At 39.2% G+C, this 144,179-nt stretch overlaps 4 protein-coding genes across 9 annotated transcripts in view; 2 read left to right on the plus strand and 2 right to left on the minus strand.

Annotated features, from left to right (window-relative positions):
- Positions 1-261, minus strand: part of LRRC8B (leucine rich repeat containing 8 VRAC subunit B) — a 23,753-nt gene extending 23,492 nt beyond the window's left edge. For both annotated transcript variants that reach the window (XM_065656154.1, XM_065656156.1), the window contains exon 1: positions 114-261. The gene's annotated coding sequence lies outside the window, so the exon portion shown is untranslated. The remainder of the gene's footprint in view (positions 1-113) is intronic.
- An 11,529-nt stretch (positions 262-11,790) lies between these two features.
- Positions 11,791-39,387, plus strand: KYAT3 (kynurenine aminotransferase 3). Of its 5 annotated transcripts, none has more exons than XM_065655774.1 (14): positions 11,791-11,858; positions 15,589-15,689; positions 19,600-19,658; positions 20,878-21,022; positions 24,059-24,208; positions 25,420-25,506; positions 27,084-27,206; positions 27,294-27,414; positions 31,867-31,943; positions 32,805-32,894; positions 33,516-33,702; positions 34,680-34,753; positions 35,176-35,262; positions 36,635-38,031. In XM_065655774.1, exons 2-14 carry the CDS (start codon positions 15,591-15,593, stop codon positions 36,695-36,697), a joined length of 1,362 nt encoding a protein of 453 aa, XP_065511846.1. In that variant the 5' UTR covers positions 11,791-11,858; positions 15,589-15,590; the 3' UTR covers positions 36,698-38,031. The 5 variants fall into 5 exon arrangements, with proteins under 5 accessions (XP_065511846.1, XP_065511848.1, XP_065511847.1 ...); XM_065655775.1 differs by having other exon boundaries at positions 11,819-11,858; positions 15,560-15,689; XM_065655773.1 differs by lacking the exon at positions 11,791-11,858 and adding an exon at positions 14,273-14,293.
- Positions 39,388-40,657: 1,270 nt separating this feature from the next.
- GTF2B (general transcription factor IIB) lies at positions 40,658-61,309 on the plus strand. The gene is made up of 7 exons (XM_065656698.1): positions 40,658-40,697; positions 43,180-43,286; positions 53,690-53,823; positions 58,081-58,227; positions 58,364-58,493; positions 59,083-59,364; positions 60,870-61,309. Exons 1-7 carry the CDS (start codon positions 40,681-40,683, stop codon positions 61,001-61,003), a joined length of 951 nt encoding a protein of 316 aa, XP_065512770.1. The 5' UTR covers positions 40,658-40,680; the 3' UTR covers positions 61,004-61,309.
- A 2,995-nt stretch (positions 61,310-64,304) lies between these two features.
- On the minus strand, positions 64,305-120,611 carry PKN2 (protein kinase N2). The gene is made up of 22 exons (XM_065656331.1): positions 120,232-120,611; positions 95,652-95,952; positions 87,362-87,513; positions 81,604-81,721; positions 79,841-79,986; positions 79,535-79,748; positions 76,821-77,006; positions 76,431-76,540; positions 74,481-74,624; positions 74,267-74,342; positions 73,782-73,956; positions 73,378-73,507; positions 72,813-72,949; positions 72,646-72,721; positions 72,467-72,558; positions 71,596-71,772; positions 70,958-71,020; positions 70,779-70,855; positions 69,241-69,383; positions 67,769-67,876; positions 66,768-66,848; positions 64,305-66,687 (listed from the first exon to the last, which is right to left on the minus strand). Exons 1-22 carry the CDS (start codon positions 120,277-120,279, stop codon positions 66,484-66,486), a joined length of 2,958 nt encoding a protein of 985 aa, XP_065512403.1. The 5' UTR covers positions 120,280-120,611; the 3' UTR covers positions 64,305-66,483.
- Positions 120,612-144,179: the final 23,568 nt, after the last annotated feature.

Here is a 144,179-nt window from a genome sequence, read left to right on the forward strand (position 1 = left end):
TGCCCTCGGGAAAGCCCCACACTCCGTCCTGCCCCCACCCGCTCCCCCTCCTTCCGCCCGTCCCTCCCACGCCGGCGGCGCGGGCACCTGCCAGCGGCGGCCGCCCGGCTTACCTGGCCGCGCCGACTCCTCCCGCCTGGCCCGGCGCGACCGGTACCGCCCGCGCGCGCCGCCGCCCAACGGCGTGTGCCCCGCGCGCTCTGTCCGCGAGGCAGCCGGCAGCGCAGCGCGAGGCACCGGCTCCAACCGGCACTTCTCGGATCCGGCCCCGCCCCCGCTGTCACGTTACCGGCGGCGCCAGCCAATGGGGCGCGGCCGGCGGAACCGCTGACAGGCCGCGGGGCGGAGGAGGGGGCTGCGGCGGACAAAAGCGCCCGGCCCCGCCCCGCCCCGCCCCGCTCACCTGCGGCGGCACCTGACGGCCCCTCCCGGGCCGGGGGCCGCTCCCGGCACCGCGTCTGTGCCCGCAGGGGGAGCCCCGTCCGGCTGAGAGCCCGCCGGTGCCGGGGCAGTGGCCGTGCTGGCCCGCAGGGAGCAGCCGCCCCCTCGGTGCCGGCATTTAAACAAATCGGGCCGCTCGAAAGCAGGAGGTGGAAGAAGTGAGAACGCCAACTACTGCCGGCCGTTAAGAATTAAATACCGAAGGTGGTGACACTTGCAGAGACGCGATTCAGTCTGACTGAGGCCGCGCGGTTCTCCGGGCACCGGAGGCCTCGGCTGGGTCCGGGCGCCGGCCGGGGGAAGGGGCGCGGGCAACCCAAGGCCCGCGGGGCACAGCGGAAGGAGCGGGGCTCGTCCAGCCGAGGAAAGCATGACGGGGCCACGGGGAATGTCACGGCGCGGTGACACCGAAGGGAGCTCGCAGCCCTCCCGCGCCCCTCCAGCCGCGCTAGCGCTGTCCGTGCTGCCGCCAGGTACATCCAACGCGACCCCTCTTTTTGCAAGGGACAGACAAAAGTCCGTATTACCGTATGGGAAAGAACCTCCTGTGGCTCCTCAGTTCCAATGAAAACCTGATAACAATATAAAAATTTCACAAATATACAGAATGTTTTTAAAAAGTCAATCATAAATCCATCTGACTCTCCTGCTTCACTTCCTCTTTCTCCCTCCTCTGACTCCGCAGGAATCTGAAAGAAAATTTGGATTCTTACCTAGATTTCTGCCAATAACCTGGACAAAGGGGCTATGTCTGCCCCCTCGTAGTCATAAAAACCAGCTCAATCTACTCACATAATTTTCCTGCCGTATTTTCACTCTTAACAACTCCATTGCAAAAATTTATTCAAAATTCTATGTACAATATAATTATCCTCCTTACACTCACTCTGCTATTGTAATGTTTGTTGTTTGTCTAGTCCTCAGTTTCGTGGAAAAAGGGAATATTTAAAAAATATTGCTTTTTCTTCATAAAACACAAAAATCGTTTTCTTTAAAGCTATACAAAACCTCTCTTCATTTAAACAGCATGGACACTAAACTTTGCAAAAATAACAATTTGCAAATCATATTCAGTACGCATTATTATTAGTTTCAACTTAAAAGAGCCTTTAAATATTACATACTTTTGTGCAATACAGTTTTGAAATGGAAGCATTGCAGTTGAGCCAAAAGTGAAACTAATTACAAATAGAAGTGAAACTCTCTTTTTAATTCAAACATGTAGAAATACTAATGCAAACATGTATGTTGTAAAAAAAAAAAAAAAAAAGCATGTTTGTTTCGCTAGTTTGCAGTCATGTTAGCAGGCAGCAGAGAATGTATTTTGTATTTGTTTTGGCTGATAGTTTTTACTGAGGGTGACGTACTCTGACAGCATCCAAGCTCAGCGAAGGCGCAGGGGCCATCACGAGGACGAGACCAGCGTGGCCATGTCTGCAGTCACTGCACCAGGAGCCACGTGCGAGGCTGCGCAAATGGCAGGCAGTGGGCCAGCAACCTCCCCAGGACTGCAATTCCCTTTTGGCTCATGACCTGCCACCTCCTTAGTTGACTGTACCCCAATCTCCATCATCGTGACAAATCTTCTGCTCTATCACGGTTTCCCCAAGGAATGGTTTAATCAGTTTTACCTTACGGGAACCATTTCTCCTTTCTGTGAGTCAAATAAGTAAAAGTACACCTTATTCTATAAGCTTTCTTTCTACTAACTCAAAAATAAAAAGTCTGTCTCCAGGATTGGCCACATTTTTCTTTTTTTCAGTAATAGCCTAGGAAGACAAATTAATGTTTAATTAAATTATAAAACCAAGATCTATTTGCTCTAAACTGTAAAACCAAGAACTATTTGTGCCAAAAATAAACAGAAAAGCATTGAATTAAGAAGGAATACTGAAGTTAATGGTCATAAGGTTCATAATTGCTTAAGCAAAAGATTGCAACTCAACTTTCTACGTTTGGTTCTTATTTGCTCTGCTACTGAATAGCTCCTGGGGAAGCACAACAGGAGCACGCAACTCACCAAGCTCACCCCACAAATCTCCAAGCGATTATATCTGAGCGAAGGGAATATTTTGTTAACTGCCTACTCAAAAACAATGATGTTTTTAGCTCTGCAGTTCCTGACTATACTCAGCAGATCAAGTCCATCTTTGGCGTGATCTTAGTGCAATTATTTTAGGATGAATTTCTTCCAGTCTTTTTCAAGCAACATTATCTGGAAAACGTTCTTCAAGCTCTAACACCCTTTCTAATTGTTTGTCACAGTCACTTACAAGATACTGAAAAACAACAGCTTGACAAACCAGGGAAAGTTGAGTTTCATTTCACACATCATGCCATCCCCTGATCTTTTTTAACTTGATATTTAGATGTTACAAAACCAGCTTGAAATCTCAAAAGAAGTAACAGTTTCAAATGTTATGCTCAGTGTGACTAACGAGTGTCCTGAGTACCTACTTCCATCCTTTTATGTGTACAATTTTGGGAAAACTGATACAGTATGAAAGTGAAAGCTACATAGCGGCGGAATATTTATAGGAAATATTTCACATTAAAATATTTCCTAATGAACATTCTTTTTAATATCAGAAAGTTGATACAATACTTGACTTTTAACCCTGCAGTCGTGCTTGGAGTTGCAGGAGCAACAGCATCTTGATTGGCAATCACTTTGGCAGCAGTTATCTGAAGGTGAGCCAGTCCTTTGAACAAAGCATCCTATGACAACTTCCCTTGTGATCACCAAGTGCATTTCTGACCGTCTGTTTCTCAAGATACCATCTTTTGATATGAAAAGCTACAGCTTTATAGCTAGCTGAAGCATGGACCAGCAGAACACAACCCTTTAGCCTCTAAAATGCCATACTACCATTTATTCTACCAAAGAGAATTTTAAAAAACCAACGTGTAAGCTTCATAGCTCTTCATATAATTTAATTTCAGACCCTGGCACATCCTGATTATTATCACACTTGCACTTTCCGGCGTTTGCTAAAGCTGCTTTGCCCCGTTTTGTGAATTCATAAATTACCTGCTACATATGCTCTGGATCACGGATTTCCTGGTGCAATGATGTGGTTGTAGTTGAGACTCCCTGCAGCTGCGGGTGTGTCAGCCCAACGCTTCCCTCCGTGGGAGCCGTGGGCAGGCACAGTGCTGCCTGTGTTGGAGGGACCTGCCTGGCCCTCTGCCTCAGCTCAGGCCAGACCCTGCTCCTTCCACACAGCTTTGGACAGCAAGAAACCAGCAGAGGTCTTCTTAACTTATCAAATTAATATGATAATCGTAAAAGTTTAATCCAGCATCAGCTGGACAGGAATATCAATTTAGCTTCTGTTTGAGACAGGAGTACCTCCAAGTTGACAATATTGCTAAAACTGGGAGTCTTAGGGTCTGTTATTTCATATTCACTCCAAACCCCTGACACATTAGCTCTTGAGCTGCACTACAGCAGTTCAGAGAAGGAGACGTGTCCTTGCCTGATGTACTTCAGTGAAAAAGCATCAGGACCATCGGGTATTCCAAGAACACCATCATACACAGGCCATCCTGCAGAACACAGGTCTTTTTCTTTCTCTGTTCTGTGCTGCTACCTAGTCCCTGTGTCTACCTGTGAGGAAGTGAGTGTAGATAAAGTGACAGCAGCACGTTAATATTAGCTTTTTGCCCCATGACAGTGCAGGAAGCCTAAAAAAATCAGAAATGTATGGTATATGGGGTTGCTAGCATGAACCTCACTTTGCAGACAAAGATATATAGAGATCTGTTGTCTCCAAAGACCTTCTCTACACAGCCTATGCTGATTTTAATCGACAGCTATTAAGTGTCAACTGGAGCTCATGCCAGACAAAATTAAGTCAATATTTAAAAATACCTTTTACCCAGACCAACAGGCATTTCTTTGTAGAGTGTGTATATAGAGCACCACAGAAATTAAGATTTTTTTTTTTAAGAGAAAGAAACATTGGCTATACTCTTTGTGACTAATGGAAACCAAGAATAGTGCTCCAGTGAATTTTAATTGAGTGCTACACTTCCTATCTGGCCATCTGTTCCAAACTTCCAGCAATAGCCAGAGTATGCACATTTTACAGGTGAGGGCTGATGGAAACTACCATATTCAGATACAGCTGTCTTGCGTTCAAGTTATACTGTTGTAGGAATACTGTCCATGGCTGAGGGAGGGTGAGTATTAAGAGGAAGGGGAAAGAGAACTGCAGAGACAAATGACCAGGATTGTGCTTAATTCTTGCTCTCCACAAAGACAGAGACTGGTCCCAGTGCAGTACTACATGTGCTCCTAACTCACTTGTACAAACATAACTGAAAAATACAATTAAGCATTTTGCCGAACAAAGATTCTCTGCTGAATGACGGCTTTTGGTGGACTTCAAAACACAGGAAGATGATGAATAAGCTAAAGATGGGGGAAGGGGAGCAGAAAATACAGATATAATCCAAAACCAATATTCCCAGTCAGAGAAATTTACTTTGAAAAGGGAGATAGAGACATTCCACAGAAAACCTGTCAAAAGATTGGATCAAAGTGGTACTCAGTGTTAAAAGTTGGAACAGGTAACAGTGCTGAAAGCTATACTGAGGTTAACTTGAATAAACCTTCATTAGAAGACAGGAAACAAGTGAATACACAGTAGGTGATTCCTGATTTGTGTTCAGAACAAAGCCTGTGCTAAGCACACTGAAGGTCTAGTTAGAAAATATCATATAGAAGAAATATTTCTCATGTAAAAAAATATTTTCAAAGAGTTTGGAGAAGAAATGAAAGGCTTGAATAAAGAAGAAACTAGAATGTCAGGATCAAGGAGAAATCACGAGTAATAGCAATAGGAAAAACCAAAACCAACAATAAAACCCACCCAGCATAAGGTGGAATAAGTAATGCTTTTCTAAGCAGGATGTTTTCCAGTCATCACCAGGTTTTTAAATGCTGAAAAATAAGGATTACCCTCTGCTTCTTTTAGATGGTATTGCATTCTTGGCTCCTGGTGATCCTTGCATCTTATTCGTACTGACCAATTGTATGAAGTCTTTCAGACTTTCCAAGAAAACTTCTAAGGAGGACTCCAAGTAGACCGAGCAACTAAAGATGAGTATTTGTTTCCTAAAAGCTTTCAACACAAAATAAATGTTTGTTTGCTCTAGTAGCCCTACAGGCATTAACAGCTCATACATGACATTTAATACTGCATTAATAATAATTGATGCATATCTGCTAGAACACTACTAACAAAAAATTAGTGCTTTGGGATCCCAATACCATTCACTCCTGCTGTTTACAAATACTTTGACTGCATTGTACAGTTCTAGTATTGCAATTACAAGTCATAAAAATGCAATTAAGAATCCAGTATTGTAAACTCTGTATCACATAATTTTCTGGTGAAAACAAAAGAAATATTCTTCAATGTGTTCTTATGCAGATCCTGGCTTCTCACAAGTGTCCTGGGTCTGTCTTTCACTTATGCTCTCTTATTTTTTTACATTTCACTCACTTTGCACAGAGGTGAAGGAATTTTACACCCAGTAAATATTTCATTAACGCCAGCTTCTGTTTGCTCAGCACTCTTGTAAAGTCTTGCATTTCTAGTCGATTCAGCACTTGTCTGGAGACAACTTTATGCTTGTTGTGGAGGTTAACACACTAGAAATCAGAAGTCCTCTAGTAGGAAACCACTCATTGTATTGTTTTATGTAATCACTGACTGTTGCTTTATTTGTTAGGCTCCGAATGTGCAGCCCTGGTTTCAACTGAGACAGCTCAAGAGGGTCATCCCCTTCAAATAACCTCCCGTTGCTGATTATAGTCCCCAGCTATTTTTTCACCACAAGTTGCTGCTCTCTCAGAACTGCAGTCTGGTTTATATGTGATGTCGCTCCCCAGTTTTGTGCTACCAAAATTAACTTGATCGATTTAAACACTTTTGGTTACAGAGTTTCTTTGGTTTGCATCATTTTGAAAGACCAAATTTGGGATCAAGCAGTATAAGCTCTTTCCCATTTAACTTTCCCCTACAATAAAGCAGGAACTGCTCTGCACCTTGCAGACTCAGATCCTCAGGGAAGTTGTTAGATCAAAAGACCAAAGGCAATTTATTTGTCTTTCAGAACACTTTCATTCTGGGCCTTTTTTTATCATTCTCTTCAGTCTTCTTTCCTAACGTATAGTTTGAGGTTGGCCAGTGATTTATCTAAAAAATTTATTCCCAATATCCCTCCAGAGGGTGAAAACATAGTTCTGTACTATTTGTAGCTTCTGTCAGCAAAAATGTCACTGTATCACTTTCCGGTATCTTGAGGAATCCATAATAAAACTTGCTGCTGCTACATCTCAAGCAGAAATTTGCCTTATGTTTACTACAGAATAAGGGAAAAATAAGACAAAAACGTCTGTTATACCAAAGTATCTCTACCCAAATTTAAGTACAAAGAAGGCACCTCTGGAATCTGTCAGGAAATACTTCCATTGTCACACTCATTTTCATTATTAATGGCTTGATTCCACAGGTAAAAAAAGCCAATTTTGTCCACACACCTTCACAACATAAAAATATATCGGTTTATAAAGAAGTAAAAGATACAGAGACATAATTTATAATCAGCCTTAGCAGTATGAACAATATCTAAATAAATTATTATTAATTTGTTTATGGGTACTGCTAAGAAATGCTAAAGTTATCCACCACCTGCTTCACTCTGCAGTTGCATTCAATTTTCTTTGAGATATACAAAATACGTGAGGTCATCTCAGCACCTGCTAAGATTAGATCTTTAGAGGCAATAAAGCCAGTATAATCTGAACTCCAGGATCAAACTAATTGGCTATGATGCCTTTTTAAAAATAATGCCAAGCATACACAGTAGATACTATCTGATAAGTAAATCATTACAGTGCGGCCTATGAGGCAAAGAAAAGTCATTATTTTTGAAGGTGAATCAAAGTAAACAATAAAGGCATACAGCATGGACTCACGTAAGAAGTTCCTTGGCACATATTGGGGATGTTTAATCATAAAAAAATGTAGCTAGACACGAGTCATACAGCTCACCTCAAATGACTGAAATGCATTTGTTTAATACTACATACTGTGAGTAATATAGGAAATTCTCACTGAAGTATTTCCAGCTTCCTAGACTCCCCTGATGCAACTCAGCATTAGTCACTCAGTGTGGGAGCAGCTAAATAGCCACATCCTCTGCCCCAACTCAGATGCTGGCTGGACTCGGCCTTTAGGAATAAAGTTAGGCCTGCAAGATATTCAGGTCATATTTCTTCATCTGTATTATTGTACATTGTATTTAAGATAGCACACTACTTTCTCAGAACATCTCTTTAATAAATATTTTCAAAAGACAAGATTCAGACTATTTTCCTTGAGCAGGGCTTACAGCCACAAGGCAGAATGAGAGGCGTCAGCATGGTAACGGGCTGGGGGTAAGGGCTGTACTTCCCAGCCGAGAGACTCCAAATTACCTGCAGCTCAGAGGTGCGTGGGTGTCCCGCCTGACCTATGGCACAGGCGTAAGTACAGGGCTGGACATGAAGCTGCTGCAAGCATCAGCCTGTCTGCCTGTGCTTCTGCTGGAAAAGCAGGACTGTTAGCACAGCAGACATGTGTAGTTCTGAAGAAGAAGAAGAATAGAAGAAGGAAAGGTACTAAGAAGAGGAACTGTGAGCAAAGAAATTCTCTCATCTGCTGCCCAGTTGCTTTTGTGATCAGAAAAAAACAGGCTTTCATCCATTTCTTGTTAGCAAACGAGACTGTGTCAAAGACTTTAATGTCCCATCAGTAATTCAATGTTTTTCCCTCCTGACAAAAATCCTTGGGGCCTTAAATTCATGTAAAAAGGAAATTACAGCACACGTGTGCCTTTTTGAATTGCCATGTGTAAGGTTTTATTTTTATGCCTTGCATAATACCAGTTCGGAAAGTACTGGCTATATCCCAAGGGAAAGCTGATCTAAATTTTATGTTTTTCATCTCTACTTTGATTTGACCAAGATACAGGTTCATTAGGGTCTCATCTTCTGCAGCTAGGGTAGAAAACTCCAACAGACGAAACAGAGCTGAAGTCAGCTGATTTGCTATGTGGTTTGTGCATCCAAGTTCTGCCAAGTAATTTTCTCCTCTTCAGTTGAACTGCCTCTCACTAATCTGTTTCGAAGTGTAGAGATTCCTGACTGCCATTGCTATTTTACAAATAAGATGTTGCTGGATGACGTTAAAAGAAATTAACAAAAAAGTGCACTAATTACTACTTCTAATGAATGAGAATGTGTTAAACAGTTAGATCAGCCATGCAAGACTTGTATCAAAAAATCAGGATGTATTACTATGCACTTACAAGATGAGTGAGATGCTTCTAAACTGAAAGTCAGTGCAAGATACTTGGAGTGCTTAAAAAAACCAAGAAAAGCTTAACGCAAGTGCTAGGAAAATTACTTACTTTAAACACTGAAATAAATATTAGTTCTAAGTATGAAAGATAACTTTGAAAAGGCAAATACTTCACCATACCTACATTTATTACTTTAGCTGAGTCCTGGAATTAAGGACCGATTTGATTTGATGAATAGTGTTGAATGCTGAGTTCAAAAGACGATCTAATCATAGGCTCAGATGTCAGTGTTCCTGTTTTCCCTGCTGTACCAGAACTTGGAAAATCCTTTTAACTTAGCAATCTTCGAAACATTAGTTTTGGCCCTTCACACTGCTGCAAGTGTGGCAAGGCTTATCCGCTCCATCAGTTTCTCTGTTGAGACAGGCTTCTTTCAAGATCTTCTGGCTGATACACAAAGTGAGACTTTCCTGCTTAAAGCATGAAATGCCATTAAGTTAAATAAATTAAATTGTCAGTTTTGGGGGAGAACTTGAAAAAATGCTACTGAGAATATGTAGCAACTAGAATTTTCATAGTGGTCCATCACTACAATGGACTTTGATTGTTGCATAAGTTGGACCTGTTAATCTGTTTTTCATATTACTTCAGCTGAAATAAAATTAAAACTGTTGCACCAGATGCTATAGAATTGTAACTAAAAGAGCACACAATATTGCCTTTGCCATTTTAGTTAAACTACAGTGGATCCTATTGACTCGTGCTTGTAAATGTCAGAGCCAGTTGGGGCAGAGAAGACATTAGAATTGCCTTTATTCTTCACTGTCTCAGCTGATCTGGTAAACACGGAGCATCACTATACAGGGTAAGGACTCAAACAGTGCTTGTTTCATCAGCTGAGGATGAATCAGCAGTATCTTAACAACATCCTTTCAGCTATTTGTATCATGGACCTGGAGCAGTGGTGCCATGCAGAAGTTCAGAAAATATAGCATTGCATGGATTTCCCCATGATGCTTACTTTGTACACGATATTCTGTGAAAAATATGGGCATCAATGTAACAAACCAAATGGAAAGCTTAAGTTTTCTAGTCTTTTGGTGTTTGGTTTGGTTTGTTGTTTTGTGTTGTTTTTTTTTTTCTTTTTTTTTTTTCTTCCCCCCTTTTTGAAGCGTGTTGTGACACGGCAAGGTTTGGGATCTGCTGCCCTCCGGTGGATCCTTGCAGAACTCCTCTCTGCCAGCAGGAGCACCGCGCTTCAGACCAAGAAAATTCTCAAAAAGCATGACGGAGAAAAGGAATAAAGTGTTAAGTTATTCGTGCATCCTTTTTAGGATCAAAACCAATAGCTAGGACTAATTTCTTAATTTTGCTATTTTGTTCTGGATTTGTCAGAGTATTTCTATATCCAATTAGAGGTGTTCTAGTTTGTTCTATTAAACTGGTTCTCTTCAATCAGCTCTCACTCTTCCATTTTATATGTATATAATGGTTATATATATAACACAATACGTATAGTAACGATATCCAAGTAGTAGATGTATCTATCCCATTTGATAATATCTGCATTCTGCCTGCTAATCCATCTCTTTGTGATAATTATTGATACACCAGATCTCTTTCCGGCATGAACATTAAAAAAAAAACAACTAAGAAGACTTGCTATAGAACACTGTTTTCTTATTGGTTTGTACAGTTCTTTTAAAAATACTTATCTGTATTACTGGATATTTTAGAATAAGAAATGCATTTGACATGTAATGTCATGATAGGCCCCTGTAAATATCTGATCTGTGAAGTTCTTTCAGCTCTGCAGTAGTCCAAGATATTGCATGTTAAGATCACAGTGTTACTTAGCATACAAAATCAACTGGGGTTGTGCGACATTCCTCTTTCTTAAAGCTCTGTACAGTGTTGATATTAAGGCACATCGGTTTTGTAAAGATTCATAAAAGTAGCAAAAACAGTTTGCAAAAACATTTCAAATATATATATGTTTCTAACTGAATAATCAAATTTAGTGATGATGAGGTGCTGATTAAAGGGAACTTTTTCATTTACAAATGGAGTAAATCTCTGTCCTGGTTGTGAAGGGGAATCTTAGAAATGCAAATCCTGTGAGTTTGTGGAATACCTTAAAAAATCTGGAAAACCCCATTCTTTTCCTCATCAGGGGTTAACTCAGGTATGAGATTATTGTTAACGATTTTGACACATTATTCCTTCCAGAAAGACAGCCCGAGGAAGGTAACTAGTTACCAGTTACCCCAACTGAGCACCAATTTTTATGTTGCTTGGGAGATGCTACATATATATGTGTGCGTAGCTCCATATCAGTGAAGTATTTGGGCACGAAGAGAACAGAGAAAACATAATTCAGCTTAGAGATCAGGAGACACTTGTAAAAGGTTCAGCCAAGTCGCTGAGCCTCACTGCGCGCAGACCTCTCCCCAGCAGCAGCCTCGGCCCCGCCCGGCCCACGGGGGACCGCCCGGCCCACGGGGGACCGCCCGGCGCGGCGCCACCTCAGCCGCCTGCCGGGGCACGGCGACTGGCGTTGGCTTCGGGGATCAGCTGCCCCCGCGGAGCGCGGCCCGGCCCGGGGCAGGGCGCTGCCTTCCCGCCGCGTCCTCCAGGCCGTGCCCGCCGGTGCCATCGGCTGCTCCCCGCTCCTCACGGCCCCGGCGGCTGTGGGGCACCTGCCAGACGGCTCCCGCGGGACACCCGCCTTGGCCAGCCCGCTCCCGCCCGCCCTCCCGCTCCGAGTGCGGGGCAAGACTTCACCTATCTCGGGCCACGCCGCTTTACACCCTCTTCGGCCGCTCACGGCCCCGTGGGCGAGCCGCCCCGGGCGGGTGAGGGGGGAGCGAGGGAGGGACCCGCGGGGCCGCCGTTTCCCTCAGGGCTCTCCCGCCCCTCGCCCTGAGGTGCCGCGCGAGGGCGCTCCCGGCCCCTCAGGGCGGGCCCGGCGGGCACTTAGCTCCGCCCCGGCGGGTCCGCTCCGCCCCGGCGGGTCCGCGCCCCCCTGCGCGGCGGCCGGCGGAGGCGCTGACGGGGCGGTGAGTGGCGGCGTGCGCGGAGCGGGGGCCCAGGCTCTGCCGCCAGGGCCTTGTTCTGCTGAGGGCCTGCGGGGGAAGCGGCCCCAGGGCGGGCTGGGCCTCGCTGGCCCCCAGCGTGAGCTGGAGGTGACGGGGGCCGCGTTTGTCCCTCCGAGCAGCCGGGGCCCGGCGGGCGCGGGGTGGTAACGGGCAGGCGCGTCCCGGGGCCGGCCTCGGCCCCTGCCGAACGCGGGGCCTGTCGGTGAGGGCGGGGGTTTGCCCGTGCCCGGCGGTGTCTGGCCTTGCAGCCTGCGTGCTGCGCAGGCGGAGTGCTTCAGGTTGCAAATGCCTGTACATAACGTGTCAGTGCAAAGAGGCTGAACTGCAAAGCTGCTGGGAGTGAGGAACACACCCCACAGCCTCATCCCTCTCCTCAGTCTGTATCGTAAAGTTTATTCCTCCATGATAAGTTTTCTCAGTTCCATGTAGATAATGGAAGAAGAAATGATGAAATGTTGTCTACTGTCACAAATCCTTCACATATTGCATTTTCGAAGTTCAGCGCCCTTAGGAAAAATACCCAGCTTCCCTGAGTCCAGCAACTTTATCAACAGTTCTCTTGGCTTGACATGTCATTTATTACCTTTAGATGGCAGAAAAAAAAAAGTTTTAGAGAGGCCTCAATAAGGTGGCACCTTTTCTTTCTCCGAAATTTTCATCCTCTAGACACATACGAAAAGAAGGTCTTTAAAAGGCTTCACAGAGTTTGGCTGCGATGTGGCATTTTCCATGTTTGCATGTCTGACAAATATCAAATACAACACAACTATAACAGGGATTATATTTACATTATTGTGGTGACTGATGTGCTTGCAGTATTTCTAGTAATGTTTGTCACTGAGGCTGCACAGTTAAATGCGACTACTTATTGTATGCAAAAATGCAGCAGCTTAAGGGGTCTCCCCATGAGTCTTTCAAGCTCAAAGGCATTGTTTTCACAGAGGTGATATAACTGAAGCTCGAAGGCACAGCAGCATTTGGCCTTCGGTTTCAAAGGGAAAAAAAAAAAATCATTACAAACATGTTACTTTTAGTAAAATGCCCTGGTGGTACATACAGCAGCATCTGGGGTCAGGGTACTGTGTGACCAGGAGGCTGGGCAGCTGTGAAGGGAGCAGAACAGCCTGTAACTCAGAGGTTGTATCTGTGCTGGAGTGGTTATAAAGCACAGCACGAGCTAAATGGTTGTTAGTGTGCAGATGTATTCATATAGTTCCCATGACAAAAATCTAACTATATCTTCCAGTCTAGTTTAAGTCACCAAATCTGAGCTTAAACCAGACTAGCAACCAGAATGTGTCTTCCTCTCAACCCCACTAAAAAACATTGACCTTTCTGGTAGCCCTTCTCGCTTCTCACTCCCCTACAAAAATAGGAAGCTGCAGTAGTCATTTGTTATTCTTTTTTTCCTAACTTTTTTTTTTTTTTTAAGTATGCAAGCCTGAATTCCAGGTGGACTGACTATGAGTCAAAGCATGAATGCTTCAGAGCACTACAAATTAGAATGGGATGAAAAGTATTCCTAACTGTTAATTACTGAATTTAACAGACACAACTCTTGGCCAAAAAGCCAGTGCCCAGCTCCAAGATTGAAAAAGGAGACACTAATAAGACTAAGGAAAAAAAAAGTTATTACCTTTTAATTTCCTCACAAAGGCCAGTGCATTTTCTGTGTTTGAAGAACCTTTTTTATTTTTAAGGGAGTAGTACCCCTGTAGCTGCCTAGCACTGTGTGACTTTCCTGAGCTGCAAAAAAGTTTCTATCTTGATGAGAAAAACTTACCTTAGGACATTATAAAACATCTCTTTAATGTCTTGTACGTTCTTGGTCATTGCCAAAACACGTACAGGGGTAATAATGAAGTGTGCATTCATCCTAAAAGTAACAGTGAATAATTCTGTTGAGCCTGTGATATGTGTTAACATGTCATATACAATTATAGTGGGAACGTGTGTGTCTGGAAAAAAAAATAGGTCTTTTATTTTTTGAGGTAATCGTGGGAGAATATCTGGTTATATTAAGGAGGCCTTTGCCTTTACTTCCCAGAGTAGTTTCAATGGAAGTACTCGGTGTTGCAGGAAAGAGAAGAGGTATTTTTAGAAAGAAAAAAAAGTCATACAAGTATTTTATAGGAGGCTTTTCCGTTTAGTGCCCAGTAGCCTTATCTCTGAGTGCTTGTGAGTCTGAACAAATGTTGTTCAGCATTTGCTGGAAAAGTGTCACAAAGGTTGAAATGTAGTGGGACAAACATTACTACATGCCAGTGTTGTTTCTGCAATGTTCCTCATAAAGTTTTCACAATGTCTACATTTCTGTGGTGCTAAAGGTGGATTTAATTTTTTACTTTGGGTACTTCAGGTACTTGCAGGGATTGACCATGCCATGGTGGCTACAGGTCTGCTGTCCCTCATGCTGTGTTGTGGTTTTGTATGATTGCCTTGTGTCAAATAACAGCTTGTCAAATACCTCACCATCTTTCTGTGCAGCATGGCACTCATGCTAGAAATATTTGCAGCTGATAATAATTTTTCTTACAAAAGTTGCAAGTTAGTTTTGCATGTAAGGTTTGCAAATTTTTTGATTATTTTTGCTACTCCACGATAGAAAATGAAACAGGCAAAAATAGGCATGTTTGTCCTTGCAAGTGTTCGCAGTGTGCTGCAAGAGTAAGCACGTCTCCAGTCTAAGCCTGGGAGAACAGTACTGTTGTTATAGTCACATTTTAAGATAGTAAGTTACATAATTAGTTTTTGTAAGCAAAACAGGCAATGGCATTCCTTTGTTTCTAACACAAATAGTATAGTTTTTTCTTTCTTCTTGGTGTTCTTCCCCTTTTCAGGTGGCAAAGTCTGGGTGGAACCAGGGATTATTTGTTCTTTAATGAGTGGAAACCAAAGTTAATTATGCTACTGTGGCTACTGTGTTTCTGACAGAGGTCTATGCTTTTCTCTTACGCATTTCAGTCATTTTGGCAATGTTTAAAAATACATTCTAGAAGTAGTTGCCTGAAGTCCCAGCTCTTCTTTTTTATAGTTCTTGGTTAACAGGGCACATGTTATCAGTGAATGATTTGTTACTTCACACAGAACATCCTTTGTAGCTGTTTCCTGCCATGGTAGATACTTGATGTTTGCTAAGTCACTGTGGCAAAACTTAGCATAGTTTATGTATCTATGAAGTGTGTAGATCTGCCTCTCCAGTATGACTGGTGATCTTAATTATCTCAGTTGCAGAATATCTGATTTGAAACATTTGAAAATGGCAACCAGTTTTAGAGCTGTGTGACTTTTAAAAAATTGGGCTCTTTTTCTTGCTGTCTAAATTTGCAATCGTAATAGCGATTTTTTTGTTACACGAACATATTTGCAACAATTCTAACAGACTTGGAACCTTGAATTGCATTTAGTCTTAATTGACATTCAAGGAAAAGAAGATCAGTGCTGTCAAATACAGGAAACTGTCCTTTTAGATGACATCCAGGAACCTTTTGCAGCACTGTCAGTTAGAAGTTTCATTCTCTATGCATATAAACATGATGAGGTAATAATTTGCCAGAATTTATTTCAATGAAAATGAAACAAAATCACTGAAGGGAAAAGAAGGGGGTTTATATTTTAGAATTGCTTAGTGATGTGTAGAAACTAATTCCTGGGATCTGTAGGTTTTTTCAGGTCACTATTTATTATGCAGGCATGCTTTTTGCTTCACGGAGCTTCTGTTGCCTTGGTATTAGACCATCCCAACTAGGAACGGATTTGCTTTCCAGATCCAGGAAGCTTTCAGCCTCTGCAGTAAGTATTCCTTCAGCTTCATAGATAAAACTGTTTCGTGCAGTACTTTAGAGATGCACTAATTTTGCAATGATGCCAATATATATGCATTAGCTGTATTTTCCTTATTTTTTGTTACATTGACCCGAACATTTAATATCAAGAACGTTTTAAGATATTAAAATCAGTCAAATATTTAACCACACTAGCGTGACACAATTTGGTGATTATTGCTTTGTGTATCCTTTCCAGTCTTTAAAGTCGCATTAGCACATATTGGGCCAGAAGGATTGCTCAGCTGTTAGGGCAATACAGCTTGAGATACAGGAGACAGCTTTATCACAGACTTTTGGTAAAAAAATTAATTTCTTTGTACCTCAGTTTTCCTTTAATTAAGAGTAGCGGTGCTTCTTGATGTTGCAATAACACAGGGTGTATAAGTACCTCAAACTTAATTTTATATAGAATCCTCTCTGTTTCCCAGTTTAACTACTTATAAGATTGTGTAACATCATTTTAAGTCTTCCAGTTTTGTTGAGAGAAAACAGAGCTTTGCAACGTAGTAGGTGGTTGGAGGTTGCGCTCTGCGTTGCTTATAGAACACTGGAATGTAAGTTGTGTTTGCAGGTCAGAACAGATGTCTATCTAGTCAGCACCTCGGGTCAACCAAGGCACATGTCAGATCCTTCAAAACAAATGTTCAAACCATTATGCTATTGTAGCACATTTTACCCATATCAGAAGTTTCTTTGAGTGTGCAAGCTACTTTTTGAAGGTCATCTTTTGCCTGAGCCAGTTTTTCATAAGCTGTCAGTATTTGTATTCTATGTAATGGAGTTGGATATTCTCAGTAAACATGCTGAAATCTAATCTTGATTGTTTTGCTTTTAAATTTTCTGAAGATCTTGCCTTCAGTTGTAGCTTTTGATATTAAATTCTACAATTTAATTATGCACCATGCTTCTATTGTTATTAAACATATTACCATTAAATTTAATCACAAGTTTCTTTGTATTAGGAAGAAAGATAAATACAAACAGCACTTGACTTTCTATCAGGTGCTTTCCCTGACAGAAGGTGTTAGGGCAAGCAGGAGGTCAGAGTTAGAGCTTGATGAGGACACACCTCTCCGCTTAACACTGATCTTAAACTCATGGAAATCCTAGCCTTGCACCTAGAAATGGCTTGAAGATTATCAAGTGATGACTTGACTGTGCTAAAATGTAAGAGTCAAGAATTCTCATGACCTTGTGGAAGAAAGAGTGCTACTTAAGGTATCATTTTAAAATGTCAGTTAATTGTTTGGCTTTCTCAAAGTAATGAGATGGACCTTAATCTCACTGTAAGCTGAATCCGTGAAAACCTTAAAACTAATGCAGGTCCAGCTATTCTGTTATAGAACTAGTTTCAAGGCACAAGAAAAAATAAGTAGGAAAACTTAAATAATGGAATATTTAAACTTAAAATAGTATGAGAACTGTAAGGTGGATTCTTATTTTACTGGTCAATACATTTTTAGCTAGGGAAGGTTACTTAATGCAGTTAAGATTTACATTGTAGAGTTAATTATGAAAATCACGCAGTTGATAAGCCTTTAGCTTTTAGCAAATTGAAACAATTTCAAGAAGAGCTGGTCAATGGAACAGATTTACCCATGGCAGCATACAAAATTCTCATTATTCACTGGAAAGATTCAAGGTGAGAGGTCTTATTCCTTGTAGTGCGAGAAAAGAAGTTGTGAAAAGATGTGTTTAGGGGGCTCAGTCTAAGTAGTACCTGTGTTATTTGTACTGTGTTACACTTATTTGTACAGTTATACAGTACAGCCAAACATTAATCATACTTATCAAGACATACACTGTAAAATTGGATTCATCTTCTCAACCATATGTGTGTTTTTAAATAGATGCAGTATAGATTACCTTGCCACAACTCCCTCCTAACTCCCTCTTGTTCTGTTTCAAGAAGTGCAACTTTAGCTGTCTAGTTATCTTAATGGTTTTCTTCCTTTGGATAAATAAAAGGTGTCCTGTGCTTGATTCCTCTAGTGTTTGTGTCTCATAGGTGAGGTCAGAATGAGATCTCTAGAGAAGACGTATGAACAGAGATGTATCTGTTAGTTTTCTAGCTTCCCATTCTACAAATTGTTATGTATGTGGTAGCTTCGGTACAGTAAACAGGTTGAGTGCAAACATGTGCCTGCATAGTATTTCTACTGTGAGTCATTCCCATTGATTCAAAGTTGAAACATGGAGTGTAATGGTAATGCAGACATTTTATTTTCAGAGTAGAGTAGCTAGAGTATAGGTTTTGAGTCTTGCAGACAATAACAATAGTTAGCAGTAGTAAAAGTCACTAAAATCAGTAGTCTGACTCAAAGAAACAGGAGTTTCTGGAATACTGACAGACTCTGTAATTCCTATGCAATTTCTTTTCAGTATCAAGCTGGTTTACAAAGACAGAAATGGGCTTGTACTTTTTCGTTTGTACATAGAAATAAATCTCTTTTTTCCATTAACTTTCTTCTTTTTAGCTTAAAAATACCACAACCATCAATATGTTTTTCTCTGCCTTTATGGAGAGTACTCGTTGAAAGTCTATTCTAAAGAAGTTTTCCAAGACCTTAACTGAAGGTCTGAATATACAGCAAAAACATGTTCTAATGTGGTTTTGCTGTACTGTAAGTAAATCCTCTAAAGTTTTAAAGGTCTGAATGAAAATAGGAAATGTCTTTGCTATTTTCCTCTTACCCATCAGTTTAACAAATAAAATTACATTGAAGATGCACGCTTTCCAAACTGGATTGAGCGGGAACTCGGCTAGAAATAAGAGTCTTTAAGTTGTTAGTGATCATAGAAAAGAAAAAGAATGTAGCCTATTTTTTTTTCTTTTTAGGTCATCTTTTAAAGCAATTGAGCTAAATTATGCCTGTGCTCCATCCTTGCTGAAAGTTCAGTGGCTTTAGATAATGATGAATGAGAGTTTAGGACATTTTGGGCTATTTTCTTATTAGTTTGGATTCAAGCTATTATAGAAGCTTTAATGAAAGAACATATCTATAATATTGTGTAACTACTGAGTTCAGCTGGCAATGGTATATTTCAGAAAGCAGGAAAGAGGGTTTGTCACTGTTGTGGTTAGATCTGAGCTAGAAATATAACCACGATAGCTGCTTGCTCACTCCTCCCGTGCCTCCCACCCCCAAATAGAGGAGAGAATTGAAAAGGAAGGGAGAAATTTGTGGACCGAGATAAACACAGTTTAATAAAATTACAAAACAACACTAATATACTACTAATAATATATATTAAATGGAAAAAGAATATAAAATAATAAAAGATACTAAACACAATTCCTCACAAACTCCGTGTGCACCAAGCAGCCAGTCCCAGGAAGCAGCACCTGGTCCCAAAGAGCTGATCCCGGAAAGAGAAGAGAGAGAAAGGCCCAGAGGCCTCTGCAAACGGCAGGATGGCAAAGGCCGATCTAAAGAAAGCCCCAAACAGATCTGCCCCAAACTTGTCTCTGTCCCAGCTCCGAGAGAGCAAGCTGGAAGATTCCAGCTCTCTTTAAATATGAAGCATGATGCTAATGGGATGGAATACTCTTATTGATCAGTCTGAGTGTGAGTCAAGCTCTGTCCCATCCACACCCCCCTTCCTCACCGCCTCACACCTGTGGGCAGAGCTCAGAACGTCCTTGGCTCAGACCGGAGCACTTAAAAACATTAACTCTGTCCCAGGGTGTTATTTCTTGTTCTCAAACTAAATTAAAACAATGACCATGCTAGCTACAAAAAAAGAAAGGTTTCTAACTGCATAAAGAAAATTAACTTGTTTTCAGTCAAGCCAGCACAGTCATGCAGAATCCAACAATAAAGTACTTTGTCTTTCTTAACAAAACCCTTCTGTCTGTTGTTTTGATCTTGCAGACAATGGCCTTCAGACACAAAAACACAAGACGAATTGAAGGCCTTGATAGCAATATTTGGTAAGTAAAAGGAAAATATCTGCGAATTCCAGAAAACGTCTTTGGCTGACATTTTCTTTCCAAGTTGATAATTATTGCCAATAAGACAGGTACATAGCACTTGCTATCTCTGCTGAAATATATTTGGTACCTGCTTAGAAGCAGTGAACCAAATTCTGTTAAAGGTGTGAATTAATTCTTATTCTTGAGCTTTAAATATTAGGCTTGGGTTTCTCTTCATCTAGTAAACCACATAAGACAAATATAACTCTTGGGCATGGTAGTATAACTAACTTTCAAATTTAAATATTAATTTTGTTGAGTAACCTATTTCAATTACACTTGATTTGTGTTTACCAAGTGAGTCAGATTTCTTTTTAAAGCCATTATATGTGTCTTTATAATTTAGCTCACTATTTTAATACACTTTTTTCCTAGGTGTTAAATTGGTCGTAAAGCAATATTGTCAAAGTTGGTAAAAACACAGTTTGGGGCTTACATTAGTTGTACGCATATGTGTGTGTGTATATATATATACACAAGGTGTTTTTGTCATCCAGCCTCAAACTAATTTTTAGCAATTTATATTAATTTTAGACAGAACTGTGATGCTATATCAGTATTTTTGGTTTTGTTGGTGTTTTGTTTTCCGAAATCTTGTTAACATTTGAGTGAGGAGGAAAGGGTAAAATGTAAAGCTTACCTGTGAAGGGAGGAAAAAAGATGTTCAAAAATCCTAATGTTCATATCTGGCAGGCTAGTAGGAACCAGCTAATGAACAGCCTGAAACAGTCTGCATAAAATTACACACACGCACAAAATAATAGCACTCTGAAGTGACTGGATACTTTAAATGACACCTTCACTTGACAGAATCTAGCCTTTAAATCATTTAATGTGTCTGTGCTAATTAGGTCTACTTCATTTTGCAAACAGGGTAGTGTTCAGTTTCTGCCCATATCCAGAGTTACTGTGTGTTTGTGCATGTGCACATCCGAGCACAGTTCTGCTGGCAGAAAGGTTATTCCGTGGATGCAGAAAGTTCAGCTTTTATTGTGTTCCCTCCGACTCCTGTGACCATTGTCTCAGCCCCCACTTCTCCATGTGAGCTCTCTACTTGTTTCCACTGCTATGAATTTGCCAAAGTGAAATACTTTTTTTTTTTTTTGCTTTTAATGATAGTGAAGGAAAACATAATTTTATCTGTTATGTTAATTTTAAGGTGTTTTCTTCCCCTCAGGGTTGAATTTACGAAGATGGCAGCAGATCCCTCAATTGTTAATCTTGGTCAAGGCCTTCCTGACATATCCCCTCCCAGCTACGTTAAAGAAGAGCTCGCAAAGGCAGCTGCAGTTGACAGACTGAACCAGTACACACGAGGCTTTGTAAGTACTGAGGAACTTGAGGACTCAAGTTCAGTGGAGAGCATGCCACAGGGAAAAAAATTGACTTTGCTTTAAATTGACTTTATATGTAGCTTGTACTGTTATGTCCCAAACCAAGTTGGTCTAGTAGCCTTATCTGTTACTAATGAATATCCTCTGTGTATGCTGCTTCAAGGGAGAATCCTTCAGCAAGAGCAAAATGGTAGAGCACATGTAGGATAGATTGTCTTCGAAGAGTCAATTCACAGTTTAAAGAGTGTAAATTATACATTTATGTCCAGTATAAACATGAATCAGATAGAATAATGGTAGAATGAGAAATACTTGATACCACTTGAGACAGTACCTCTAGGATCAAGAAAAGATTCACCCGTAACATTTAGTAGATTTCAGTGGAGAAAAGAAAGTGATGAAAACTCTAAGATTTTCCCCTGGAAGATGGTCACTACCCATTCTGTAAGTTGGCTTGTAGAATTTGTCTTGAGCTGAGTGTGTGTGGCATTTATTATTGTTCAAGGCAGGATATTCAAATAGGCTATTACTGTTTGAGTATGACCACTTCCTTGCTTGGTTTGTCTTTCTTTTATTTTGTGGTAAAGATAAACTGTATTACACAATTGGGAATCACATGTCAGGGTTGCTACAAGACTCTAAGGAGACTGTCTAATATTTTTCTAGATGACCATGTTATGCAACAGTGATAGAAAAACAACGTGTAGGTCGTTAGGCCAGCATTTGTGTTGGCAGTTATATATATATTCCATCATAACTTTTTGTCTGTTCTCTGAGAATCTGCATGCATCAGAGCTGCCCAGGAACAGCAGTGTCTGGCAGCCACTTAAAGGACAAGCTATCACTGCGAGCAGGGTGCAGGTCTCCCCAGCCAGGGCCCAGTCCCACAGCACCTGAGCAGGCCCAGAGATGGTAGCTGAGGTCAGCCCAGATCACCCAGCAAGCTTGTGGTGGTGATGTGGGCCTGAGGGCCATCCGGGAAGTCAGTCCACAGGTCAGGTCCACAGCAATGCTGACCACGCTTAGACATAACCCAGCCATCACTGGGCATGTCTAGGGTGACAAGGCAGGTCCAAGGTCAAGCCACAAAATCGATGTAGAGGTAGGGCTGGGATCAGCAGGGTCTAGGGCCAGGTACAGGTGTGGCTGTAGCTGAATTGCAGACCAGCAACGCTACTGCATAGTATTTAAATGAAGCCCCTGGACCAGGGGCACAGCTCTGGGCAGAGGCCCCAGGTGAGGCTGATTTGGGCCATTAAGGTGTATTAGGACACTCAGGGCCCTCACAAGAACAGAAAGGAAAGAAAAAAAATCCTCAGTGAATGTAGTCTCCTTATAATTTGTAGACCCGTTACCATTTGGGTCAATTTGTTTAATCACCTTTAGCTGTGTACAAAGAGTCTCTGCAAGTATGATATATATATATATGTATACATATATAAAGCTATATATGTATAAAGCAATTATTTAGTGTTGGACACACACAAAAGATGGCTGGAATTTAGTAAACTGGACTAAGCATTAGTATGTACCTCATCTACAATAAGGTACCTGAAAAGTCTTTGTGCACCAGGCAGACAAGGTTTTGGAGGAGCCAAGTTACAGAGAGAACAGGCTGTAGTCTGCCTTCTGGTGAATATTCACAAACTGGTTCTCTAAACTGATTTGCAAATCAAGCATAAATATAATTTTACCAATGCATGCAATTGTTCAGTATTTACTTGTCACTTTGTTATTTCCAAATCCTTTGATAATTCCCATGATAATTATGAATATTTGCAGATATACTGTAGATTGTAATTAAAGAGGAATTTTTACCAATATTTCCAGCTTCAGCCTTCGCACTTCCTCTACAAATTTCTGTACTTCCAACGTTTTTGAACAGAAGTGTTTGTGGTAGCAAATATGGGAGGGATGAGTGTGAATGATGCACATCCCTCTGATAACCGAGACATTGTCTCAGCCTCTGGTGGCTCTTGGAGCTCCCATGACTGTGGAGCTCTGGCCTGTAGAGCAGCCTAATGTGACTTGGGTGGTGCAGCATTCCTGCGCTGCTGACACACTCATGGCAAGAAATGGCTGTCATTTGAATCAACAATGACTTGTAAGCCTTAATTTATGGTAATGTTCTTGTTTACAGAAGGGCTCATGATGTTATGCCTTGTGTGTAGAGGTACAATGTTCAATACTTCAGAGAAGGGTTTTTGTTACATGGTTGCATTTTGTCAAGGACCTGTTTTCTATTTCTATATTTTCACAGCAGGAAGCATGGAGTCTTCCTCAGTAAACAGAGTTGTGCCTTCTTACTTCTGTGTTGTATATGATCTTTTGTTTGTTTTCTTGTTCTTTGCACATATTGAGAAGAGTAGGTTGACTGCCATGTCCCCATAGGGAACACACATGGTGAATGGTGCTCTGAGATTTGGGATATAACTGTATGAATCATTATTCTGATCACAAGTGCTGTTTATCAGCAGTATATAAACAGAATAAAAAGATTCCCCTTGCACCAAATAATTTTTAGTTGAAAGATTAGGAAGGCAACAAAAAGAGCTTCAGATGGAAATATGGTCAGGTGGGAAAGAGACTAAAGGAGGTGAGGATGAATTGGTGCTGGAGAATTCCCTTTTCACCTCCTGTCTCTTGTCCTGCCTTTCCTATAGGCTACCTGGAGCTATCCTGAGATGTGATAATAAGATAGAAACTAAAAAACATCAGATATACAAAAAGTATTTTGTAGTAGATGCAAATAAATTGAAACCACTTTTCTTCTCTAATGTAAGAAAACTTTAAACTATGCTACCTGTTAACAGCCATTGACACTGAGGGCTCATCTCGTATTTTTCTATTTCAAAATGTTTTGATATATGTGGAAAACCCCCTAAATATAGGCTTTGTAGGGTGTTGCAAAAAGATAGACCCAATTGTGTTCAGCAATTGCTTTGCAATTGGGTCCATATTTTTGAAACACCCTGTACATTGTCAGGAACACACCAATCAGTTGCATTTGTTTGCTTTAAACAGGGACATCCGTCACTGGTGAAAGCCTTGTCTCAAGTGTACGAGAGAGTTTGTGGAAGAAAGATCGATCCTCTCACAGATATCCTGGTGACTGTGGGAGCTTATGGATCTCTCTTTAGTACAATACAGGCATTAATTGAAGAGGGAGATGAAGTAAGTTTTTGTTTGAAATACTTGTGTACTCACTGAAATGAGAATTTGCCTGGTTTTTTATTCATCCGCTTTTAAATATAAGTCAATGTTGGGGCTTCTTTCTGGTCTCCATTAATTTGAATTGCTACAGTTGCGTATCTGACAATTTCAGAAGCTGTGATTAGACTGTCCTTTAGATGTCTTCCTGTCATTCACCAACTTACAAACCCCTTTCTTTCATACTTATGGTACCTGTATCAGTTTAGGTATCACTGTTACTGTTAGAGGACACAATACACACTGATTTCTTATTTGAGAAAACTTGTGGGCTGTTGTCTGCAACAGACACGAAGTATTATTGGTGTTTGAATAACCTCTGTCTATCAAGTTCTGGTTTGGGCCATTGCATGGCAGCAGCATATTAATTTACTGTACTAGCTGTGATGATTCATCCCTTCACTACTGATGTCTGCCTTTTGACAATGATATTAAAATTCATTTGGGGGAATACTTGTTTATATCTGTAGTGGACAAGAACATTTTGTGTTGTCATGCGTTTTGTTTTCAGTGTTTTGTTGGTTTTGCTTGTATAATGTATTCTCATTTGTATCTTCTCATGCTTTTCTGTTGCTCTGATATGCAGTTCTCTTTTTTTTTGGTGTTTTTTTTTGTTTTTGTTTTTGTAACAGTCCTCTGCTATTAGCATTTGGATTTTTTGGTTTATTTTGTTTTCCTATTATCTAGCCTCTACACAGTTTTCCTTGAATTTGTCCTCTCTTTCTGCCTGAAGATTTTCTTCTTGTAAAATGTAAGGACTTAAGCCATTCTTCAGGGATTTCTAGATACTTGGAAATCCTGGAATTTCATGGACACAATTAGGGCAGCTGTGCTGTGGTTCAGCAATTTGCTGTTGCCATCTTCCATCTTTGCATCTTTGCCTTGCACCTTCAAATCTCTGTGCAGGACCCAAACATTCCTAATATTGTATCTTAATAGTTGTAATGTGTAACTATAGAACAGCCTGTGTGTGCTGTCAAAAATGAGTACTGTTTATCATACCTAGACTGAGGGCATTGTTATGTGATGTTGTAAAAGGAGGAACATTCTGCAACATTAGATCAAGATAGCACGCCAGAGACATTATCAAGTCATACCACCAAAGTAAATCTGGAATTATGATGGCATTGTGCACATAAATTCTCTGTTTCTGATACTGATGATTATAATTTCAGGTAATAATAATAGAGCCGTTTTATGACTGTTATGAACCGATGGTAAGGATGGCCGGTGCAAAGCCTGTTTTTATCCCACTGAGATATGTGAGTAGCTTTTAAAAAATTATTTATCATATAAAGTTTCTTATCCACACTCAATACAGTTTGATGAATACATTCTAGGTCAGGGGTGTCAAACTCGTTTTCATCAGGGACCACATCAGCCTCGCGGTTGCCTTCAAAGGGCCAGACGTAATTTTAGGACTAGGAGTAGTTACATTTATAGAGTCCCAAAATTACATTCAGCCCTTTGAAGGCAACTGTGAGGCTGATGTGCCCCCTGGTGAAAAAGAGTTTGACACCCCTGATCTAGATGATGCTTTTCTGTATAGTTTTTAATAATATCCAATTATATTAAAAATATAGATTGCTATAGTGTGAGACAATAATAATCCAAAGCAGATAGAATATTTTATTAATGTTGGAAAAGATGGGACAATGTTTCTCCTTTACTTTAATTTGTGCATTCTGAAAGCTGTTAAATTCCTTTTTTGGATGTAATCAGAAAATGTTTTCAGTGCAACTAAGGGAAGGAGGATCACAAATCAGTGCTGTTTCTCTGTCTACTAGTTTTCAGAAGACTTGTTTTCTGATCCCTTCAGCAACTCCTACAGTGACTGGACATAACTTATGTTCCGAAATCTGCTTATTAAATAAGGAGTGATCATGCCATAGACATATTTGCTATACGTACTTGAATTACTGTTTCCTTTATTGGTAAAAAGGAATAAATAATAATTATTAATTCTCAAATTGGTACTGCTGGTATTATACTGGCAGCTTGCAAGGATTGTTCTGGATGTAAAGTGTTGATCCCGTTACTGTTGCCTTGGGTGACAGGCAGCCTTGCGTGGGGAGGGTTGAGGGGCTCTTGAGGCAGGGCCGTTGCATGAACACAGTGAAATCAGAACAGCACAGAATGACAAAACCTCCAGGACCGCAGTGGGAGTAGGTGAGACTGTTCCTCTGGATGACCTCTTTCTAGAGATGTTTGGAATGACAGGGCTCCTCCAAGTGTTTTCTGTTTCATGATCTTGTTTTCGGTCTGGCCCTGTCCCAATAATGTGCAGGTGTCAGAAAAGTTAGTGTGGCCATGCTCTTTGTTCTCTGCAGCAACTGGCCCAAACTTCTATTGTCTGTGTGTAATACCATAGCAACTCCAGAGCCTCAGTGGTGCACATTTTTAACTGTTTGACCATTTTCAAGTGGACAAGGAGGAGGAAAAGACCTTGAATCTCTGCAGTGATGATCAATCTTTCCAGCCAAGCAGGCACACACTCCTTCTAGTATCTGGGAAGGCCGTAAACTCTCCTGTCATATGACTGCGCTTCCTGCATTACACACTGTTATAGTCAGTGTGTGTAACCAGATCCTGGAAACCAGTTTCTGGGGAGGCTTTAAGACAGACAGTAGCCAGGAAATGACAGCCACTGCCATAATAATTTACCTTGCTCTTAGCCTCCCTGCCTGTTCCTAGAAGTGCCTTATCCAATCTGTCCTGCTGTACTAGGGGAAGTTGCCAAGTATGGTTATGGAAGTGTCTGAGAGTTGTAAGTTTGGTATCTCTGTTTGGGCTATAACATGTTATATTCAAGTAATGCATAATTTTTTTTGTTTTTTAGAAAAATGGTGGAAACTCTGTATCTAGTTCTGATTGGGTCTTAGATCCTGCTGAACTTGCAAATAAATTTAATTCGAAAACAAAAGCAATTATTCTGAATACCCCGCACAACCCTATAGGCAAGGTAAGATTCCTGCTTTAACACTACTGTAAATTTCAGAGTATTCCATAAATACTATGAATAATGCATTGTCCCTTACTTGTATCCCAGGTGTTTACAAGAGAAGAGCTCCAGGTAATAGCTGATCTCTGTATTAAGCATGATACCCTGTGCATCAGTGACGAAGTGTATGAATGGCTGGTGTACAAAGGACATAAACACATTAAAATAGGTACTAATTTTATGTGGCATCTTAGAAGTGGTTGTGGAGTGATGTTGTAAATGTGCCTTTTGGAGATAATGGTTGCCAGAATGAGTCTTTGTTCTAGTGGCTTCAGGATTTGACTATTTTACAGTGTTCAGACTATAAGGAAGACAGCCCCTCTCTTTTCTGAAAAATATTTTAAAAAATAATTTCCAAATAGAATTTCCAAAAGCTCTTCAGTGACTTTGGAGCAGATACCCATAGAAACCAGCGGAACTGATGCTCATAAATCAGTTATGATCATCTGAATATCCCATCCTTCTTCAGTTGTTTTATTGGCCATGACAAGTATAACTGCTGCTTGTGGATGTATACTGTGTTTTGCTGAAGAACTGATGGAAGGAACAGAGGTTACAACTTCCTTCTCAAAACAGTGTAGAGATAACAAGTGAATGCATAATGAGGAACACAATTAGTGCGGAGATAGTGCATGAACACTGTCCTTCCAAAGTGCAGAGACAGTGTTAAATAATGGACATTGAATGCCATGAAGTTGCTGTCTGGGCAGTGTGAAAGCATGCTAAAACTTTCATGCAGTATTGCTACAGGGGTCAGGCACCATCGCAAGAGCAAACCAGAAAACCAAATATGATGTTATGTCCCTGTACCTCTTGCTTTACTCCTTGATCCGCGTTTCGCTGAAGTTAGTGGAATCACTCCCACCATCTCAGAACAAGTGAATCCAGTGCACGTTACTGAACTCTTTCCTTAATCCTATAATGCTACAGCTAAGCATTTATGTAAAGGTTTCTAGTGTGGTGGTCTTGGTTTGGATCTGCAAGTCCCAAAACTTCCTCCTTATATGATAGACATTTTGTTTCTAATGGTAGCGTCTTGCATGAACTATCTGTTATGATTGTTACGGAAGTTTCTTTTCCCTGGATTTCTTGTAGCAGAGACTCAGGCATGGATTCCAGAAATTCTGCTAAAATAATTTGCAAGGTACAGTGTAGAGCAGCTCAAGCTGGGTGCCTCCTGAAGAGAGAAAAATGCTTGGACAATTATACCCTCACAATGCAAGCCCCCAGCCCCCATACATCACTCTGGGCCAATTGCAAAATTAGAGTACGGGGTCTCCCTCTTCTTCACTGGATCTCTTCATTTTTGTTAGGCAGGCTGTCAATTAAAGTTCTGACCTTCAGCTGCTACTTTGCACCTGTAGCTGGAGAAAATAAGTTCTTGGTAATAGCCAAAACATTCTTTAGATGCCATTCTGTTGCTTTACTTATCTACAGGGTTGCAGCTCCCCTTACCTTCTTGCTTGAAGACTGAGGCCTTTTTTAACCTAATGAAACAGAAAGTTGAAAGGTTCACAGCTTGCAGGAGTTATGCTAACAAACTTACTCATGCCAAGCTAATTCTGTATAAGCAGTTGCTAACCAAGTTCTATAATAAGCAGTATACCCCAAAATTCAATAAGCTAAGGCAGTCTATTCCCTACAATTATGTGCTTATTGTCATAATGAAGGCACATTTCAGTTGTCTGCAATAGAGACGTCTAGTTGAGATTCAACAATGAAATCAAGAGACATAAATATAACTTAGGCATGAAAAAGCTTAGCTTTTTTCCTGGATTTACCACTGGTTGAATGCTGAATAATTTTGCTTCTATGCTTCAATTCCATAAGTGTAGAGTGGCAATAAAAGCAACTTTCCATTAGTGGGGGCTACATAATTGTAAAAACTGAATCTTGTAAATAATAAAAAGGAAGTTATATCTAAATGACCTTGAAATGCTTATAAGCTCAGCTGCACAGTTGCTGATCATACAGCTGCAGTACATGGATTGTATTTTCCATGTGTAGACTATGAATTTGTTTTGAAAGCGGCCTAATTCCGTGGCTGTTGTGGTGCCTTGATAGTGATGCCTTCTTGAAGACCTTCAGATGGGGAAGAAAGGGAACATTTTGGGTATATTCATGTGATAGTAATTTGAGTCAGTGCATTCTAACAAGTTACCACAGTAACTGATCATATGTGGCTTATGTCCCAACTGCGAAGTAAAATGAGTTAAATTAAAGCTTTCTTCATGGGCTCAGCACGTGGTTCGTGCAAATAGCTGTCCTCAACCAAAATCCCTGTGGGTGGTATAAGGTGATCCATTTGCCTTTGCAGTGGCAGCAAGTCCAAACACTCATGATGTCATCTACACTTTGCCTTAGTGAACAGGTGGTGAATTCTTAAGACACAGTGATGCTATTGTTCATTAGCATCACTTGTCATTTTAATGCTTCAAACCAAAACGTTTGCAGTTCCGTAAAAAGCATTCTGTAGTTTAGCCTAAAATGTAAAAATACTATGTAATGATAATGCAAGTTAAAGTCTGGACAGTTGTCAGCTAGGTTTGGGTACATATTCTCCAACAGATCCCACGATCTCATCTTTAGCGTTGAAATGACCACAAAACCTTCAGGGTAACACTGTAAACAATGTCATTTCAGTAAAAGAAACAAAATTGTCTCTAATTTAAATTTCTTACTGTTTATTTTAAGTCTATGAAAGATAATACAAGAAAAAAATGCATCTGTTATTTCACTATTTTAAAACTTCCATATTAACCTGTACATATTCCATCAAACACAGGGACGCTATTCTTATGAGAGATGTGAAATGGATATTGCATCAATCTACAGGGTCTGGTGGTTCCTTAATACAATTGAACAGATGTTGCTAGCCACAGATCATAAAATTAATACAGTCTTTGTGCTGTCACTTAAGCAGTTTTCTGTAGTGTAGAGCACTTAATCATGTTTCTCATCATAATGACTTCTGTAAAACTGTGGACCTTCTCTAAGTAATGATTAGGGTTGCGCTGGCAGACTTAGAGATTGCATCTCGTAACTGAGGATTCTGAACAAGCCTCTCAACAAGCTGAGTGCCATCCCAGGTAACAGACTTGTTACGTGTGTTAGTTTGCAGTTTATTAGTTTTTAAATTCTAGTCAGGCTTGGCTATGGTGTCATATAATGATTTTGCTGTATGGCACAGAGGAGTTTTCCTCTCTGTTTAAAACTTGCTGCTTGTAAAAGCAATGGAGCTGCTTCTTCCCTGTGCCCCTTGGCTGCTGCTGTTGTTTGAAGTGCTGTTACATTCCATCTCCAAGGTTGAATTCCTATGACTGCGTGGCAAAACCATCTCACTAGAGGGCATTAGCTTTGAAATTCAATTCTTTTTGCAGGCTGTCAGAGTTAGTTTGGTTGCCTTTAGGAAGTATGATCTTGACCTAGCTACCTAAAAGATGCATCTGTTCAAACTGCCTCTTTGTTTTAAAGGTCACAAAGCACTTGAATGAATATGGGTGGGCTAATAGGAATGTGGGTTTCTTTCCTGCTGTTTTGTTTCTCTTCTTGGCAAGTGTGCTCAAAAAGTACGTTTCAAATAACTGCAAAGGCTTATACCATGTCTAATGCAGATAACTGCTGCAAAAACTTCCTTATGAAATTCAGTGGTTTTATTTGGGAAGTCTTTGTTCATTGGCCCCCTCGAGAGGTGATTTAGCAATTGACAGATTCATTGGTAGTGAGTGGTTCCAGTGTACAAATAACGTGGAGCTGGATGTTGTTGGCCACTGCAATTACAATAGTGGTATGACCTTGCCTAACTTTGTATCTCATACTTAAGTGTGTCTTGATTTATCTGTTTCTGTTGAAAAATAATTAAGTTAGAGTCCAAATAAAGCTCCTCTGAAGCAGTGTACAGAAAAAAAAAAGTGCAAACCTATAGGAAGAGATCTTTGCTCTGTCGTCTCCTTGGAAAAGAAACAAAGAGTTTTGATCTCCTACCAGATACAAATACAGACAATGATAGGCCTCCACACACCCCTTAATCCCTGCAGACATCCTTAGCTAGCTGCTGTTGTTGGTCAGCCCCAGGCCTATTCAAATGATATAATAAAACAAAATTCATTTACTCACTCTGCTGGTTTTCTGATTCTTCTGCTGTTCAGTTCTGGGTTAGAAGTCTTAGTAATTCTTTTTCTGATTTCTGAGACAGCCACTGACACTGAACTGGACAACTCTATTAAAATGGCTTGCAGTTTCCAAGTTCTTGTTTTATGTGGTGCTATTATCAGGCATTGAGGTGAATTAGTAACCACTTATTAGATCATATCTTTCTTATGAATAATTATGCATTTTTAGCTGAGGATAACTAACATGTAGCTTTCACAAAATGTGCCTCTGATTTTCTGCCTTTTCCTTCTCCTTTCATTGATCCTTACCTTCTTTTCATGCCAAAAAGCATTGGCTCATATATCCTTTCTCATTTGTTACAGTTGCTATAATTTTAGAATATTCCCATCACTTAATATGCTGCAATGATATATCAACATATAGCTCTGAGCTAGGGGCAGTACGGTTTTTCTAGCTGCATGGAATATGTGACTACGCGTGTACTAAATTAATTTTATTTTATATACAGCTACGTTGCCAGGCATGTGGGAAAGAACAGTAACGATAGGAAGTGCTGGAAAAACATATAGTGTGACTGGTTGGAAGGTAAGAAGAATCAATATAAAAGAGTTCAGCTATATAAAGAACAGAATGCATTTATAACACTAAAATGTCTCTGGTTTTGTGACCTATCTTTTGAAAACTTCTGGCAAATCTCCATGTCTCCAAAACATGAAGACAGCATTCAGCTGGAGCAATTACCTATCTTGAACACCTATGTTTTCATTCTTGTCTCTTGATTAATAAGCTCTTCTGAGAAAACAAGACTAACAAAATAAACACAATATGATTTTTTTCAAAACCAGTCAAGATTCTTGGAGAAAATATGTATATCATAAGATTTTAACTTGACTTTTTCTTCAGATCATAATAATAGTATGTTTTGGAATAGCTTATCTTGCTGTAAAATATTTAATGATAATATTTTTATTTAAAATATCTATTAGTAAACAAAAATATGAAACCATTTGGCAACTAAATTTTTTTCCTCACCTGTGTTCAAACTGAACCATGACATGCATGATGCAGTAGTGAGTTTTTGTTTTATGCTCAAACCACCTTTGACACAGGAGCTTATGAGATGGAAAGATTCTAAAACGATTAGGAATAACATTCCTAATAAATGCTCAGTTTGATTTCTGTCTCTTGTTATATGAAGAGTTAAAATTTTGCTCAATACTCTGAGACAGGGATAAGTGAAACTATAGCTGTTGCTTGAAATCTAGAATTGAAGGGCATCGTTCAGCAAACTTTGTGTAAACCAGCTCTTTTCTGAATTCTTTATCAGAACAAATTCATTACCAGTTCTTAAATGAGAAAAACTTGAGACAGTGGCTAATATTAATTCTTTACTTTTCAGTAATGTCATTGCTGTAAGAATAATACCGGCATGCTTTCTTCCCTTAGCTTGGTTGGTCTATTGGCCCCCAGAACCTGATTAAACATTTGCAAGTTGTTCACCAAAATACACTGTATACTTGTCCAACTCCATTACAGGTAGGTACAGATGGGGCAGAGGAGGTTATTTTTTGGCATAGCAAAACTGTAGGCATCACTATAATAAAACAATGGTGACAACAATGAAGTTTTTTTTGTCAAAATATATATTCTGGGGTACAAGAAGAGGAGACAAACCAGATCAACTTACCAGACATTAAAAAAAAAAAAAAAATCACAGCTTTGCAGATTCTTTCTTCTTTCACCTACAAACTGCTGCTTCTTGCATAAAACATGACAATCTTAGTGGTTTCCTAGCAAATACAAATAAAAGTGGTTGCAATAAGGCCTTGTTCTACTGAGCATTATCTCTGTCTACTAGTTTCTAGTATTCTATGATACATTATTATCAATTATTTAAATCTTGCTTCAATTCAGGTTGTAAACCCTTGTGTCAAGGACTGTGACTTCTGTATATGGTTAGTGTCTAGCAAATGTTTCGGTGCTTTGGGTGTTGCCACAGCACAAAGTAAACAGCACATTACACTCTCAGGTATAATTTGTGTAATTTGTATGTGCTAATTTGCTTAATGAGGGCCAGAATAGAATAAAAATCCACGTGATTTCAGTAGGAAGTGTGTGAGTATCCATGAGTGCTTTCAACATTGATTATGTTTGCAGGAGGCTTTGGCACAAGCATTTTGGATAGACTATAAACGCATGGATGACCCAGACTGCTATTTTTACTCACTGTCTCGAGAGCTGGAGAGCAAGCGTGATCGGATGGCTCAGTTGCTTCAGGGAGCTGGACTACAGCCTGTCATTCCAGATGGAGGATACTTCATGATTGTTGATGTTTCTACATTAAGTTAGTATAAAGTTTATTTAAAAGGGCGTGGAAAAAAATATTATAGTTAATCTGGAAATGCAACTTTCATTTTAAACTATTTTCTCATTTCATATTTGCATAATGTCGGAAGTACTAACTAGGACTGAAGTTTTCTGTTTGACCTTAGCCTGGGAGGTAGATTTTTATAAGCTTCAGCAAAGCCTTTGTGATCCTAACTACTGTCCATGTTTTGCAAAGCTTTGGCAAGGTTTTAGAGAGGAGATAGATAAAAGTTTCTATTTTCAAAAGGCCTACAATTATGAAAAAGTTTGAGCGCCAAGCACCAGGTTTTATATCCTTAGTCAGTACCCGTTTGTACTTTTGTTTGTTTGATTTTCTTAATCTGAAGTCATAACCTGAAGGGTATTGGAGGCATTCTAATTTCTAAACATTATAAAATGCTACCAAAATTTACCAAACCTATTGGAAATTCAGGTTATGGTAACACTGGAGGAAGAGTTCCCACAAGGGAACATTTTCTAGTTCCACATTTTTCACAGACTGGTCCTAATGGCACTTGTCACTTACAGAAAATGTTTAAACACAGATGGACCTCGCAGTGCTCCCATGTGTCAAAGTTTTAGATACTCCCGTTTGCAGATGAGAATGGAAATTGCAGTGATTATCGCTGTTCATGCAATTAATATGCCCATCAGTACCCTCCACAGTCTTGGTCCCTCAACAACTCAGACTTGAGGACTTCTTGAAGCACTGCATGGCTTTCTTGCAAACTACATGTCAGAATTTGCTTTGAATGAAAAGCAAGTGCTCAGGTCAGAATGGAAAGGTTCAATCTGTTAGCCTGTTTTAATTGTTACAGTATAATTTTAAACTATATTTTAAAACAGAAGCATACATTTTGATTCTTAAATATTAACTATAATAAAGTGCTGTTAATGAATGCCTTCCCAGTGGAGTCTAGGAAAACTTACAACGTTTTAAATTTAATTTTTTAGATGTGGATCTTTCTGATGTAGATGAGAAACAACCTTATGATTATAAATTTGTCAAATGGATGACAACATCTAAGGTAAGGTGTCTTAGTCATACTCTAGTTTTATAAATGCTTTTCTATTGAAAGCAAGAGCAGTGCAGCCGTATTTATTAAATAACGTAGTAGAGATATTCCATTCAAAATATTTGGTATTTATAGTAACTGCTGATAATTTTGTGGCTAAAATATTGCTAAAAGTGCTGAAAATGTACCCTGTAGGTTTGCGTTACGTCCCAGCACTTTTCTTTCAGCATGCTTAAATGCTAGTTGTAGAAAAAGTACCTTTGAAATGTTTTGCCTAAGCAATTTGAATTTAGTTAAGACTAGCTAGTGCATACAAAACTATACCTTGTCTTTCCTCATGTTGGGAGAGAAAGTTTTAGAAATGGAATAATAAAATCATCATGCTTAAAATAGATTTTTCTTCTATAAAATGATATTTCTGTTTGATGTTTCAGAAGCTGTCAGCAATTCCTCTTTCAGCATTCTGTGGTCCTGAGACAAAAAGGCAGTTTGAAAAATATATACGTTTTTGCTTCATTAAGGTAAATTTGTGTCCTGGTAAGACACGAGATTCCTAAATATCAATGCAGTACAGAAATCTGCATGAGACTCTTATATTTTGCCCAGGATCTCCTGAGCTGGATGGGTTTAGGAACAGAAAGTTAGCTTGGTGTAAAATTCAGCACAAAGTAGCTTCAACTGTCTTTTTGCTGAGGGACTTTAAGCCATAAATACGGGTGGCATGGCAAAGAAGGGCAACTGGCAGAAAACAGCGTGGGTGGTTAGGCCTTTTTTGGCTTGCTCTGTGGATTTTATAAAAACATTATTGACCAGAGGTGACTGTGAAAAGGAATGACAGAGGTATGCTGTCAATTAAGGTGGTTTCTATAATCTAGAGCAGAGAATAATTGTATAGTGGAGTGGTATATCCCATGGCCATTTTGCTTCCAACAACAAAACAGTGAAGAGGTCACCTTCAACTTTAGCTTGTTTGCTTGAAGATACATAGGATTTCACAGGAACTCCAAATTACAAAAGAAAACAAAGACATGGGAAATTCTTTCTTGGTTTTTTTGTGAGCACCTCCTTTTCACATATTCTTCTTCCTGTTGAACCTGTTCTTGAAAAGACTTAAAGACTTTGGGGACAGGTACGTAAGCTTTGGTAAACTCACAGTCCTGAGATGTTTCCTGATTGTTCCATAACAGAGTCAGCAGGATGGAACATGTGCAAGTCCTTAACTGCCCTAGCACACAGCGGAAGCCTTACCTTGAACCTATACTGAAGCGCAGGTTCTGCTCGTGGTACTTAGCTCTTGTGATGAGGTATAAAGACTACGAGCCAGTAACAACCAGGATAAAACTTGCTAGTTGTAAATGTGGCTTACCCAGGATGAACAGCACTAATTATGTCAAGTTAAAGACAACCCGTTTGACTCACCAGGTTGTAGCCAAACCACATGACTGGGCAGTGGATAGGTTACCCATATTTAGAGGGATTATGTTTAAGTAGTTCACAGCATAACTTGGTTGCATGGAGATTGAAAAATCCCAGCTGTAAACATAAAGATTAGGAAACTATGTTAGCATGTCTCCTGTACAGAGCTGCTAAGTACATCACTGCATAAATGCCAGGCATTTATAGAAGTATTGCTTTCATTAAATTTGATAGAATGAATGCTAAGAAAATGTTATATTTTAAATATACCTAATAAATATTTTCAAGGAATCAGCACTGAATTATTTGTGTAGTCTACATTTGTAGGTATAACTGTTAATGAAAAACTGACTGACAGATATTTACAGGCTGCAAGTGAAACTGCCAAATATTGATTTGGGATGATACGATCATGACTGCTACTCTCTCTTCAGGACCTCCATACTTGCAGTAATAGTGATATTCCTTGTTTTGCAGAAAGACAGCACACTAGATGCAGCTGACGTGATCCTGAAGAACTGGAATAAGCAGACAGCCTGATTTTACTTATTAACTCTTCCATCCGGTATAATTATCTAATAGGGTTTTTTAATTGCAAATGTAAGAATGAATTACTTAAAACAGTACCAAATTAATATCGCATTGCAAGTAACTTCGTGCTGCTATTTCCTGAGGAGTTAAAACAATGATTTACTGAAATGTGTTTAATGCAACTCAGAGGTTATTTTCAGTTTTTTTCAAAATCACTTTTTTCATTTTAAAAAGAAAAGTTTTAAAAATCATTTCATCCTGCTTCTCTCAGCTACAAAGCACCATTCTGAAGTATTTTTTAAAACCCAATTTCTACACTCTTAAGATTTTCCTGAGATAGCTGAGTTATTAGCATGTGAGCATATATGTAATTGGGTTATGTGGCCTCACAACAGTGCTAAGGTATTAAGGGTTCTTCCATTCACCTCTCTTTACAATGTTTTCATTGCTCTGTTGAAAGAAAAAAGCACCTCACTGCTTCCAAAAGACTTGATGTGACGTGCTTGTATTACTCTCATTGGCAAAGGAAAGAAGAAGTATATGCAAGGCTGAAGAGGAAAGTAAGAAAACTATAGCAAAACAATTTTTCCATTGTTATGTATGACTATGTTATGTTTCAAATATCTCATTGGCATGGTAATAACTCATCTGCTAAAGCACCAACTTTGAGTTGAGACACACAGGTGGCCAATGTTTAAAGAAAGCTCTGTGTCGTGTATAGGTGTAGAGTTTTACTCAGGTGTGCTGGCTTGGGCTGGGATGGAGTTATTTTTCTTCACAGTAGCCAGTATGGGGCTGTGGTTTGGATTTGTGCTGGAAACAGTGATGATAACACAGGGATGTTTTTGTTACTGCTGAGGGAGCCATGCTTACACAGAGTCAAGGCCTTTTCTGCCCCTCAGACTGTCCTGCCAGCGAGTAGGCTGGGGGCGTACATGCAGCTGGGACAGCGAACCCCAGCTGACTGACCCAAGGGATATTGCATACCGTATGATGTCATACTCAGCAATAAAACTTGTGAGGTTGATGAGGGGGCAGCTGCTTGGGGACTGGCTGGGCATCAGCTGGTTGGTGGTGTGCAATTGTTTTCACTTGCATCACTTGTCTTTCTTGGGTTTTGTTTTCCTCTCTTTTTTTTTCCTCTTTTCGTTATAATTTTATAATGATTTTTTTTTAATTACTAAATTGTTTTGATCTCAGCCCATGAGTTTCTTTCTCACTTTCACTGGGGCTTGGGGGGAGTGCGCAAGCAGCCGCGTAGTGCTGTGTAGTGCTTAGTTGGCGGCTGGGGTTAAACCACAAGCCTCATGTTATAGGACCCATTGTATTAGACTTGAGTAGTTTAAATTTCTTTTTTCTTATTTTGTCCAGGTGGCGTAATGTGGTAATCTTTTGTTTCATCAAATGTCTGAACATGTAAGATGCAGCACAGAGATGAATTAACATACCAAGCATAATTCAGCTGCTCTGGCTATTTATAGTTTCCTTCGTTTGCTTCTTTGGGGCATTTGACTGACACTGCTATTTTAACAAAATGACCATTGGCTAAACCAACAAACCATTACAAAGGACCTTTAGACATACAAGTACGAGCCAGTGACTTGTTTTCATTAATGTACTATTCATTGTGTTTGCAAAGGCATCTGAATATCCCATTGCGTTATTGTTGAAATGATGCTGGTGATAATAGGAATGTAAGAATTGCAATTTAATTACACATTTTTATTACTGACAGTAGCTAGCATGAGATACTTCGGGTGAAAATTGAAGGAACTCCAGAATGACCAATTAAGTAAGTTTTACAATGGGATTATTGTTGTAACTACAGTGATGGGAAAGAACAGATACAGCTGGGGGCAGCAAGATGAACTTTCCTTAAGTTATTAAAATAATCTGTTGTTGACAGAGAGCGTTAATAGTGGTGTTCCCATCTGCCATATCCACCACTTTTTTTCTGCTGCTTGTGGACAAAGCGCTTGAAAAATTGATGCAGGCAGGGAATAAAGAAATGTTGAGATATGATCTATCATATTTTTTGCAACATTTCTGAAAATTATTGTCCTTCTGTGGTGGAAATTAAACTCTTTCAATTCTAGTTAATGAGAATAGGGTCAGGAGGGACCTGCTGTTGGCAGTGATTGCCAGCAGATGATCTTTTTCATAGAGCAGATCATATGAGAAGCCAGGACAAACCTGGAAAGCTTGATGGGACTGACTGCTGATGTGGCACATCTGTTGCAGACACTGCTACATAGACTTTTCAGAGCTAATGGGGAAACTTAATATAGCATGCTGTATTCACATTGACAGTTACAGTGATTTTTTTTTTTCATTACTTATTTCATATTTTGGGTTTATTGAGCATTTGTGGAAAAGGTCATTGCAAATGGAAGAAGAGATGCCTTATATTTCTTAGCATCTGTATTTTCTAATCATTCAGCTTCCTTTTATTCCAAAAGGTCTATACATTTTTTTTAAATCTAAGGCATGTGTTGGCAAGTTCAAACTAGCACATTTTTAACCAGCGCACAGCAGTTCAGTCAACAGAAAAGTGTTTAGAAGTTGTGTGATGATGAATTTTACTCAATATTAGCAAGTATTACAAGAACTTTTCAACCCCACTGAATTTCCTTTGAGCTAGCAAATTCAAAAATACTTGTTATATAGTGGAGATGTGGTCTTAAGTGGTGTGAACAGTCCTTTGTATCTGATTAATAGACAGCAAATTTACAGCCATTCAGACTTCAGTTCTGATCACTCGAAAGCATTGAAGTAATAGCACTTTCCAAAATCTGAAGACTCTCCTGTCCTATTCATCCCTTTATCAGCAAGGAGAGGCTCATACCAAAGAAATAGGGGGTTTTTTTCCACTGTTTTACAGTTTGGGCTTGAAAACCTGTTGTTGCTGCTCAATATACAGACTAATTTTGCATATGGATAATCTCTTGGGGAATTAGAGTCTGGGTGGGAATCCAGCGTTGGAGGGCTTTGGTTTTGCAACAGCTTTTGTGGGTTTCTCCTTGGCCTGACATTTGCTGCCACGGTGGGTGTGAGGGGGTGACACAGAAGGGGAGCAGCTGATGATGTCAGGAGGGTGTAGGGTAAGGTGGGAAGCCCGTGTGTCTGCTGGAGTTGGGCTGGGGGTCTGTGCATGGCCTGTTTGCCAAGGGCTTCCATGAGTCACAGCTGGGCTGCCTGACACCTATGGGTCCTGCGGAAGGGCCAGGTTTCTCTCATGGTCCAGTCAACTGAGTGGCAACCCAGAGCAGCTGTAGCAGATAATGCCACTAAGGGGGAACTAAAATATTCTTTTCTTCTCCTTTCTGGGAATTGGTCTCTGCTTTGTCTCAGCCCCAGAGCTGAGAATGTGTTGTGCCCCAGACACTTCTGTGCAAACCCTGGTAGTTTTGCTTAAACTTTTTTTCCCCCGTGGTATTTCACCGAACTACTGGAGTGTGCACAGCAGGAGCAGAACCGGAGACCCATCCCAGGGCAGCGCTGCCCTGGCGCAGCAGGTGAGGCCCAGGCTGGCGGTGCCTGTGCTCGCTGTGACCTGGCCTGGCCCTTGGATCGCGGCTTGCGGGTGGGGAAGGTTCCCACTGACCGTCTCATACGTGGCAGGGGCTTTCAGAGCCCGCAGCCCCAAGGTACCAGCAGCCTCGGGTTGGTTAGAACAAGATTTTGGTGCTGGAGGCCCAGGCCCCAGGCTGGCTCCCTGCCCGCACCTGCCCTCAACGTTCCCTCGGGTGGCCAAGCCGTGTCCCAGAGCAGGTCGGGGGCGGCCGGGGCTCAGCTCCTGGGCCACCAGGACGTGGCGAACAAGCCGCCCCCCTTTACCCAGGACCTGCGGGAAAGGTGGGGCCTGTCCGTCTGTCCCTTGGCGCGACCCGTAGCGAGCGCTCAGCAAGCCCCGCCCAGCGCTGTCGCTATATAAGGGGGAAGGTCGCGGTGCCGCTGGACTCCACAGGGCGGAGCGGCAGGAGCCGGGCAAGATGGCGTCCACCAGCCGGTACGGGCCGCCGGCCTGGGCGCTTGGAGGAGGGCCGCGGGGGGGGGGCGGGAGGGGCTCCGCCATCTCCCCGTGTCCGTGGCACAGGAGAGAAAATGGCCGCGTCGCTTCTGCTGCCTCTGGGGAGGAACCGGTGGCCATCGCCGCCTTTGCCAGGCCCCGGTGTCCCCGGCTAGGCGCGGCTCTCTCGGTTCGCGGCGCCTTTGGCCGCTCTCCGGTTTCCCGTGTCTCTGGGCCGCCCTGTGCGCAGCTCCCGGGGTGGCAGGAGGCCAGAGAGGGCCGTGGAGGGACGGCCCTCCCGGGGCTTCTCCGTGTGGGCCGGGGCGGGCGGGCTCTGAGGGGCCGCCTGCGGCCGGCGGTGGGGAGCGCCGGGCTGAGTTCGCCGCCCCGCTGCTGCGTGTCGCTGCTGATCGGGAGGGCTCCCAGGGGAAGTTTTGGGGGATTTCGTGGCGATTGGTGACGTGATTCGGGGCCCCGCGCTCGTGTGAGCTCGGCGTTCTCGGCGCTGCCGGTCGAGCCCTTTTCGCTGCGGGGCCGAGCTCTAACCTCACAGCGGCTGTGGCGGAGCGGGGCCGCTCTCGGGCCGGCCGGTGGGTGCAGGAGCCCCCGGCGCCGGGCAGCCTGCGGCTTATCGGGGCCTGACAACAGCCTTGAGGCTCCCACCCCCAATCCGTACCGGCAGTGGCCAGACGGGTCTCGGGCTCCGAAATAAGCCTTTTTCCCTGAAGCTGTATGGAGGTTTTCTTTTAAGTCAGGAACGAAGGCAGGCCCACGGAGCGGGCTGTGGAGTGACTCTTATTACTCCTGCTAAACCTGTCCTGGGATCTGGGCAGTGCTTGCTGCTCGTCTTATTGCAACCCGGGAGGTATTTGCTGAGATGGATCTTTACACACGCACTGTGCGTTTTCCTTCAGTGTAGCTCACTTAGTATGTTGAACCTGTATGGTACAAGGAGTGCAGTATATGTGCTGAGAGAAAAGAGTTAAAATTGGGATAGGAAGACTAATTTTCATAACATTTTTTGAAGTTAAAGTCTGAAACAGAATACTGTTAGTGTTCTTTCAGGCTTCTGGATTTTATTCTTTTTTCTTTTGCTTAGTGTGTCATTAGCCTTTTGTGTGATGCCAAATGTCAGATGATTGCACGTACTTTGTCAACAGTTTTGTCTTGTTGTGAAACTACTGACCGGGAATAGTGAGAAGGAAAATGGTTTAAAGAGCTTTTATATAGGATTTTGAAGATAGTTTACATCTGAAGATCTTATGTGTACGTGTTCTTTCTGGAGGCTTTAATGTTAACAGTGATGTTGATTTCCAATTTATTTTCAAGTCTTAGAATTTTCCTGAACAGTTACTGGATTAAAATGTTTAGGCTTGTTTTTATGTGCTTTTGACTCACTGGAAATATCTAAAAAGTAAAAGTTAAGATGAAATGTGTAGATTAGGCTGAAATAACGGACTAGTGGGAAAGGGGTGAACTCGGATTAGTTTAACTTTTAATAGGATATTTCCTACAATTGAAAGGATTAGTAGTTATTTTTTGGCACAATGAGATTTAGGTTGGCAGGTGTTCATGACAAATTTTTTGTGATCAACCTCTGTACTCTCTGTTTTTTAGCTCAGTAAAATGGATTTGTTGACTATACAGACCCTAATTGTAAATATTTATTACTTCAATTTTGTAATCATCTGTCCTCACAGAATTACTGAACAGTCACTAGTAGTTTGAATGAGTGATTTACTTTTAAAACACTTGGTTTGAAGCAATTGGTTATTACTCTAGTCAGTTACTAAAGCTGTTTTGTTAAATAGCGCTATAATGCTTTAGAGGAGGCTTTTTATATCTGCTGTGATTCTTGAAGATGCCCGGATGTGAAAGAGGCAGATTCCTGTTATCAGAAGCAGATGTCATGTAATGCTCTTCATGAGCTGATTGTTTTTTGTTAACATCTCACAATTAATGAGTTGCTTAATTTAAAATGGGACTTTTTCTTCAAATACTTGAAAATAATAAAACAGAGGTAGAATTGGCGATTTTCTAAAAATATATCTAGTGTGTGCAATACTTCCTGAATTATGGACCTGGTAAGTAATATTGATCAGATCCGAATGTGTGAGAATGCTCATTTGGAACGAAGCAACCACCACTAACTTCTTGGGGAACTTCATTTAGTGGTAGACTGTGAGTTAGCCTACACTTAATCAAGCCTGTTGTCTAGATTGTTGAAGTTTTAATCTGAAGTGGTTTTGGTACAAGATACATCACAAAAAATTTGGAATTTAAGATGACCAGAAGTCTTGATTGTCAAATGTGGTGTTATAGTATTTAATGAAAAGGATGAAGTTCAGGTGTTTAGGTTAATATTCAAATCATTGTAAATTCTGTATTATTAAATTATTCTTTTCAGTAAGGAACTCTTATACTTTTGGATATGTAGCCTGCTTGATTAAAAGTAATTAATACTTCTAATTTTTTTTCTTAGTTTGGATGTACTTCCGAGAGTGACTTGCCCAAATCATCCAGATTCTATTTTAGTAGAGGATTACAGAGCTGGTGATATGATTTGCTCTGAGTGTGGGCTAGTAGTAGGTAAGTAGCTGTTCATATTTTTGTGAATTACCATGTGACTTAAATTGCGCATGTAGATTTGTTTTCCAGTAAAAGTGGTATATAGTTATTCAAGTATTAAAAGGCTTTTTCCTGATGCCTTTATATTTTCTTTTATGCTATGCTGTTGGTTAAAAGCTTACTGCTTTTAATAGTCTGTCTTTTGGTAACTTCTTGCATTATGAAAAGAATCAAACTCTCTTCAGACTGAAAATTTAAAATATGTTGTCATTTAAAATATATTGTAATATTGGATTAGACTACTGTGCTGTCTATTCCAGTATTCTGTCTTTAATAATGACTGTTGTCTTAGAGTATTATAAGAAATGCAATAAAAACTCATGTAACTTGCTTACAAGAAAAATAAAAATGAATCTCAGTTTACCATTAGTTAGAGGTTATCTTCTGCCCTGAAGTATTTATCTTCCTGGCCTTGCCAGGACCTGTTTTTGTTAATTGCTTTTCCTAAGGCTTTTAATACTATCCCAAGTAAATACCCAGTTTTTCCCCTGGAATTTTGCTGAGCTTTTTTACTCTATTCATATGGCAACATCTTCCACTGGCTAAACTGTCTTTCTAAGTATAATGGAATATTTACAATGAAAAGCCTTCTAGGCATTGTTTCTGTTTGAATGAGAGAGAGAGAGAGGGAGAGAACCATATTGTCATAGAACATGCTGCATACCTATTTTTATGGATATTTTTTAGAATGAATATCTTATTATTTATCTTGTTGTCTTTATTCCTTTTGCATGGGAAACTTTTAATACTCATGTTATGATCATTCTTTAAACCTCATTTATTTCTGTTAAATTTTTTTAGACATGCCATGACCAGAAGAAAAACCTCTGTTTTGAGGGTGGGTGTTCAGGTGGTTCATTCAGTCGCGCTAAATGTTTCAGATGGCTTTATATCCCTCCCTCCTAGACTCTGGTGGTTTTGTTTTGGCTCTTGTCTTGCACTGAATTAAAAATTTTTGTACAGTTGTTAGCATAAAGCTGAAAAGTCCTTGACTTGGTATAACATTATTTCCAAACAACCAAAACATCAGCATTCTTCTCATACCAAATCCGAAAGACAGCATTATACCAGCTGCTAGGAAGAAAATTAACTCTATCCCTGCTGAAACCAGGACAGTATCCACCTCTTATTCTATACCATCTATGTCATGCCCAGGTCACACACTCTCCAATAACATTCTAGTTAATCTCCACCACTTTTCCTCTCTTTCATATATCATTCCCTTGGTCTATGGGCCATCCCTCTAAAATGTCCACTGAGTTCACTTAGACCATGGCTTTGGGCCCCATCTGTCGTAAGTCTTTCAGGGCAGGTGAGATGCTGTGCGGTGTTGGAGTGTTGCCTCTTGTGTCTGGAGCTCGTAGCTGGTGTATCTGGCATGGCCTGTGGCCACAGTCTGTGGGTTGAAGGTGTTGATCTCAAGGAAGTTGCTGAGTGCTAGTTGCCGAAGCCAGTGCTGTGCTTTGCTTGGTTTCGTCAAAGTTCGTTCTTCAATTATCTGGGTGATTCTTACTGTAATACCACTGATATGGCATATAGGAACTGTAGTAGTGATGACACACAGTGGCAGGATTATATAGCAGTTAACATCGTACAGTTTTATTCATTGGCTATTCTCACCCAGAATCAAATCCCCTTGAGTTACACATTAGACTTTCCCGTCCTTCTGCATCACCCACCAAGTGCAGCCAGGTCCTTGAAGAAAAGCAGTCCTGCCGATGGGCTTCCCTTTGCCTGAGACAGGACTAACCCAGACTGTATTCCCTAACACATTCTTTATGTGCACTACGGGGACTTTATCCTCTTCTACAGTACGTGGAAGTTCTGAGTGGGCAGAGCCAGCTCAGAAGGCAGATCCCCTACTGTTAACTAACTAGGTGGCTTTTGCTAAATATGTATCTGGTGTTGGAAGGCCCCACCACCCATTGCTCTCAGTGTAGTCTTTAACAGTCCATTGCATTGTTGGATTTTCTTGGAGGCTGTTGCGTGATAGGGGATGTGATATACCACAGTCTTTGGCCCAGGTGTCTATGAGATTGTTTCTGAAATGAGTCCCATTGCCTGAGTCTGTTCCTCCTGGGGTGCCATGTTGTCATAGGACTTTGCTTTTTGAGGCCCAGGAGAGCGTTCTGGGTGGTGGTATGGGGCACGGGTTATGTTTCCAGCCATCTGATGGTTGTTTCTGCCTTTTTGAGCACATGGTGGGTTTGTGGGAGTGTGATACAATCAATCTGCCAGGCGTCCTCATATTTATGCTTCACCCATCAGCCTCCATACCACAGAGGCTTTTACTGCTTGTTTGCAGTGCAAGTTTCACATTCATGGATAACCTGCACGATTTTGTCCATGGTCATGTCCACTCCTCCATCATGAGCCCATCTGTATGTCACATCCCTTCCTTGATGACCTGGAGGTATCATGGGCCCACTGAGCTATAATTAACCTTTACGTTGCCAGTTGGATCCACCTGAGCCACTGGCGTCTCAGCAGCCTGATCCACCTGCTGGTTGACGTTCTTCAGTGGCCTGAGTCTTGGTATGTGGGCATCTACGTGATGTACTTTTACAACCAAATTCTCTAGCTATGCTGGAGGTGATTTATGATGACCTGAACAACAAGCAGTTTTCCAAAGATCCAGATGAAGTCAAGTGCATGTGACCCATGTGGCTGAAGTTTGCACAGAGCAAACCATCGTAGTTTCTTTTAAAATTATGAAAGCATTTAAAAGGCTAGGGAGAGGATTGTTACTTTCTTAAAAGAAGGGCTAGTTTAAATTGCATAAATTCTCCTAAACGAACCATAATAAATTTGCTGGTTAAAAATTCAAATGTCCACAGCAACATTTCCTATTGAAATATGGTAATAGACTTCTAAGTTATTGCTTCAAAATAGTTTGGTCCATGTTCAGCTCTTTGCATGGCTGCCATAGAAGTTGAACCAAAGTTTAGAAAATCCCATTTTGATAATTTCATAACTTTTAAGATAATGCTGGCTTAAGAAGAAGAGGGAAGGGTTTTGCTTGATGCGTTTCATTTTTAGGAACTTGGAGTTTATTAGAAATATCACTTCATGTACCTTCTGTTACCCAGTCACAAGGTATTCTTGCTTTAGAAATTTACTTGCTGGTCTCCTCTGAATCAACAGCATTGGAAATTTCTTTAGTTCAAGTTGTCAGCATTTTCGATGAGCAGAATTGTTAGAATATTAATACAAACTTTTGCTAAATTGAATTTCTAAAATGTGTTTAAAATTATCTTAGTCTCCTTTACAGTGAGCATTACTGGTAGGCTAAAAAGTGGGGTTTTTTTAAGCATTCAGTGTTTTTTTTAAGTAGGCCTTTCTATGGATTTATCACTAAAAGCTTTTAACATTTACTTCTCTTGTGCTGATTGTTCTCATTCTGTCTTGCCTTCCTTCAGCAATTTAGTTTACCTGCATATGGCAAATTAATTAGCTAGGATATCTAGCAACTAGTTTGGAAAAACAATTAAATCAGATGAAGAGTGCACGACCAAACAGAAGTGTGAACATTTAACATTTTCTCTCTTGGTCCGTTAAGAAATTTAGAAGAGGAGAAAAACAGATCCAATTCTTGATGCCTGTTTTGTGGAGATGCATGTGAAGTAGGGATGTTTTTAGGCAGTGAAGACAAAATTTTGTTTAATAATGAGAAAGCTTTTATGTATTTCTTGGAGATTCCATGATACGTGTTCCCTTTAAGAGAGTAGTGATTTCATTTCCTGCTCTTACATAGACAGATTGTATATTTGTGTTTCAAGCCTTACACAGGTTGTGATGTGTAGCTGATGTGAATAGGGCCCATCCGGACTATATTTTGAGGTGGTCTGAAAGTTAGTGAGATATTTATCACTGAAGGGGATCAATTAGAAGAGTTACAAACCCCAAAAGACTCAATATACTCTGTAGCCAAAGAAGTGTTACTGGTTTATTTAAAAATATTGTGATTTTGGTGTCTGCAGAGCACTGCTGGTGTACATGGGGCAGAATGGTAAATGCTGAATATGTGCATTTATTTTACTGTTGTAAAGTACATAGTGATGTGACTTCTCTGATTTTTAATTTTTTTTTTTTTTTAATTACAATTGGCTAAAATCAGAGCAAAGAGTTTTTAACTAAACTAAGTGTATTTCGATTTGGTGTTTTTCTTGCTTGCTGTGGCAAAGTACTAAAGTCTCACATTTGTGGAAAGAGTGAGTTTGTTAAATGTAAAACTGTGTCATAGGATACAATAGCTGGTGCACAGATAATAAACAGTCGAATTTCCATGTTTTAGAGCTTTATATTGGAAGTACTGCTTTTTAAAGGGATTTTTGAGAAATATTTTTAATCAGAGTTGTTTTGTACTCATAGGTGGTGGTGTTAGTGTCTCGATAAGATTGAAATTTTAAGTTAAATCCAGTATGCTGCCTTTTCTTCCCACAGCATTTTTCACTTGTTCTAAATAAACTGTGCTGTTTTGCTGTGCAGCATTATAACAATTAAATCTTGTAATTTCAGTATAACTGAATCTTGATATTTATTTGGATTGACATGCATCTGAGACTTTACAAGTCTAAGTCCAAGCTTATCTACTGTTATAAGTCTTCTATCTTATTATACATACTTTTCTCAAAACATTCTAGGATATATGGTACAGTAACTGTTCGTGTGCTGGCTTGAGAACTCACAAACAGAGTTCTTCGTGTTTGGAGAAGTAGTTTGTTCTGCGTTCATGGACCATATCTCATTCCTCAGACAGACTTGATGGCGGGAGAAGCATTTTGTTCAAGAACACACAGCTAGTAGATCTTATTTCTTGACAGTTAAATATTTGCTTGCTACCTTTTAGGCAGTAAAAAAGGCTGGAAGTCAGATGATACGCCAGAAGGGACTGAAGAAAGCAGAATTGAAGTAGAATACAAAGCACTGAATTTTCTTGATGTAGCAAGGTGGTGAGCTGAATTTCAGAGGGGGATAAGAATGAGTCTAGTGGCATGTACAGCTGTGCAGCACCTCAGCTAGGTAGGAGTACCTTTCTGATCTAAGACTTTCCTTAAACTTCTCTACAGTTTTATTAAATGTTGTTTTAGTGTACAGGAATTGGAGCAGTGAAGAGTTTGGTTTTGGCATTTAGTAAGTGATGTGCTCTAACTGGTTACCTCTGTCTGCTTCAGTGGGCAGGTATGTCTTCAAGAAGAGCAGTGCTCTTGTATGGTGTTTTTGTGGATAGCCTGCTGAAATAAAAATGCAGAAGTTTGTCTTCAGCTGATGAGAATCCTTAGATGTGTATCAATTTGTTAAAGCTTTGAATCAGATTATGACCTGTATTCAGATGTTTACTCCCTGTTCTGTGTATACGTGAGTGTTCATCTAAAGAATTTTGGGGAAAAATGTTCGGTAGCTTGTGGTCAGCAGTAAAGCTGTTACAAAATTCCAGCAGAATATTTGATTGGTTAATGCTGCTGGAAAGTTTGAGATTTAAAAGCACATCTTAAATTCAGGTACAGTCTATGAAGAAGAGATAGATTTTACTATATGTCAGATATTTTTTTTTCCCCCCTACAATATAACAAATGAGTAGGAAGGGGTTTCATGGTTGCCTTTCTGCTGGCTAGTCAATTACTCAGGATGTCTGTCATTAGGGATAAGATTGATTGCATCTATACATAGATGCTTGTTTTCTGAAAACCAAATAAACCTTTTTTAAAATTTTTTTCAGCTGTTGGTAGTATCCTTTAAGTGGAGAAGGTACTTAGGTACTTCTGACATGAATCCTATAGAGTTATGCAATTATGTCTAGCATGGTATCTTTATACCTCCAGATGGTGAAAAGTTTTTTCATATTTGGGTGTATGTTCATGGTTACTTCTTTCTGTGAGTATTGTCAACATTTAAAACTAAAATGTGAAATCTTAATTTAAAGTACTGCTTAAGTAAGTAGGCAAAAATCTTTAGATATGGATGTATATTAGCAGCTTATATCTGGTTACTGCTTCCACACTTGGTGTCCAGAGCACTAAAAAGTGTCTGACAAAAGTTAGTCCTTGCAAATAAAACTCTTTGCATCCACAGAAGAGCTAACTGTAAAGGATGCTGGTACTTAAAGAAAGTCTGAATAGATGACTTTTGCATGAGCAGTCATGGATGCTTGATTTACCTAGGGAATTTGTAATATGAAGAAATCAATTTGCTGCCTTTTTTAGTCAGCATTTCAAATAGTCTGTGTTTTAAGCCTAACCTATTTCTGCTTTAAAGGCAAGTTGATGGTTTTAGCTGTTTCAGCAGTAATGTTTGTAAAACAGTGAAAACTTAGACTTTAGATGTCAAAAGTTGGCATCTTTCATCAGGCTTTGTAATAAACCATGCTCGTAGCATGATATTAATATTTCCTGGACATTTGCTAGTTAGTGGTTTCTAGGCTGGAAACCAAAGGTGTTTGAGAGCCACTATGAACAATGCTTCCATTAGTTGGAGTACTAGATTTATCTAGTGGGATAACATTAACGTTATGAATCATCCTATTGAGGGAATGTGGTGGTTTTTTTTTTTACTTGCTTCTTTGTCAGATGGGTGAAGTGATTTAGAGCAAATAAGGGTTAGAAATGATCTGAACTCCTGTGATGGAAGAAGAGTCCAAAGCCTCTTATTTTTTTTGTGATACAGTGTAGATCAGGCACAACATTGAGAATCTGTAGTTTGGAGCATCCTTCACAAATACTTGAGCTCTTTGTCTTTTAAAGGCCACAAGTCTTGGAGAGGCTTCAGCTTCAGCTGACCAGACTTGCCCACCAGATTGCTTCAACATTTCTGCTCTCATTTGTTTCCTCCAAAATGAAGCTGTCATCATTTTGATATGCAGGAGCTGCTAAGCCTTTGTTCTTGTAACAGTCACTCGCCTGCAGTGCTATTGCTGTCCATTTCGGTCCATAGTTGCCTATAGGTACTGATATGAGGCTGGTGATGTCTGGAAACTTGGAAACTAGTCAAAGTACTCTGTGGATTTCAGTTCTTTGTGGTTTTGCGTGTTTGGTGTTGGTTTTTTTTGGTGTGTGTGTTTTGTTTTAAATAAAAAGCATCTCAAAGCCTGCTTCTGGTTCATTTTGCTATTTCAGCTGAGTCTTGTGAATAGGCTGGTATTGCTGTTGGTGGTGGTGATGCATTTGTGGTGTTTACAATTCATTGAAAACAAGATAACTTTTTGCAAAAAATATGCTATCTTAAAAGAGTCTGGAAATTTTGTAGAAGCAGCTATGACTGTAAAACTGTGAGTGGTTTTGCTTGTGGTGTGGGGTTTGTTGTTTTGGGTTTTTTTTGTCTTTTGTCCCCCAGGAGTTTATTCTTTGGTAAAATGTAATACATCTGCTCTTAAATAGAAGATCTGAAGCATTTTAAAATGCTTTTAATTAGAAGCGTAATATATGTGCTCACTAGATGGCAGCAGATTCCTTAACTAACTGTAAGAATGAAACATTCTGTGGAAACGATTGCTATTTTGGTACTTTAAAGTGCAAGTAAATTTTAATAAAATATTTCTGTTAAGATTAAAATATTAGTTAATAGTATGTAGAACTTGATGCAATGTACAACTAACATTAGAGCTCCTGAAGAATACTTAAGAACAGACCTTCTCAGAACTTCTTCAAGATTAGATATGGAAGATAACATTACTGGAGGCTTGGATTTCATCCTATTTCTTGTTTTGATTAAACATCTTCAATTTGCAGCTATATTGTCTTCATGTAACAGATAATACAAAATGCAAAAAGAGAATAAAATACTTATGTATTATGAATTACTGCAAGTGGAGGTCAACATTAAAATAGCCGGTATTATTTCTCTGTAAACATGTAATTGCAAATTTAGGACTCATCAAGTTAAAATGTTTTCCTTTGAGAAATCACTTTCTATTTTTAGAGGGAGGAGTAAACATAAATGATTTGTGATATGTAGATGTTTTAAGCAAATTTTTAAAAACTGTTCAAAATAATATTTTAATTTTTCATACTGACCTGAGTTTACACTTGCATTTCTGTAGCGCATGCTCTTTGCATTTGGCAGTTGTGAAGAAAAGTAACCTTGGTCTGAGGTTTTCCTTTCTGAATAACAGTTCTGCATTTTACTAAATGAGCTTTTCAGATGGTGGGTAACCTGAGTCAGTGAACTTTGCAGTGTGTGTTTCCATTAAAGCCTGTGTGTTAGTCTATAAGACTGTATTTTGAAGCGTAACTGAATACTGGAAGAATGGTTTATGAAATGAAATTAAATGGGGCAATGGAGAAAAACTCATGTATGTTCAGGAAGATGCTTCAGGATATCATACTGGAATTGGGTTCCACAGAAACTTGGTCCTGTAAGGTGTGTTTTTTGTATGTACTTCAGAGGGGGAGGCTGAGGAGATGAACTCATCTATGTGATGAAAATTAAATAAAGGAGTGTCTAATATAACCATATCTAGGGAAGCTTATTTTTGTTCAAAAGGACCGCATCAAAAGGAAGTAGTGAAGGGAATATGCAGCCACTCCCATACTTATCGCAGGTTGATACTGTTGCCAAAACCAACATCATAATGATGTGAGAAAGCAGGGACGATTTTATAAAGTACTTATTGCGAGCTTTTTTTACTCTTAATGTTTAACTGCAGACCCATTTTCCAGGTACTTTAGGAAAGCCAGTCAGTAGTGTATGACTCAGCAGATTCAGTTTAGGACTTGAAAAGTTAACTCAGGACGCATCTTCAAGGCTGATTCTTTATGCTACTTTTTGTAAGACTGACTGCAGTGTTTTAAAGTTTTGTTTCAGTCACTTAGGGTGGGGCTTAATTGCATCTGTACTAACATCACGGTTCCACAATGGTTTTTATGTTTTGAAGAGGTAGAAATTACAAATAATAAATGCCACACTTTTTTTTTTTTTTTTTTTTTGGTAGAATGGGATACTTAGCTGCTTGTAGCTGGGTATATTTTTCATCTATGGAAACCTTTTGGCCTATTTGTTCCACTTTTATCAATATTTCTAGCTTGTGACACACTTTTATAGAAGCCTTTTGAAAGGTGGAATGCATGTCCTAGGACCTCTCTATATTTTAAATAAGACACTGAAAGTAAACAGAAAAACTTTTTTTCTGCAATAACAGATTTCTTGGCAAAGTAAAGGTGTTTGCATACTGCATCTTAATTTCACAAATGCTTTATATTCAGTGATTTGTTCTACTTAAACTTTTCTTACTGAAATAGTAGTCTCAGTCCTCTGTAATAAGTTTGCCAAAGCAGGCAGTGATAGAACACTTTTTTTTTTGTTAGAGCAGGAATGGTTCGTAACTCACAAGAGGCAGATCCTTGAGTGCGAGTCATTTAGGTCATTCCCACTTGTGTGGAAAAAATATTACATCATTGCCCTGTACTCAGTGTTCTATTTATACCATGCCAGAATTTTAAGTACATTTTGCTTTTTTTAGATGCTGTAAACAGTATTGGGTGGTTGTCTGAAAGCAAAGTTACTGCTAAGCCATAGAAGGAGCATTGCTGAATCAAATATTTAGAGAGAGTCCAGGAGCTAGAGTAGCACGCTGTCTACTAATTTAAGCTTGCAAGCTAGGGGAGACCTTTGTAGCAGAAAGAACAGATCTATGCCTTCTTTTACTCCGCTATATTCTTAACCTCTAGTTTTTGGTGTTTTTCTTTTTTCCCCATGTGGTTTTCATTAGAGCAGTAAATAAGGGTGGAGCATAGCTGTGAGCATGTCTGACAAATACTGGTGAGAAGACCTCTAACCTAAATTTTTTTTTTTTTTTTTGGTTGTGGTAATTTCTTCTGGTTCATTCACAGCTTTCAATTTCAAGCTTATTCCTTGCAGAATAGTGGCGTATGTCAGAGTACCAGGGACCTGGAGCTCATGCACAGAAGAGACTACAGCTTAATGAGGTTCTACATGATGGATTATTCACTTGTGCACTTTGAACACGTGGCAGATGTGAGAGAACTTAAGTGACAGTAACTTATTTGTTGAAGCTCTGAGAACATCCATAGCCAACTATGATCTCCAGCTTGAAATCAAGGTCTTGATTCCTTTTGTGAGTTGAAGATCCCATGATGGTCTTCAAGTTTTTGTGTTCTGGATGCATATCTCTATAGTTATTTATGTTTTCTGTGCAGTTGAAGTTCTGTTCTGTGCAGTTTTTCTCCATTGCCTTCAACTGAACTTGTAGATTCCAGACATTTTGGTACATTGTCCTGCAAGTTACCATCTGTTTGAGAATGCCAACAGACTGCCTTCTTATAACGGAGAGCTCAGGTGTGTAACATAACATTTTAAAATAGTTCGTGAAACATTACATTAATGCAGGCTGTTGCTTTCTGTGAACTCAGGTGACCGGGTCATAGACGTAGGATCAGAGTGGAGAACTTTCAGCAATGACAAAGCAACAAAAGATCCATCTCGAGTCGGGGATACCCAGAATCCTTTGTTGAGCGACGGTGACTTGAGCACAATGATTGGCAAGGTAATGCTTAAAATATTTAATTTTGCTAAGTTTGAGCATTTTTATGTCAAGTACATACTTGTACGTCCACAGGGAAACTCTTCAGAGAATGTATTTGCAAAGAGATTCTGTCTAAATTGAACTCTTAGATTTCAATGGTGTGTAAAATGTGGCTCTTTCCTGGGGGTAGCAGGAAAGGGCTGACCTCTTGAATAAAAGAAGAGTGCGGTACTGTGGGGTTACTTGTCTCTTGTTGGTAGGCAGCTACAAATAGAAAAGCCGATATTGCAATCTTTGAAGAAACACTGACTTAGCATGCGTTTTTGAGATGATTCTGAAATAACGGACACTTAGTTTTGAGGTCTCAATAGCTAGTACTGCCCAACATGAACTGTCGTTTTTTTGTAATAAAATCTGTATCAGATTCGTATTGGAGACCCAGAAATCCACATGCATATTTTACACGTTCTTATAGTTAACGTTAAAGCACTAAATGTAGAATTCTTTCATGGTGTGACTGCTCCAGAAGAAAGTATTCAGTGTATATTGGAGCTGAAATGTAGTGGTACAGCTGTATCCTGCTCTTTACCATAAGAGAGCAAGCAAGATTAATTGCACAAATGCATTCCCTTCAATGCAACTGTGACACAGGTAAGTTATTGTCGTACTTTGTGTTATACTTGTGGATTTCTTGAATGTTTCATTAAAGGTGGTCTGGTTGCTGAGAAATAACTATTAAGAATGTGTTGCTGCTTTGTGCGTTGCGGGACGTGCACACCAGGATTTCTCAGGTGTTTTTCCAGTGATGTTGCTAGGATGAAGAAGTAGACATACTTAAATATGTGTGGATATGTAAGGGGAGTGCGCACCGTACTTCTCAACCAAGAGTTCTTCAAAGAGTTGAAAACAACCGATAAATACTGCTATGGACAGCTAATCTTGAAGCTCCATTCATGAAAAAGAAGCCTTCTTGTTCAAAGGGTTGTCCAAGTAGATTCTTGTGTTTTGGACAACTCCAAGCATTGCTGCCCACCAGATTTTAGGATGCCTTATGGTGATGTAAACAAATTCTGCACTGCTCCATTAAAAAAGCTGGCATTGCTATGTAGCTCTGTGAAGCAGTGCAGCAGAAGCCTCTGGAGTTTTGATGTCATCTGTATAGGTCCAGAAAGATCGTAGTTCTCAGGGCTTGTATTTCTATCATTGATTTGGTCAGCTATGATAAAGATCAGAAATACACCTTTATACACAGATGAAGAAATGAACTGTTTGCTCCAGGTTCACATTGTTGGCTCTTTTGGGGACTGTGTAAATACAGGGTTTGTTCCTGGCAACTCAGTTTCATTCAGTAGGTAGGACAACCTTCTGAGTTCTTTTAGAACTTTTGTGTTGGAGATGACAAAAGGTATTTCAGCTAAAGAACTTGTATCCAAGTGAACGGTGACTTGTGCTGTTAACCCTGTTTTCTCTGGAGGTTCAGATCCTCATTTAGAATAAGGATAGCAGCCTCAGTGGGAGAATTAAAGACTTAAAGAAACATCTGTGAAAAAGTTTGTTTTTCAATGAAAACTGAAAATTTTTAGAGGTGGACATTCAACTAATGAAACAGTTTTACTGTGAACAAGAACATCCCAGAATAGGCATGACTGTCAGTGTGGCGTGATTTAACCTATAAGAACTGTGAGTAAAAATGTCCAAGTACTGGAACTTCCAGGATAATACAGGAGAATGTAGAGGGGGCAGCCTGTCCTAGTGTGGATATTTTATTTTTATGGGGAGGAATCACAGAAGAGACACATTATTTTCTGCAGGAAACTGGGAATCTCTTTGACGAACCAGGATGTGTTCTGGACAAGAGTTCCTGTGTTTGTCTTGCCAGTGAGCGAGGGCTCTGGGATGTCAGCTCATTGATGTGAACTCTGTAGCAGGAACTGCATTTTTCCTCAGTCATTTGGAAGGAAGAGAATGGCTTATATCAGAAGGTGCTGCAGAAATTTCCTATCAGTGCAGAAGAGGCATGAATTTTGCAGCAAAAATAACTAACCCAAGGAAGCAGTCCATTTATCAAGCAGTATTCTGAAGCCCCTGCCAGCAGTAGGCTGGGATGAGGGTTGACCTAGATATGCACAGTGGTTGAACAAGGGTGAAATTGATGTAGTCATGAGGAAGATAAGTAGTATCTGACAGAGTACAGAACAGCCTTTGCGAATTCCAGAGAATGAAGCAGGATAAAGTTGTATTTTCTTAGTTAACAACAGTTCCTAGAGTGGCCTGGAGTGGACCCCAGATTTGCGTGCCAGAGGTTGCTTTAGCATTTTTCATGGGATAGGGAACAGAGGTACGTATTCCTTTCTGCTTGAGGTAGAGCTGCAGATAAAGAATCTTCAAAACAAAAAAACCACTCCCTGCAAAACGCCCCCCCCGCTACCACAAGCCCCCAAAACACAACCTGTTTTGTGGAAAATCCGAAAAAGAAAGAGGACATTGATAATTAGTAAAGGAGGGGGGCAGGTCTGCTTCACAGGGTGGTTTGTCACCCTTTCCTCTTTGAAACCGGGAGGTGCTGCTTTGGGATTTTTTTCTGCTGAGGATACGTGGTCTGTATCTGGAGCAGCAAAACAGAGGCTGCTTTGCCCATGCAAAGGGATTAGTTCCTAATTGGTTTTAGTACTTAAGGGACCCATCTGTCTGAGGTAGCAACGGCCTGCATTGGAAGAAAGATTAATTTGTCTGTGAAGATGAGGATGAATAGCATAGTTGGCTGTGGTGGAAGTGGTTTGCATTCTTTAGACAGATCTTTAGGATATTGGCACAGAACCTTATCTCTCTCGAAGCAGAGGCTGTGTGTTGCAGTTGATCTGATGACAATGCAGATCAATTGGAGACATGGTGAAGCCTGACATTAGTTGTGACTTGATTACCAGAATATTATAGTTATTTCTTAAATCCTCATGTAAAATTCAAGAAAAATAACTGAACAAGCAGCTTCTAGATCTGCCTTGATATAAAGAGCTCTTTTCTAGGAATCTATAGAAAGCTTTAAATTTTGCTACCTAGCTTGTGGAAAAAGTTGTCATTTGTCACCCTTTGTAGTTAATCTATTCCTTTTTGTAGTGACTGCACTATAGGAGGATTTAGGTTGGTCAAACAAGAAACTAATGCAGTCTCTTGGTACAGAATTCCTATCCTTTGATCAGATGCCTCTGAAAGGAAGCTGGCTGTTGGCAGACTGCATGACCTGGATCTAGAAGTCCTGTATTGATAAGCAAGGCTGATGACTGAAAAAGAAGAAAAGATCCATCAGACTGTATAATACGCTGGTTGTACTGGGCAAGAAGACTGCCAGATCTAGGGTCATTCCTTGGTGATGTTGGTGATACTTCTAGTTTCTGCTATTAAAGGGATATACTGGGGTACAAAGCCTTTGGCTGCCAGCACTGTAAAGCGAACCTCCATTGAGCCTCTGTCTCTGAGACTCTTTCCAGGATTGTATCCATGAGGTTTCTGCTTTGTTTGAAAGCCAAACAGGTGGAACTCCTGACTTTGACAGGTACCTTTCTTGCTGAGATGGTAAAGGTACGAGTAGATGGCTCATAAGGGCCACAACAGTAAAACACAATCCTTAGTCTATTTGATTTCAGTTAAAACTGAAAGGAACGGAAAGGAACTTCTGACATGGTTGTCAAGGGCAGAAGCCAACAAAACATTATCCCTCAGTTGAAAGCTTCAGAAGGAAAGGAGGTGGTGCATTTAAATAGTAAATTCAGGGAGATTTGCTGTGGTTTATTTAAGCAGTTGAGATGGAAGAGTATTTTTCAACCCTTTTGTAGTTGTGAGCTGTATACTGAATATGGCTCTTGGAGACTGCTCATACTGAGGGTAAGATTCTTTGGCAAGGAGAACCATCACAAAAAAAAAATATCTTCATATGGGTTGCATAAAATCTGATCTTGGACCTCAGCATTGGTGACAGGAGTGTTGAGATGCACGCATTGGCTACATGTTATTCTTTAAACTATTGTTACATTAGGAAAGAAAAATCCCTACATAATCTCTGTGGTTCTTGGAAATCAATTCATGATTTGAAACTTGTGCAAAGTGTAGAACCTGATGCTTGGAACAATACTCAATCGTATGATTTACTTCAGTGACATTTATTTGCACAACGGTTTGAACTGAACGCCTTGAATTAAGATGTATGGAGCTGGAAGATGTTTGCTCTTGGAATGAGGAGGAAGTTGCTTGTGTTTTATTGACAATAAATTTTTCTCTTTTCAGGGCACAGGTGCAGCAAGTTTTGATGAATTTGGGAATTCCAAGTACCAAAATCGTAGAACTATGAGCAGCTCTGATCGTGCAATGATGAATGCTTTTAAAGAAATTACGAACATGGCAGACAGAATCAACCTCCCTAGAAATATAGTTGTAAGTTCCTGTCAGCCTTCCTTAAATTGTTCTGACGTTGACTTAGTTAGCATAATATAAAGAGCACATGAATTTTTGATATTGCTGCTAATTAAATGGCCTAGAGTTAATTAAATTTAGTCTTCTTGCTTTGAAGGATCGAACAAATAATTTATTCAAGCAAGTGTACGAGCAAAAGAGCCTGAAGGGAAGGAGTAATGATGCTATTGCTTCTGCTTGTCTCTACATCGCCTGTAGGCAAGAGGGTGTTCCAAGAACATTTAAAGGTAAGTTTTCAGTGATACAGATTCAATTTTGCTATGAAGTAAAGGTCTAGTTACTGTTATTGTAGGAGGAGGCTGGTTTTCTCATTCCTGGACTTTGCTGAATTGGTTGTTCGCAGCTAGAGCTCACCTTTGGGGGAGGGTAGGGGGGATTCTGGAAATTCGTTGTATTTATGAAGTGAGTAGGCTCTTGGACATGGGATTTCTGGTCATAATGCATTAGAAAAATTTAGCATTTGAAAGTCATTCTGAGTGTTGGTGAAAGGTATTGCTTTGATCAGAGGATGGTGTGGACTGTTGTAACTGAATTTGAACAAATAGTCTGCAATAAATATGTGCAAATTTTCCCCAACAGGGATACAACTTTTTTGGCATTGAGTATGAAATTTCCCTTACTAAGCAAGCTGTATTAATTAGCTCCATATGAAAAATGTGCACTGACTGAAGTGATTTGGATGTTTCACAAATGCGCGAAGCTTATATAGTGATATTGGCCTTCTGTGTGGGTCTTAATAGATTGAGAATCAAATTTGATTATTTTGAGGGAGCAAATGCTGTCAAGCCTAAAGTTTAATTTTTACTCTTTGTTTAGAAATATGTGCAGTGTCCAGGATTTCAAAGAAGGAAATAGGCCGATGTTTTAAACTTATTTTGAAAGCCCTTGAAACCAGTGTTGATCTGATTACAACTGGAGACTTCATGTCAAGATTCTGTTCCAATCTGGGTCTTCCCAAACAAGTACAAATGGCAGCAACACATATTGCCCGTAAAGCTGTGGAATTAGATTTGGTTCCTGGCAGAAGCCCTATCTCTGTAGCAGCTGCGGCTATTTATATGGCATCACAAGCTTCTGCAGAGAAAAGGACACAAAAAGGTAAAACTTCCTTATTTTATTTTTTTTTTTCCCCCCTCCCCATGTCTTGCTGCTTGAAAGAGAATTCAGTGTTACTGTAAAACTTGGATGAGGTCTGTGCAGGTAGTGATAAGCCACCATTTTACTTGCATACAGCAAGGACCAAACCAGCATTTCCCCCTCTCCAGAATAAAAATTGAGTAGTTGGCTGTGCTCGATGTAAGCTGAGTTCACTTTGTTCTGGCACTAGGAGTTGGGTTCTTAAATGCAATAGACCAGTCCATTCAAATGAGCATAATTTCAATTATTGACCCATGATAATATTTGCTCGTGTACATTGTGCCGCTCTGAAATACTCCAAATTAGGGGCAGCCACAAGTAGCATCGTGGCTTTAGATTACAAGGAGTCTCTGATCATCCTGGCAGACAGGGAATCACCCAAATCGGTCCGTGTTCCTTCACTTCTTGTGAGCCTATTACAGAGATGGAGAGTGGTGGGAGAGCAGGGCTGGGGGAGCCCATGCAGGGCTCAGGGCTGTGCGGGGCAGCGCCTGGGAAGGGGGCGCTTAGGGCTGCCATGGTTAGAACTGGCTGTGACAAATGGATCCAAGTGCCTGTAGCTGGATGTGGAAGCTCTGAGGTGTTTAGTCCAGTTCAGATCAGAAGTGTAAAAAATGTGGCAATTTCTTAGTGGAGATCTGCTTTTAGGTAAAGAATAGCTTTTATCTGTCAGGTTCTGATGCTTTGTTCTGCATTAGTCGCTGCTTATTCTGCCCCTGGAGCTTCCATCACGCTGGCAGTTGCCTGGGCACGTGAGTGAGCTGGAGCCTTCATCCGCGCTCACCCTGAGCTCTTGAATTATGTCTCCTAAGAGTGATCGTTAAAACAAAATACAGCTGCCTGCCATGGATACGGACATGACTGTATTCCTTCAGCGTCCTCGGACAATGCTGAAGGCTCTCGGGCAGTTCAAGGTTTAAATTCCAAACTTGGTTAAATCTCTAGTAAATTTAAGTGTCTTGTGCATCTCAAACAAGTGTTTTCTTTGCCTGTTGAACAGTCGCTTGCTCTGTGCCTCTGAGCTATTGCTCTGTGCATTTTAGGGTAAATGTATTTCATGCTTAGCTGGAGGTATTCCTTTTTGCCAGTGCTTAAGTTTTCTGATGGTTTTGCTCGTATTTAATGAAAGCACAAATAGAAGATCCTGCTGTTGATAGTGATTTATTAGGATGTTGCTGGGCACATGCAGACTTTGCAGTAGATGTTTTTAATAACTTTTGCACTCTTGGCCCTGTGTCAATTTGAAACTGATGTTATTCCATGACTGATAGCATAAGTTGAATTGTGGCATGTGAGAAGAAAGACTTACTTACATGCAAAATATTAGTCATAGTGGTTAAAACCATTTTTTCCAGGCTTTTGGGAGGGTTATGAATTAAGCTAAGTATATAGCACTTCTCGATAAATGATGCTTGCTGCTTTTTTTTCTTAGTAGAAACTAATCACTTGTCTGCTTTCTGTCTTAGAAATTGGTGATATTGCTGGTGTGGCTGATGTTACGATTAGACAATCGTACAGGCTGATCTATCCTCGAGCTCCAGATCTCTTCCCAGCAGACTTCAAGTTTGATACCCCAGTAGACAAACTACCGCAGCTGTGAAACTGCAGAGGGTTACTTTTAATTTCTATTAAAAAAAAAGAAAAACGCCAACAACAAACTTTTGATTTTTGCCTATAATAAAGGATGTACAAAGTGTTAATATTGAGTCTTCATGTTGTGGAACTGGAGGAGATGGAGATGGAACGTAACTGCTGGAACGCAGCACACATTCCAAGGGTAAACAAGCTCATTGTGTGGCGTTTTGTATGTATATATTAGTGGAAGTAAATATTTAATGACTGTTGCAACAAACTTAATTTCATATTGTTGTACTTATTTAGATTTCTTTTGTAGGATCTAGTAAGATGTATTTTGGAAAATTGAAAATATTATGTAATTCCCAAATAAATTGTTTTCCAAAAACACTTACCAGCTTGTGAATGTGACTGCAACTTGATGTGCACACACCGTTTTGCATGCTGAGAACTGGAATGCAGTCCATAGAGTGGCAGAATTCGCTTCATCCTTAGGGATGTGGTCACAAGGCTGCCCCACTGCTTGCTTTCTTGACATTTTAATCTCTAGTGTGGCTTTAGTATTTGTAGTTAACTGTGCGGCAGAGTACGGATGACTTAACCCAGAATGCAAGTAGTTGCTGAGAAGCAGTTTGAGTATTTGCACAACTGCTGCTGAAGATTTCCAAATTTGTGAAAGGATTAGTCACATCCTTGGCACAGTCTCCCTGATGTTCACCGATGTCTCTCACTTCTGTGAATTTGACATAATGACAAAGCAGCTAGAGCAAAACATAAGGACTCTGACTTATTCCTGACAACTTTGTGGTGCTTTGTGCTGTACGACGGAAGGTCAAAAATATTTCTAGTAGAAGTTTGTTAACTGTCCTGACCTGTCCGCCCTGCAGTCTGGCTGGCCTGTGGTGAAGCTTTTGGCACTGCTCTGCTCTCAGGGAGCACTTGCTTGTTTGAAGTTATGTACCAGGTGCTGAGGAGTGAAGGCCAGAAGTTACTCAGCCCTCCCCAAACTTAACAGCTTTGAGAACTAGTTGCCTCCAGATGGGAGGCAACTGTCCCTTTGTGTGCAAAGCAACAAATGTACTGAAGTGGGAGTCTTCTGTTTCCTGAGTTAATGTTGTATCGCAGGTGCAAATTTATTTTAATTGCTGACGTGAACAGCTGAGGGGTCAGCTTGCTACACCTCTGTCCCTGGGCCATCCAGAGGGACGGCTGTGTGGCCAGTGCTAATAGCACCGCTTGTCAATAGCCCCCACTGTTTTCTTGCTGGTTTTAATCCTCTTCTGCCAGTCGAGACTATTGAAATGTGGCAGCTCAACTTTTTTTTTTATTTTTTTTTTTTCTACACAAATAACAAAGGCTGTACAGTTCTGTTATACCACTGAAGCTGTCAGTTGCAGTCATGGAAAATTCTGCTGCAGATGTTAAAGGTGGTGGTCTTGGTAGTTTGGAGGGATTGTATTTTAATGTCTAATGCATTTCCTTAAACTCTGTTGGAACATTTTGTATTACGTGGGCTTTCCCTGTCTTGCTCTGAGCTCTTTTGTCTGCCTCCTGGGAGAAGGTGTGATGCTTTGAATAGGCAGGGCCTGACCTTTAATTTACGGGTACAGTTTGGAAATGGCAAAGGTCAAAGTTCTCTTACGGTGAGTGTATTTTTCAGCATAGATGAGTGTGTTAAATCTACTACATGCAAGTTAGAAATGGCTGAAACTTACTTTTACAATAATGCTCTTTAAATGCTTTCGGGTGTTATGCATGAGCACTTGATATGTGAGTGGTGAGTGTTTGCAGTTGAAATTGTTACACACAGCAAGAGCTGTCTGGACTGTAATTGAAATACATCTGTTCACAGCTCTGGCGTGGGGCAGAGGGAGGCAGGGACATGCTCTCCTGGCTTGTCCCTGCCTCCTCCTGCCATTCTGCAAGCAGCTCCTGTGCCTCTGTCACTGTGGAGATGGCAGTAACTGTGCAGCCCAAAGGGGCAGAACAAGGAAGACGCTCGAAGGGGCCATGTGTTCTGAACGCCAGTTAGTGCTCATCCCAGTAGAGTATGGTTAAAGTGAAGCATTTCAGGAAAAAAAGTATAACTCTGAATTCATTTTCAGGCAGTTAGGACCCTTTTAGTAAGCTGCTTTGATGGAGGTAAGGAACTTGGCTTCTCTTACAGCAGCTTGTCAGTCAGACATGAGCTCGCTTTGTCCGTGGCTGGAGCACGTGTGTGTTGGAGCTGTGTGCATGGTGCACCAGCAGTTCTCAGGGTGCAGGTGTAGGGAGCTGGAGGGGAGGTGGTTGCAGCTCTGCTGCTCTCCTACAACCGTTGTCACTGCCTCTGTCCTCCTGAGAAGTGTCAGCTGCAGTTGTTGGCTGTGTACTGACTTGTGAGACTCCCTCCTGGTGAGCTGAGGACCAGCTTCCAGCCTGCTTTGGCCAATTACTTTCTCATTGTGTTCCCAAAGCCAAGCGGTAGCAAAGGACAAGTGGAGCCTCAAGTGCAAGCAAGGAGACTGGCTGCAGTTCAGGTGTGTGCAGGTTTTGGGTTCTCTGCCAGTGCGTGTCTGTCGCTGCTGGGAGGTGCAGCAGCCAGCCTGGGAGCAGCCGGGAGTGCTGCAGGATGCATTCCCCACGCACAGCAAAGCACTGCGCTATCTTCAGGCACTTCCCATGTTAATTCAACTGCAATTTAGACTAGATATTTAAAACTGTGTCTTCAGCTGGAGCCAGCCCTTTCTGGAGTGATTGCTTAGTTGAGTATTGAAGGTGTGCCTCCAGGCGATGGTCTCATGTGAAATTTTGGGTTGTTCTTAAAAGATCAGAAAAGAAAGCTTCATTCTCTGCTTGAGGAAGCAGCTCATTGTGGGTTGGGTATAGGTTTTTGTTTACAGAGCTTTCCAATATAACTGGGGGGAGGAAAAGAGACTATAATGAAGCAATACACAGGAGGGGAGGGAATGTTGTCTCCCCTGCCCTGAAGGAGCCTGTGGAGGGAGAACGCCGATCCAAGCTGGCCAGAGTTCAACAGCCGTGGTCTCCTGCTCCCTTCAGGACTGCTCACCCAAGAGGAGGCTACTGCCCTTCAGCTTGAACAAGGTGTGCTCAGTTAGTGATTTATTTTGATTTTTTAAAACAGGAGTTGGAAGTACAGTGAACTATCACTAAGAGACTGGGCGTCTGTAAATCCCCTCCCGATTGCAAGTTCTTTTCTCAAGTTACCTGTGGAGAAAACATGACAAGTCACTTCAAGAAGCAACAGAAATCATGTTTGGGACACAATTTACAAATTACTCTATTTAAAACTTTAATTTGTGATATTAATGACTGCAAACACTTAGAATGACATTTGTTAAAGGCACATTTCATTTTAATGCATAGTGTACCATTCTAAAATATCCTAATTTCCTTACAAAGTGCTTGAGCAGCCACATACAGATAAAGTATAGCAAAATATATTTACAATCTAGGGTTTAAAATCTTAATCTGCCTAAAAATATTTTAAAAACTACAGAGATAAAATTAGTGCTTTCTTTCAGCTTAACTGGGTGAACATACCCTGCCCTCTAATTTTTTTAATTTTTTTTTAGTGATTTACTTAGATTAAAAAAAGATTTCTGTACAAGATGTAGTTACAAAAAGGTATTTTTGAGGATACTTTCATACGTGTTAAGCACCCTGTCAGATGCTCGTATATATATTTGGGAACCGAAAAGGGTGAGCTGACTGTACCTCAAAAGTATTGGTTTCAGCTAGATACAGGAACATCATTTGTGTCTTATTTATTAGAATCTGGAGACAAGCAATGCTGAAAATTGACTCACTCTGCCAAACATGATTTGTAGAGCTGGTAAAGCTGCCTCTGCATTCCAGGGGGGGGATGCCTGATTTAGACCTATGGACCATTTTTTTTTTTTTTTTCCTCTCCTCTGCCTGACCCTGCAAGTCTGCCCAGCATCATGATTGGAAACAACCACCTCAGTGTTGCACACTCAAGGGGTTTGCATTTCTCTTTCCAGTGAGTAAAATTACCAGGTTTGAATTCATTCGAGTGCTGATTCTCACCGTCTTAGCCCATGAACAGCAAACTCCTGGCCGGGATGGACCCGTGAGGTTACACAAGCAATCAGCTCTGTGTGTTGCTACACTGAAGGACCATGTGGGAAATCCATTTTCCAAGAATTAATGTTTGCCCACAGAACACCAGATGCCAAAACCAGGTCCTGGTTTACTAGTATGCACAGTGTCTGGTCTAAATTGTTTTTCAGCTTTTGAGGTACAGCTTTTAGTGTTAAGGGGTTTGTAAAATACACACAGTTTTTATCAAAAAGTATTTATACATTCTGTTACAACGTATTGCTTTTACCCTCAGTAACTGCCAATCTAAGTTCTGGAGTCCAGTGGCCTGTATCTATACCAATATTTTTTTCACTCAGAGTTCTCTTTCATTCGCTTGGCCACTGTGCAAAATGAATGAAGTGGTATAATTAAATTACTTGCCTAGACATAAGAATACATTACAACTTCCAAATATACATGTTCACAGCATGTATAACATTGCAAATCCTCACGTTTTTCTAAAAGTGATATGATACTGTACAGCAGATACAGGCTGACCTAGGTGGTTAGATACAGACTGGGGTAACTTATCTGTCCACTTGGTGAGTGGGAAAGGCGTGAGTTTGAGTACAGAAGTGGCTGGGCTGGGGAAATGCATACACTTTGCTTTTTGTGGTTAGACTGAGCAACACCCTTGTTACATTCTTTGTATCAACCCAGGTTTTAAGCCATGCTTAAAAAGCTTGAAGGCAAAACTGTTTGGCAAGTGGCTTTGGTAAACTTTCCGGATGTTTCTGGATTTTTCTTTATAATGGAAGCACTTACACTGTTGTTATCTCAAAGGCAAGGCGTTTAACGTTTTTTTCCTAATAAATACCATAGAAAATTTACAAAACAAGGCATATCTGTTCTCAATACCGTTATTTTAAGAACACAAGATGAAGGTGTACATAGAAATGTGTAGTTTTATAGACTGCACAAGATAATATTTAACTGAAATCATTTGCCTTCTGCAGCTAGAACCATGCTCTGTGTGAGCGTCATCAGTATCCCAAACTCCTGTTCCGGTGTGGCTGAGCAGAGATAAGTGATTACCCAGCTCAAAGGCTGCTTTTCTCACTTCAGGCAGATGCTTTAAAAAGTGATGTTATCTGCTGTAGAAGGGTGAGAGAAACAGTACAGATCCACATGTGCCCGTGTGTGGGAAGCTTAATACAGCCTGGATTCACCAACCCAGCTTAAGAACTCCATAGACCTGCTTTCCAGTGCTCAGATAAAAAACAATATACAAAGAGACCACTCTTCAGAAGAGTGTTAAAACAGTACTTAAAAGGATCTTCATGTGATTTAAAAAAAAACAGAAGCTACAGGTGGCACAGAGAGCATTTGAAGGGTCGGTATTCTTCTGAGAGAGGCATTTTGTGAGCCAGTCAGCTGGGGTTTCACAGTGTCTAGAAGTTAACACCAATCAGCAATGTAATCAAAATCTCTGAACATTTCCTGCTCTTCTTCTGAAAGTATCCTTGGTTCCCGAGGTGGAGTGAGGATAGGTGCTTCAGAGGTAAATTCATCATCAAAATTACTAACATCTTCTCGTCCTCTAATGGTGGGTACAAAAGGAGGCTTCACTTTCTTGGCCAGTAAAGCATTCCAATCTATTAGCTGTAAAATAAACCAACTCATGTTTAGTTTCCTGTCTCTACTCGTTAGTCTCCTTAGAAATACTATTAGTTTGTACTCACCCTGAAGAAGTGATGCTTTTTCACATCTTCGGCATCTTTCTCTCCAGCTCCAAGACGCCGCTCAGGATTTCTTCGTAGCAGCTGACAAAACATGCAAGATTTCAGTGCAAAAATTCAGAGGGAGAGGGAGAAACCAGGGCAGGACAAGTGCTGCTGTGTAGGAACCAACACCAAGACCAGGTGGACAAATTCATACTGCCTGACTGATAGAAAGTCTTGGTCCTCAAAGAAAGGGAAAGCCACAACTTCAGCTGTCCGTAACTGGAGCAATGATTTTAAGCTAGAGAATATGCTATTACTTAAATACTCATTGCACAGCAGTTGCTGTGACATGCTTTAACTTACATGCTGCAGCACGTTGCTGAATTGGCTGTCAGGCATTTAAGTGAAGAGGCTGCTGCCAAAGGCTTTGAATCACCTCCCGTAGATGCCTTTCGAGAAACTGGGATAAGCTTCTAACTTAGGTTCGAGCTGCTTCCTTAGGTAAGCAGAGGTATTATGCTAAGGAATAGCACTAATAACAATCATAAACAAAATCAGCTGTTCTTTGCCAAGAATGGGACTGCAGATGCCATGTGTACGGTGTTCCTGGCCCCAGATGGAATGAAACCAGAAAGATTTAGAAGTCTTTGAATTAAAATACTCATGTGACAATGTTAATCTACCAAATAGGTCAATGCAGCAGTGTTCTGCTAGGAAGAAAGAGCTGACCTCCTCTAGTTAGATACGACCAGGAAACTTAGTTAAGGGAGAAAATAGTGGTTTATGTTTTAAGAAAAAAGCTTGCTCCTGAATGAAGTGGAATGGCACTTAAAGTTTTCATTTAAGGGGACGGGCAGCATGGCACAGCATAAATGGAGCAAGTCTGAAATTTAGTTGCAGAAAAATAATACATAGCATACATTCTGAAAGTATTTTGTTCCTCACAAAAGTAATTAATTTCCGTAATGTTGGAGAGGAAACAGTAAGAGGGGAATACTGTAACATTATTATGTTCTTACCCGTCTCATTATAGAGATGGCTTCTGTAGACAGAAATCGTGGATATCTTACTTCATCATTTACAATACTGTCAAACACCTCTTCTTCATCATCTCCAGGGAAGGGAGACTATAATGAAAGTAATAAAAAAATACTATTAAACAGGCTTAAAAATCGCAGTTGAAAACAACATACATTCAGCTGACAGTTTAGAATTAGACACTCTGAAATGATGTCTTCCTTTTCCCAGAAACAGATACCGGAGTTTTCCATAAGGAACAGAGAAAAGCAAGGCCAGTTGGTATTATCCCTTAACTCTTACTGAAGGACTATGCTTTAAAAATGTGCTTTTAGAGCAGAAACATCTAAAACTGGGATCTTCTTTGAACTCTGACACAAGATACACTGGGAATGTGGAAAGTACGTTTCAGCTCTTCTTTGGGACAGCTGCCGTTCACAAATAACATGGTCAAGACTAAATTGTTTTTTGTAATATCTTTAGCATGTTACAGCTTAAGGGTTTTCAAACTGTTTTGAAGTGGCCTGACAGATGTAGGTGACACCCTACAAGCTTTTTGTCCTTTTTTTACCTGAAAGGAAGTGAAAGAAAGCTGAATGATCATCTCTTTTTTTTTTTTTTTTTTTTGAAAAAGAACAAAATTATGAGCAAATCTACAATTTTTCTCTGTTTTTTAGCATGTAAGCCATCACTGTGCTACCTGGGAGGTACTGTAACAAAATGGACTGGAAGGTAAAGGAATATACAGAATAGTAAATAACTACTCAATAGTAACTTATTTAGACCAGCTCATTTACAAGGAACTGGGGCATTCTATTTTAGGGCGTGTGTAATTCACATGGTAGACTGCATTGTGTTTGGCAGAATCATTCACTGCTATTCTGTTTTTTGCATTAAAGTTCACTTCCATTCAAGCCACAGGAGTTAAAGCGTTTATTTTCTCTCCAAAAGCATTTGAAGGCAGCAGACTGCTATAGCTGTACACATCCAAATTTGACATTAACAGACGTTTGCTGGAAACTGAGCTCTCCAAAACCAGATGTGCTATGTTCTTGCTTAGAGACACTGATATTAACGTGCTATTACTGTAATTTGATTTAAGGCATAATGATGTATCTAAAAACCAAACAAACCAAAAATTTAGAGGTTAAGTCTTGGAGCAGCTACACCTCATTCACTTCCACAAGTGCTGATAATTCAAGCTCCTGACGTGACTCATCAACTTCTATAGCCTTACAGCCACTAGTATCAGGTAGGTAGCTGCTCGGTATTTAATAGTTCCTTTTCTTGATGAAACACATTGAGATGCTCACTGTAAAACTGGGTATGCCTGCATATACTGTATATACAAGCATTGATACAACTGTGATGACAGGTAGGGCGTGCTAAATGCTGACAGGCTGGTACCTTGAGTTTTGTAACCTTTCTAACATATATTAGTTTGATGACTCAATTGTATCCTCCTAGAACTTACCTCACCCACTAGCATCTCGTAGATAAGTACGCCAAGACCCCACCAGTCTACAGCCCTTGTGTAGGAAGTTTCTGTCAGCACCTCTGGAGCAAGAAATTCCGGTGTGCCGCAGAACGTGCTTGTTCTGTCTCCAAATCCCATTCCTGAAAAGTTACAGTGAATGAAAAGCAAGCAGTATGTTCTGCCACTCTACAAACTATTCCTCCAGCAGGTAAAACCTCGCCCTAAAGCAACTTCAGCCAATGCTGCGGTTCCAGTGCCTGTCCCAAAGGCTCAGGTCATGAGGTTAAACATTCCCCCATTCTTCCCTTCACACTCTTGTTCCACGCGGGCTTTGGAATAAGTTTTTCTATCCCTAACTATACGCAATGAGCCAAATTAAGCTTCCAGTTATGCCTCTGTCACCCAGTTATCTGTGATTGGAAAGATACAAACAATCTTATGCTGTATTTCTAATGGCTAGTAGAAGAAAATGTGGTACACTGGTTTAGTCAAACATGTCTGCTATGGCTGCTTCTGTAGTGGCAAAACTACATATAGTAAAGCAGAACATGGAGTGTAATGAAACAACTTTGAGCAAAATAAGCCCTGGCTGTTTATTTGCAAGAGGGGCACAATTTGGGACATCAGCACCGCAAGGACAGATGTGACGCTACAAGTGGAGGTGCTGCAGAAAGCTCAAGAAAACCATTTATTGTAGTAGTCAGTAAGACAAAGAGGTTTCCTTGTCCTCATTTCCTTTTGGCATTTATGGAATTTGTTTGCAGTCAAAGTCACAGGACTTGCCCATGGACATTAAAGACAAGTAATGTTTGAACACCTACCAAATTCACTAAATTCGCTCTTGGGCTGTCTATAAGGAAGAGATAGGGAGGACAGGCTATACAAATTGGAGAAGGAAATGGACCTTTCCAGATCCTCCCCCGCAATGGGGTTTGAGAAAGACACGACAATTTCAGTTACTACCTCTATTTTATGTCTTATTTGAAAAGTAGTTGCCTGTAGTGGGATGCTTGAAAGTAACTTCAACTTCCCTTTCGGGGTAAATTTCTCTGTTTCAGCACTTTGCATGTCATTTCCATATACTATACAAATGGTTGTGGCTATTTCAGATTTAAAAAAATAGATGATGAATTTAGAAAAAAAAGTAAGAGTGAGGTATGGATTATAATGGTACTTGGTTTCATTGTACACTGTCAACATGCTTAGAATGGAGGAAAAACACCTAATGCTTTTTCTGCTAACTTGTAAAATGCAGCAGTGTGCCTTACTGATGAGCAGAGATACGATCAAGTAAGAAAAATAACAGGTGATGCTCACAACTGAAAAAAATTAGGGCTATGCTCAGATGCTCCTGATATCTCCCTAGTAAGGAACTTTCTCCTATCTCCACATTTGCACAGAGATATATTTTTTCCTTCAAATGATACCAGGTAACTATACACTCTACACATTTGGCAGTCCAAAAGTCTCAAGAAACAGTCAAGAGTAAGACAGACTATGGAATTCCTCTAAAAAGAAAATTAACGGGCCATTACCTTCTTTGCAAAGACCAAAGTCAGCAATTTTCACAAAGCCTTCTGTGTCCAGCAATAAGTTATCCAACTTCAAATCTCTAAATGAACATTTGAGAACAAAATTGCATCACTGATGTTTCTTCAGTACTATCCAGAATAGCTGAAATTCACCTGTTGGAAATGGCTCAATGACTGCTTACCTGTACACTATCTTGTGTTCATGTAGATACTGAAGTCCAAGAACGACACATGCGGCATAGAATCTGTTGAAAAAGTTGAAGTTTCAATGGATTTTAGTCTTGCCTTTCAGAATGTGAAATCTATCGTTATTGATCTGTTTTATTAACTATCCTCCGAAGATTACCAATTATTTCTTCGGGTACAGATTAGTTTTATACAAGGTCATAGTTTTAAAGCCAGATGGCAAAAATCCTTAAACTTGCAGTTTTCAAGCTGTAGCATGTTTGCTCGGCCTCAAGGATAGATTTTCTGTAGTGTCCACTGCCATGGCATTGAATGATTTCTGATTTGGCTTATTCTTTCCTTTTTCAGCCTTGTCTGCTATTCTAACTTTTCATTTAGCTTTTTAATGTAATTTAAAAAAAAAAGTATTAGAAAAATTAAATATTTATATATAATTCAATGTGGATTCAGGCACATTAAACCTGCATGTGTCTTTTTCTAACAAAACCAGTTAGAATTTCTGACCCTTTTACAAACTTCAACAGTATTTACTGAAATTACATAATGCAGAGGTGTGTGGTGATAAAGATCTTAGTTCTTAGGCACTGAACAAAATGCCCTTCACTTAATGGCACAACAAGGGCCGGATACTCACACTGCTCTTGGTTCAGAGAAGACGTCAGTATGAATGTGCATCATCAGATCCCCACCAGCAGCATATTCCATTACAAAGCAAACGTGATCTTTGGTTTGGAAACAAGCAAAAAGGTTCACCAAGAAGGGATGTCTGACACTATTCACAGTTTCAAATATTCGCTTTTCACACATCAAGCTGCAAACAGAAAATTCAGTAAAAATTTAAAGCTCAATCCTGAACCACAATTTTTCCACTCTCAAACACTATTGGGAATTTATACCTTAGGTTTTTTCCTCTATTCCTCAGGATAAGATGGGAACATTTTTTGTTTCAAGAGAGAGCTTTTAATATTTGCACACACATTAAGTTGATGCCAGGGTTTCCATGAAGTTGTATTTGCATTTCACAAATGAAAAAGGAAGCCTAGCAGTCCATGAAAATTGTACCCTGCCAATTTTCCTTCCAAATAGTCAGACTTGCACTAAGTACGCATCGGTATCATGTGACATCAGCTTCAATCCATTTTTACTTTAATTCTATACAATACATAAAGTAGAAAACCATTAACAATATTATAGACAGTTGTCTACAGTAATTCCAGATTATTTCTCCTTAAGCCAATTGGTTAACTTGTAACTTATGCAAAATAGTTATCTTTGTTCCTGCAAGTGCAAAGAATATAGTTACTATTAAGCAGCTGTAAAAACACCTTCTTGCACTAAAACTAGATGGTTTTGTAACTGCTGCTTCACATCCAAGCAAAGGAAATGTCTCAGTTTTGGGGCAAAAAGATTAAAAAAGAATGACCACAGTGGAGGTCATTGTGTTGCATGCAGAAAGAAAACACGATTGATTTATGGAATCCATGTATTATATTTTACAAACTGACCTGTCTACTTCATCACGAGCGACGATATCTCCTTTCTTTAAGGCTTTAATAGCAAACATCTCGTTTGTGTTTTTGTACTCTGCCAACAGCACCTAAAACAGAAGAGAAGTGGTTCATTTAAGAGCTATATCTAGTTTTTGATATAGCCCTGACATTTGATGTAGCCTTTTGACATTTACCTTTCCAAAATGTCCTCTGCCCAGTACAGCACAACATCTGAAATCCTTGAGACTGAACTGAAATCGTTGTTGTGACCTATGTAAATAAAACCCCAGTCAAATACCTTTTAGTTTGTTAACTTTAAGAAATATTATTCAAATTGGCAGCAAAATCACTGCATTTTTACCTTCTGTCTGCAGGCTCTCGCGTGTTGGTGTATTTTATGTCTGAATGGGGAGCATCAGGCTCACAGATTATTTCAGGCTGGAGTTTTGGGACAATACTATTTCTGCCATTTTCAAAATCAAAAGTTGTTACTTCATCCTGTGAAGGAAAAGAAGTCTGAAAATTTAAAACTGATTGCAAAGGCAAATGAATGCAGAAATTTTACTATAAGCATATGAAATAGGTAACACAAGAATTATCTAAGCTAAAACGGTATACTTTAAGATGATACAGATGAGCAAGCTTTTAACAGACTGATGAAACCTATTGCTGCAGTCATCCTGCTCTTTATTAACAAAACTATGTTTTCCTCAATAGTCTAATGATTTGGGGCTTCTTTTTTCTGTGGAGGAACCAATGCCACACACTAACTGTGGAAACAGTTTGCCATCAAGAGTAATCAGAGCATTACAGTTCTGTATGTGTAAGTTAAGGGAGCATATGCTGAAATATAAGGGAAGAGGCCATAAAGAGGCCAATATTGCAGCCTTGTTCAACTGTATAGCCCAAAATTCAAAGTTACTTGCCTGAGATGGCACATCAGGAGCCTTTATCTCAGAGGAAGATTCACATATTTCCCCAAGGGAAGATGCTCGGGGTGGAGCAGGTGGAGGCTCAGGCTCCAGTTCAAAGTCCAATTTGGCTACAGGAGAGTCACTGGCAGGAAAAGAAATAACTCCTCAGTCTATAACAGAGACTGTTCTAATAGTACAAAAACCAACTTAAAACTGTATGTTACACAGATTTCTCCTGAAACAAAATCTTGTGTGTGTATATCTGCCTATAAGATGGATGTCCAAAATTAGAACATTGAAAGGTCTGCCGTCTTGCAGAATAAACAGATTTGACATACATTACATACATTAGGGCATAAGCATCTCGCTGTAACTCTTGGTCTTGCAAGTACCTTAAAAATGAAGATATGGCATACCTGGCTGGCAGGCTCAGTTCAGGAATGTGAGCATCCACCACTGGGCCGGTAGCAGGCACTGCTGCTTGAGGGCTGAAGGTGCCAGAGTGATTTACGGTAGGAATAGCTCTTCTTACCAGCCTTCCCCAAGTGGCAATATTAATATTCATTTGAGGAGCTCGGAGAAATGTTTTGCCTGTGGATATTGTGAAAAAAGAAAATAGAGCGCAAGTAATTTCCTTACTTATTACCAAAAGCTATAATTAAAAAAAGTTCACATTTATCAGTTTATAGTTCATGAAGAATAAACGGAATTTGTCTTATTCCCTAGCAAGTCCTAATTATTCACTATTAAATGTTAATGCATAATAAGGAATTCTGAACCAAAACATTTCTAAATGCAATGCTGAATCCTTCATTATCAACAGCTTTATTCGCAGAAAAATATTAGGTCTCAAAGATCTGTACAATTTTTAAGCTTTTCACGTTTATATTAAAACAATTACCTTGCTGTTTTGAAAAAATTTTCTTCTGCCTCTGGAGCTTTGGTCTTCTTTCAATAACTGGATTAAAAAACGTAACCTGAAGTTCAAATAATGTGTGTTAGAATTCAAGTTTCAGAATAAAATGCATTCTTAAAAGTTTAAGAAAAACTTCTTAAACTATTCTGCAATGTAATACTTGGACGTATGCTCAAGTAGTTCAAAGAACCACTCTTACCTCTGCAAACAGTGTGCCCTGGGGTTCAAGATAGAGACACATGCCATGGCGTTGGTTGTCCAGGAAATCTTCCAGCCTCAGAAACTTCACTGCACACAGAGATCTCCAGTCACGCCAATAAACTGAGATTTCTAATTCACGTGACTAAGACAGGAAACACATACACAGGAAATTGCTTGTTAGTAATTGTTCTGCAAGAATCACCTCTGCACAATCACGAGATCCAGCAGCTCAAGGATGAAGATGCAGAACTGTTACTGCAGCAGCAGGAGCCAGGGCGAACCGGCCACACCGAGCCATGATCGCAGCGTTTCACTGCAGTTCAGGTGGGATCTCCTGCCTCCAAATAAAAGTATAAGTGTAAATTCCCCCAAGAGCAGGAGAGAGTCATGAACAGTCACCAGACTTTTTGATTCAGTCTAACAACAGTGCTAGTTCAAGATATTTTAGCTCAAAATCTGATAACAAATCTTTCCGCGTGTTTAAAAACCTCAGCTTTACTGGTTTTCCATATTATTTACAAGTACCAATTGCATTTCACAGCTGCATAGCGACGTTTTAGTACCTGTATACATGTAATGATGTAAGCCTTTATGCAGTATCTCTAGAAATACTTTTTCTAACATGGTCTTGAAGAGGGGCCAAAAACTTTAACAAGAACCACTGCTGTATCTTGCCAGTGGAATTTGTATTCTTAGGGTGTCTTATATGCTTGTTACAAAAGCTTGTTACAACATGGAAAAAATCCTGCAATATAAAGTAATGGCAGCATTGGATGTTACTAAGTTCATTTAGCATACTTTAATTCCATCATGATGCATCAATTTACTGTCTTGGTATGACAGCTGTAGGTTTTAAAAGAAATAAAAGTTAGGAAGAAGCAAGAGCTAAAAACACAATGGGGTGTGGAATGTGCACATCAAATATGGAAGGATGTGTAGTCTCGCCCAGCAGAAGCAGGGTCCTGCTCTGGCACCAAAAAACCCATCCAATATTGAGTTCTTAAATAGTGAACATGCCACAGACTAGGCTCGTAGGAGCAGCTATTAAACTTTGACTATTTAACCTGAGAATAATTAAGGCTTCAGGACTTCACAGCTGCTAGTTCTGTTCTGTGCTGCTCCTGACCAGAACCCGAATTTCTCCACCCGCAGGTCTGCGACTGCTGCCTTCCTAGATGGAAGGAATCTGTTTTGGGGCTTGAAGTGGTGGGCTGAGGTGGAGAGAAGACAAACACAGCAAGGTGGCTTTTTTCCCCTCATTTATTTTAAATATGTACTGGAGATGACATTTAGTGTCCTAAAATACAGTTTAATTTTCAGTCTATTTTAAACACTGATGGAAAAAAAAACCAAACAGAATCTTTGTACCTTAAAATACTATGACTATCAGGTATCTAAAAAGAAAAATGCTTGATCAAACCTATATAACATGAATTCTCTGCCAAAGGTGTGAGGAAAGAAACAGCATTTCAGATAGTTGGATCCTCCAAGTAACATTAAAGTTCTAGGAAGGAACTATTAGTTAATTTGCTTATTATTACCAAAGAATTGATCAGCTTCATATGAGAAAACTTGTACAGAAGCACTGTAAAAATTCTATGACATAGTTTTACCAAAATATTCAAACTATCTGACATTAGAATTTACTGATAAATAACGATGAGTTGATGATCCTCATAAAAATTTAAGCACCATCTATCACAGGCTAAAAAGATGCTAACTGTTAGATCTTGGATAAAAATATCCTGTCAGTTTGTAGGCCAGAAAACGTAAAATTTCTAGAACGCCAGCCCAGCATAATGTCTTAACCCCAGGGAGCTCGTTCTGTTAGGAATGGGAATACTTGCACATATGACATTTGAACATAATCACAACAAGAGGAAAGAAAAAGGCAACATGAAATTAAAAATCGACTATAGATGTTAATAGAGTAACACCCCATTTTTACCCTGTCTAGTTCCAGTGTAAATTTCTGATCCCATGACTGATTGGAAATCGGTTTCCAGCTGGTTTGACCAACCACAGTGTTATCCAGCTTCAGCACAGCACAGACTTCATCTGTAAGTAAAGTACACAAACTCAGTTTAAATCTTTAAGAGGATTTTCCACAAACAAAAAAATCTTCAGTAAGCTTCCCTTAAAAATGTAATCTCGTATTTAAATGGTTCTTATGGGCATAATAGTGTGGTTGTGGGGGTTTTTATTTTGTTTTTTAAACAATGTGACAGATGAAGAAACAGGTAAGTTTAAAGTTTCAAATCAATTTAGCATTTTAAATTACAGAACACATCATGTAAATAAAAGATATGCATAAAAATAAGAGAACAGTATACTGAACTGGACAAGTCATCAGTTTTCAGAAGGTTTCTACTACTCCCACTTTTACTTTTACTGGTTCTGCTCATGAAAGATGATCTGGCTTCATTTGGACTCCAACCAGGTAGAGTAATCGATGTGGCTTTTGATCGACCAGGGACGTTTTCCAAAATATCTTGGCAGCCCATAAGCCTGACTTCTAGGGTACCTAGAACAAGACAGACAATGATCTATCAAAGATTCACGTTCTTAAGTAAATGAAGTGAATGAGCAATGATTGATCTATGGCAATAGCTCAGATTCTGAACCCTGCAGAGTATAACAGAAATATCACATGAAATCAAGAGTCAGATTTAATGTCATACTTTAAGATAACAAATCTTAAGTTTGTTATTAGAATGATGGGTCTTGCAGAAGGGACAATAACAATTTTGCATGAGTTTTATATAACCAATTAATATTGGATAGATCGCTTCAGTAATTAAAATGAACACATTGACTATTGAGACTACAAATTTGTTTGAGACATTCAAAAAAATCACATTTGCCTGCTGCATGCTAAAATCTAATTTGAGTTAGTACGTAATTTAAAATCATTGCATTGTTCCAACTTGACTGGATTTGGATTTACAAAAGCTGAGACAAGAAGCTACTCTTCAAAACCTTCTACATCTTTAACCAAATGAGGCATAGAGGCTGCTGTTCTAATTTAAGAGTTTCCTCCAGCAGCACAGAAACATCTGAATATCACAGATGGTTACAAGCAGGGTAGGCTTACCTCATCCTGTACAAGATAGCATCTGTAAAACTGTGACACTGCTGACACCAACAAAGTGAACTATTAGAAGTGGCAAAACTAGCCAGTTCATAATCATACTGTCAGCTAGAAATGCAGTTCCTAAATGCAGTGGTCTTTTGACACCAAATGTACTTAACTCGAACTCAGAAGTACTCTTTTGTAACAGAAACTGAAGTCAGACTTGACCTAAAAATGGTCTGGCAACATTATAAGCCCACAGAACAGACAAAAGAAACCAGTCTGAGAAGAAACCCCATCCTGTAGGGAGCTAACAGTTCTAAGTGACACGTAAGTATTATGTCATGAGACAAAGAGATGCTACTGGATCCTGAAACAGGCTAAAAGGTAGAAGAATACTTCATTCCCAAACTCTGCTTAGGGAAAAAAAAAAAAAAAAAAAAAAGGAGAAAGGCTACATTCTTTTATTAAGACTGGATGCATATCAGGAAGTTCTGTTGATGTATTTTAAAAAGTATAACAGTACGACTGATCTATTTTTCACGAAGTGTTAGAGGCAAAACACAAAGACACTGTTCATCTAAATCCAGTTCAATACAAATGGTCTTTGTGTAGCTAATATGAAAGTGAAACTATTAAGAACTTCACAAGCTTGTAGCTCTGTTTTGATAATTTCTACTAGAAACTATTCATACGTATCAGTAAATCACACTTAGGAATTATGTCACTGTAAAATATCTGACCCATGATTATGTATTACAGGAAAATAACTTCTTAAAAGGAAAAAAAAAAGCTGTTTTTGAAACCAAGGCACGCTACTTCCTGCCCATGGTCACCGATCATTTGAGATTCCACATGATAAAAAAAGTTCCCCTCACCACTCTGTGACTTCACAAGGCCTCTTGGCTGAGGTCCTGATGCTTTTTACCCTTTGCTACGTGTCTTACTGAACCAAAATGGAAGACAAGTAGACTCGCTCCATTTTATTATTATTGCAGCACGGCAGAAGAGTTCCTCTTTTTGTTCTAAAATATAACCCCACAGTACTTCAAAACTAAATTCTGGTTTCAGTTATACACGTATAACTAAGGTAACGTTTGAATTACAGATTGTTTTTATAATAAACTGACTCTGTAAATCTTATAGGACCATTTATTAAATAAATTTAGTAAAGCAACATATCCCCAAGTAGTCACAAGTATTTAAGAGCTTTGTTAAAGTATGGCTGGCTCATCTCTTTCAACAGTTCACTTCCAATGAAGGATAACAATTCCAGGTGAAGACAAACTATGGGAAATTCCTAAGTCTATATTTATATATAAATGTACTGTTCTCCCACAGTAGGCTAAGTCCCTTAAAAAAAAAAATATATATATATATATATGTATGTGTATATATATACACACATATGTTTAATTGCAAGGAAAACAATTCATACCAACAAACTGCGGCTTCAATAGTTCCATGCACGTTTGGCAGGATCTCCCTCTTTTGTTCAGAAATATAACACATTTTGTAGCATAAGTCTCACATTCTAGGAAGCCAGTGCGCTCCAGCGGAAGAAAAGCCGGGTGCCTGTCTCCTGCTCTGCCACTGAATTGTTGTATGACCAGGGCAAGTCACTTAACCCTTCTGCACCTCAGTTTCCCCATCTGTAAAATGGGGAAAATGATACTTACCTTCTAAAGTGCTTGACAATCTAAAGATGAGAGGCGTTAGGTAAACGCTAGTAATATTTTTCCATAGTGACCTAACATAAGGCCGGAATTTCACTTTTTCAACAGGATTCTAAAAAGGTCATCAAATAAATCAAATAAACTGATCTGCATTTTTGGGGGGCATAGACACTTGGAAATTTTACATGACTTTGTCTAGTAAAAGAACAACAATGAAATATGTCCAGAAAGAGATAAAGTTGGCATTAAAGAATAGTTTCAAACCATAAAATAAAATAAAAGGAAAATCTCCGTAACCCATACCTGTTAAAGCTGCTGGTTTGGACAGTGTACTATACTGGTTTTGAGTAGATATTACGCTTTGACGAGGACTTAATGTGGGTGAAGAGACCAACGAAAGCTCCTCTATAATAATACTGCTTTTGGGATGGTTTTTAGGAAGTTCATTCAATCTCTGTTCCAGTGAATACTTCAAGAGGTCCAACTTCTGGCTTGATTCATTAAATCTTGCTTGCGCCTTTTTAAAATAAAGAAGGGGAAGTATTTCAATTTTTTTTCTTGAAAGAACATTTAAAATAAAGTACCAGAAATCATAATAATGTAAATTACTTCTGAAAGTGCCTTTCTGTCTGTAACTTTCCCAGATCCAAGTAATTTCATCACATTTTTTGCACCTTCTGCTACAGCATACTCTATCCTAAAATGATGCCGTAATTCTTCCATTCGGAGTTCAAGAGGGCTTATCACAGGTTTTGCTGCAAAGAGATATAAACAAACAAACTTCAATGAAGACCACACTCATGTTTAATTTCTTTAGCATTAACCCCTTCCCCATAGAAACTGAGAGGAGGGAAGAAAAAAAAAAAAAAAGGAAAAAATATGAAGAAAAGGTGAGAGATGCAGATTTTGCAATCCAAAAAAAAGCTTTATCATAAAAAGTATGTCACAAAAGCAACAGTGAAATTTTAAGTATCTGCACTTGAAGGAAGAAATAATTGATTAGAGCCCCAATTCAGTGAACAAATACTACTCCTTGAAGAGCTCTAATTGCTAGAGAATGCAAGAAAAAACATGTCTCAGAGTTAAGGGACAAAACCCCAGTCCCCCAAACATCACTCAGCTGCCAAGGAGGTATTGAGACTGGCTCATTTCTGAACCATGCTCTGAGGATTTATCTTTCAAACCACTCTGTAGCTAAAAGATCTCAGATCAGTTTCTGATAATTCTCCTGCTTTACACAAAATCCCGGGGAATAATCCCAGGGAATGTGGCTTCTGCCAGCAGAAAGACTGTGCGAGGTCCCACACACTGCCCTCCCCAAATGGTTTGGGTTGAACATTCTCATGTCCTCTTCTTACAGTGTTTAGATTTCCTAAACAGAATTAGAAAGTTTCCTGGATGTATTGGTTTCTGTCAAAAGCTCTAAGAGTAGAAGGAACACAAAAAGTCATTTGAAAGCCCTTTCTATCTTAAACAGCTTTCTTTTTCTTTTGAACAACTGACATACATAATCCATGTGCTAAGAAGGGATGTTAAAAAGTGCCAGAAGTGTCATAAGTGTAAAAACTAAGACAAAACCACCCCCCCTGCCCCAACATGAAACAAAACACACATACATATTTTTCATTATCTAGGATATATCCAGGCTCTGATTATGAGCACCATCATACAACTTCAATACCCAGAAATGCATGAATAAAGTTTGAGAATTAGAGATGTACCAATATGCCCACAATTTTATAGTACGCTCGTGCTATTGTAGCTCAGGGGTAATTTTTTAATGATTATTTAAAGGATTCCAAAGAAATGCAAGTTTAAAGCTACTTCTGAAAGGCAGGATGACCTTTCAAGTCAGGTCATTTTAAAAACACTGATTTTGTTTTGTTTTTAAACTAGTTGTTTACTATACAATCTAGCCTAAATACCCATAAAGACTGGAAAAATTCACCTTCATCTGTGCTCCCATTAGTATTTAATTTTGACAAGCAGGCTTGGTACCTGTGTCAGATTTTTTTTTCAGGATAATGAAAAGATTATATGCTTTAAAGACAATTACTAGTTATTGTCATGACAAAAGAAAGCATGCATGAAGGGAGAATGAAGACCACAAAGCAAAAATGGACTGCATTAGGTAGGAAAAGGATGATTAAGAGTGTATTTCTCTTCATTAATCTTAAGGTATTTTGCTTCAATTCAGATGTATTTGGCATCCTAACACACGCAACGCTATGCCAGTCTCTGATTATTTTCAGTTCATGTAAGTTTTGTCTTGCATCCCTACAAGAAATTCAGGACAACTCTGTGTGCATATGGGTACATATCTACAAGGCATTCTGACATTAATGCTTCTTATTTCCTTTCTACTTCATCACCATTATCAAAAGCCAATTCATTGGTCTGGACTGCCTGAAGAATCTGCATCCTTATAACTTCTATTTTTGTCTTGCTGTCCTGGAGCATCTGCTGAGCTGTGGCAAGAAGTTTTCGATCCTATTCAAACAAACAAACAAGTTAAAATTGTAAACTCTTCATGGAACAAAACACACTGAAAACTTCAAAACCCACATACTTTAGGAAGAAGAACTAAATCTACATAGTTCATTTAGTACAGCAGACCAATTCTACTAACTTAATTTCCACCGATATCCTAATGTGGTTAGGACAGAGACATAGTGTGGATGATTAAAGCCACAAGCTACTCCCATGGAAACTGTATCTGTTTAAAGCTAAATAAAGGAGGCATGATCTAGCAACATTACATGTGTAGATTAATGTTTTGTAAGCTGATACTAAAGAAAGGACAAAGCATTAAGTGCAAAATCCCTCTGCCCTACGTAGAATGACTCAAATTTACTGCAAGTATGATGAGAACTTTTCTAACAGACAAATTTGCTAGACTAAATCCATACAAAAAACATTGTACCAATTCACTTGAGTTTATTTTCAATCTTGAAATTAGAAGTATGAAGTTAGCTTACACAGCACTTTATAAAAAAGCCTGCAGTATGTTTCTCTGGACAAAACAAAGCTGAAGATTTTTTTTGTATTAATAAATACATAATATGAGGGTTGCTTCATTAGCTATTTCATCAGCAACTTGAAGTACAGTACTTTGCATCTAACTAAACTAAGCTAACCAATTTTTGTTTTCAAAGGCAGTAACACAAGAAACAGTTCAGAAGAGAACATTCCTGAAGGTGAGCTTGCAAACTAACTGTAATGCCATGTCATTGTCAGGAGCGCAGACAGCCAGCCGCATGTCTCAGGTACACCATCTTCTGTCCTCCAGCCACTGGAGACCTGACTTACAGTGGATTCTCAAATGGTTCTTGGATGTGGAGCTGTGCATGTGCTTCTATGGCTGCTGCGTGGCTCTCTCTAACTGTTCTGGGAATTACCAGATAACTTAAAGGTGATCTGACTTCCAGTAAGAACAAAGAAAAAGGGGTATGAGAAAATTCAAGGCAGTCTATTTTTCCTGTCTGCGCAGAGCCAATCAATCAATGTAATTAATGGCAGTCAGCACAGATGAGTATCACACTTGTTATAGCCCAAAGGCTATTTTAGTTAACTCATTTTGTAGCCACTCTATAACCTCATTAATAAGTCACTTTCCCATGGACATGGCTTATACTTATATTTTTAATTTTATAATGAAGTTATTGATTATTTAAGAAGTTAAAGAAATTAAATTCTTCCCCTTACCACAACAAAGACATAGAACCGCTGTGTAGCACAGATACCCAGAGCTAGAAATACTGGCACCATGAAGTATACTGTGAGAAAAATCAGTACGCTGAGAGAAATTTACCCTCATAGAGCTCCACTATGAATTTGTGTCTAATCTATGACTCAGATATTTTAATGCTATCCTGTGTTCTGCAGGGTAGATACACCAAGACATACACATGAAAAGGCTTTGACGACATGGGGAGAGATTGTGCCCACTCTGTGTACCAGAGTCTCAGAACTCTTGGTTCCAATTTTAATCAACATTTCAGGGAGATACCACTAGTTTTGATATTTTAAGGTGCCATGTTAGCTATCCAAGTATTTACTGAGTACACTGAATTTCATAAATGAATGCTGTCTCAAATATGAATGCCAGCTTCTGAAATAACCACCATCTACAGTAGAGCACAGGATCTAAGTACAGTTTACAAGCAACTCTAGAATCCCATATTAAACCTTAGTCATGCATCGTTCTGATGTATGAATACATTGTTTCTTTGTCTGTATCTTCACCTTCATCTTATCTTTGATCTTGCTGCTCGATTGTCCCTCATATCCTCTTACTGCAATGGATTTACTTGCTCAGCAGTAACATCAGCCCTTCAACGTATAAAATAGCGGTAATTCAGGATTATAGAGATACCCTTATGTTTTCAAGAGACAGAAAATCCCACCTTCAGAATTAAAATGGGTATGTTATACTCAGCAGCTCTTTTAGTATTGAAGGCTGAATATGAAGTATTTCAAGGCATCTCCTGAGTATAGAAGAACTGACAGTACCTGTAAAACTGATCTGCAAAGCTGTCATGGGATCTCAGAGAATCCACACAAGTCCAAGGAAAGATGATCAATATCTCAGAAACACTTAACTCTGAATAGGTTGAGCTGAATGTTACTGAAGCAAGTAGAGAAGGTACAAAGAGGGAAACCTTCGCACGCGATGATGGGTTTATTACTATTAACAGACTGCTTTTTCATTTGTAAGAAACAAATTATTATCTCCCTTCATTAAATTTAGGTCTGAAAATAATACAACAAATATGAAATGAGATCATATAGTACACTTGAATAAAGCTCATGGAAGAGTTTAACACATTTTAGAGAGTCCTGTGACTACTTTGTAAAGAACTACTGGATTACTGGGTTTGGATTCAAACTGGGAATTTTCTGCCCCTTTCGCCCACCTCATCCAGACACTTGAATTGTTTTAAGCTCTGCTTTTTAAAATGTAGTCACCATGCTCAAGCCTACAGTTTAAACCTGCAAAATTAACTCCCTACTGAGTATTAAGAACACGAGAGTGAATACGCACCATTTCCATCCCGTTTGTTGAAGCAGCTGGCAATGCTTTTGTGTTTTCCAGCTCGCTCTCCCCAGCCCAGTTACTATATGCACCCAAGCTGGTAGGCTTATTTAAGCATTTACCGATTACAAATACAGGATTCAATCATCAATTTTAATTACACGCCTCAATCATAATGCAAGCCAGAATTTATCTTCTCTACCTAGTCTGATCAAAGCCTGCTAACTATGTTTAATATTAAAGCCTGAGTGTTTAGTAAAGTTTTTACAGGCTGTTATATGCTTACTTACTGAGAGTTTATTAGGAACATAATTCATATGTACGTGTTTTGATCCATTTGGGGCAGCTGATTATTACTTTTAAGCGCACCTGATGTTAAGTACATGGCCCCAGAGCATGTAGACTCCAGGGTTTCCAGGCTGTGGTGCATGGGCAGCATTCCCAAGCCCTTCGTCACAAGGTGCACTCCAGATATTTCTTCCATCTGCCCCGGGCTGGCAGGTTACACGGCACTTCAGACAAAGCTACCAAAACACCAGCTGGATCAACAGAGGTGCTGCTGGGACAGAATGAGCTTGACGGCACCTACAGTCCCTCAGTCTGAACTCATTTTTCAGGGAGTGATCAGCATTCGCTGTAATTTTTGTGAGGTACAAGAAAGTCATACAGCAGGCAGATACAAAGCGATCTGCCTCTGCAGAATTCACTCAGAATGCCTAGCAGAAATTCACTCAGAAACATGGAGTTCCTTTCCACCACTTTCTAGTTAGCATCCACTAAAGAGAGATGGATTTGATGGGTGGACTGTTTGGTGGATGAGGAACTGGCTGGAAGGTCACACCCAGAGAGTAGTGGTCAACTGCACAATGTCTGGATGGACACCAGTAACAAGTGGTGTCCCTCAGGGGTCCGTACTGGGACCAGTACTGTTTAATATCTTCATCAATGACCTAGTGGGATCGAGTACGCCCTCAGCATGTTTGCAGTTGACACCAAGCTGAGTGGTGCAGCTGACACGCCTGAGGAATGGGATGCCATCCAGAAGGACGTGGACAAGCTCAAGAAGTGGGCCCATGTGAACCTCATGAGATCCAACAAGGCCAAGTGCAAGGTCCTGCACCTGGGTCAGGGCAACCCCTGGTATCAAAACAGGCTGGGGGATGAAGGGATTGAGAGCAGCCCTGCTGAGAAGGACTTGGGGGTACTGGTGGATCAAAGATGGGACATGAGCCGGCAATGTGCGCTTGCAGCCCAGAAGGCCAGTCGTACCCTGGGCTGCATGAAAAGAAGCGTGGCCAGCAGGTCAAGGGAGGTGATTCTGCCCCTCTGCTCTGCTTTGGTGAGAGCCCACCTGGAATCCTGTGTCCAGCTCTGGAGCCTTCAGCACAGGAAAGACAACAACCTGTTGGAGAGGGGCCAGAGGAGGCCACCAAGATGATCAGAGGGCTGGAACAGCTTTGCTGTGAGGACAGGCTGAGAGAGTTGGGGTTGTTCAGCCTGGAGAAGAGAAGGCTCCGGGGAGACCTTATTGTGGCCTTTCAGTACGTAAAAGGGGCCTATAAGAAAGATGGGGACAGACTTTTTAGCAGGGTCTGCTGTGACAGGACAAGGGGTAATGATTTTAAACTAAACCAGAGGCAATTCAGGCTAGACACGAGGAAGACTTTTTTTTTTTTTTTTTTTACAATGAGCGTGGTAAAACCCTGGCCCAAGTTGCCCAGAGCGGTGGTGGATGCCCCATCCCTGGAGACATTCAAGGCCAGGCTGGACGGGGCTCTGGGCAACCTGATCTGGGTGAGGATGTCCCTGGTCATGGCAGGGGGGTTGGACTGGATGACCTTTGAAGGTCCCTTCCAACCCAAACTATTCTATGATTCTGTCATAAGGAGTAGCAACGCAATTCCCAGATGTCTACTCTTCAAGTCAAACACTGCTTTTTAGTAAGTTTACTGACCTAGCTAGCTGTTGAGTCAGTCAGTTAAGAACTTCAAACACTTCAATTTTATTTACTGTTGTCTGGATACAGAAACATTTAACCAAGCTGCTACATACTATTTGTGTGTTCTATGCTTGTGTTTCCCCTTAGTTTGGAAATTCATCTCCTTAATGATTGAGTAAAGCTAAATGGAAAGAATAGGTAACCACTAACTAATGAATGGGCGGGTAAACAGAGGAACCCCCCCTCCACATTTTCTCATTTGAGAACTATGACTCCCTTATACTCTTCCCCCACTCCCACTTAAAAGGTTTAGCTTGTCTTTCAGTTGAGATAAGGAATTCTTAGTGTACGATGCATTTTATTAGATAGTTAAGATTGTGTAGTAAGTCAAACTCATTTAGGGGTTAGCAAACACTCCTCACTCTCGCTCCTTGGAGAATTTTTGGTGCTACCAAGAGCAAGGGCAAGTGAGTATGTGTTTAAAAATCAGATCTAGAAATAGATGTGGCTTTATTTTTAATTTCAGCTTGATGCTATCAGGTGCTACCTCTAGAATACCACACTTCTGTTAAAAAAAAAAGAGTAGTATTTTTATGTGTATTTTATGTGCATATGTACTAATGCAGATTATAACAACTCTATCAGAATACTATACACATCTTATTAAAATAAATATTTGGTACAAATCTTTTTACTGACAACTAAAACTAGATAACCATTTCAGAAGCATACTTGTCAATGCTGGCTTTTATGTAATTATCATGCACATTACAACTTTAAACTAATGGATTTTTTTTTTTTTTTTAAAGTGGAGCTAGGAAAAGCATCGGACACCAGTCAGTATCATACTGAGCTTTGCTGCTAAGTGAATCACGCATGATCGAAGATTACTACATGTACTAAATTTAGTAAGCCGGATTTGTCATTTAGGTTGAACTGCATGTGGACAAATTGATAAAACAATCACTTGAGTGGGTACTAAACCACAATAAAAAATGGTACAGTAATTCATAGCAGATTTGACATGGCTGCTTAACAAAAATATACCCCAAACCAAAAACATTGAAATTGCACAGTTTGTATATTGTACTTTCACACTTTAGGAATAAGAAAATCCACAATCGTTTCGTGTTCTTTAAGCATTCCAAAGCCTTACCTTTGAAGATCCATTGGAGTACATCTGTATCATATTTTCTGCTCCCTGTTTTACCTTCAGTTCTATATCCAATTGTTTCTTTAAGGCCATCAATCTGTTATTAGTAGAAAAACGAGGATCGCTATTTGGAGTATCAGGAGTCCTAGGACAATCTGTGAATTAAAGTTAAGATGTAATATGTGCAGAAAAACCAACCAAACAAAAGACACCACAAAAAACAAGCTACTCCCCCCAAAACACCTAGAGTTTTCCATTCTATTAAGTTATAGATTAAACAAAGCTGGAACATCATACTTAAGTATTAAGACTGACCCTTCTGTCCAGAGCTGCTTTGCAACAGCCCTGCAAATGCGCCTTAACATGAAAAGCCTCACGAAAGCCCAGTGACTCCCACACATGCCCTAATTCCCATGAATCACTGCCGGGAGTGGTAAAACAGGCAGGTTCACAGCTAGGTCTATTTTTGTTTCAAAGGAGATTTATTTCTTCTGAGATGTCCTGAGTCAATTCATAGTGCAGTTTTCTATTAAGCTTTCTTACACTCCTGATTTTAAATCTAAGTGTTTTTAAAACAAATTAACTTGGACAAGAATGTTCAATACTAATGAGCATGCTCTAAACAGAGAGAGTAGATCCTCATCAATTCTAGTGTGAACACTGCTTATGTCAAAATTAAGAGTAGATAAAATGAGCCTCTTCCTTAGTCATCAAGGTGAATGATTTTTACTCTGGAATCTCAACAGAATCCTGGGATAATTCGATATATAGGCAGACAGGTTACTGAACAACTGTGATCTGTGGGAAGGATAAGGCTTTTTCGTTTGACAATATTAGTGTGTTTACATCACCATTTTGCTGGATGAATTTAATGGAATGTAAGTTAGTTTTATCAATCAAATTATATAGCCAAACTCCTTAACTTTTCTATCCTCCTCCAGAAAAGTCTATTAACCACTGGTTCATATTTCAGCTTCTGCAACACGAGCTGTAAGCAATCTAAAAGTAAGTGGCCACGGGACCATTTCCTTGTGCTTAACTATTTCCAACAAGACTGTCCTTTCAGCCGATTATGTTCCCTAACAGCCCCAACGGCTTCTCTTTCAAAGTTTTTGTAAGAGGATAAATTACGTCCACTGTAATAATGTTTTTTTTGTTGCTGATTTGTTTTACCCTAAGAACTGAGAGAATACCTTCTCTACAGGCAAATGCCATTAGTTGGTCTCCTAGAATATCATATTCACCTGATACCAACAGTACAGTCTTTTCTTCCAATTTTAATTAATTTTCCTTGAATTAAAGCTAGGATGATGGATCAAGTTCTTGAAATCCTTAATTATTAGAAACACAGGCATTGCACTAGTAACTCACAAATGATTAATTACGAGGTGTCATGGGGAGGAGGTGTCTTATCTGTCATTTCGTATTTCTTCCACAGAAGCTACTGATAACTAGTTTTGGAGATTTAATACATTTTACTTACAAGTTTGCTGTCTAATTTCCTCCTAAATAGTGATCTTTGCTGAGGCTACATACAGATTTCATGTAAGGAGAAGTTTTAATATCCTCTGCTGCTAATTCACTCTTCACTTCAAGCTACTTTAAGACTCTTACTGCATCCTTACTACTTCGAGGTAGCAAAGAAAATACCAGATGTTAAAAAAAAAAAAAAATTTCTATGCTATTCCTCATGTGTTTTGTCTTTCACCCTCTCCTCAATGTTTTGGCGTGGTTTCTCTGTGAAACACTGCACTTGAACAGCTTTACCTTAAATCTGTTATTAATATAACAAAGATTAACAACATGCTTTCCTTTCACTTATGTCTTCACATTCCACTCACATAGTAATCTATTCAAAATTAGATTAAATGTGAAACTCAAAAGTCACAGTGTCAAGTCTTCTTGTAAAGTAGATTAACCATAAAAATGAATATTTACCAACTTTAGATTTATGACGCAGGTCTCTACCACTTAAGGATCCTAGCCCTCTGATGATCCCTGGGAAGACTGTGGTGCTCCTGAAGTCTGTTTTCACAGCTTTTAAAGATGTACATAAGCCGTCTCCTTTTGCATTAAAACAACACTCAGGTTGCAAATGAAGGACTAATTAGAGATACCATGGTTCAGGTTGCCCAGGCAGCTGTTATTATCTCCCTTTACGTGTCTGCACTGTGAAGGTGTAACCACATCACTTAACTGGGTCATCTCTAGAGCTGGTCTGCACTTCTGGACCAAAACTCCCCTCTACCATTTAGTTTAACTGGTTCTACTATCTGCTTTGGTAGCAACCAGCAGCAGAGGAAACTTATCTGCAGTATGGACTAATTGCTAGGTAGAAATCATTTTTTGCTTTCAGGCATAATAGCTGCTCACTAAACTTCCAAATATAGAATAATATAGCTTCTTAACAAAGATTTTATTTTTTAAAGAAAACAAAAATGTTTACAAACAGCTTTTCAGAACTGGCTTCCAAGTGACTCCTCCTCCCATCCGACCCCATTACAATTCAGTAAGCAGCCTGAGGCAGCTTCTTATAGAAGAATTCAGATTAAAATTTTAAGTCAGCCAGACAAACTGGTCCTATTATGGAAAGCGTTAACAATTTTCACAGCAGCACGATGAGCTACATAGTATTAGCTGTTTCTCTTTGTAATGTCTACTGAGGTTGTAATCACTTCGGTAGGGCTAGTTATCTCCGATCTATTTGTGTAAAGTGCTATACAGAGGGGCTCACAACTCATCTGGAGACATTCAGTTATCATCATAATACAAATAAATAAGTAATAAATTTATCCAGATAATTGCAATTAATGGGATTTATGTATATGCCTAAAGTAAAACAAGACTTAAGTACTCATACCGAACTGATATTTCACTCAAGGTAATTAGGGACTGGGGAAGAGATTCTCCCTTTTGCCACATCTGTTGGTCAATAAGGACAATACAAGACTTGCCATTTTGGATGCATTCAAGTCCAAGTTTGCATAGGACAGCAAGAGCTTTGCTGGGGTACGGGCATTTTCTTATTGAAAGTGAATATCAAGTGAAGTAACAAGATGTATTTTGTAAGTGAACTTGACTTCATTTCAAGTAACCAGCATGTTATTTTTGCTGAACAACTATGAATATTTTTGGTTAACACTAATGAGTTGTGTGTGGCTCGTTAGCACACACACACAGGCTGCTGGAAGAGCCGCCGTGCTGCTTCCCCAGCACCTGCAAGACCCCGTTTTTCATGACAATATACTCATAAGACTTAAAAAAAGTTAATAGTGAAGGTTTAACTTCTTTTTTTTTTTTAAATAAATGTCTGGACTGAACCGGGACAATGGCAGTTTTCAGTCTGAAATGTTTATCTTAAACGTGATCTTTGCTCTTCTGAAAACCTTTCCAGTTTGAGTCTTTGCACAGTGCTCACAAGCAAACACTTCTTGCCTCTAAATTGCCTTTTACCAGCACTCTTCTCAAAATTATATTGATCATAGTAGCGACACAACTCTACTCTCCTGAGACTGCTGCTCATTCCTTTGGAGACTCTTCCCCCGACGTGAGGTATGCTATTTCTTCAATAAGTTCAGTGTGAAATCTAGGGTCCCCTGTAGCTTTCTGAATTTGGGTTCCCAGCTGGTATTGCAGCATACTGCTAAGCTGCTCAGTCAGGAGCAAGGGCCCTTTGGTAAATAGCTAAATTTGATGTTATTTGAGAATATTTAATTGTAGTTAGCCTCAGTGTCATACCCAACAGAAATCCCTGTGAGGCATGTTGAGGCATTGCTGGAAGGGGGAAGAGAGGTGGCTTTTCTCAGGGAGTCAGATGGTTACACCAGCACTGGAACTAAGTCCAAGGCAGCAGTGGACATTCTGTGCTCAGAGAGCATCCAGCATGGAGCTTCTGGAAACTTCTGAAGTTGAATTGAATTTCAATTGAGTAATGGCTAATTTTAACTACTAAACAAGTGACAGGAGATTGTTTCAAATTACTTCAATAATGTTATTCTACATTAAGGGTCCCAAAAGTTATCATGAAATTCCTATGGATATGAGCCTTGTAGGTGGAGTCCGCTGTCTATAAAGTCACTAGCTCTACCAATTTGGTCACTACCTCTACCAGTTTCCAGTAATTGGTCTTATATGGACACTTTGGTGTTTGACAGTTTAACCTAGTCATTTGTAGAGACAAAAAAATAAAACCAACCCAAAAGTGTGTCTCAGTCTCCTGTGGAGCTAGTCATATTCTTAAACAAAATATTTTACTTTCTTTGTGACCCCTACAATCAAATTTGATGGAAAAGTGGACAGCTTAGGAGCTAGTTAGGACAATGGAAGAGGCAGCATGAACTTCAGCCTTTCTGATTTTATGTTCTCCAGGTTTTATTTTTATTAACCCTCAAAGGTTTTTCTATCATCTCACCTCCCTATCCACCTTTACTTCCGTTCTATGAAACAGATTAATTTCCCAATTTATATATATCCTACGTATCAAACACACACCTAATTAAATCAGTGAATTGCTGTAGGTAAGCTATTTCGACCTTATACCTCACTGAGTCATATTAAAACCCACGATCTCTACTGCTACTTTTTAGACACATGAAAAGAAAATTTAACCTGTGCTACTGCGTAGAAGTACATTTTCAAGACACAAAACTACTTCTTCTCTAAGACTGAAATAATCTTCACCATGTTACACATTAAAATAAATCTCTGATTTTCAGCAGCAACGGTCAAGGCTTGTTCTACTCATTTTGTATTGCTGCATTCTGCTTCATTTCCTAGCGCTGACCTACAAATTTTAGAACTCCACATCCTCGTATGACTAATACACTACATGATAAGAGCAGATCTGGGTACAAAGTCTCACTTCTAAAACAAATCTAGATTCACCACTAACCCTGTAACGTAAAGTAAACCTCTGTTCTGCTAAAAGTTGCTTCTGAATCCTACGTCCACTGCCAAATCTACCCCCACATTCAGTAATGTACCTTTTTGGTAAACTGCACTATACAAGGTTTAATACCAGTTCTTTGAATAGTTGTGAAAATAATTTCCTATGGCATTAGGACATGGGAAGCTTTCAGCTCTAGGCAAACTACAATCAAAATATCTTAACTTGCTTGAAATGGAATGTTATTAAAACACGTTTTTCTACAGTAGATTAATTAACACTACATTTAATGGTTTTAACATGTATCAATTACACTGCGGTGGTTACAAAGAAGTAACACTACAAATCAGTGGTTTGTTAAAAAAGTAACGTACGTTCCTGCTTGAGATTACAAGCAACAGTACAAGTCATGATGGCTTGCATGGCACTTTTGAGCTCTAAATTTGGAGCACTTTACAAATGTGTGTTCACACCCACTTTTCAGATACAGGAACAAGGAAAGATTAAATTACTTTTCCAAGTTACCGCAATGACCTTTCAGCCAATCAACAGAAACAGTCCAAAAATCTTCAGAGTTCAGGCCTGACATGTCAAAGGGATGATCATCTTATAGACAATGATTCTCTCGGTGTTACTTCTCAATGGATCTCAGTCCTGACTTCGCTACTTAGAACCTGCAAAACCTTACACAATATACTCTAGAAGACAAGGAAAATGTAGGGCTAACTCCCCCAAATATTAAAGTATATAGAGAGAAAGCAGACCTTGACTCCTACAGCTCTTGAACTCTCTTCACCTTATTTTCAGCATTCATACTCTTCACAGTCTAAAAACCTCCCAGATATTTCCTTCTGTCTTTCAAGTCATTTGTCACTAACTGACCAGAAAAAGGTCAAACATGAGCTAAAGTGAACAGCTGTGACTTAGAATAAAGCTAATCCCTGGAAACAATGTACTTTTTCAGAAAGCTCCCATCTTCATCAGTAAAGGCTTATTAAATTCACTATCGATCCCAAGCAAAAGCAAGAATTCCCAAATTGAGATACCTGTGACCTCTCCACAGATGTATCCACTGTCAGATCTTTATGACTATATGTATCTGCTGAATAGTACGTGTATACTTATATATGCACACACAAACACCCACACAGCTGGCATGTCATAAGTTTTATATTACCAGCCTTATTTTGTAAAAGCCAAGCTCACTAATACCTTAAGACAAACAGAAGACTTTAGTTTTAAAAGTCGGAATATCACCCAGATGACTTGCACCCCTTAGTCTCAAGACAGACAGAATGTTTACTGATAGCACTCCTCCACCCATGAATTAGTGACCATGAATGAGGAAGGACACAGGCGATCAAATTACAAGGCAAACAGTATAAAAATCTCAAGCTTTTCAGTTTTTGACAGTGGGTGCTTGTAGATCTTTGATCTAAAAGGAGATATTACAAGAGTTAAAGACCTTTTTTTAGAAGGTTATGCAATATATTCTATAAAAATAGGTCTTACATAGGAATATTTGATGTGATACTATACAGAGAATACAAAGACCACAACAGAACCAGTAAGTCTTTTCTGGCGTATTTCAATAATTAAGTAAAACTATAGAAGCTATCTACCAATGACACTTTGAATTGAATGAAAGTTAAAAACATAGTACTAAGAAGTTTACCATGCATCAAAAGCAGGTAGAAGTTTATTAGCCTTGATCTTTTATCCCTTGAACCTTTCATGAAGTCTCTGGTATTTGAACACAAGGCGAGATGAGCCTGGCTGCTAACAGTTATTCACAAAAGCAATGGGCACTGCTGGCCTTTTCAGAAGCGTACTAAGGAACTGAACAACTTTATTTAGATCTTCGTACCCAAATCATCTCTTTAGAACTAGTTCATGCTTTCTTAGGGTCTACTGCATTTCCTGAGTCACGCACAAGGACAATATCGCTTCTTAATTCATTGTGATGGAGTTTTTAAACACTACACTGGAAGGGTGGGCACTCCAACAACAGCATTTTGTGCTCATTCTTCTACTAGATAAACTTCACAAATCGATGTCCACACAGATTTTTACATTCAGTTTACACACAGTTTGTATACAATCTTCCTTCTGTTCCACTCTTCCTGTTCCTGTAAAAGCCACACTACTGTCAACACTGAAGAGGATTTTCATAAACTTTAACTGATATGGAACAGAATGCTTCATCCTACTAAAAACCCAACAGCTATCATACATTATTGGATTAATTCCCATTTCATGCTGCAGCAAGTACTTTGCATCACTCATTCCAGCTGTCCCCCGCCTCCTCCCCTTGCAACTCGAAGGTCAAAAGCAGAAAGTGCAGAGAAGCCAGAGAATACTGTGCAAGCCCCACGGACACTTGGGCACTTTCACAGCATGTCACAGGGCCACATAGTACGAATTACTGACATCACCTACCAGTATTTTCCTAAATTCTCACTGTAACCAAATTTTCTTCACAAGGATGATGTGGTCTTTTATTCTACTGCCCAAGCTTCTTAAGGCTTGGCGTTCACTTCACAGACACCTTCCATGGCTTGTGCACATTTAGGAACTTTTTGCCAAGAAGAGCCTGTGCCATGTGACATCACCAGGCTGGCAGTATCTCCCAAGTCATTCCACAAAGCTGAAAAAGGACTGTTTACTTTCACAACATTCCATCTTAAAATACCAAGCCTGGTTTTTTTAAAAGCTACATTCAAAATTAGTACCAACTCGCTGCCATGCCACAGAAAACACTAATTAAAACCATTAATTACAACCATTCTGTGATTCTGTGAAAACAATTTCAAATTGTCTTTAAAGTGGCAGCTCCACTGTGGAAAAGCCTGAAGACTTAAAAAATCATTGCCACAGTAAGAAATGTTTGATAAGTTAGTCAGATAAATGGTGCAACAGAGAAACAGTTTTTAAAAGTTAGATTTAAGTTTAAAAACCAAACAACTTTAAAGTACAAATTTTCTATTTTCTTTTTCCCCATAGAATAAAAAGGTGTATTAACGCTAACACTTGCACTGCAACTCAGAGAAAAATCACTGGAAGGGCTACTGAAATTTACTTTTCTACAATGAAAAGCTATTAAAAAAATATTACAGTGATTCAGAAAATATTTTAACATAGTAATAACTGAAAGTGAAGAATGGGTACATACTAAGTTGATCTTTAGAGCATTATCAAATAGTTTGTGAAATACAGTGCTCCTCAGAAAACAATCTAAAACTCAGAGGGACTGGACACTTATTTGTGAGTCAAAACAAATATACATACATAAGTAACAAACTCACCAGCTCCAGATTTGCTCATTCCCAGAGCAATATTTTCATGTGAAATGGGATATAGCTTATCTAAGCTAAGAAGAATAACTGATTTCACAATAACGTATGGTACCTGCAACATCTTCTGGATCCGTTACAACAATGTGTGCATTTAACTCCTGTAACTTATGATGCAAGTCTTCTAACTTCTTATTCGATTTTTTCAAAATGTTGTCCACATATGCCAAGTTCTTTTTATCCGTTGTGACCTTCCTGAGGTTCTCTGCTCCCTCCTTGATTTTAAGTTCCTTCCTTATTTCCCGCTTGATTTGGTCCTTTATTTCATCCAGCTTCTGCTGTACCATTGTATCTGAAAAGTCCAACTTTTGGCCTGTACTCACATTCTCAGAGGCTAGAAGACTTTTGGCATCCCCCTAGAAAGAAAAAAATAATATAACTATCAGGAAACACTGTTTCTTGACAACACATGCTGCAAACTTAAAATGACTAGGCTTTAGGCCTCTGTGTGTTAAATACTTTGTAAGACCATTTACTAACCATGGGTCTACACTAAAGCAACAACCTCACACGACATTACATGTTAACTGGAGTTGCATTTTACAACAGATTTATTTTAAATTTAGTGACATCTTTACTATGCCTATTTTTAACTGCAAGAGATTTAAATACTTCTGGATTTGTCATGGCTGCTTGCCTGGCAGTTATATGCCTCAGAGTTAATGACTCACATTTGTAATTTTCTAGATTTAACTGTGTGTTTTAATAGACCAAATGGATACAGGAAATAAGACTAACTTCTAGCAACTATTAACTATGATAAATTTTTATACATTCATTAGAATATATTCCTTTTAAAGACTGTTAAAAAAGTTAAAAACCCCTTAGTGATGTTTGCATGTTACTGGAATATAAATTTGCTAGATTTTTTCTATAAAAAATGCTCAAGTAAAGCCTTTAACTTTAAAAAATAATAATACCAAAAAAAAAAAAAAAAAAAAAGTCTTACTTTCTTGTGCAAGCAAGCTAGGCTGAAATGAAAAAAAAAAAACCAAAAACAACAAACCCACAAACCAAAACCACCAAACCCAAAAAACACAACCCACGAACATTGCAGTGATGAGTAGGAACGGGTGTAGTAAGAGAGCAGGGGATGAAAAAAAAAAAAAATCTTCAGACCACCAGTACAGATAAGGTCATTTTTTCTGCCTAGTATATGTTTACGTATCATTGAGAAGTAGGAGTACAAAGAGAATGTTATAGAACGTACACCGATGAAGTACAAATACAATTAATTACATATGTAATAACACTTCTTGTGTATCATATATATGGACCCTGTATGATGAGTAGACACTAGGTCCTATCCAAGAAGTCTTAGCTAGAGCTAAGTGAGTGAAGATCACAGAAGGGCTCTCCAGAACTTGGAATCCGGTCCAGTCATAATTCGGGAGGTATTTAGTAAATATGTGGCCTGATCTGTAGGTAACTACCCAAAAGACTAAATTTCCACTAATTTTTTTTTAAACACAAGGAAGAAATTGCCTAGACTTCTAAAATACTTGAGTGGACAATAAGTTATTTGACGATTAAAAGGGGATGATTAGAAGTTGGAAACTTTCATGTGTAAAATTAGTTGTCATCACTATTTGCTGTTGGAAAAACCAACAATACAGGAGAGGAAACAGTAGAAGGAAACATTCAGGAAGGAGTTCAAGAAGCACAGCATTGGGCTAATAAACTGTAAGAACATCCCAGAAAGCATGATCGCTAGATATAGTCCACAGTGACTTGTTTGCTTTTGAAAGACTTTGGGGAAATGAGGATCATGAAGGTTGTGCCTTGGTCATACCCGTCAACAGATAATGCTAATCAAACAATTCATTCTGTGCACAATCATAGAATCATACACTGGCTTGGGTTGGAAGGGCTCTTAAAGATCACCTAGTTCCAACCCCCTGCCATGGGCAGGGACACCTTCCACTAGACCAGGTTGCTCACAGCCCCATCCAACCTGGCCTTGAACACCGCCAGGGATGGGGCATCCACAGCTTCTCTGGGCAGCCTGTTCCAGCACCTCACCACCCTCATGGGAAAGAATCTCTTCCTTATATCTAAATCTCCCCTCTTTCAGTTTAAAGCCATTTTCCCTTGTCCTGTCACTACATGCCCTTGTAAGAAGTCCCTCTCCAGCTTTCATTCCAGTGATACTGTCATCCATAAGCAAGATCAAATCTACCAGTCATCTACTATAATTTTACAGGTTTCCTAAATCTCCTTTAAACCCCTCTTATTAAAATATTTCTATCCATAACTGCTACTGGTAGTAAAAAGGTTAGTAACTCAAAGATTCTTAATTATTAAAAGTAGTCAGAATCACCATCTTGCCACAGAATTAGTCTATCAGATAACAAAGAAGCAATTCAGAAATGACAAACTGCATAAGAAACAAAAGGGGGAAAAATCATGCAATTTTATACTTAAAGTGCACTTGTGATTCCTCTAAGTATATTTCTGTTAGTACAGATTAAAATAAATAATTTATTATGCACTTGTAGAGAGGTTATTAATAGTTGTACTGGGAAATACAGGACATTGTTTCCATATATAGGCGTATAAAAGGAATCGACTTTTTTTTTTCCCCAAAGAATAATCAATAGTGATGAGCAATTAGTACAAAGGTTCATATCCATAACGAAGGAAACCAACCGCCACATGTTGAGTGTTTTTGTTGGAGAAACAACAGGAACTGAAAACAAATCCATATAGCAATTGTATAGCAAACTATTTGTTTAAGCACTAAGTATATCCAAATTAGATTCAGATCTTTGACTTCCATGTTTGTCTAACACATAGAAATTTAGTATGTAAGAAAAGACCTTCAAGATTAGTATACTACTATTGAGCCTTTAAGAATAGAGATCAAAACAGTGTTTGTAAATAAAAAAGTGTGTCTTTTCAAACCATAATCCTTTGCACCTTTTCTGCAAGTTTCCTAACAATAAACTCATCACCTACCTACTTCAAAGCGTGATATTAAACTTTTCAAACTTCACAGGAGAAAGACAAGTGGTAAATGTGGAGAAGAAAACAAAACAAACCAAAAATAAACAAACAAAAAACACCAAAAGAAGCCCAGAACCAAAAGAAAACCACCATTCTGTATTCCAGGAGCACCTGAAGTATGCTAAAATTATGCCAAGAATGTACACTTCTCAAACGGAACAATGTAATTAAAATATAAATAATTCAGAAATATTCTTGACTAGGGTTTCCCAAAGAGACTTCAGTTAATTGTTTACCTATTGAACAATAACGTATTTTGTTACGGGGAGGATTTTATCCCTCTACAAGCCCTACATTCCACCTGTTAAAGGAATGTTATGTTCTTCCATAAACAGGTTGTGGAGCCTTTGCTCCAGATATACAGTCTCTAATAAGACTTCAATTAAATTAAATCCCCATGGTCATTAGTAATTTGCATTCCAAATTTCCAGTTATTAAGTTAAAATTTCTCCTCAGCTTGAGCAGTCTCAGCTGCATTTTTGTGCCTGGACTTAAGAGTTTCAGGATACAAAGTCTTCAATCTGCTTCTGAGGCAGCTCAGAGCTCAACAGTGTGGATGCTGTAACAACACTGGGAGCTGCTCACATTGCCCAGGCATTTAAACATTCATCTTTAAATCTCCCCAAAGCCACAGATAACACTCCTTCAGTCTCTCTTGTTATCCAGAGTTTATAATTTTGAACTAAAAGTATCCTGTCACCCAGTTAGATGTATTACCTGGCACAAAGGTCACTGTGGAACAGTCTTCCACGGAGGCCACTGCACACTCAGTGACCCTGCTGGTCGCTGTGAATGCAGAGCAAGAACATGTTCTGCAAGTGAAGTTGCTCTGCTCCTGTGCTGACACGTTTTGCTGTGGGGTTGCAATCAAGGTTTGAGACAGATCCTCATGCCAGGGAGATGAGCAGCCTCAGCAACGTCCCATTTGCAAACTGAGATAATGTCAAGATGGACACAACTGGACAGAGCGTCTAATTGTTGAATAAGAGAAGTGAGGTAGGACTCTTTTCTTTACGAAAAGAATCTCCCAAAATGCTAAACTCAAGCTCTACTTTTAAACTGAGAGTGACCTAAGACACAGAATATTCTTTATTTGATGACAATCTATTACAGGTCTCTCGTTAGAGCTGAAGATTCTTTCAAAAATTATTTTCCCCATGTGGAGAAACTCCCTCATGGGTTGAGCCTCGCATCCATTAGGACACAGGTTTTCTGTCCCCTCAACCCGGACACGAAGCACATCAAAAGAAACAACATGTGGAGATGGGGGCCAAGTCATTTCCTTTACATTGCTCAAGCAGGCAGGGTGCAAAGACAGAAGAAATTGTTCGTGTTCTCCATGCCAAGAAACCATCAATGGATTTTGCACAGCCACTTCCTTTACTCTCCCTCCCAGAATCATTTAACATAAAGTATCTTAAGAGTGGAAGTGATCTGAAGCAAATAATGACTAAACCACTCCTGCTGGCAAAACAGGCCTCACCGCTTTAAAAACCAAGACAAAGGAATGGGCAGCCAGTTCTTGATTCTCAGTTTCTTTTTTAATTCTGGCGGTGTTTGGACTGCTGGTTGAAGGAGAGGAGCTGATCTTTGGGCAGAGCATCCTTCTGCCCTGGCAGTGCAGGGCAGGGCGGCCGGCAGGCACCTGCTGCCGGGACAGCAATTAGGGGCAGTGATGCATGCTGCTCTGCAATGGGAAAATACATGTTTACGAGCCAGAGCATAGATTTCTGAAAGGTTTCAGCATATAATGAAACTGAAGCTATGTTTACTACAACAAACTATCAAGGACCACAAATTAGATACTACTGCTTTTAAAAAAATATGAAAAAGGAGCCCATATATATAGCTTTCCTACTGCAATGACCTAATGACTCAGCCTCACTGATTGCTGGCTCGAAGACTATCTATTTACACAGATGAATTCAAAAGGCCGGCCTTCAATTTCTGTACTCCTAGGAAATGTTTTAAATATAATTGCTGAAAATAATGGGTAGTGGTCTGAGCATGTCTTTTAATAATACAGAGAGTCTATTCTGGCTGATGTGGTGAAAGAGGGTAGTAATGTTCTTTATGAAAACCCACGGGGGCCCCGCACTTTTTCCATCAGGTCAATTCTGAACCAAATAATTGGTGAAAGCAGGTGCCTTGCCAAACTCATTTATCACTCAAAATCCCATTCAGGAATAAAACATCTAAATTGCTGAACAATGGAAATGGTACTGCTCAATAGAAAAGAGTACGATGAGGCTGAACAATATCAGAGAATCTGCTTGAGTTATGTAAACTGGATGACTTCCAATTCAAAATGAGATTCTCAAAGTGCCACCTCTTAGAAGACAAAGATAACGCTAGAATCCTGGGCATGAATACCTCCCAAAGCCTTGCTCCTAAGACCATAGTACGACTGCACTGTGTTGCACCATGTACTCACCATAGCAAACATTAAACAGGGCAAGAACCCAGATTGCTGACTTCTGGTACAAGTTCTTATAGAAAAGTAAGTGGAGCCTTAAACTACAGAATACTTAATAGCTGATGAGTACTCATGCACAATATTATTTACACTCGACACTGCCTTGCTACTAGCGCACACTCAACCTGCCTTCAGAAAAGAAGAAAAAAGACCATATCAAAGCTCACAGTAAAACTATATATATTTTTTCCCAAAACTATTAGCATTCATTTTTATATGCTCTTGAATTTTACACAATAATAGACAATTAAGCGATAAGAAAACCTGTTTGACAAATATAGTAAAAAATGCTTGGCTATTTAGTGTAAGTGTACACATTTCAAACATAAAACCAGGATTTTCATCTTATGTATGATTCTAAAAGTTACCATAATCCAGAAAGACTAAATGTTTATTAATTTTTGTTTCATTTTGAAGAGCTGCAAGTAGGTATTTGGAACTACTAGGTCTCTTAGTATAATTATCTGAATAATCTTTTAGGAAAAAAAATGAAGAAAAAAGAAAAAAAAGTTGGTTTTCTGAGCTAACTGCCAAGGTCCCTGAAGCTCTCTATAGTAATTCCTGAAACTACAGTAGTCTTTGATTTTAAGAATAAGGTTAATCAATTGCAAACTTTCCTTCCCTCTTGAAGTCATTCATAAATCCAGATGTGACAGCTTGTCTGGATTACTGGAACTACATGGACCGTTTCCTCCTGCCCAGAAACAAACGTAAATGTGGTCAAGATCTCAGCACTCGCCCAGCATCAAGAACAAAAAGAAACCTTGGAGGCTTAATAGATTTTGGCATTAGTTTGTTGTGCTAACATGTTGCAAATCAGGATTTAAATTTAATCTAAGTCACAGCTCTCTGCTTTGTAACAAGAGGGTGTTTAAGGCACAAATATCCATAGTGCATTGCATTATAGGTGGATGAATTCAAGTAGGACACTGATTAAATGAGATTCAATTCCTGTGTGCAAACAGTGAGTGTCTGGCTGTAAGAGATGACATAGATTAAAAAAAAATAAAAAGTGTTCCTTAAAATAGGGATATTCAACCTACAGTACTCAATTAGCTGGTCCCCTCTGCATCTCTTTCTCCTGGTTTGAGCTGTTGGCCCGATGAACGCTGCAGGAGGAATGTTTGGTTTTAATCCCATGATGGCTGCTGGGCTGCAGCACTCAGTCCTACAGCATCTGTATGAAAAGCTGTGTGCCCGGCTTCAGCCAGAACATTGCACCTGAATAGTTAATTAAATTCTCTGGGAATTCCTCACCAACATCTAGGCTTCCAGCTACAAACAACCCCCGACCAGGCCAGTGTTCACTAATGCAAGGCACACACTCCCCAAAAGGGACTCGGACAGCAGCGCAGACTTGCTCACAGACCTGGAAGTTGTGTCCATGCAGTGCTGTGCCAGCATCCATGATAGAAAGAGGCATGAGAGAGAGAGATCTTCTTGCTATGGACAGGAGGACAACATTTTAAGAAATGCTGCCTTCAGCTGCTGCTAATTGTAGCAGCTCCTGATGGTTTCATGCCAGGAGAAGGACCCACGAGGAGGCTTGCAAAGAAATAAGACATCAAAATAAAATCCCCACAATCACCTTTCTCATGATCAGGACTGGATGGAGGCTATGGCACAGCACAACAACATGCTCTTGAATCCAAGATCAGCAGATGGCTACAGCATCCAAGAAGTGTGACTGGATATTCTGGCAACAGGCATGGTATAGATGCTGCAGTGGCTTCTGAACTTTTATCTATCACTTCAAGTTCCTACTCCCAGTCAAAACATCCCAACCAAGCCCAACAGAGTGGAAACAAACCAACTCTGGTTTCAGACGTGCAAAAGAAACAGCACAAATCCCTGTTATGATGAATGGGGCCTGCTGTCACAACTTTTATTTACATGTGTCCAGGAACAAGATCAGCTATGAAATTATGCCTCCAATAATGCCACTCCTCCATTCTCTCTGAGACTTCGCCGTCTTAGTTTTAATTTAGCTTCTCATTTTTACGTGCATGTGAAGTACCAATGATTATCAGTGGTGGTATAGCAACTGAGTTAGTAAAACAAGATAAAGAAGCAGAATACCTACTGTGAAGAAAACGGCATTTTACATAATTAATATGTTTTCAAGCAGACCACACACAGTAGCAGAAGATCTATTAAATGCCAAAATATAAACGAGCTCTTTCAAGATACAGGGAAAAAGATTTTATGAACTGTTAATACTATACTGAATGCTGTAAGTATCTCCAATAACGATATATCATAGAACTGTGCCAAGAAGACTGAAGTAATTCCCCCTAAAATGCAGCCTCACCTATATGCATGCAGTAGAAGCACAGAAATGATAATTTCTCATCTAATTCCTATAACATTATCAAAGCATGTATTCATAATGTGATAAATCCACGCACTCCTTTTTGAAAGATGAGGAGAGCCAGGTGGATTAAATGACAGTTTAATAAATGAAAGAGAAGCAAGTTCGAAGCAGCACAATATATTTTAAGGAAATAAGTCCTTTAGTCACAGATTATGATCTGGAGCTGTACATTTAATGTACTGCACTGGGCAGCAAAAACGGACAAGTATGTGTGTTGTATCTCCTGCCAACACAGGAATTCCACACACAAACTTGTTTTGACCGTTCCAAATAAAAATGTGAAAACTGGTAAATAGCAGAGAAATTACTATCTTTGTGTGTTTGATAGTTTGAGGTTGCTTTGAAAAAAAAAAAAACCCACACCTTAAATTTTAAAATTTATAGGAAAAATAAACATTGAAAGGGATTTAGGTTTTGGTGGTTGATTATTTTCAGCACTGTCAAATAAACCCAGAGTTATTGTTTTCTTCAGGGGAACATCTGTAATTTTCTGTACCATGTAAATATATAAACAACTTCATTCTAATGGCCTAGAATGACTTCTTGATTATATACAGAATGTGCTTTTAAAATAAAGTGTATATTTTAATATTCTCACCAAATATTACATAAGGGTATGCATGGAATCAATTTCTTTTAGAAATTAATACCCATATTTTTAATTACTGCTAGAGACTAAAGCAAGGGGTTTTGGACAGAAATTCTTATCACTGGACTTCTTTCAGTTTGACTTGATTGATTTCTCTGGAGTTACATTAAGCTCAAGTTTGGTGCAAGCAGCTGTTTTACTGCTCTGAAATGCTTGAATTCCAGCCTACCTTATTGAAGAAAATAACTATTTAAGATAAAGCTAAGGTTGTGTGGAGAATTTGCCACTAAGTACTAGTAATGTAAAAACCAGTAATCTGTCCACAAGAGATAAACACGCTTCCCCTTCCCCAAATCAAACATAACAAGTCAGGTATCTGTTGAAGTGTACGTTAAAGCAAACACCTAAAATAAAGTTATTTCTGCTGCTACAGCGAGTTAGTATGATTTTGTTCTGTCACCCCAATATAAACACTTTTACTGTTTTTTCATATAAAACATTTCCCTAATTTTGTCTAACATTCAGAGCAGAAGAATATTACACATATAGCTCAAGATGCTGGAAAAAATAATACTATTGTATTGTCCAAGCTACAGGATATGATATTTAATCTGGCAGAAGAGATTTTCAAAGGTAAAAAGGTCAGGCAACAGACATGAGTCACAATCACGCCTTATGACTTTGATAACTCCTCCTCAAACACAACGCACACTGTACAAAGGTGACAGTTCGTTGGGCGTGAATCCAAAAAATATACTTACCGTAATGTAAAGTTAACATTGCAACTACAAATTTTCAAGGGCTGTAACATTAACATTAAGATAAATGTGTGGTTAAATTTCTGGTTATGAAGAAGTTTTAATCACTACACAGAATAAAATCCCGAGGAACCCAAACCCCAGTTATTAATACTTAATGACAAGCAGGTCCACTCCCATTTGTGAGGTGGTTTTCTTCTATTATGACAAAAAATAATTAGATAATAGCTACTATTACCTAACTAAAAGGTATTATTACCTGTTTCAGATTATGCAACAGCTGGACCATTCTGCTCATGCATAAATTACCGTATCAGCTATTGCCACATCTGTAAGTGGTGGAATTTAAAGTGTTACACATTCTAACTAAACTACAGGAGAAGAATGCTAAAATGCCTACTACAAAAACAAGTCAGTACTATTTGGGACTTTTTTGCCTCTGTGTAGGTTAAAAAAAATCTTAAAATCATTGAAATGATGTAAAAGACATCCTCATCTAGTAAACAGGAATTTCTCAATAACACACACAAGTGTCAGGACACTGTTAAAGGAAAATATACTAATTTATTTAATCTGAAAAGCACAAAGTGATCCACATATGACAATCTCTATTTCTGGGATGGACAATTATGATTAAAGGAAAAAAATCTCTTTTGTTTCTGGCAATTCCAGCTTTCAGCACAGATAACTGGTTTGTTAGTCCATTTAACTTTATTGTATTTTACAGGAGTTATTTTTAGCCATTGCAAAAGTAATGGAAGAGCTGAGAGTCTACATTCCACTCTAATTAAGACATCATCTTTAGCAGCCAACTATTTTGTACATTACAAATGCAGCAATACATATCAGAGATAATACTAACATCTGTTTTATGAGGCAACATGCCAAGTGGCTAAATACTAGATCTTGGGGAAGGAACCAGATTTTTTTGCTTTCTAGGACTGTGCAACAGTGCCTTCGCCACAGCTTATGGGTCCTCTAGCTCGGTAGATGAATCTGTTATGACAGGAAAGGAATGTAAGTTCCTTGGTAAAAAATATGAACAATGTCTTTTTACTCTGGGATTGAGACCTCTTTCACAGTAGTTTTTGCTATTGTATCTGAAGCTACTTAAGTTCACACTCTACACTTCAACCAGCTGGAAAGGCTGCTCCTGTTTTCATCTCCAGCTGTAGAAGGAAGATTGAAAAGCCTCCTGAAATACTTTCCTCATCTTTCCAGGTGGTCAGTAGAAAAGATCACTTTTCTCTATCAGGCATAAGTGTTGCCACACCCAAAAATTCCACTTGAAGAGACGCAGGCATCTCATTCCATGCCTTTTCAGTAAAAGTTTATGGATGAACGCAGAGTTATTTATAGAAGCATTACTTCACACCCCCATTTGTCTGAGACTTTTACAGAGCATCACTGATGTATGCTGTGACACATGTGAATAGTGTTTTTGCAAACCTCCTTTCTCTGGCCCTTAAAATATGGTAGGAAATTTCTCACTGGCTCTTAATGTCGATTTTCTATTTAAGAATTCACTAGGTATTAGAGAAGTCATGAAGAAACAGAAGCCTGTCTTAACCTACAACATAAGCAAAAAGAAAGTTTCCTGACCTAACTGCTTTATATGCAACAGCAATGAAAGAGGCAGGTGATTTCACTTACTGATTATGTGGACTACAAAAAATTCTTAATACATTTACATTCCAAAATACAAATCTGCTTAAAGTTCTGGTTTTAAAAACTTCCTACATTTTCTTAGTTTTTAAGAGCCCTGATCCTCCCCTGACCCACAGTACAGTAATCCATATCTACCTTCTTACGACACAGAATGAACCTCTGAGATTTAAATGAAGGTGACAGTGAGAAGTATTGAATAAAACTCTAAGATTGTAGTTGAAGGATTTCTTAATGCTCATTTAGCAACTTTTACTCTTTATGTTCAGTGTCAGTACTGTCTCCCAAACAAGCTTTTTCTCATTTTGCATATATACTTGTGTAGGACTCTTGTCTACCTAGCTGTTGTTATCAGCACAGTTTCAATATCAGATAAACTGAAAACAGGAAGCATCCATTTCCAAATAACCAACACACCAATGAGACCTGTAACATAACAGAAATAAAGCAGCATAAACCAACAGCTTTTCAATGCATCATGTATAGATGTGCCTATAAAAATAAATCTTAAAGGATATGCTATATAGCCAAGTTTACATTAAAATTGCAAAAAGTTCTTACCTCATATCTGCACTAAACTAGGTGAATTATGTGTTGCTTTTTATACTGCCGAGTATTCAGAAAGCCCACAATGAGGCAGACTTGTTAGTGATTTCAATGCTCTTCCTTTTCCAGAGTGGGTAAGACTACACGTGCATTCTATTTGTTTTCCAGCACCAATCATGTGAATGGAATCCTGAATGCAGTATTTAATCTCTCTTTATCCTAAACTTACCCATGTTTTATTATTAAAAGCCTCACCCTGTTTTACAGGGCATATATACACAGAAGTTTTCACACACACAATGTAAAAGAATGTTCTAGGAATATTTGTTGCCAATATTCCAGTGTAACTGATTTTGATATATTCGTAGCTTTCAAGACATTTTGCTTCAAGGCAAAGTGTACTACCTCATTTCAGTTCAGAAGCATTTTAGTTAGCAGCCTGAGAAAAACCTTTAGTTAGTAATCGAAACTGTAGCATGAAAAGTATGTTAAACAGAAATAGAATATTCTGCTTTATTAATAACCAAGAGCTACAAAATTACTCTAGATATGACATTCAGCAAAACCTTCATGAAGAAGTCCTTTAAGCTAAAGAAATAAATTACTGCAGCCAGAAGCTATTTATGGTTGAAGTTTAACCTGTTGCATTCCCAAGAGTATCTACTATGTATTCCTCTATAATGAGCTACCTAATCTAAAGCGTGTCATCTTCAGGAGACAAAAATATAGAAACTAACTTTTGACTGAAAAATACCAGCAGGAAGACTTCTACCTGATCAAAGAGACCAACGTATTCTGACAGAAGCTTAAATTTTCGGAGGTTGTGACTATTTCCTAGCTGTATTTGAAAGGAGAGGGGATGGTTTGTGGGTGGAGGGTGTGTGAGAGGGTGGGTTTGTGTTTTGAGGCTCTCTCAAGCATTCAATTAGAGATGTCAAGAGTCACAGGAGAAAAACAAAAAAGCAGCTTCTATAATTAAAATAAAGAAATTAAACTACACAAAAATAAAGTACAGTTTTAATCTGTCTACACCATCTTCCAAAATAAGATACTATATTTAGTTCAGGCTAGCATCCTCTCAACTGTACCCTTCTCTGACCTCCCAGAGCATGACTGGTTTCTTTTTCACACCCTTCCCATGGTTTCACCTAGCCAGGATGCAATGAACTGGCATTACTATAAACATTCTGGGGTACAGCCAATGCTTTTGCCTAGACATAGGTTCTCCCCATTCTCTGGAGGTGCTAGAACCGCAGCTGGCCCTTCTCTCCTCCTTTTGCTGACCCTGAGGAAGTGGCATCTCTGATCATTCCCAGTATGTGCCAACAACAGGCTCATTCCTGCTGGAACTCAGATTTGCAGGAATTCCCGGTAAATGTACTTGACTATATGCTAAGCTTCAACTATATTCACTGCGATAAAGAAACACTTAAACACTTCAGGACAGTAGACGGCTTATTTTATAGCAGTGGAAAAATTCATAAAAGTAATTAGAAACATCTGACATTTTCAACATACACGGTTAGCGAAGCGCAAGACAAAAATTAGTGAAGGAAATCTGCAGAAAATATTACGTGCTTGATGGAAATCAAGAAGAAAACAATTCAACTGCATAGTTTAGAAAGTGTTTATGAATAAATTCAGAATTAGGATGCCTGTAGTTCAGTTTTAAAAATCTGTTTACTTGAAGTACTGTATAAATCTTAAATTGACAATAAAATAATTCAAGTAAATGCAACAGATGGGAAAGTAGACAAATGGTAAAGAAATTAAATGCTACTTTTGAGTCCATAAAACAGTATTGTCTATTATAGAAATGAAAGAGTTACAAAAAATGGGAGACCACCTGCAGAACTTACATCTCCCTTGTCTTTCTTTCATACCCAAGGTCATCTGGTTCAAGAATCAAATTGGAGATAAAGAAACCAATTCCCATGTACATGGCAGCTGCTGCCCTGACTGTGTCACTGAGATATTCCCATCAAAAAGAAACACTTCAAAAAGAACACTTTAATATTAGTGCTGGCTGCTCACCTGAAAAATAGAAGATGATACTGAATAGTACTCAACAGCAGACCAATGTTCTTTTGCCTCCTGTGCTTAAGAAACTGCTAAGGACTTTTTTTTCCTGTTAGAATCAGTTTAATTAAAGCTTGAGAATACGTTCACTCACTCTCTTGTACAGAATCCTGATAGAGGCGGACGCCAATTTCTAAAGCATTTAAATTAACAATCATAAATTGTTCCCACATTTTACAGTATGTTATAACAAAAGGCAAAATTCAGGAAAGAGTTTGCCTCCAAAAAACCCTTCTGAAATAAATTATTTTGTTCTAATGTTAAAGTACTATCTATTTTAAATTTCAAAATGTCACATTACCATCTCTTCAGGAGAGAAGAGGCTGAATCACAAATCCTAGTAACTCGAAGAAAAATCACTAAATAATGGGTTAAGATTCAAGAGCAAAATGTAAATAACCTTCCTGAAGACCTCCAGTTATACAGATATTATAATTTGCAAATTATAACTTTTAACATCTAGTCATTCTCAACGTAAAACATCAGTTTCATATGAGCTTATAAACAAGAAACAAACAAACTGAAATATTGAAGAAAACATGTTTCCATTAAAGGAGATTGCCGAGTCCTAAATGGGCAGCAGTTCAAGAATGCTACACTACTAGTCAGGCATGTACGATTTACAGTACTTTTACTTTTCTACCACTGCCACTAAGTTTAGAACATGTCCTACAAAAAGGACTTGCTGATTTTAAAATGTTCTGTAGATCTGTAGTATGCTTATTTTGGTACTTTTCAATACAAGTCTTTGAAACCCTGCCTTCAGTCTTACTCTGTCATCTCTCGTCTTTTGCTAGAATGTAATTTACTGTATCCTGTCTCTCCACCCCATTACACCCATGCAGTTCCCCATGCACTCTGGACAGGCTGTCAGCAGCATACATCCTTACAACTTCAGAGGTTAATCTATTTTTAAGAAAAGCTGACACTTCTTTGTCATCATTTGTCTTACACTTTTAGCCTACATGATTTGAGAATTAGGAAAGAAGTAATCTTGTCCTTTCATATGCAGATCTGTCTATAAAGTGAACATCCTCTTAAAACACATTCCACTTAACTGCTTTGCAAAGTCTTCTTGTATAAATAAACACATGAAGTAGAAAAGCATTGTGTGGTTTTACATATTATGTTTGCAAAAAGCAACAGGCCACACAGTCAATTTGCATTCCTCCTAAATTCTCAACATTAGTTTTGGAGGCTTTTGGACTTCTGCTACTTAAAAATCCAAGTGATGCATCACAATGATGAAAGAGCAATTTCAGTCTCATATCTAATAACCTATGTGATGTAAACAGTGTTAAGTCCTAAAATCTGTCATAAAAGAGGTTATGTTCCTCTTCCCGCAGAAGAGAAATAAGAAAGGTAGGCAGAAGAACAGAACTAAGCAAATTCTTTCCATTTATCTAAGGACTGGCATAAAGGTTCTTTCCCACATTACTCAAATAAGCCAGTTGTTAATAGAGAGTTTTGGAGCATCTGGAATCACCAAATCACTCTCCTTGTTTATTTTAAAGATAATCCTTCACTCCAACAGCACAAATTAAAAAAAAAGTCCCAGATTCTAATGGCATAGCTGAGTTATGAAGATAACACACGCAGTTTGTCAATGGGTACAAGGAAAAGGAGAAAGAATTGATAATTTTGAAAATTATTCAACACCATGAGAACTTAGAAAACATTAATCACTGTGTTACCTCAAATTTGCTATTTCTGCACCATATTTTCAGGTCTTTTTGCCTCAAATTTGGCTAGACCTCTGAAGCACAGCATCAGTCTTGTGCATCGTAGTTCAAAGTTATCTATGTGGTGCTTTAATTGATGCTCATGTGACCATTAAGAGCTATTCTGTCCTTGCAGATGTTCAAATTACCATTGTTTGGGGGTTTATCCTACTAAATATTCAAACAGCTCACAGTTATCGAACTATTCAATAAATGACAAATGTATTCATTACCAAACTAATACCTCACACTCTTCAGTATCTTTATGGACAGTAATTTTACAGAATTATTTGCACCCTAAGCTGTCTTCACTCCAGAATTCAATCCCATCTGTTTCAATTGCATACTTATTTTTTCTTTCACTTAATTTAGAGAAATAACAAAAAGACTCAAAATTTTTCAAAACTACTCCTTGTCTCGAGTGTATAAAACTCAACAACTTCTCAAAGCCAGCAAATAAAGCTGTGGCCATACTCCCACATTTGTCTGGCATACTGCTACAAAACTGTTTTCGACCTTCAACAAACTAAATGAAACATCTTCCATCCACACATGATGTCCAAAACAATTCTATTCTCAATGCTTTTTCAGACAAACAGGTTTTTACTGTCACATGCAGCATATTGTGAGACCTTCTGTTTGTAGAAGGTGAAGCTGTTGCCACAGCCAGTGCATGGACCGTTCGTTATCTGTATATTCATCTGCAGCAGAATTGGGCTCTCTTCACAGTCCCTACCTCAAATCCACATACAGGAGAGTAAATCTTAGCCTGTAATCTGATAAACGTTTTACTGGATAAACCAGCATTACAAGCAAAAAAAAAAAAAGCACCCTAAAGAACCAGCAGTCCTATCCTGCCTAACAATTTGTTCCTGTCCCAGACCATTCACTGATATATGCCAGTACAAACCTTTATATGGCCACACAGTGAGCCAGATTGTGAAGCTGATCTGGCTGAAAACTAATTTGGAAGGAGGGAAAACCCACCGAAACAAAACTAATAACAAAATCTGTTCACTATATAGCTGTCTGTGTAAATATAAAGCAACGCAACATGGCACATACTCATTCTTAGCAGCAGCACCAGCTGACAAAGTCTGACACTTTTTGAACAACAGTCTCAAGTCTGTACGGGCGAAGATTAGAGTTCCAGCACATGGTGTGGTCAATGAACCAACCAGAACTTTTCCATCCTAAATTTACGTCACAGACCTGCCTTGAGTCTTAGTGATCTGCAACAAAAACCCAAACTGAGTATTCCTTTTGACAGTTTTTGAAAACAAATATGTTGAAGTTCCTAAGTTCATAAGCAAACTATAGCATCAGCGATATACTAAAACAGATCACTAATACAATTTCCTGTTTAATTAGCCAGTATGTGTTTGGGACTAAAAAAAAAAAAAAAAACCCACACCAACCTTTTTCTGCTTCTTTCAATCATCAACTCTCAATTTCTCCTCAAAAGTTACATGAAGTTTATATATGAAAAAAATTATATACATACACACAGATAGAAAAATAACTTCAGAGCAGCTATGCACCACAATTATTTCCAAGGACTATTTCTAAATCAGGCAAGTAACAACTACACTTACTATTAGCTCTTATTTCTTTTATTAACCTATTTATTTTGATAGTCTAACAAATATAAGTACACAGAAGGAAGTTACACCTGTACTTATGAAGTTCCTGTACATGTTTTTAATTTCTAAATTTCATAGAAGAAACTGTACATTATAGTAATCTTTAAGTGCTTTGAGTATTGACTTTCATGAGCTAACAAAAAAAAGGTATATCGGGCCTTACATTCCAAGAGTTGAGCAATATTCTCTGGGTTTAATGCCCAGCACTAATTCAGAAAACTACTACTGTTGTAGTAATCCGCATGAGGAGTTCACCTTTATGACCTGAGCTGCTTGCAAATATTTGCATCACACTAACGGACAGAGCCTCACATTATTCCTGTGATTTATCTCGAAACTTTGATACAATCTATTAGCACCTTGGTATTGCAGACTTAATTATGCCTTCTCCTGGCTATAGATCTGGCACCTATTGTATTTTGTGGCACGCTAATAACAACTGTGGAAAGCTAGTGGAAAGCTGTCCCCCTGGTTCTCCTTAACAGAAACAGCACCAGTTCTGCTACTTTCATTTTCAGGTTAACATGTTCTTGTGTTTAATGGAAACTCAAAATCTATAAGCCCTGCTACCACATTACAGGATAGCAAGTGTTCGGAAAAACCTCAACAGAAAAAAAGAGTTTGCTTCAGCACCGGACAGAACACCACAAATGTGAAACAGATAATACAAGCTTTTAATTCAAGCTCTCTGATCTGTACTTATTTAGATAACAAGTAAGAAAGTCTCTGTCATTTAAAAACTAGGGCATCTCCAGTGAAGAAAATAAGGCTTAAAGAAATCCACAGGAACTGGAGGCAAAAAAAGCTAACTAATTTAGTCATGTCCACATTGAGGTTTTTACAAACACAGCCCAGTTTTCCTGATTTGCATAATAGGTCAGAGCAAATCCTCTGTGGGTCCTGCCATATACCAGCCTCTCTTTATGGCACCAAAAAACCCCATGAAAAATCTGCATATATTATATTTCACAGCCCAGCTCAAACCTTTCCAGTCAATTATTTCTTATTTGGTACCTGATATCTATAATAAAATAACAAAGGCCTTTAGTATAGATGCAGCTGTCCTAGCAAAATACACTTATGCTAATATTCCTGTTTTTTCCGTGGTTGCCCCACAGAAGCGACAAACTAACTGATGAGAGCCCAGTTTTGCCGTCACGGTGCATCCACTCAGAGTGCTCTGTACATCACTGCAACAGCAAACAGGAACTACAGCCGAGGCGGGCATGGTGTTCAGGCACAGTACAGGAAACTGCATCTACACTGAACATCACGAAAAACAGGTGTGGCCTACTCTTAAAACCAATCAGATCACCACTACCCACAGTCGGTGGTCCCACAACAGAGCCATAGTAACTGATCACATTAGCTCTCACAATTCACCTTATTTGTGAAGTTAAATGTATTGGCCTGAATAGCTTCATTTCAGCCTCTTCTGTTACCCACAACTGCAGAATTCCCAGCAGAGTCAGTCCATTTAGCTGAACATAAGCCTGCAACTGCACACTACTGCCCTGTTCGTTAGTGTCTGCCCACCACACAACTCTGCCATATCCTCCTCGCCAGCTGCCAGTACTGGCAAAGACGATGGATGCCACAGAACTGCATTGGCTTGACGCACAATCACAGAATTCCTGAAGGTGCAGGAAAGCACCCCACAGAGCACCACTGAAACCCCACAGAGCAGAACTTTGCCCCACAGGATGCACACTCGGAGTGCCAGGCAAGTAGTTCAGCTCACTGGTGAGCTATCAAACAGTAAGTAATCAGTAACTGTAAAATGGCAGTAACGAAAATGGTGCAGACTTGTGTCGGTGTGACATAATTATACTGCTGCAGTTCAAATAAACAAACTAATCTGATATAATGTTAATATAAGGACAGGCCCAAAGCATTTTGTTAACTAGTGGCACTTCTAGTTTCTGTTTCAATGCAGTACAGAAGCCATGGGTCGGATCCTACAACTTAAATCTCATTTCTTTAAAAACATCCCCTCCCCCCCAAAGTAGCAAAAAATCTATTTTGCTTGTGCCAGGAACTGCAGATCAAGCATTAAAAAGTAAAGCTTCAAAGTACCATGCAAATGCCTTGCCCATGCTACAGAGCAATATCTCCTGAGAGATGCTTCAGCTCAGTCCTTCCTGAAGCCATCCACTTACTGGATCCACAAAGAGAAAACAAAACAAACAAACAAAAAGCCTACCATTAACCACTTTATATCCATTATACACATGAATTCTAGAAAAAGGAAACCCAAAAAGCAGACTGAGACCTTCACGCTGTATATAGTGCACCATAAGGCTTTGTTAACTCTGAATCTAAGTAGAGGCCATGTAATGTCTTAGTCTCTAATTCAGCAAAGCACTGAGACATTGATGAAGAGATTCTTAATCCCATCATTAAGCCCTTAAACCACTGTTTCCCAATGTAAAGGACATGTTTATCTAGTTATTCTACTACAGATTTTAGGTTACATTGTAATGAATGACCATTCACAATGTATAAAACTGTTCCGGCAGAGCTACTACACATACTGTAACTAAATATACTTTTCTACTAGCCATCGCTAATAATTTATCTTGAGTTAAAATAACAGATCTGGGTCTTAGCAAGCCAGCCATCTGCTCTGATAAAGAAAATTCAGTCAAATGTATACAAGTCTACATCATATACAAGCTCCTACGTTAAGAGGCAGACCGACAGAATTCAGGACGTGGGAAGAAACCCAAGACAAAACAAAACCAAAGCCCCCACCCATGCACCTACCTAAAGGTATTTTAAGGACTGTTTATGTTCCACTGAGAACAGGATGTATATTTTACTAACACAAGTTTTGAACAGAGTACTGTTTAAAGAGTAATATATATCCACAAATGGAAAAAAACCTGAAGTGCTTCCCTAAATCCACCAGTTCTGGAAGCGTTTATAGGGGCCTGAGAAGTCCCAAGCAGCTATACACAAATTTTCACATCTAAACTGCCGTAGACTTGTTAAGGATATTTTCACTTGAATGTGACAGTTTCTTGTTCTGAAGAAATAAGACAAATTCAAAATTATTTGAGGCTAATCTGTCCTAGCTGAGCAGTATTTGAAGGCAGTCTTACTGCTGAGTGTTCAGCCTAATTACAATGTCTGTTCAAAACAGATTAATTAGGTTCCTTGTACCTTTTTAAGGTGTCCTTAGGCACTTGACCACAGCTAATAATAAATACGCAGTACTTTTTATCTCTATAAAAGCAAGCACCATTACCTCTATTCTAAAAATGAGGAAACTGAGATGTGAGTCATCAAAGTCATCTGCCTAATGTGAAGCAGAGCACCAGGAATGAAATGCGGGTCTTCAGAGTCCGTCCAGTAGTTTAACCCAAAACAGCAAGGTACAATTGCCTGCTTTTATATACAAAACATAGTTGTGTAATCTAAGACTTAACCACACAATTTATATCATGTAGACTAACAAAACATTGAGCATTTTTCAATCATATTAATTTTATGAGTATTCTTGTCCCAGATACAAAACAGAAAAATAAAATTAACTAAAAACTATACTGGATGTGCCATTGTGTAAGCATAATTTACATATATTTCAGTTGTGGTACTGTTCATTGCTACTTCAAAAAAAGAAAAAAAAGTTACCAATAGCCTTTAAACACAATTCTGTCATGAAATTTACACTTCAAGATCTCAGAGTACAGCATCTTAGGAAATTAGATTACCAGGGCTTCCATTAAAACAAAATGCTTATTAAAAAAATCAATTTATTCTGACCAATACAGAAATAAAGACAGTTTTGCCAATGTTTTGTAATTTTAGGAATGTGTATTATGGCTGAGTTTGAAAAACTCATTCGAAGTAGAGTCATTAACATTTCCATTTGAAGCAAATGAGGGTCTGTTACAAGCTTATTTACTTTAGGGCATAGCCCAGGTTCTCTATCTTGACCAAACAATTCCATTTGAGCAAGTAAAACCAAGCAATATAGTGGTGCGGTGTGTTGGTTTTTGTCTTTTTTTTTTTTTTCTTTTTTCCTGTTATTAAGCAGGTATTGTTTGTAAGCATAATTTTGAGTAACCAAAAAATCTTCCTAAACTAAATCCTGTAGCATTAATGAGAAGTCTAAAGCTTAAAACATATACATTACTGTCTAGAAAGGAAGTGGTAGAAGACACCTAGAAGCACAAAAGTGCAATTACTTTGCACACACACTAGCTCCATTTAAATACTCCAAGTAATAATTTCTGTTACCCCACACATATCAACCTACTATGCTGACATCTATCATCACTATCAAGAGAGCACATATCTTTGGAAATACACAATACCCACTACCTGACTTTTTTAAAAAAATAATGATTAAAAATGAGTAATTAAAAAAACAGACCTTTTTCATATAAAACGAAAAAAATATATATTTCATGGATGCCTTATTTAACTGGCTGCAGCATCATAAGTTAAAGTTTAATTTTATGAGGAAATAGAATTGCCACTTCCACCAGGAAGCAAAGAGTTAAAGGCTGGGCATTAACCTGAAAGGAAGCACTCGAGAGGCTAGTTTACCTGCTGGACAAAGTTCTAAAAGGATGCAAGCCCAGCTAAGGACAGCAGAAATTTGGAAGGGAAGACAACATCACCAATACTGGTTCTTACCCAAGCACCTTCCCCCTCCTACAAAAGGACCTGTACTAGAGATAAAAGGAGGTAAAAAGGTAAGCTGGCTTTATGTAATCTTTCAATCTTTGGTAATCAGGTAATTTTGCTGGTGAAGCTACTAAACAGAACAAATGAAAAAGAGGATTTGTTTGCTGCCCAGTTTATTTTGTACTAGGCATTTGCTAACTACTGAGAAAGAAGTGTTGCATTTTTCACCTTGAACAAACCTCTGTGAAAGCTTATATAGAAGCAAGATATACTTTCCACATCCTATTAACTGCCTGCAAAATATCTGAAGTTACATATAGAAGAATGGAGAAAATATTTTGTAAAAAAGCAAGACAGAAATGTCTAGTGGACATTTGCTAGCAGAGGTTTTTAAGAAACTGCTCTATCAGATAGGTAGCCACTTTTCAAAAGACAAAACTGTCACTGTGAGAAGTGCAATCTAAGGCCTATTTAACTAAATCCAGTACAATTTGAAACAATTGCACACACTACATCTATGTTTTACCACTTTCTTCTTAGCAGTTAGTTATTTTTTTGCCCTTTCGTTTTTCATATTTTTCTCAGAACCCACTACGCATCCTGTTAGTCAGTATTTGTGAAAGTTTGCCAATCTTTATATCAGGACAGTTCAATTGATTCATGACAACTGATGCACTTTTATTAACTTTATCCAAACCTAACAGTTAACTACTTACAGCACGCTGGAGTACACAAGGCTATCATAACCAACTGCCTGCAGAACATACGAGATCAATAAGCAATGTGTTATGTTGATCACTGACTGATACTTCAGATTCTGTGCCAGGATCATTCTTGGGATTAACACTGGATTTAGGCGGTTTTCAGTAGGTTTTCATGAGTATTAGCAAAACACCTAAACCTAAAAGTAACCACTCCTACATTTATACAGTCCTAAAATTACACTCAGTCCTTTGAAGGCAAGTGTGTGGCTGATGTGGCTCCCAGTGAAAATGAGTTCGGCACCCCTGGTCTAGATCAACCCAACTACGTGACGCCTTCAACCTTTATGTAGCCACGCATTCTACAACTTCCTCATCTTTCTGCTCAAGGTTGCAATATGCAAGTAAAAGCCCATTTTACATATAAGCACTTTTTAAGTTAAAGTTCTTCAGATTGAGGAAGTTTCCTCCCAAAGAAACATGAGTGAAATGGCGTATCTCACACTTCAATGTAGTTCCCTTTATTTTAGGAAACATACCACTAAGCTAGTTTTTATGCATAGGTATATGAAGAGTACTTTGTTTTGAAGAATTTCTAAGAAAAATGAGACTGATGCCTTCGCATTCCACTACTAATATATGCCACTGCAAACAAAACATCACCTTTACAGTGGTTTTTCCTGATATAGATGTTCCTCTTAAAAATACCTAAAAGTTATCAGTTTACAAAGCTTAAACCCTACTGGGACGTTCACGTTAACTTGGCAACCTTTCTGTCTTTCCCCAAGAATTGTATTTACCAATACAGAAAATGCTACCTATAATGGTAGAGACAGTGCAACTAAAGGATTTAAACCATCCTGGCTGGTTTTGTTTTCTTTTTAAAATTAGCATCATTGTCAGTGTCATCTTCCAAGAAAACCAACCAACCAACCAAGCTTTTCCAGTAACAAAGTCCCCCTTGAACAAACCCACGCATTTCTGTCTAAATTAATCTGAACCCCGCTCTTAGTACTTCTACAGAAATTCTGCTTCCATTTAGCTTACCTGTAACACTACCACAGTTACTTATTCACATAGCTCACCACTTCAAACAGGTTTACCAGCTTATATATCATCGTATCAAGTTTGTATTAACATAGTGATTCTTCCTAGACACTTATGAGCCACTGATTAAAGTTCAGCATTTTAGATGGATTCTTAGCCTTCAGCCATCTCATGTGCTACAATATCAAGTAGACTGCTACATCTCTCTTGTGCCTTCTTTTCCTTTGTTAACAAGTGAGCACATAGTTAACATTTAAAATTACAGGAGAATTTAACAGCATTTAGGAAATAGCATTTCTCCTTTTTAAAGCATGCTTTTCTAATTTCCATTTGAACATTAAATTCCATGCTTTCCATTTATGGACTTCTTACTTAGGCTAATTGTCCATCTAATAAATTCAGAGAGACATTCTTTGCCCGGTTAACCATAAGAGCTTGCATAGATTTAGTGGTGTATATTAAAAAAAAAAAAAAAAAAAGGCAAAAAAAAAAAAAGAGCAAGCTTTCTTTCGGACAAGGAAGCGGAAGAGCTAGCAGGTTGAGCTGACATTAAAGATTAGACCACAAAAGTGAAGCTCCCGAATTGCAGCTAACCCTGCAGCTGATGAGCAGAAAAGTAACAGTTGCACAGGCAACCAAAACTGGCCAAACAACGGAGCTGGAAACAGCCAACCCCTGAAGTTTCAGGACGAGTGTCGGGGAGTTGTTTGGGGTTTTTTCCGGAGTGACAAGACCCCTTGCCGTGTGACAAATACCGTCGGTCGGACCATTTTCTCCTCTTCACAGGCTCAGAGTTCAAGGCCTACATAAAGGAAGCGGCTCCGACTCCCGCGCGGTGCAATCTACAGAGGAAAAGCTCTTTGCCTGACCCTGACGCCGGCGCTGGGGTGGTTCCCGGAGCCCCTCCGGCCGGGGCCCTGGCGAGCGCCGTGCCCGGGGCGGCGGGCGGAGGCGAGAGCGACCAGGCACCGCGGCGGCCCCGCCGCGCCGGCGGGAGCGGGCAGCTCGGCGGGGGCGGAGGGCGCTCCCCAGCCGGCGGGGCCTTGGCCGGGGCGGGGGGCGCGGCCCGGGGCAGGCCCTGCCGGAGGGACGCGGCCGCTCGGCGAGGGGAAGGAGGGAGCCGGGCGCAGACAAAAGCGGGTCGCGGCCGGCAGCGGGGTGGGGCCGTGACCGGGCGGCGGCGCCTCCGGTCCCGGGGGAGAGCAGCGGGAAGAGGCCTGGGGTGGGCACGGGCTTCCGCCGCCTCCCCGGCCCGGCCGCAGGGTGGGGTGGGCGCCCCGCGCCGAGCGGCGGGCAGGGGGCGACGGGGCGCGGCGGCGGCTCCATCCTTCCCCGCGAGGGAGGGGAGCGGAGCGGGGCTGGGGCGGCGCCCCGAGGGACACCGCCACTCACCTGGAGCTCGGTGAAGAGGATCTCCCTCTCGGCCGCGTTGGACGCCATTGCGCTGGGGTTTGAAGTCCGCACCTGGACGCTGCTGCCGCCGCCGCCGGCGGGGAGGGGAGCGAGGGAGGCGGGTCCGGGGCCGGGACTAAGGGCGCATCGGGGGCGGGCGGAGCGCTCCGTACTCGGGCAGGCAGGGGGACGCGGGAGGGGCTGCTGCCGCCGCCCCCCCTCCTCCTCTCATGGGGGTCGCGCCGGGCGCTGTGGCGCGGTGCGGTGCCCGCCGGGCCGCGGTGCGCTCCCGCTCCCCCGCCGAGGCGCGGCGCTCGGCCCTGGCAGCGCTCGGCCGCCGCGGCTGCTGCTCCTGCGGCCGCCGCGGATGTCGCACCATTTGGCTGTCACCCCGTCGCAAAAGCGTCGCTGCTTTGCGGCTCCCGAAGCACGTGACGGTGTGTGTGCGGGGGAAGAGCGGGCTCCCTGACGGCGGCCGGCGGCGCGAGGCGCGGAGCGCGGGATGGGCGCGGGGGCACGCGCCTCGGTCCCCCCAGTCCCCTCAGCCCCTCGGTCCCCCCAGTCCCCTCAGCCCCTCGGTCCCCTCACCGCCCCCGTCCCGCGTCGCCTGCCCTCCCCCGGCAGCGCTTCTCCCTTCTGTAAAGCTCCGGCGCTGGGAGTCCGTGTCGTTTCCCTCTGTGGTGGCGGGGGGAGGGGACGTGTGGCACATCCCGGGTGTTGGGGGTTGCTGGGGCTCGGGCCCGCCGGGCCTAGCAGGCAGGGAGAACCTTCTGGGACGTTTTTAGCACAAGCAGCTAGCTCAGGAAGGAGAGGTCACGCTTGTCTCAAGCCACCTGCCACCCTGGGGATCTGGAGCGGTGGCCCAGGAGGTTGTGGTGAGTGGGGGCTGTAAATGTCGTTCTTATTAGTTTAAAGGGCTAAACATACGTACGTGGGGTGCTTGGTGAGTTTTGGGGGGTGTTGGCACTGTTCAGTTATTCTGCAGAATAATAAACTGCTGAGAGCTTCAAAGTCAGTTTGTCTGGGAGGAAGCGGTTTCCCTTCCCTCTTAGCAGCATGTGACACAACCGTTTATTCTCAGTTTCCTGCCTGTGCTGGTTGTTTTTCACCTGTACATAAACACAAACTTTCTGTTTGCTAGTCTATACGCACATTCTCATTCCACCTTAATGTTGGATGTTACATTGGGCTAATTGAGCTCATGCAAAACACTGTGTAAAAGCAATTAAAACTTTTTTTTATCTGTACAGTTCACGTCAAACTCTTATAAGCTGAGGCATTTTTGATAGATTCATCTTCATACAAGTTTTAGCATTTGTTCTGTTTACACTAGTACATGTCTGTATAGCTACTGGCCAGTAGTTATCTGTTTGCTCTAAAATGAAAAATTAAATTTCAGAGGGTGTGTTGGGTGTTGTTTGTTTTTTGTTTTTTTGGTTTGGTTTGGTTTGGGTTTTTTGAGGAAAAAGGGAATGGGAAAAGTAAACACTAAATTACCACTACTATTCCTAGAAAATTTGAAACACTTTAAGTACTCTCATACTTCCACAAACAATCTGAAGTTCTGTCTATTATGCAGTACAAAAGAAGTTTATGGACATATTCACAGAATTAATTTCACATAAAAGGAATATCAAGATAGTTCTATGGTAGCAATGCACATCTTTACAGAAATTAGAGTTTTTCACTGACGTCTAAGTAGCTGTGTCGATATAGTTCATAATCTTGCAGATACACAAATCTACATATAGACTTAGTCCAATTGAAGACAATGGCTTAATTTCTGCTGTCTTGAACTTTACGTGTCACTGCTGTCTTGGTATATGACAGTAACCAGTGAGGAAAACGGATATCACAAAGGAATGTACAACATCCGAGGCTAAATTGTAAATTGTGTTAAATTGTATTGGGGACTAGTTTAGCGCTTGCATAAAATTTTTGAGGCATACACCTTCTGTAGTGAATGTAAATTCCTCAAATGCATTTTGGGTTCTTGAATGATTTTTTTTTACCTACTGAGCAATTTTAAACCACCTGAAGAATACTAACGTGAGAGGTCATGTAGATCATGTTTCTGAGTCTGAGCACCAAGTTAACATCTTTATATGATCAATAGCCACGAGGTACATAACTCATACCTTAGACAGTTATAAAGAAGGAGAATTTCAGAAATCATTCATATCACTCAGCTGCGAAAAAGGCTGTGTGGGGGAATCCTAGTTACTCTTCACCAGACTTTCTGGCATTTTTTCCGCGCCGCCCCCCCCCCCCACCAAAGCCGAAGTTTCACATTATCCAGTACAATTTGTGCTACCACAGCTTTGCTGTCATTTGTATGAAGTAGTCTTAGTTTAGGAGTCATATGTCAAAAGGCATGAATTTGCTTTACTTGTGGAGCATAGTGCAATTTTGGGCACACCACAGAAAAATGTGGAAGGGGTGAAGAAAGGCATTTATACAATAATTTATCATTTTGAGCATGATATAATGATGGTAAACTGTATTTAAAATTCATTTGAACTCATTTTGAGAACAGATGTTTAAGGCTATATAGAAGTAATCAGAAATGGGTGGATTACTGTGCTTTAGTGACTTCCTATACTTGTCAGTGTGTTATGTGGCCCGTTAATGCAGCTCACCTGCCAGCCTGTTCCCGTTGCAAAGAGGAGGAGTCCATGTGCTAGTATGTATACCTTGCAAGATGGAGTCAGAAGGAAACACAGATTGTGCCCCAAAGAAAATTTGTAGATATATGAGTGGGTGTCGACAAAGTTAGTGGAGCTTTGAGATTCTGTCTAAAATGGGCGGCTGACTTTAGTTAATGCTTAACCTAGCCTGCCTATCGAGTGTAGCCTAAACCATATTGTTATCCCTGTCAAGACAGGGCCTATAAGCTTTTTCATATTTCCAATGTTGTTTGCACAACTTGGAAGGACAAAGTTCTAGATTCTTTGATAGAAATGTAGTGCTACAGGAATCAAAAGAGAAACTGGTTTGAAAAAACAACATTTTGTTAGCTAAATGTCTGATACTTAAACGTTCTTCCTGCAGAGTCTGGAAAATGCAAGGCAGTGCTGGACAACTGTAGCTGTGCATTTAAGTACTGCGACAGTGAATTACTGAACAAGAGAGAACATTCCAAGTGAGTCCCAAAATAGAAGGCAGTTAAGTACGTAAGTTCAAGAATTTAGCATTATATGGAATCCTGAGTTCAGCCCATGCCTTAAAACATCTGAATGCTATTTCTTCAGCCATTATTCTGTTAGCTCATTCCCTACACTCAATTAAAGTGCTAGAAAAGCAAACTGAATGAAAGGGGTGTTAGTACCATGGGCTAATGCCTTTAATTATTTCATTTCTTCAGGTTGTGTTATTAAAGTCTTTGTCCCAAAGACCTGTAAAAGTAAATAGCTGAGACTTCCAGTGTTCCAGGTGGTGCAAAGCACACCTTGGAAACCCTTGAGCATAATACAGAACTCTTCAGAAAAATATCCAGGATCCTGTAAGCAAATTCTAGGCTATTTTTTACAATAGGTCTGACTAGTCTGATGTATCATCTAAGGAAGAGCTTGCCTTCACTTGGTGATGCATATAGGAATGAGGATTGAGGACATGTGAAGAACATCAGACAGGTGTTAATTATGATATTATTATACTTACTACCAGCAAGACTGTACCAGGAAAAAAGCAAGTTTTTATTTAAGCTTCTGGTTATTTTTGCTTGTTTAAATTCTAGAGGGACAACAATGTAGAAACATGCTTGGGTATGGGTACGTACGGCTAAATGAAACTCTTGGGAAGGAAGAAATTAGATTCCATTCTACATGCACTGCGTTAGGAGATGAGTAGGGACAGAGCAATAATAGGCCAGCCACCACCTTTTTAGTACAGGACAACCTCTAGGAATTAGTAACCTTTTTGATGGGATGGGGTAAAGAATACTTAATTTTGCAAGTAATATTGATACCTGTTAAAGGAAATCCTTCTCTCTCTGCCCCCTCCTCTGCCCTCTAAAGTGGGAATGCTAAAATTCATAGTTTAAGTTTACGTTCATAGTTCAAGTCAACTTTAGGATAGCATTTTCTTTAAGTTCTTTCACTTAGAAATAAAGACAAGTATGTAAAAGAAATGTCATCCCAAGTTTAGTTAAGAAACAAACAAAACACAACAGATTTTTAATAACGTAATCATTTATTCTCCCTGACTTCCTGACACGGCAGTGTTACTCTTGTATTCCCATAGTTGTCCTTCTAGGTTGGATTCTCTGAAAACCTTATGAAATTCCAGAGCTATCAGGCACAGGAAAAAGGAGATGGGAGAATGTATACGTCTTTGCCTTCTTTGTTTGTTTATTTCAGCCTGGAGATGTTGAAAAAACAGTATGTTAATGAAAAATAATACTTTTCATTTTCCTGTTTTGCTTCTCAAATCATTGTGGGACTACGAGAAAGCTTTGCTTTAAAAAGCTTCCAATAAGTCTTGTAAGATTTAGAAAGAAATGTGTCTATATCAGGTTAAATTTTGAGATAAAAATGAAATTAATATCATAACCTTTTTAGACCAGCAACTTGCTGGTATTTATTAAAGAAAATGCCAAACAGGAGCAAAAAAAAAAAAAAAAAATCAAAGGTGTGGATAATTTTAGTATTTTTAGCTTGAGAATGTTGTTTCCTTTCTTGAAAGCTCACACTTCTTCCATAGTATTTCTTAGCATTACCTGCCTTTCACTCAGATTTCTTAAAGTGAATTCCATCTAAGAAAAGGTCCCTGAGAGAGCATGAGAGCTCTCTGAGGCTCTTACTGATGTACCACTGACAATGAAGAGGACAAGATGATGACTCATCATAAACAGAAAACTAAAATGGCTATGTAAGTTTATTTAGCCATGGTGGTGCTTGCAAATTTTGCCTGTTCTTGAACTGTTCCTTTATTAGTCTTTTAATTACACAGCTAATCTTACAACTTTTGAGTGGATTACTGTGATGTAGTCATAACCCTGCTAGAAATTGCTGCACACTTCCTAGCTTCTGTGCTTACATACCATTACCCAGGGCTAGGTGTAGGCATACTATCACCCAGCCAAGTAGGTAGATGCTCCGAGATGTGGAGTGCAACAAACCTTATCTTTCTATCTGTTTTATTAATTCTGGACTCTGGGAAGACTTGCAGTCTGTGAGAAGAGAGTGCTGCAAGGGAAGGAGGTTCATTCCTCTTATTTCCTCCTGTTCTTCTTTTCCCTCCCTCTCTTATGAGGGAAAATCTGCCTTACGCCAGTTAATGTCAGTGGAACTCTGTGGTGAGGAAGTGCCCTACCTGTGCAGAACCAGCTGTAAGATCAGACCTCATTTCTTTGAAGGAGATCAACTTGGATTATTTAAAGTAATAACAAAATGCTTTATGTCTTTACATTAAGGCTATGATCCTACAAGTGGATCAACATGATGGATCTTTACACCTATACTAAGTCCCAGTGATTCTAATTAAACTTGATTATAGGATCAAGCTTAACGTACTTGGTGGTATTTCTCCAATGAGCTCTGCACAGATGGGCTCTTGTGCTTTCGTTGAATCCACTGAAGTGAGTAGGGCCTGGTGCAGCATTGGTAACATTAAGGCCTTATTTTCTAAGAATGTAGACAAGAGATCAGTACAAGCAAGGTAACTATACCTTTGGATAGTTCCTGGTCTCACTGCTTTATTTCAGTTGACTGCAAGCACATTGATTCAAATGGTGGCTGATCTAAAGTACCTTAGTTCATTGCAAAATAAAAAAAAAAAAAAAAGGCAAGGTGCATTCAAGAGTGATTCAAAATATGTTATCCTGTTACGAAGAAAATGAACTTTCTGAAGAAATGTAGGTGGCTGTGACCTAAAGTTGCTATGAATAGACATTAGAAAATTAGAATTCTGTAGATAATTGAAGCATTTTCACACGCAGCTTTAGGGTATGCAACTTTCCGTGTTTCTAGGAAAATCAAATTCCTACAAAAGGCTTTGTGAAGGTAAAACAAAGAGTTTGAGAGTCACAACAGTGCTGAAGACTTAGTCCACATTTGGAGGAAAGGGAAATGTATTGCAAAGGATAAGTCAAACATGGACATCCCCAGAGAAATCTTTGCTAAGTAGGAGATCTATGCTTGAGAGGCTGCTGCAGGGATGTCTGCGTTGGGTGCTTCTAAGATCAGATTTGACCTGCCTTTGGAAAATCTGTTGCTGCCAGCAGCATTAGACTGCAAATTTGCTGCAGCTCCCAGCAGGGTGTGCAAAAGGCGGAAATTTGTGTCCATTTGCCTCTGCATCATGGTGCTGACAGACTGGTCTCACCTCGTGTTGTGGAAGTTGCATGTGACTCGTGAACTTTTGGTTGTCCTCAACCAGTTTTTATTTGCTGTTTTGAAATGTACAGCAAAGACTGACAGAAACAGGAACTAAGTCTGTTGCCTGAAAATATGTACAGCTGCAGTGCCATGTCTGGTGGTATAGTGTCAATACATCAAAGTTTTCTTTAGTTCTAATATGTTTGTGGACATTATAAACAACTATGCCATAAATAGAGTTCATCAGACACTCAGTCTTAGGTGGTAATGATTTTTGGTCATGATTAACTTGATGGCTGTCTTTTCTCTCTGTGTCGTTATCTCCTCACAGACAGTGGCCTGCATGTGTAACTCTGTCAGGGACTGAAGTCCTAAGTAGTCATTAACTTGTACTTAGTATGCAATGTCTCAGAATTAAAAGGGCAGATCTATCTTCATCTAATGAACACTTAAAACAAGAGAGTTACCGGGCAGGTTTATAGCTAGGCTCTAATTGCATTCTCCTAGCACGGTTGGGACTGACATCCCCAGGAGAGAAGAGAGCTTAAGAACTTGCAGAGAAAATGACAATTGCATCCAACAATATCAGGAGAAAGACACATTCAAAAAATGTTAGTGCTGATACCACATATGTTACTACTTCCCCTTCTGTCTTCTTCCTCCTCACTCTCTGTCTTCCCCCACCCCCAGTTCTTTTATTTTTGTGCTACAGCAAACAAACTTGCTCTTGTGTAATTTAGTGCAGCTTCACATTGCTTTGGTTCATGTTCCACTGCTTTTGAACCCTGTGTTTCAGTGATGGCTTGTTACAGTATTTCACTTAACATATGGTGATTTAAGCATAAGTGAGGAAGTAAGAATAGTATTTCTCTTTTTTCTCCTGCTTCCCGGGGTGGGATGGTCGTAATAGGGGAGAGCAGGGAAGTTAATCAAACACACTCAATTTGGGATGCTTTTTTAACTAGCCGTACCTGAAACTTTCATGCACCTTCAGGATGTTGAAAGGTATTTTCTCTTGTATGAATAACTCTGCTGGCATTCTCATGTTGCGTGAAAATACACTCAATGTAGAAAGACTTAGATGAGATTTCTATACTGGAGACTAGTTGCAAAGTTAATTGTGGCATGGCTCTCCTCACTGAAAAGTGAAATTATTAGATATCTGAAAGAGCAACCAAAGTTACATTCTTGTGCTTCTCTTAATTTGCTTAGATACATAGATGCTAGTGGTTTTTTTTAATAGTGTAATGTATTTACTTGTAAACAGTTAATGTTACAGTTTCGCCTGTTTTTATGTTATAGAGCAAACACTGGGATGTCTAAAGGTCTAAGCTGGATCAATTTGGGTTAGGTAGCTTCAAAATATTTTGAAATGCATTTGCTGAAATTCTGCACTGTCAGTATGGCCTCGGATTTGAACCGTTTATTATCATCATGTAATGCAATATTCTAACAGAAATACAAAACACTTTCAGGTTGGTTTACTGCCTAGCAGGTAGTTTGCAGTTAGTGGGCTTGTTTCTTCTTTGTAAGAAAAATGAGGCTAGAAGCTGCTGAAGAACACATGGAAAAATGGTTTTGAGTCTTGATCTGTTTTCTGTATCTACGTGGTCAAGCAGTAGCCAGCCAGAGGCAAATGCTCAGGTGGAGGTAAGGGAAGAGAGGGCTGAAGTGCCCTGGGTTGATATTTGAAACGTGATAACCTGGATTTACTTTACATTCATTTGCCTCTGCTTGCTGCAATGTTGACGTGTTAGCTTTAATGAAGACAGCTTTTGTGCAAGTGTTAGAATTGTCTCTAACTAATGGACTGCCTTATTCAGTGTGCTCTCATTCTTTTCCTCTTGACCTGTTCCTTGTTTTCTTCTGTCTGTTCCCTATGCACACCACATGCTCCACCCCCTGTTACTGGAAGTAGTGCAGTGGTGGAGCAGAACATGAAAATGAAGTGTAATAATCTAAAAATAAAATAATAAGGTTTACCCTCCTCCTGTCCTATGTTCTTCCTCTCCATCCTAAGATCCATCTAGTAGGCCAGTCTCGAATTGCAGTGTCCTTAAAGACTATTTGATTGAGGTAGGAGAGTTTAGCTTAATTGGACTTGAGCTGAATGTGTTCATAATCATGATGGAGATATATCATTGATATGTTGTCAGTATCTTTGGAATCATGGCTGAATTCTGTAGGACAGAAGTACATAATTACCTTTAGAGTTGCATAAGCAGCCTAATGTTTGTTCTTTTATTAAGCTTGATAGATAATAGTAACAATTATTAGAAGAAAGAACCACATCTAGACATTTTTACCATGGACCTAAACACAACAGTAAATCTAGTTGTTATTTACACCTGCTATGCAGGTAGAAATTGATTTAACATTAGAAAAGTGCAATAATAGCCAGGGTGATAAAGTTGCATACTGTATTATAAGTCATGTAGACTTCAGATACAGCAGACAGTATATTATAACTTGCTTTTTGTAACATTGGGATTATCAAGTCATACTTCAAAAATATAAATATTTCATAAGTATAATACAACAGAAGTCATTCAAAAGAAAAAGGTGAAGCTGAGGTCAGTTGGGGATTGCCATTTGCGGGCTGTCCTTAACTGTGTTTATTGCTTCCTCTTTTCCCAGCAAATCCAGTATTTAAGAAGGATTGTAAGACCCATGTAATCATTGAGGATTTACTTCCTTTGTTGCCTCAGAGCTGCTTTCAGCAACAACACTGTTGTTTTGTTTGTTTTAAACATACACATCGCCTTTACAAAGTACAGATGGATATTAGCAGGAAGTATTTTGGATAGCAAAAACTGTAAATTGCTTGAAATTAGCATTTGAAATTTAGGTAGACAAAGGTTCTACTTTTGGTCTTGCACTGACAGAAGACACTGTAGTTCTACAGGGATCTTAGGTACAACTGATGTAAATTTGGACTCAGGCTAATGGGGTCGAGTCACTTTTTCTCATGTACCAGTACAAAATCTTCTTAATTCTCAGTTTTGATATTAAAATATAGAAGAATTCTAAATATATAATAGTTAGGCTAAGGTTCAGGGTAGGCTTAAGGCTTCTCGTTTGGAATAATCTTTGCTGGCAAAAAGTTCTTCTGGTGTCTGTGGTGAATAGATAGCATAATTCTCTGATAAACTGCTTAATATTTCTTAATACTTAATGTTTCTGAAGATTATGTGGTGTAGATTGGTGGATTAATGAAATTAATAGTTTATCTGAACTGCTTTAGAATTGCAGTTTACCTCACCCTGTTTCCAGTCTTTGCTGTAGTACAGGTAAATTTTAGAAACATTTATGTTTATTAATATGCAGCTTTCTTCTTACTCACATAATCTGCAAGGATACAGTATTTCTAAGTGTCCTTAGCATAAAAAGGAAAAAAAAAAATTGGTAATGGGAAAGATGTATTAGTGAAAGATCTGAAACTTCAAGAGGATTTTCTCTGTAAATGGAAATTTTAATATTAAATTGCTCCATCTAGTGGCAAAGTGCTAAAACTGATAATTTTTCTTTAATTATTATTATCAGTTAGTAATGATTATTCCTTTTAAAAATTTAAGATTGAATTCTTCTTTACCATGGAAAGTCCTCTGCCAAGAGACCTCCACATGTGACAAGATACAAGCCTTGATTTTCCTCCCAGTTAGTTCCGAGGATATTTATTGTTTACTTCAATGGAAGCAAGCCTGATGTGTCCAAGTGTCTGAACTGCTTTTAAGAACTTAGTCTTAGTGCCTTAATACCTTTGGTTCGAGTTCTCCTTCGGGCTGGGAGGGAAAATGGAGAAGCTGGATTGCATAACTAATTAATAAAATGAAAATGAAGTTTCTGATTCTTTGGCAAAGAGTTAAAATACACAGTGAATCGTGTACTGAGCACAGCATACTGAGATGCATCTTGTGTTCTGACATAAGATAAATTTCTGTTGCAGATTGTTAATTCAAACCTTAACTTGCATTGATACTGTACTTTTCATAATAATAATGAACTAATGGAATGATTTGTTAATGTCAATATACTCTGTAAGAAATTGGAATTCCTGTGCCAATCAAGGCAAAACCCACTGTGTTTCCCAGTCATATGAAAATAGGGAGAAAATTCAAAAGGAAAAAGTTCAAGGAAAAGTTTAATCCAGACATCTCTGATGTCTTCTTTCTTTGCACACTTTGAAAAGACACATTCTGACAAAAAAGAAGGGAGCTCAGAAGGGAGCTCTTGAGAAGGTTTGCATATTTCCCTCTGCCTGCTGCTGTGATCCCTTGTGCAGCTGGCTTTAAAGGGAACTCAGGCACTTAAGAAAGCAAGATCATAGAACAATTAATGTTTCAGGGTGGTCGCGTGCTATTGTTTTTTTCTTTCTGAATGCAGCCCAAAACTGTGCAGTCAGCAGCTCAAGTCTTGCAGAAAAACAAAAAATACTTAAAAATGAAAGGCAATAAAAAGGAAAAGAACTAAAATAGTTTAAAACCAATTTTAAAGTATTAGTTTTAAAAAAAAAAGTTGGCTGTTCTTAGAATGTAACAGATGCACTGAACTTGCTGGCTCTCCATCTTTTACTTTTGTCCTTCACTTTTTCAGTTTTCGTTAATCCACTACATAGGTAATTTATATACCTTTAATTTCCTGGTAGTTTAATTCTTACTTCTTCTCGGTCCATGTCTGAATACTCCTTTTGCATTAGGAAACTGCTCTATGACACTGGAAGAGTTGCATTTTATTGCTGTTCTTGTTGTTATTCAGTTGAATAATGGAACATAAACCTCGTAGTGCACTTTTCCAGACTTCCTCTCCCCGATTAGGTTGGTCACCTAAAATCGCAGATCACTGTTCCTATCTTCCTTTCCCAGGCAAATGAACCCATTAAATGTCACAATGGCATAACTTCCCTACCTGCTAACTAAGGTTTCTTTGCAGCATGCATTTTAACCTCAGCTGTTGTACTTTTGGCTGATCTTGCAGTGTTTGAAATACAAGGTAACACATGGTGATAATAGTTCATGAACATTGCTGTGAATTCATTAACATTGCTGTGAATCGGAATGATACTTTTCACCTTCTGTGGGTCTCGCATAGCTGAGGTGTTCTCAGGCAATAAAGCCAGTTAGGTGTACCCCACCTCTGTCTTTCTCTAATGCCTGATGGATTTGGGGCTGTTCTTTCTGAAGAGTCTAGTTTCTGCAGATAATCTTTATCAGTGTTGCTGTGGTTGAGTTCATTCTCTGGTATGGGCATCTACAGCAGTATCAACAGAAAACTGAGCAAAAAACCTTGGCTGTTGCACCTCCTTCTGTTGGACTGGGGAAGCTGAGAAGAGGTATCAGTGACTTTTTTTTTTTTAAAAAAAAAAAAACAACCTGGTAACTTTCAAGATTCAAGGCATTGGCGTAGCTACTAATGGATTTGCAAAAGTGAGAAAAAAAAGAGTGCTGCTTGAATAATTACATTGTTTGAAATACTTTGGAATACACATCCCGAAAGCAGTTTAGTCTGGATTAGTGTCTTTTATCTAGTTTGTCACTTGAAATTATGTGATCTGTTTACACTAACCTTACAGAAATTTGCTAGGTATTGCTAATTCAGGTATGTATCCTATCTATTGAAAAATCATTTGATATACACAATTGCATGTTTTTAGTATTTTTGAACAGTTTTCATTGGAAAGTGAGACTAATTTAGAAGAACTCGTCTTACCTTACAACTAGTTGGAAACAAATTAATGTCTGTTGTAATTTTGAGAGGGCTTAGGTTCTTGTCCCAATTGCTTTGGCGATCGGTCTGTGTTTATCTTGAAAGAATGGTTGTTCATAATATTATATAGCCATAGATTACTCCATTTTATCTACAACACAATTTAAAAAGTACCCGTCTTTAATTTGTAATTGAGATTCAATTGGCAAGTTTTTGCCTCTGCATGCTGCAAACCTAGATCTGTGTTCTCTGAAGGGAATTGCTAGACAATGTTAGACAGTAGTATCTGGTTTTGGTTGTATTTGTTGCATGGTAAGGTATCCTCTTGGAGGTGGCCAAGAACAACTTAGCTTTTTCCTATAGGTGAGGTCCTCAGCTGTGAAGGGTATTTTTTAATTATTTAGATTTCCAAATTGTTAAGTGTGTACTGTGGTACTGAACACTCCAAGGTTTTGAGATTGCTTTATCTTAAAACAGTCGAAACTTCCTTTGAATTAATTAAAAATATGCGTATGGAATCTTTGTACTCTTTCTTGTTTCCTAAGGCAGATACATTGTCAAAGTATGACTTACAATGATTTGTACTGGTGCCATTCTGCCTCTCCTTAGAGTTGCTTTGTTGTGCTTTTTTACTGAATTTGGTCTTGAAAAACATCTAAACTATTGTACTCCTCATCCCATCCAAAATGCCTTTTTTTTTTTCTCTAATGAAACATGTTTGTTTCAAGACTGAGCCAAACACCAGTGGTTTCAGGAAACAGTATCTCTAAGTGTGCATTGAGGTGAGGGGATATTTAATGTATACTCTTCTGTTTTTTTCAAAATGTACTCATCAGAACCTTGCTGTTACCCACATGCAGTGTAAATAAATATTTGGTATTGACCACTTTTTATTTATTCATCATCCTTGCTCTTATAATGCTTCCTTGGTTTCTAGCAGAAAATGCCTTTTTTAAAGTGTTAAAAAGCCAACCACTTCTGCATACACCCTTATCTTCTTGCAAGTTACTGAGAGTACCTATCTTCTGATCCACAGACATCTAAGCCTTTTCTCTGCACAGCTGCCATAGGACAGTTCATGACTTGCAGAGTGGTTGGAGTTTTTTAGCTTTATTCTGGACTTGAAAAGCTTGCCATGAAGTTTTGATGCTGTCAATCTGTCCTGTGGCATTTCTGACTTCTAAATTGTTCACCATATCAGATTGCTTGTTTCATAAGCTTAATGCTGGATTGTATGACTTAATTGGGCAAATAACTGTGATTTTAACTACTTTGTCAGAATGTGATTCAGCATGGCTAACCTCTAAAAGTTTTCATTTTGGATTTGTAATAAAATCTAATCTTACTGATCATTCAACCCTTTTTCATCACATAGATGCTATCTCCCCAAAAGAAACAAATGCAAACACTTTTTGGATTTGTTTTGTTTTGTTTTTTTGTTTTTGTTTTTTTTTTTGTTTTCTGTGTATTCTTACCATAGATGCATTTTTCTAGTTCAGTCAGGTTTAACCCCCTCCCAAACCTTTTTTCATGTTTCTTATTGAATATGATGTTCCAGCTGCTGTGGTGTTTCCGTGTTTAGCCTCCTCTAAGCTAACTGAAAATGACTGATTTTCGGATTCATCTCTAATCAGAAATAAACAATGTCCTTTTCACTGGTGTGTACTGTGAACAAAGAAAAGCAGTATGAGACTTCCTTTCTTCTACCTATTCCCATACTGACAGATAAAAAGCATTCTACTTTATTGTTCTCTTCAGGTTTGTTTTGTTTTACTTTTTCACTTCTGATGCCATGTGGTCTTCAGGAATAATTCTTGCCCCAATATTGTAGCTTATCTGAAATGATTTTCATTACATCTCTCCCATGACTGCAGAAAAGATCGTGGACTGTTTTGGTGCTCCTTTCCCAATTTACTGCTACTAAAGCAGAAGTCCACATTGAAAGGCATCTTTCCAGTCCGTCAAGCTCAATGCATGTCTGCATGCATTAATGTTTCCATGAAATTGTGAATCAAAGCTGTAGAAGCAGAACATCTGAATCAGAATAAAGCATTTGTATTCTGGAACAGGTGCAATCACATGGTATTACATTAAGATACCTATGAATCCACATGTAGAAGTCCTGAATTTCTCCTCTCCATTGTAGAGATAAAAAAAAGGACTGCTCAAGTACAGAGCAGAAAAGTGGCACTTTACTTGGATTTGCCAAGACTTCTCACATTTCCTGTGTTTATTGCTAATGTGAGCTTCCCACTGTTTCATTAAACAGGCTGTTTGTAGCATCCTATCTTCTTTGGCAGATTTCTGTCACAGCAGTCATTGTCAGACTTGACAGACTGGCAGCTGGAGATATGTAGGAAAAAATTTAGGTGTTTAAGGATTCTTATCTTTTTCAATTGTCTTTTTTTTTTTTTTCCCTAAACTGAATTTTGTCCGGTTATTCTCCCAAAGTACAAATGTGGGCTTTCAGTCTTCCCTCATGTCCTATGAGTAGGACGTGGGTTACAATATGCAAGCTGATTTGGAATGGGAAAGATCAAGGGATTGTGATGGAGGCAAATACCCACTAGAAGTAAAATATTTCAGTTTGCTTTCCAAGTTTAGCGTTAGACTTGTGTGCTAGAGTGTAGAACTGGACATTGTGGGTGGCTCCTTGTGGACTGTAAAGGTGTGTTTGAGTGCTAGCATGCATGGGGGAATTAAGTTTCATAGGATCATGGAAGTGTATCTGTTTGGGAGAAGTGTTATCTGGAAGCATTAACATCTGAATTAAGTCAGTGAAGTGAATATGCTGTAGGAAGTATCAAAATCTCTGGAAAAGGGTACTGACCAACTTGCATGAAAATAATTTGCTGTGTTTGTTGTAACAAGTATGTATGTGTGCTAGAGAGGGAGGGAAGATGGTGCTTAAACCAGAAAGATTTGTCATCCACTTTGTCAGGTGAAGCTCCAACAGAAAGATGTGCTTCTGAAACACGCAGGTCCTGTTTAATAACACTTTTCTGGAAAAAGTCTATATATGGTGCCCACAACATGCCTGAGATGGGATTTAACTTCTGATTAAAGGCCCTGAAAAAGCCTTTGTGAGAACTGAGGCAGAGAAATATATACAGATACAGCTGTATATGTATCAGTATTTCGTATGCAAACCAAAGTGAAAAGTTGGGAATTACTGTATTTGAACAATTTAGGAGTCTGGAAGGCTGATGCATCTGGATCATTTGATCTTGTATCTGTTAACAGACTTGTGATGCATTACAAAGATGTACCAGGAGGCAGTATAGCAGCCCAACAATGCTAAAGGAAATGCACCCAACTTACTGAGAAATAGAAACAGCACCTGTGGCTTTCTAGCAATGAGGTTGTTTCCTCAGGCTGGTATGATGCCTTACCATGAAGGATGGACAGATCATGTTTAACTTAGTTTGAAATTTGTCTCCTTTAAAGATAATGTTTTGTCATGCATATTTGCCATAAGGCAGTAATCACTTCTGCAAATATTCCCCTGCAAATAGGTCTGCATCATAAATTTTGTGTGCACCGTCACATTTATTCAGTCTGCTGGTTTTAGGTCTATTAGGAGTTCTTTCCAGTTACAGACCTAATTCTATGGTTCACCCACATCATTGTCACTATGTAACTTCCTGTCCTCATAAGGTTACATATCTGATTTTAGGATTATTTTCTTCTCTTCCATACAACAGGTGACTTTGAAATGGCCTCAAAACAATTACTTTACTGTGTGCAGCAATTATGAAAGAACATTTGGGGTCATGGCGCTCAGCTAGTAGGGTCTACCACTCATATGAGGATATGGAAAATTGTGGACTCTGAGGTCTCTGAATATAGATACAGCTTGCTTTTCTAACTTAGTAAAAACTTGAAGACTTGGCAAAAATGAATAGGAATTAGTTTGCTGAAAAGAACATTGGGAAGGCTTAGAGTGGAAGCCGGGAAAATCACCAGCAGATCTGCGAAGCTTTGATTTGAAGAAACCAAAGAATAGCTCTCTTCGTTACTTGTGTTAAGTCTCTGTGGTCACTTGGAGAAGAACAATGTGATACGTAACAATCCAAGTGGATCAGTTCAATCAGTTATATCATCTTGCTTGGTTTCACTCTTTGAGTGGATAGCTAATTAAGTATTAAAGGGGATGTAGTAGAGATTGCATACTTCTGTAATTTCTGTGTCTTTTAATTCAGAAAGTGTAGTAGGGAATCTCTGCTTTTTGGAAGCCTTTGACAACAGCATGGAGGCAAAGGAGACTGAACTGCAGCACGCAAATGGTGACTGTGGTCTTGGCAGTGCAGAATCCCCTGTGTGAATTGAGTAGATCCAGTTTATTTGACTGAATATACACAGATTATCTGAACAGCGTATGTATAGTAATTCTAATGTTGTTTTTTGAGGCCTATCCATATGTATATATGCTTTAAAGGAGGTACTATCATATGGCATTCTTGTGTGACTGGCCAATTATTTGGTTATTTTATCCATTAAGTCTTCTTTTAAGGTAGGGTTGCAGTTAATTTTCTGTTTGTTCTGAGATTCCCAGATGTCTAAAGGCTGTAGAATTTTGTAAGCTAAAGCTTGGAATCCTGTAAAAAAGAACTTCAATCACAATGCATCTTTTGATGCTTAGCATTAAAGAATTACTATCCCACAGAAAGTCAGTTTTGCCCTAGAAAATAGCCTGACTGCTTATCAACTTCAAGAAGTTCAGGAGCAGCTCATTAGCGTCACATAAGTATTAATAAATGTAGAATCAGGTTTCTATTTCTAGTAAGTTCATTTGTAGAAGACAACTGAAATAACTGGAGTGCTGCTTTTCTGTTTCACCTTGTGAGCAGAGATTAAGAAGATTAGACTTTTCTCCTTATAGTGAGTTCCCTGAAGACAACAAATTTAAATTAAAAAATGCCAAACTTTTTTGGATCGGTTAGAATCTTTGGCCTGAGCACATTAATAACTCTCCAAATGGAAGAACAATCTTCCCATTTCTGTGGGGTAGTCCACCTCATCTAGGTTTTTTTAACCATTATTGTGAAGACATACATGTCTAAAATACCTTCAGCTGTGTATTTTTCATACCTTTCTGTTCTTAACAGGAGGTCTGAGCCCTCAATCCTTCTTGTGTTGATTTGGTGTGTAACAAACTTCCTTAATCAACTCAGTAAAGCAGAAAGGTGACTGGAACCTGCTTTCCAAAGCTATTTCCTGAGATAGTGGCAAGCACTGGGTTGAGTCCTTTGTTAGTTTAAACTATTGAGTTGGTGGTTGTGGCCACTCTCTTCCCCCATAGGGTGGGGGATACAAGTTTTTTCACTCCTGCTTTAGCCACACATTGTGTCACTGATGCCTGAATGGGTAGATGCAAGGATAAAGTAGGTATCTGAATTACTATGCTCATTTCATCTTCTTTTTAACTATTGAGATTTCAGAAATGGTGCCAATTAGAATAAATTGTAACTGTAGTTTTGGCATTCATATGAATTAAATTTCACAAGTGAATTGAATTCTGTATAATGATTTTCCTTCAATGGTGCTAACTCTGCTGTTTTTACTTGGGCAGAAGTCCTATTGAACTCCCCGTAAGAACTCTAGGATCACCGTTTAGTATTTGCCTCAGTTCAGTAATTGTTTTTTTATGCGACTTTTTAGAGCGCTCTGACAAACAAGGAATGAACAGCTTATCTTATCAAGATTTATAGTCAGTAGCTTCTGTATTCTTGTGAAGAAGACATCTGTGAAAATAGCAAGGTTAAAGTGATTGCGCATGAAGTAAATACAAGCTTCAGCTAGTATTTCATCCTGAAAACCAGTCTGAACAATACTTAGATAACTTCAAGTAATGGAGGCCTTTTCATAATCTTGACCCATATACAGTTTTGTCAAATCCAAGGTCAGATAGAATTTAAAAAATAAGCTTTATTTGAACTTCTGTAACCATTATTTCACATTTGTAAGTATGCTCTTTAATAAAAAAATACTACTATTGTTTGGTGGATTTTTAAAAATTCTTACATAAGTCTCAGAGTTTGATCAGCTGTAATAGAAAAGAAAATACTATCTATTTGTTTAGGAAATGTCTTCTAAACCATTACAGCTGCAGACAAAAAGAGTTCATTTCAAATTGATTAATGTGCTGTAAGTATCTGGAATTGCTTAGTCCAGTCACTTTGTTGCTTTCTCATCTCTCTCAAAAATCAAATGAAGCATCTCTGAAGATTCCTGATCGATGCTGTCAGCTTTGTACTGATATTACAGTCCATTTCAGGAAATGTTCAAAGTGGGGCAATAACTTTCAATCTTTTTTTCAAGTATGCCGCAGTGAAGTTTTCTATCAGATTATACCAAGTCCATTTCCCAAAGAACGATGCATTTTTGTGTGTTGTGCATTTGTGGGTGGGAGCTTTAACATATGGATCTTTACAAATATGCATGAGAGAATGATGTATTGGTGATATTGCCTACTTCTGTTGTACCATGCGAAAATGCTTTTTTTTTTTTTTCCCTCCATAACCCATACTGCCTAGTTCTCTTACATACAAGTTCTGATTAATTTATTTTCTTGGAAGCCCTGCGTAATTTGGTTTCATTTCATAATGTATGTACAAATTTTCCAAATCTTGCTACAGAATGCTTCAGGACCAAATCCGGTCATTGATTGGTAAGAATGTTAAAGCACAGGAAACTGTAACAAAGAAGATTATTTTCCTCCTAAAAAGGGAACTTGGACAAGATAGAATCATTAATTCATATATTTGTTTTTCTCAGCTTGCAAGGCAAGCAGGAATTACCTTAAAATATCAATTCTGTGAAGTCATGTGTGGATATGATTTGGCCAAAAGAAGTTAATGCACTTAAGCTGCTTGAAACTGTATGAACGCCTTGCTGCTGATTTGGTTACTTTATGAAAGCATTCAGCGAACAAATAACCATTAGTCAACAGCATAAAAATATCAAAAGAGGAGCCTAGCCTTTTGTATCCGTAGGCTGTCCATACCAGCTCTGCAGGAGATCTTGGGCTGTAATAGAGGTGGGAATAGGGAAGAACTCTATAATTCTCTCAGGAACCCCCTCCAGTCCGTAGCAGAATGGCTGGCTGCTCGCCACGCTGTCCCTGGCTGCTGGCCAGCGCCAGGGCTCTGTGACCCCTTCTGACGCAGCTCATAGGGCAGGAAGGATGAGTTAATGGTGTTTCAAGCATCATTAATGAATCAAATTTTAAATATGGATTCTCACCCACAGTGTTGTGGGAATGTCCATGGCTCTGAGGAGGAGGAACCAGGGAAGAGAAACCTTCTCTTAAATTTAATTTTCATGTAGCCGAATAAAAAGTACCTTCTTACTCCAGTCACCCTCATAAACAGTGTTATTAATGTCTTTTCTTGCCACAGCAGGAAAAAAGAAATAACTGAGTTTATTAGCATGTTATATTGCCATGTTTCGTATAGAATATCTTTATTTGCACTTGGAAAGCTGCCTGAAATATAATTATTAGCATTCCTCTGTCTTATCCTTTATCTAAAATACAACGGAATATCCCGATGCAGGGGAAAAAAAACCAATTTAAGTCTGTACTTAACTTCCATTTGCTCTAATGCGGTTAAAAGGTACTTACTTGTAAATTCTAATATGGTCACTTAGAAAGTACTTAGGAAAGATTATTTCAAAATATTAATTTTGAAAAATGGAATGCTGACCCCTTAAAAATTCACCGAATACATTTTGTAGAAAGTATTCTGCCATTTTTGAGAGCAAAACAATTCTGTCTTGAAAATGTGAAAGTGGAGCACAAACATAATGAAACTAGTCTTGGGATCATTGTGATGTAGCTTGTGAAAATGCATTAAATAAGTTGCCTTAATGATAACGATTTACCAGATTTCTTTAAGTAGCTGAACTAGTAACACCAGTGAATATTCTTTTGCAGTATCAGATTGCTAAATTATGTTCCATTCGGTCTCTATTTGCTCACTTATTGCTGTAGTGAAATAGGCAAAGTTCCATAATCAAGTCTTTTTTGTATCAGTGTAATTTGCATATTTTCTTTATTGTTTCAGAACCATCACAAATTATTAAGAAATGAATAACACTTTTTTTCTTGCTGGATGGATGATTCCAAGTGTTGTGTGAATTTTTCCATGATATTTTGGGGTTTGTGTGATAAGGAAGTATCCAAAGACACTCTAGTTTTGTCTGCTATATAGCAAAGTATATTTTCTTCTTTTTTAAACTTCAGTATGCCGCCTTGTTCTTTTTTGCCGAGGTGACTTTGTGCCACAAAAGCTATCAACAGGGCTGTATCCTGAACACCTTCCTTCCTATGAGCATTACTTGCACAAAATAATCATTACTTGTATGAGCTGTGACATTGTTTTCAACTTGACTACATTTACAGGGATGTACTCTCTGTAAACTTGGCCCAGTGAGGCCTACTAAAGCTCCATTGTTGTAAAAGGAAAATCCTTTTCTTGAATTCACTAAGGGCTGAGCTAGGCTTATAGAGAGCACTGATTAAGCTCCACTATGCTGTTTGGGAACTTAGTCTTCAAAAAGATAATAGTTTGTAAGATGTTCCAAAACAGTTCTGCCTCCAGTTTCAGGTGCTGATTTCTTATGGATTGTAACAAAAGACAGTCATTTTCAGTGTTCAGGTGCTTGCAATTGTTCATTCAATTTTCATTTACAGAATGCTATGGAGTTTAGCTAAGGTTGGTTTTGTTTTGTTTTTCATGTAGTACTGTGGTGCACCATTTTTCTTCCGGTGCTTACGTCTGAATACACTAAAATTGCTTTATTTTTGCTTTTTTAATTAGGCCTGGAAGTGTTTTACATGGCATTGTAGCACTTCTTCCCCATTCTGTTTTTGTTGTGCAAAGTGGCATGCTGGGTCTGTGCTTGTATTTTGTAGTGTTTGCCTTTGGTTGGCACTGTGTCAACGCAAAGCTTTAAAAACAGTAAAATACTGACTTTGGGAGAGAGGAGAGTCTGAAAGATTGGCCATGTATCTCTTAAATTAAAAATTATAACAGTAGTCTTCTATACAGTTTATACTAGCACCTCTGTCAGCACTGAACCACCTTTTCCCAGGAAGTCCATCCTCCAGGCTTCCTGAGTAGATGAAATACTTGCCTTACAGTGTAACAATTAATCCCTGTAGAGTCAGTGAGCTTTGCCACCTCCTTGTCCTTCTTGTAATGCCCTGTGCTTTTGGCCATTTAATTTGGTGCGAGGAGTTCCTGCACTTAGGCAGCAAGAAGACAGATTATGGCAGGCACTAGTCAGTATTAAGAGAAACATGTAACAAGCTGTATAGCCTGCAGAATTCTGGAAAGGATAAAGTGGAGACAATTAAAGACAGTTTTCTCAAAGTAGTCTCATTAGCCTGTGAGCCAGGGTTAAGAGATAAGAGAGTTCTTAATCATAAACTGGAACCCGCTTCTTGTGTTTATTGGAAGCTTGTTTTTCAAAACGTTATAGAGTATATTTTTAAGGAGTCTGTTAGCTAAACTGTAGTAACCTGGCCCGTCTTGGTTTTCTATCATTACTGCTTGCTGACTGTGAACTAAATCCCAAATGCTGGTTCCATAAGACAGGGAATATCTGAAGACAACCAGAATTTACAGTAAGTTTTGATTCCAGACTCCTTGCATAAGTAATCCTCTGAATCAAATTGTTTTCACCCCAGATAGTGCAACCAGAACTGGGTATGAGAGCCCATCTTCCCCAAAAGCTTTTCTCTCATGACTGTTTTAAGATTAAATATTAAGTTGGTAGGAACGTAGCTCCTAGGTAACAATTACACTTTCTCTATTGAAAGTAAGTTGTGCAGCTAATTATTTCATAATTTTTATCACTATATAAAGATATGGAATATAATTTTGTGAAATTCCTTAAATAATTGGAAAAGGCTTTTGTTCTGGAATAGAGGAAGTGTGTGGGTATGTAGGGGTGGGAGGGAGAGGGAAGGGTGCACAATAGTTCCTACCATAGTACAAACTATGCAGGAACAGAGCTATCAGCAAAGTGGAAAATAGGAGTCAGCTTTGTTTCTAAGGAAAACAACTCCCAGGAGGAAGCAAAACTCCATATGTAGTACCATAACTGCTGATGTGCTGTTCAGCTTTGCTTCCCACAGCACAATGAAAGTTCAGTGTATTTTGTTTCTTACAGTGCTGCCCATGAAATTATGGAAATTCTCATAAGTGAAATTTAATATAGGTTGTCTGCTAATATAATGAGTCACCTGCTGCATTGTGTATTTTCCTGTGTTCTTTATCTGCAGAGGGGGAGGTGGCAACAGAAGAAATCTCCTGCAATATGGACTAAAGGGGTATCATAGCATTCTCTTAACTAGACCCCCTGCCCCAGCATGGAGTCAGCTAAGCCTATGACATGCCAGACAGAGAATTATCAGTACTGAAGAATTTACAGTTTCTGCAGGCAAATTTCAGTGTTTAAGTAGCCTTACCTCAGTGCCTAGCTACCCTTATCTAGCCTATGCTTATAGGCCTATATTTGTCTTGTTTGTTGATTTTCCAGGTTATACCTGCTTAGAACATACTTGCCAGGTTATACATACTTTGAACTCTAGGTCCCTTATTTCAGCCAGTTAAAAGGTGCTGATGCATTCATCTTGCCTGTGTAGAAGAGGCAGGAATAAACGTTCTGTTCTTGCAGAGCCTGCTGGGTGGACACGGGATGAAACTGCCTCCGACTTCCTTCCACCGAGAAAACTTAAGCAGCAAGATGGAGGTTCTGGTGCCATGGAACCACATGTGAGACATGGTCAAGGAAGCTGAGCTTTAACTGATATTAAGCTTTTGCCCTTGTAAATACCACAAATGTAATATCTCAAATTAAAATAGTTGCATTGGTAAATATTTAAGGTTATAGTTATGCTACTACTGTCACTTGTAATGAGTAGGAAAGCTAGGGTAACATGAGGTGTGGTCTCTGTTTTATGCCAGTAGAAGTTTTGTATACACTAAATTATATTGGCAAAATTGTTGCTGCTGTAATCTGTTCTGTGGATTATGGCTTTGTTGTATTGGTGTAATGCACATCACTGTCACCTTCAAGATAGGAGACCTATGGGGGTGTTCCTGGATTAGAGTGCTTGTAGCATGGCTGTAGCGTGAACAAATGGCAGGCGCATTTCTGTACGAGATACTAATGCTTATTTACTTGTGTTGCTACAACTTCACAGTGAAGTTTGAGGCCCTTGAATACAGAGTAATGGAGAAATTTAAAATCAGCACAGAATATTAGGGTTTTTCTCGTGTCATTCTCATGAGGAGGCTTCTTTTACATCTGTTGTTAGCAGGTTAATGTCCCAAGTGCAGCCATGTAAAGACTGTTAGTTGGACGCCCCCCAGCCAAAATAATTGTCAGAACATACCCAAGACAAAGGTTTCCAGGGGATTCTGGTATACAGCTGGGGAATCCCATGTTCGGAGTTCCTTGTTTGTTGGTTTCAGCTCAGCCAATCAGTTACTCTAACGATATATACATCTGGATATCTGTTTATCTATGGATACATTTATGTTCATATACCGATCCTTTTAGAAAAGTATCTCACATTAAGGAAACAATCTCAGTCTTCTGTTCCTTTTAACTAGGTTGGTGCAACATTTGGAAATATGAGGCTGTGGGTACAGTTATCTTGCACAACTAATTCAAAAACTAGATTACAAAGACATAAATGCGTTCATGTTTCAGAGCCAAGTTAAGCGATTCTACAAGTGCAAGTATCATTTTGCTCTGTGCTTTCTCTGGTGTTATATTGCACAGGCACTTCTCAAAGCAAGAGAACTCTGCTTTTCTATTAGTACCACTGAATGATCTTGGAATAAGCCGGGAGCATTGGTTTTATCTTTATCAAACTGGACATTTCAATATCGGGAAAGAAAAGAAGGAAAA

Source organism: Caloenas nicobarica, chromosome Z (genome assembly GCF_036013445.1).
Source record: "Caloenas nicobarica isolate bCalNic1 chromosome Z, bCalNic1.hap1, whole genome shotgun sequence".
NCBI lineage: Eukaryota > Metazoa > Chordata > Aves > Columbiformes > Columbidae > Caloenas > Caloenas nicobarica.

Coding starts and splice junctions, on each gene's coding strand:
- PKN2 (XM_065656331.1), bottom strand. CDS start 120,279: ATGGCGTCCAACGCGGCCGAGAGGGAGATCCTCTTCACCGAGCTCCAG. Junction 71,773..72,466: donor GCTCGTGATGAAGTAGACAG/GTCAGTTTGTAA, acceptor TTCTGTTTGCAG/CTTGATGTGTGAAAAGCGAA. Junction 71,021..71,595: donor TTCTCTGAACCAAGAGCAGT/GTGAGTATCCGG, acceptor CTTTTTCAACAG/ATTCTATGCCGCATGTGTCG.
- GTF2B (XM_065656698.1), top strand. Junction 58,228..58,363: donor ACCTCCCTAGAAATATAGTT/GTAAGTTCCTGT, acceptor CTTGCTTTGAAG/GATCGAACAAATAATTTATT. Junction 59,365..60,869: donor AGAGAAAAGGACACAAAAAG/GTAAAACTTCCT, acceptor TTTCTGTCTTAG/AAATTGGTGATATTGCTGGT.
- KYAT3 (XM_065655773.1), top strand. Junction 19,659..20,877: donor GGCCTTGATAGCAATATTTG/GTAAGTAAAAGG, acceptor TCTTCCCCTCAG/GGTTGAATTTACGAAGATGG. Junction 27,415..31,866: donor ACATAAACACATTAAAATAG/GTACTAATTTTA, acceptor TTTTATATACAG/CTACGTTGCCAGGCATGTGG.